At 42.3% G+C, this 144,179-nt stretch overlaps 2 protein-coding genes, 1 long non-coding RNA gene and 1 pseudogene across 6 annotated transcripts; 3 read left to right on the forward strand and 1 right to left on the reverse strand.

Moving 5' to 3' along the window:
* The first annotated feature begins 675 nt into the window (after nt 1-675).
* Nr1h4 (nuclear receptor subfamily 1 group H member 4) lies at nt 676-61,129 on the forward strand. 4 transcript variants are annotated; one of them, XM_059245455.1, is made up of 10 exons: nt 676-779; nt 1,859-1,993; nt 18,359-18,727; nt 35,753-35,905; nt 38,465-38,598; nt 40,607-40,705; nt 41,043-41,142; nt 45,152-45,298; nt 58,231-58,344; nt 60,534-61,129. In XM_059245455.1, the coding sequence occupies exons 2-10, from the start codon at nt 1,927-1,929 to the stop codon at nt 60,770-60,772; spliced, it is 1,422 nt and encodes a 473-aa protein (XP_059101438.1). In that variant the 5' UTR covers nt 676-779; nt 1,859-1,926; the 3' UTR covers nt 60,773-61,129. The 4 variants fall into 4 exon arrangements, with proteins under 4 accessions (XP_059101438.1, XP_059101439.1, XP_059101434.1 ...); XM_059245451.1 differs by lacking the exons at nt 676-779; nt 1,859-1,993 and adding an exon at nt 11,081-11,189; XM_059245454.1 differs by lacking the exons at nt 676-779; nt 1,859-1,993 and adding an exon at nt 11,081-11,189 and having other exon boundaries at nt 35,753-35,893.
* Nucleotides 61,130-85,714: 24,585 nt separating this feature from the next.
* On the forward strand, nt 85,715-106,776 carry Gas2l3 (growth arrest specific 2 like 3). Its single transcript, XM_059245657.1, has 8 exons — nt 85,715-85,738; nt 88,632-88,800; nt 90,086-90,201; nt 92,781-92,922; nt 96,720-96,783; nt 97,601-97,739; nt 102,615-102,722; nt 104,915-106,776. Exons 1-8 carry the CDS (start codon nt 85,715-85,717, stop codon nt 106,220-106,222), a joined length of 2,070 nt encoding a protein of 689 aa, XP_059101640.1. The 3' UTR covers nt 106,223-106,776.
* A 19,842-nt stretch (nt 106,777-126,618) lies between these two features.
* Nucleotides 126,619-126,883, forward strand: LOC131895183 (dynein light chain 2, cytoplasmic-like; annotated as a pseudogene).
* An 8,309-nt stretch (nt 126,884-135,192) lies between these two features.
* Nucleotides 135,193-139,984, reverse strand: LOC131894842 (uncharacterized). Its single transcript, XR_009375041.1, has 3 exons — nt 139,888-139,984; nt 139,741-139,801; nt 135,193-135,366 (listed from the first exon to the last, which is right to left on the reverse strand). It is a non-coding gene; the product is annotated as an uncharacterized LOC131894842 (long non-coding RNA).
* Nucleotides 139,985-144,179: the final 4,195 nt, after the last annotated feature.

The raw sequence follows: 144,179 nt of genomic DNA on the forward strand, positions 1-144,179 counted from the left end.
AAGGCCAGCCAGCTTGGCATAAATAGTGAAACCCTTGAAAAACCAGCCAGCCAGCCAACCGATCAATGAAACAAATTAAAAAAAAACAAACAAAAAACCATGTCCTTTTTTCGCCTACGTCCCTGTCTCTTGACACCAAATGGATTAGAGCATGTTACTTTGGGCCTTTATAAATCATGTTCATTACAATGTGTTGTGTGCAGCTGAGTTGTGTGCACTTTACAGGTGTCTGTTTCCCATTCAGCTTGACATCATGGATCATGGATGCTTTTCAGCTTTCTTCACTTTATGCCAGAAGATCCGGCTTAGAGTTTACTGTGGAGTAAAGCACTCAGTAAATGTTTGGCCTAAAGCAGGAACAAATGAATGAGTGAAGCAAAGAGGTTCCTGGAGGCCACCTTGCCAGACAGATCTGAAAGTCCTTTCTGTCTGAGCTAGGAAAGACACGGAGACCAAAGAGTGGGGACATTCTAATGAAACAAATATTTGTCTAACAAAATTCTAATATTCTCTTCCAGGGTAGAAAATACAAATATTTAGATAAAAAATTTCTCAGGGGAGACAGAATAAAAAGGTTAGAAAATCATTCTCAACCTGAGGGGAAAGCTCTGAGAACTCACCTTTTCACTGTCCAACTACTCCTTTCGCTCCCTAGGGAGGTAAGAAACGGAAGGAAGGAAGGATAGAAGGAAGGAAGACCTACCAAAACAGCTCAATGTGGACACTGCTTCTCTTGGATACTCCAGAAATTCCTTCAGAATGAAACTTCAGACGTTTGGGTGAGATTTACTATTATTTCTCTTTTTTAAAATTAAAAAAAAAAACACTTTGTGTGTGTGAGTGTTTTGCTTGCATGTATGTCTGTGCACACTTGTGTGTCTGTGTACACTTACATGTATATCTATGCACACCTGCATGCCTGGAGGCTGCAGAGGGCAGAGGAGGGTGTCAAGTTCCTGGAACTGGAGCCATAGACAATTGTAATCCACCATGTGGATGCTGGGAACAGAACCCAGATCCTCTGCAAGGACAGTAAGATGAGCCATCTCTCCAGGCTCCATTATTTCTCTTTTTAATCCTACCTCCTTTTCATTTTGGTTTTACCCTAGTCTAGTGTGTAGAGCTAAGGTAGACATTAGAGTGAAAAATGCAAGTCCCTAAACATTCCCTAGCAGGAAGAAATCAAGTCTCTCCTAGTGGAACAATCTATAAATTTTGACCTATTGATATAATGCATAAATAGTCAAGGAAATTACAATAGGGAGTGCCATGAAGCTACTATTGTGTGTTTACACATCCCCATTCAACTTTTAAATAAAGTTAAGAAAATAAATCAAAGATGATCCCTTTCTTAATTAAAGTCATTTTATTTGTTTCTGTTTTTCTTTCTATATATAAAAGAAATAGCCAAGAGGTGGTGGCACATGCCTTTAATCACAGCATTTGGGAGACAGAGGTAGGCAGACCTCTGAGTTCCAGGCCAGCCTGGTCTACAGAGCGAGATCCAGGATAGCCAGGGCTATACAGAGAAACCCTGTCTCGAAAAACCAAATAAATAAAGACATAACCTAAATATTATCACGTCCTGTCTAAATCTCCCAACTACTGAAATTTAAATGAAAAAAAAAACATGTGGCATTTTAAATTAGCAAACAGCTCTTCTGAAAGCATATAACTTAAACATTTTAAGTGAGGTATAACCATAGTATTGAGACAAATGCATAAGAAGGCTATAGAGAAATCTCCACAGAGGAGTCACTTGGACAGCTATAGGTCCACTTGCTTTCTACCTGTTTCTCTGGAGCAACTCCTGACCCCATATTGCCACTGTGAACTTCTCTATGTATCTGCCTTTCAGGGTTCTGATTTGAAGTCCGCCCTCACAGAAGTACATTCTCAGACTGAAAACTTTGAGTGGTGTCCAAGATGAATCTGATTGAGCACTCTCATTTACAGGCCATGGATGAGTTTTCTCTTTCTGAAAATGTGTTTGGTAAGTTGTCAAACTCATTTAAACAGGAGTCAAAAGTATTTCAGAAGAAAACCTCCACAGTGAGTTCAAGAAAATGGTCTTGCTTCTTTTGAGTACTCAATAAGCGTGAACTCTTCTGCCAGGTTGGACTTTGGCTTCATTGAACTCAATGGTCGCTTTTGTTTATAGATGAGGAATGTCAGTCTCCAGGGCTTTGTGACTTGCCAAGGCCATGCAACTAGATAATTAACTGAGTGAGGAGTAGAAGCTACTTCCTGATCTAGAGCGAATTCTAGTGTTATTATAGCAGGCATTAAAGAATGAAATCATAGTGCTTATGGCTTAATATGATACCTATTAAAGGCTGAAGTTACCTGGTGCTCTGTACTGGGGGATCTATGGCACAGTGTCATGATTAGTCATTTAAACTAGGTTGAGGACAAATTGTACTAAGTGGTTTTAAGTAGATCTGTAACTAGATGAGACCATAAAATAATATATTGCTCCACTTTTATGCATTTATGAAAAACATCTAAGTATAAAGAGTTCAGTTAAGAACATTTAGCGAAGAGTCAAGTGAGGACATGTTTTGGGTGGGGTGGGGAGCTTTTCCTTTCACTTTTTTAATGAATTATTTCTGTATACTAACCTTGCCCGATGGCTAGATTGCTCCCAGTTCCCATCCAACATTATGTAGACCTTGGTAGAGTATGATAATAAAAAAGGGAAACGCTTGATCTCCCACCAAGTTCGACATGTTAAGTCGTGATCCCTTCTTTGGAGTCAGATATCCCTAGGAGATCCTAGCTATTGTTACTCTATTACCTACTAGCCACTATCTTTTTCTGTGTGGTGGTGATAATTTGTGCATTTCCAACCAGGGCATCAGTATTTGTATTACCTACTTTCATATCTGCTTACCCACATACAGTATAAGAACATTTAATGGTATCAGTTATGCTTCATCAAGCCTTGAATACTGATGGATAGCAATCTAGTAATAAATAATAGGAAGCGTGAAAGGGGCAGAAGGGGGGAAAGGAGATGTTGATCTCAGAGAGAGCACATGCAGCAGTAATTTTTTGTTTAATGCTGGTTTCACACATTGTCACAATGTCATATTTCTCCCAATCGGCCACCATCCTGTGGGTCAGTGTGAGCAATGAAAGGCCGGGCCTCCATTTCTGATGACTTGATCACTTGTTCTAGCCCACTCTTCTACATTTCCTTAGAAAGATCAACACATGGATATCTGGATAATTTTTGCTTCACCAATCAGAACTCACAGAATAATTAGGATTATTACTATTTATCATAGATGAGGGAAAATTCCATTTACGATTATTTTTTTCAAAAAATAAAACAAAAACCTACCATTTCCAATTCTAAAGTTTTACAGTGGTCTATTGAAATTTCCCAGTCTTAACATGATTAAAACAAATCATGTTGAGTTCAAGTTTGCACATGGGGAGGACAATGGGAAAAATGTAGATTTTTTTGCTTACGTGCTAGTCCCGCTTTATACCCCAGGTTGACCTTAAAGAGGAAAGGCTAGACGGTCCTGTCAGACTAGCTACACCAGCAAATGATAACGACGCATGTGCTGTTGTTACCCCTGCTTTTCGTGCTGTGGCTCCCTTAGCTCTCATCATAAGATTATATTCTCACTGGGCAGTGGTGCACACTTTTAGTTCCCAGAACTCAGGAGGCAGAGGCAAGCAGATCTCTGTGAGTTCGAGGTCAGCCTGGTCAACAGAGAGCTAGTTCCAGGACAGCCAAGGCTACACAAAGAAACCCAGCCTTGAAAATAAAAACAAAAATGAAAGAAGATTATATTCTCATTTCCTGGTTTCTGTGCATGAGCTGCAATGTACAGCTGCTGTTTTTGGCTGGAGTCAGATCTCTAGCCGGCCCCGCTGCTGGTAAAGCTACCTGGAACAATGCAAGACTCCTCTTATTTTTCCTCCCTAAGTTCTAGAGCAAGGCCTAAGCATTCCTTCCAAATCTGTTTCTTCTGGGGCCCAGTCACATCCTAATCTACATACTTGGGCTAGAGGTGAGAATGGAGAAAATGGAGTCCTTCATTCTGCTTCTCAGTTTTCTTGTTCAGCCAAGTTTAGGCTGCGGCATGTCAGCGCAAAGACTGTGAGCCATGGATGAGTAGCCCACAGACCCTAATGCCTCACACTGGCATCTTAAGCTGTCACAGAGACCCAGAAACATATAGCTTCAACTGAGCAGGGAGGCAAACTCTTTTCAGTGGTCTGTGTACTTAAAACCCAGCAGCTGTGTTGCTATAAGAGCAAGCAAATTGTATGACAAGCATATGGGATAGCTATCATTTTTGAACACTGATAATGACTGGGACATTGAAATAAAGCAATAAAACAGGGAAGATCTTAGTGGAGAATGGACTCACAATAAGTATCCCCATAAGTAAATTAAAAAAATAAAACCACGTAAGTATTAGGAAATAATATGGTAACTATTAGGAAAATAGGGTGATGTCATAGGGACTGAAGGGACAGGCTGCCTTAATGGTAAGGCCAGTGAAGGCTTCTGCAGAATTGACAATTGACTCAATACTGGAAGCCAAGAATCAAGAACATTCTAGAAGGAAGGAATAGCAAAGATTGAAGTCTGGAATGGACTTGAAAAGGTCTTGCCTTTGCATTTTTACATAGGGCAATAGAAACTCTGGAAAAGTGGCTAGTTATTTTATATATATTTAAGTTATTGTAGAGGGCAGAGTGAAATCCCAGCCTTAAGGAATTGGGAAGGTGACCTGTCCTCAAGATAAATACCTATGGGTGCATATTAACAGGTGCTGGACACACTAATGACCTTCCTAATGGTAGCTTCCAGTTTCTTCCACTCTCCAAAGACTTTGCTTAAGATGAAGGGGGAATTCCAATATCATACAAATAGTCACTTCAAAAGCTAGCGTCTGAAAGAGGGACTGTGCAGGCACTTTAGGTGTGAGGGGGGAGGACAATGGGGGATGGAGAGAAGAGAACACAGTGTGAGGTAAACTGTGAACAGGATGAGCTGAGACCATTGGGGGATTTCAAAGTGGGGATCAAGGACAGGGGAATTTAATAGCTAGTGTCTTTAGCTGAAGGTTCTGAGGCACCAACTCCCTTACCCTTCCAGACTATTCTTATACTCAAGCCAAAATGCCCTCTTTGGTATTAGAAAATATAGCTCAGAGTTGAGGTGGGCTGAAAAGCTATGGTACTAGCATCAGTGGAAAAAGAAAAAGCTGGGGCAAACGTGATATAGAATTTCAAGAACCACCTCCGCCGTAGGGTCCTTTAACTCATTCTGGCACCCTATCAGACCCACATGGAAATCTAGCCCATCAGTAAACAGATCCCCAGGGATGGAAAGACAGGGAAACCTCATCGAGATAAATCTCCTTTCTCCTGGGATAGTCTACAAGCCGGAAACTTGGTCAAAGATTAATTTGATGGCTTAAAATGGGCATCTCTGATGAAAGAAGGCAAAGTTTTATGTAATTAGTGCACAATAAAAAGCAATAATGGCAAAGTCCAGGGCTTTCTGCAGTTCAGCACGGTGCATAGGGTAGGAGGTAGCATATTCATTAAAATCTGTGTTTTATTTTAGTAAATTTTAGAAATTAAGACACCCCCCCCCCCACTGAACTTGAAAAATCAAGTAAATAGACAAAGAGCTATAATAACAGGGCTGTATAAGCAAAGGCAAGAATAGCCTGGTGTTCCCAGGCCCCAAGTTCATAGAGCAGCATGTCCTGAACCACTTAGCTCTGTGATATTGGGCAAGGTACACTGAATGGAAGTGGGGAAAGGGGCAGTACAATTGAGAGAATCGAAGCCAGAGGCCAAGTGGTGCTCCCTGGACTTCAGTTTTATCCTGTGTGAAACCTCCCAGCTCACTGGGAGGACTGAATGGGCTGTGTGTGAGAGTGCTTCTTAAACCCAAAGGCATCACGAAATGTTATGGTTAATCTGGAGCTTGACTGCCATGCACCACATTTAAAATTGCTCAAATGACGAACACCACTCCCCTCATTCAAGGAAGGAACTACTATTTATCTCAGCGTTGTTAATGATGAAGAATTTTCAAGGAGCCAAAAGGAATCTATGATATGTAAATAAATTTTGGGGTATCTTAAGGAAGGAGAGACATGTTCTGCCTCACCTTAGTGTTACAGCGTTGCTATAGTAACAACAGCTTTGAAATCCCATGTTTTACATATTCTTTTTTATTATTATTTTACCTAATAGTTTCCCCCAATCTCCACCCCACAGAGCAGCCCAGTGAGGAGCAGGAGGGAGACCCCACACAGTCCTGTTCCCATATTCCATGGCCTTTGCTTATTCCCCCTTGATTTATATACCACTAAACTATTTATGTCCATCTTCTCTGGGTATAATTTATGTTTAATTAGCAGACACTCATTTTGGAATCTGGTTCTTGCCGAAGTTGTGTACCTCAATTAAAAAGACTCTCCCAGATGTTGCAAGGCCCACCCAGATGTTCCAAAATATAATTAAAAGTCTTGAGATGAGGATTTACTGAGTATTTCTGACATTTGATTTCAAGTGTTTTTCCATCTCACTGAGCTCAGCTCAAGCGAATGCAGTTCCAACTTGTTGGGTGAACTAAACCCAAAAGTCTACAGAAGATGGAAAATTGTGCCAGGCTCAAACAGAATAAGCCTTATTTAGCATAATTGGGGCTTTTGTTCTTCTCTCTTTTCACCCCCCACCCCAATGCGATGGATCTAAGCCAGGGCCTTACACACTCTAGAAAAGCTCTCACCACTGAGCTATCCCTAGCTATGTTAATTTCCTCATCCTTAAATCTTCCACAACCCTAAACAGTCTCTAAAGTTTTCGATAATTCACTGTGGCTTTAGTTTTTCCTGTCTCGGGAAATCACATAGCCTGTGTTTTCTTTGTGGAGTATAGAAATGGGCCGAGGGAAGGTACTGAATGAGCCTTTCCCTCTTACAACACCGATTGCTGCTGCTTTCAGCTAGGGCGTGCATAGTTGGGTAAAGGCATGCAGCGGCATGGAGAGTTACAGACAAGTGGGCCAGCTGCTCAGCGACTCTTCTAAATTCTAGAGTTTAGCCCTCAACCCTGTCAACCCTGTAGGACAAGGAGCAGATCCTTAGGGGTGCCAAGCTGAGAAAGAGTAATGATAAAATCAGACTACAAACCATCTCCCCAATACTTTCTGTATGTCAGACACCGTATTGACTAAGTACATTTTAGGTTTAAATCTTTTTTGTTGTTGTTCAAGACATAATCTCAGATAGCTCAGGCTGGCCTATGTAGCTAAGGATGGCCTTGAATTCCTAATCCTTATGTCTCCATTTCCCAAACACTGGGATTTTATACTCAGCTATTTTATGTATTTTTAAAGCAGACTCCCTGGTTCACTTCCATCTCTGCCCTCTCCTGGCCTCTAGTTGAGACACATTCCTTCATTCTGTGCAAGTTACTGGCCTCATTAAGTCCTCCTCCCAAAGCCAGAAGCATTGTAAGTGCCTGTATTCTATTTGCTTCTAACATTAGTTACAGCAATCCTCACAGCACCCCCTAGGGCACCTGCCATTCCTATTGCCTTTTTATGGAGAGAAAGCAGACATTTAAAGATGTCAAACAATCTGCTTCGCATTCCTTTAAATAGCTAGTAGACCACCAAACTATAATTAGGACGAGGAATCGCACCTGGATGCTTAAGGCCCCCAGCTAAGAGAACACTCATATTTCCCTTCTTAAAGAAGAAAGTCTTTTCCATAAGACTGTATCACAGTATGCTGCCACAGCTCTTCTGCAGGAGAGTGCTGAGACAGGCATTGCCAGGATTTGCTCCAGGATGTCCCGTTTCTACATCATCACACCAGGTGCCCAGTGTACCTTGGCTGGCCCACCATTCACACGGATCTATACACTCTACAGCCGTGCTGTTCTCCAGAACTTCGACATGTCCTGAGTCCACTTTATCCAGTGTAGCGAGCACTGTCCACACTCAGAACACTGAAATGTGAGCAGTGAGACTCACGAGCTGGCTCACCTTACTTAAGCCCAGGTGGGCACGTGCAGTCAGTGGCTAATGTCCCAGATGGCACACCTTTGCAGGAAAGAGAAAACGGGTAACAGGAGGCAGTGTGTCTTCTTAGGGAGAATGGAGGGACCCAATCCATCTTTTGTTAAGAGCATTCTGGGTGAGGCTTACTGGGGACAAGAGGGTTTCCTGGAGCCACTAATTGCTCATTTCTATTTTTCTTAACGTTTGTATTAGCATATGTTGATTACAAGTAATCACAGGTTGCATTACAGAATCTTCATGTATATATGTATATAAAATGAATTTTTATCATTTGTATCACCCGTCATTGTCTCCATCCCCTCCCCCAACATTCCTGAGGATATCCCAGTCAGTCTCTCTTTTACTTTCCTGTCTTTATTTATTGAGTCGTTTATAGAGTCCTGGGTAAAGGCTTATTTCTAGGAGTGTGACTTCTGAAGAAAATCTCCCAGTAACTATTAAGTTGCCTAGAAAGATTCAGGGAGGTATATGTTCTTGGGAGCATCCCCTGCTCAGCTACCATTATCTGCCTGTAGGTCCTGGGTGGGCACAAGGCCCTCCTCACCCATTACAGATGAGGCTTATCCAGTCTCGGGCAGGTCTTGTGCTCTCCAGCACAAGATCTCAGCTTCTGTGAGATCAAGAGTATAATGGTGGGTCGTGTTCCCGTGATAGTGTTCTACCACGATCAGCTCCTTACTCCTGCCCTTACATTCTTTCTACCCCATCTCCTGAGGTTTCCTGAGTCCTACAGGGAGTGATGCCGTAGACCTTAGTCTTTCAACCATCGGATTCTGATTCAGGAGTCAGGTGTTAAAGTCTCCACTTCAATTCCCTGTAAACTATACACAAATTATTTAACCTCACCGAGTTGCTTTTCAACCTCTGTAAGATAAGGTTGTAGACAGCGGGCCTCATAAGTAAAGCCCTGCAACATATGGTAGAAGTGAAGATCGGGTGAGAGGATACGTAAATACACTTTGCACACTTGTAAAGGCTGTAGGGAAGCCAGCAGTTGTGACATGCATTACCTTTGCCTCTTGAGTTGGCTTTCATGCTGATTATCTTAAGTTTTCTTCACAGCAGGCCTGTGAAGGAAGTAAGCAGGGATATCATCTGTATCTTACCATCTGTTAACGCAGACAAATGAGGCCTACAGCAGCCCCGAGACTTACTGAGAGTTACTAGCACGTCTGGAATCAAACCTGAGCCTACTGAGTCCCCTGCTAATGCTTTCTTGCAAACAGAAGCAAAAACAAAAACGAAACAAAAAATAACAAAATGAACAACAAAACTCCCAAACAACACAAAATAAAAAAACCCAGCAAAGTCTTAAGGTTGATATTCAGAAAATATATGTAGGGTTGTTTTGTTTTTTTAAGGAACTATGTCTATTCAGTGAGAGGCCAAGCTATTATTCTTAGCAGTAACTGCAGTACCAGCACCCGCAAGAACAAAGGCCACCCATGTGCTTATACCATTTCTGATATTATTTTATTCAAATTGGATCACTTTTGATGTTTATTCAAAATGTGCTTATACCATTTTTATATTATTTTATTCAAATTGGATCTTTTTTTATATTTATTCAAACCAGATATGACTATGAGTTGTGTTATGAACACCCTCCCTCTGGAAATTAGGAAATCGGGGCTGGAAAGGTGGCTCAGCATTTAAGAATGCTTGCTGCTTTTGCAGGGGACCCAAGTTCGGTTCCTAGCACCCACAGGACAGAACACAGCCTTCTGTAACTCCAGTTCCAGGGGATGCCATGCAATCTTCTGGCCTCTGCAGGCTCCAGGTACACATGTGTTACTCATACGTACATACGTGCTGGCAAAATGCCCATATACAAAACATAAAAATAAATACAACCCTTTTTTTTTTGTTTGTTTGTTTTTTTGTTTTTTGTTTTTGTTTTTTTTTTGGTTTTTCGAGACAGGGTTTCTCTGTGTAGCTTTGCGCCTTTCCTGGGACTCACTTGGTAGCCCAGGCTGGCCTCGAACTCACAGAGATCCGCCTGACTCTGCCTCCCGAGTGCTGGGATTAAAGGCGTGTGCCACCACCGCCCGGCAACCCTTTGTTTTTAAAGGAGGAAATAAAGTCAGGAAATGGCTCAGGAATGTGGTCATGGTCCACAGAGCTTGTAAATGTCAAGAAAGACTGTATTTATTTGATGGGGGGTGGGGGTTACTATGCCTGAATACCACAAACTGCATGGCTTAAACAAGAAAATGTATTAGCTTTGGGTTCTGAAAGTCAGAAGTCTAAAGTCAGGGCCAGCAGGGCTGACTCCTCCTGAGAGTGCCAGGAAGAACCTGTCCGAGGTCTTCTGTTTGGCTTATCAATAGCATCTTTTGTCTTCCCACTTCATTCTCCACACAGGTGTTTGTCTGTGGCCTGGTTTCTCTGTCTCTGTATCTCTGTCTCTGTTTCTCTCTGTCTCTGTCTTCCCCACCCCCCCATCTCTCTAATAAGGATATGAGCCATAGTGTATTAATCCCCATTTTGATTATCTCTCTCTATAAAGGCAACCCATATGGACCTTATCTCTAAATGAGGTCATACTGTAAGGTCCCCGGGGACAGGTTTTCAACATATGAATTAGACTGGGACATGTGGGTGGGACATAATTCTCCATGGATTGCCAGATACAAACCCACTTGGCCAGGTAGACTTCTAGGGCTAACTGTGAAGTTATGTTCACTAAGGCTTCTGATGTTACAAATGCATCCTGGGAACAAATGTCAAGATCCATAGTATGGCATTTGACCTCTGGCCAGTATTAGAGGCAGTGAACAGAAATTTACCCTCTAAACGATCTTAAGCTGGGAAAGGGCTCCCCGAAATGTTTATCTAAGACACCGGTTTCCAGCTTACTAGGCAATTTGGCATTGAGGACTTTTCTCATAAACATTTACAAATATTCTGCTCAGTGATGAAGTTAATCAGTAAACCATACAACCTCTGGCCCCTGTTACTTCTTACCTAGTCTCCTTTCCAGTTACTGTGAATAGGCTGAGCATGGTGATGCAGTTTCAGGGCTTAGAAAATCCAATTCAGATTAGCCTTCACCACAGCCACAGGCTGTCAGGATTTCTCCCGGACGTGATGAGCTTGAAACCGGCGAAAGGTAGGATCCTACTCATAACTGTCCTTACTCGAGACTCTCCTAGCACACTGAGGAAATCTGGGGGTCTTCTGTTAGAGGTTAGAGGTCTTCTGTTAGAGGTCTGCCAAAGGGAGGCCCAGACAACCTGGGAAGCCTGGGGATGGGAGGTTGTGGGAGGTTAATTCTTGTAGTTCTAAGCATGTGGGTATCATATTGGGATAACAGTTCAAACTGGTGCTATCCTTTCTAGTCAGTCAAATGTTAACACTAATGTCAGTGGACACTTGAAGCAAAAGGGTGCTACTTAATGCTGTGTTTTTATGATGCTGAGCCCCAGTCTCGTTGAATTCTGACACCTGTAGAGTAGAATAAAGAAAACATCAACGTGCCTACCAAGAAGTAAAGATAAACTTATTTTGTGGAATTTTGATTCAGTCGCATATGTGTGAGTGTGTGCGAGGGTCGTGATGACAAACGTATTGCAGACTGTGGTGTGTGGTAAAAAGTAATCACCAGAAGAGAAGAAATATCAATTTCAGTAACTAGTTTTGGAGCGGATTTCTTCTAGCATTTTCTGGCAAATAAGATAAATGAAAATGAGATTTAGGTTTAAGATATTTATTTTCTCTGAATTAAAACGTGCTTCTTAATGAAAGACAGTATAATATAAATATTACCTTAATATTTTTCTCAAAACATAAACTCACCTTTCAAAACTTCCACCAAAAAAAAAATAAATAAATGCTAATCATTTCTCCAATCATTTCTCCAACGATGTGCATACTTTTGGTCATAGACTTGATGGCATCCAATTTTACTTAAAAGTGGTGTTTCAAAGTGGCTGATGCTATATGTAGAAATAGAAATTACTTACACAGCTTGGGAAGGAAAATTTCCACACACACCCCTTCTGTTTAACAAACATTTATTTAACATTTCTAACATGCCAGGTATTGAGTCGGGTACCAGAAATGATAGAAATGGGAATATAATCTAGTATTTCCCTCAGAGAGCTCCCAGGCCAACCCCAACAGGAATAAAACAGAATGTACTGAATGTTTGCTTTATGTGGAGAATGCAATTTACATTCCTGGTCTCAGTTCTGCCTTATTGCAGCCTCTGACGTAAGAGCACATTGCTCTGGCTTTATGGAGGCAGAAGCAGAAGCTAAATTAACTCCAGCGTCTTCCCCCAAGTTCATAGATGGAGCAGTGTGCAGATGGAATGAGTTCAGATCTGCCACCTCATCAAAGAGATCCAAACATCAAAGAGATAGAGTTTCTCGTAACACCTCAAGTTTAGCATGAAAGATAAGGCTGTGAATAAATACGAATGGTCATGCTTGCTCCTGATAAGTACTATATTAGAGGTGTGTACAGAGGTTAGGAGACATTAACTATGCCTGGGGAACTGGGCCAGGCCTCGCAGAGGAGGTCATCAGCTGACACCACCGGGAGAAATACCTGAATCCCAAGGCCTGGCTCCAGGAACGGCCAACAACCTCACAAACGAAGCCGTGTCATTGGGCCACGGCTTAGGAAATAAGAAACACGTTAAGGCAAGTTTCCACTCCATTCAGTTCCACAAATGTGCCTTGAACATTTGCTGTGCTTAGCATTGTGTCTGAGGTTAATAAAAAGAACTGGCAAAATGGGATCTTTTGCAGCAGACACTGACACTAACTGAAATTGTGGGAAAGAATCACCATTAACATGTGAACCTATTCTCTGTTCACAAACTCCCTGGAGATGTACTGTTGAATATGACTAGCCACATATGAATGTTTAATGAAAATGTTTCATTACTAAGAATGACTTAACTTTAAAACTCTCTACATCTCAACTGTTGATAGATATTCTCACATGGTTAATAGCTGTCATGTTGTTAGTACTGATCCCTCCTTTCATCTCAGAAAGTTCCTCTGGATGAGAGGCTATGGAAAGCCAAGGGCCTCTGTCCAGAAACTGGCTTTCTGGGAGTTCTCAGACTCCCCTGGAGTTTATCCATATGTTCCGATTTAAGAACTAGTTCCTAAACTCTCATGGAGTTTCTTGTCCAAAGGATCCAATAGATAGAGTGTAATAGATGGAGTGTGAGGAGTTAAGATCTCATAGTCAGTTATATAGTGGACGTTGCTCTGGTCCAACCATTTAGAAAATGTCAGTGTGCTGAATCTTCATTTTCACACTGTCTGTGTATTTCCTGCTCTGCACTGTGGCTGGCTATGCAGCAAACCGTGAAATGTTACAAGTGGGTATGCTTTGAGAAGAGAAGCATTCATTTGTATTATTGTAAACTATTATCCTACTTTGCCATGCTTTACTCTTTTAGTATCTTGAAAAAGCTTTATATTTGTGTGTATGTGTATGTGCACGAGTGTGTGCTCATGTGCCCGGGTGTGTGCATGAACGCTCATGGAGGTCAGGGTTCAACCTCAGGTTGGTCTTTAGATACTGTCTTCTGTTTTGTTTGGTTGTTCAGGGTTTTCTTGTGACAGGGTCTCTCACCGGCATTAGGTGCTTGTCAAGTAGGGTGCCTGGCCAGGGAGCTTCGGGCACCTTTCTGACTCTGAATCTTTAGCTGGGATTACTAGCAATTCAGAATCAAGAAGATCCGTGGTGCTCACCTGGCTTTTTGATGTGGTTCTGAGGAATGTAGATCCTCATGAGTGTGTGTGGCAGGCATTTGACTGCCTGGATCGTCTCCAACCCCACTTGATGTTTTAATTTAGATGTTGCGGGGATAAATATGATGCTGATACCATTAACTGACCTGAGCTGGGACTCTGCTGTTTCTTGATTATGGGACTATTTGCTTTACTGAAATAGTGCTCCGAGGCCTTGAGCTGTCATGTGAAGAGCAAAAGTTCACCATTTTCCTGGGATCTACAGAATCCAGATTCTGTTCATCGGTTTTTTGACCTTGAACTAGTTGCTCAACCTCACTAACCTGTGGTGAAGGGAAGCTGGGCTCAGGGTCGGGGGAGACTTGAGAGAACATGTTAGAAGCTGAAGTCTAGGCAAGAGTGAAACCAGTACTTTAACTTTTCAGTTCTTTTCCATTTTATTTATTTCTGAAATTTCAGTCGTATTTGGTAAAGAAATGGACTGGGATTTTGCTTACATTTTATCTTTAATAATTTCATACTTTATTCTTCTGTACTGTACTCCTAAGACGAAGTGGCTTTACCCAAATCTGTCTGTCAGAAGCACTGTTGCTCCCCCCCCCCCAGCTGATACAGACAAGTTGGGCCCAAAAGGAAGGAAACTGATGTTTGCACAGATACTGTATATTGTGTGCTTGCTCAGTCATTTCCTGGGTCAGTGTAGAATGTAGTCTCAATATTTAATATGTGAAGCTTCTGCTTTGCCATTGTAGGAAGTTTTGAATTCTAATATTCATAAAGAAGTCTTACACTTATGAGATTTTAGATAGAAAGGACTAGAGGATGATACATCCTTTCTTTATAGATGAGCAGAGAGAGGCCCAGGCAGGGTAGTAAGTAATGGTTTGGAGACACCATTTAATTAAATTCAGAACCATGACTCCTCAGATCTAGCATCCGAGGGGACCACCCACACAAATCGGTCCTTACAGTGAAATTTGTAGCCAAGTAAAGGTGAGTGTAATGGGCTCTGGAAGAGAATCGCTATGCTGAGGAAGCAGCCAGGTATAGGGAGCATGTGCGAAAAGTCCTGAGACCGGAAACAGCAAGATAGCCAAGAAATGGAAAAGCTGGAACATGGAAAAATGGCTGGAAGGGGAAGGATTGTGCACGCCGCGCCTCGCAGGCCTGTTGGTATTTTCTGTGCCAGCAGAAGTTGCAAGCTCAAATACAGAGAGCGGAGGGAGAGAAAGTCGTTGCCTCCCACGCTTTTTAAAGTACCTCCCAGTTGACATCATTCCAGAGAAACCAGGGCTCTGAAGTCAGACTCCAAAGTCTAAACCCCAACTGCTTAAGGAGGGTAGGAGTAAGAAATAACCCCAGCAAAGACATTCAGAGAGACTGGCTGCTCCTTGGGCTTTTCAGAGACGAAAACACTGGATTGTTGGAAGTATGAAGGAGCAGCCCAGAAAACACCTTTGTACACGAGAGAAATAATGGTACCTCATCCTACTGTTGCAAGGAATAACAGAATTGCAAATGCCTAGTATTAGGAAGAATTCATAAAAAATGTCTGCTACTAGTAATAATGACAACAATATCAACTATTTGAGTACTTTGAAAACATTTTAAAGGCGAAGTGCACAGGTCCAGAATCCTAAGAATCTTCAGTCCAATTCCAAATTCCCAAGTCACTTGAAATCATTGTTTTGTTTTGTTTGTTTGTTTTTTCAAGACAGGGTTTCTCTGTGTAACTTTGTGCCTTTCCTGGATCTCACTCTGTAGCCCAGGCTGGCCTCGAACTCACAGAGATTCACCTGGGTCTCTGCCTCCCGAGTGCTGGGATTAAAGGCATGCACCACCACCACCACCTGGCAAGTTGTTTTCTTTCTTTGTTTTTGTTTTTTGGGGTTTTTTTTGAAACCATTGTTTTTTAAGTTCAGTAAGAATTTCTTTTGGTGGCCATTCCAGGGCTGAAGGATGTGAGACTCCGGTCATTCTTTATTCTACTTTGTGTGAATAGTCTTAGAATTTCACTGAGGAAATCATTGCTGTGTTGGCTTCCTACACGTCACACCCTGAGTTCTACCCAGTGTCATGAACACCACTGTATTCTCTTCTGAAGTCTAAAAGAGACGTTTTTCTCTTTCTTTGAAGTTCTAGGGATCAAGCACAGGCCCTTGCCCAATCAAAGGGTCCTAAATTTTACTTATTTGTTTATTCACTTTATTAATTATATACTTGTGCGTGTGAGTGTGTGTGTGTGGGGGGGAGTACAGTCACCATGTGAGTAGGTGTAGGAGACTAGAGGTTGAAGTCACGTGTCTTCAGATGAAGACAGTTATCTCTGTCTCTCCACCTTATTTTTTGATTCTCTCATGGAACTGGAGTTGTGACATTCAGAGAGACTGGCTGCTCCTTGGGCTTCTGGGACCCTCCCTCCCCCTCCTTGGTGCTGGCATTATGGGTGTATGTCAGCAGGGCTTGGTAGAAGGTGCTGGGGCTCTGTCCCCATGCCTGCACAGCAAACACTTTACCCACTGAGGCCTCTCCCCAAAAAAGTTATAAATTCTAACACACATATGATTGTGTTTTCGTTGAGGAGCTGCTAATCTGTCTATTTCAGTCAGCCATCAGCGGAACGCTTTATCTAGAAGTTTCCCTCTCCAGCTGGAGGTGTGAACACTGAGTATATACATGGTGTGTTTGCTTCAAGTCCCACTGCTCAGAAGGAACGGAGCTGGAATTGGGCTCTAGGGCTCCCTGACCGTGCGGAACAGGATCAGATGCACATCCACACTGTCTTATCTTTTACCTTTTTTTTTTTTTTTTGAGTTTTGTATACTTTAAGCATTTTGTTTTCTAAAGAGCACAGCTTGTGTTTCCAAATATAGAAGCATTTTTGTAACCTGCTAGTTTTTATTGCCTAGAGGTTTTATATCTAAGCATCTTCTTTAATAACAATGCTTTTAGGAAGAATTATTATCGCTATTTTAATGTCATCTCTAACTCGGGGCACTTCCTCCATGTCAAATTTAACAACATGTTTGGTGTGTATTGTCTCATTTCACCCTCACAACTAAGTTGCTATTGCATCCTCATCCCCCACTATCTGAAGAGAAAACTGTGGCTGCTAAGAAAATTCCCATCTGCACAGAGATTAAGTAACAGAACATGGATTTGAATCCAGGTAGACTAATGTTGCTGGGTAGTGCACTCTTTTCTTAAAAGCTCCCTTCTATAATATAATAATTAAAATAGCAAAATAGCACGCCTATAACAAAAAAATCTCAAACAGTAAAAACGTTGTGTAGTTTCTTACCCCAGAAAATAATGTAATATCACCTTTCACATGCACCACCATTCAGTTTGTTAAAGATCATGAAGAAAGTTGCCTCACCTTCAAAACACACACACACACACACACACACACACACACACACACACACACACGTACACATACACACATTACTTTTTATATTTATAAATATACACATTTTCTACAGTTCACCTTTTGAAAATAATAGCTGCATGCAGTAGAAACCCTCTCATATCATCACTATCATTATTATTGCACATTTGAATAATATTTGTGTATAAATACTGCAATTTTTCCAACCCTATCCTACTGAAGTATGTTTCCAACTTCTTACAAGGTGCTGAAAATGAATGTCTTCATTTGCATAAAAATTCTTTTCATGTGGAATTAAATATATCTCTAAGATAAACTTTCCTGGCACTGAAAAAAAATTAATGCAAGATATTAGAGTCTTAAATGCCGGAAGATTCTAACAAATTACCCTCTAAAAGTGTTTGTTTTCCCAAGACTGTCTGTCAATTCAACCTAAAATCTTCATAATTTGAGGATGAAAATGAGTATTTTGTAGATTTAATTTGAGTTTACTTGTTATTTATTTTTAAAAGGGAAACATTTTTGTGGATTTATGCAACAGTTTCTAAAAACTATTTATGTCTGACTTCTATCCTTTTCCATACGCTGTTGAATGTTCTCTTATTAGTTTTCAAAAGCTCATTACATATTAGCAACCTGCCATTTGTCTGTCCTCTGTGTTGCACATTTTTCCCTGAGGTTGTCATTTAAACATTTTAATCTGTCTCTCTATATAAACACACACAATATATATATATATAAAATATAGTATATATATGTTAGATATATTTACAGATAAACACCTATTTTAAAAGTTAATTTTATAGGGCTGGGGAGATGGCCTATTGGTTAAGAGCATTTACTGCCTTCCCAGAGGACATGGATTTGATTATGAGCACTCACATCAGTGGCACTCACCTGCTTATAGCTCCAGCTCCAGGGTATCTGATACCCTCTGCCCTCTAAGGGACCCTCCATGAATGTAGTGCACATAAACTCACCTAGGCACACACATGTACATCAATAAAAATAAGTAAATAATAAAAAAAATTTAAAGGTAATTTTATGTAGTTAAATACATTTTTATAGTTTTAGCTTTTACATAGTTTATATTGAAATATATTTAGAACTGACATATTGCTCTAATTTCTAGAATGATGACATTAATCCAGTTCTCTCGGCCCTTCTGTTCAGGTGTGCTAACAGAACAGGAGGCAGGTGCTCTGGGGCAGAATCTGGATTTGGAGTCGTACTCACCATACAGCAATGCCCAGTTTCCTCAAGTCCAACCACAGATTTCCTCGTCATCCTATTATTCCAACCTGGGTTTCTACCCCCAGCAGCTGGAAGAGTGGTACTCTCCTGGAATGTATGAACTCCGGCGAATGCCGGCTGAGACTGTGTACCAGGCAGAGATGGAGGCATCAGAGATGCCTGTAACCAAGAAGCCCCGCATGGCCACATCATCGGCGGGAAGGATAAAAGGGGATGAGCTGTGCGTTGTCTGTGGAGACAGGGCCTCCGGGTACCACTACAACGCACTCACCTGTGAGGGTTGCAAAGGTGAGTGCTTTCTGATTGTGTTCGTTCTAGTAAAATTCTCCTGTGTTTAGTAAAATTGACTGCTACAATTTCTTGAACCAGTTTTATATGCAAGACAATAACCAAACTTATAAATTAAGTATAAAGGAACTACAAAACTATCCCAATGAAACAGTAAGATGTGTTATGGGTTTTTGTTGTTTGAACTGTGGGTAAGGCGTGGCCTTTTTTAAGTTTGAGTTTGAGTTTTGAGTTTGGTTCTGTGTGCCACGAAAAGCTCCATTTCTCCACTGCGTTTCTCTGAACCACATCTTGGTTCATTCAGAGCTCCATTTAGCCTGAGCTGGGGACGTATCGTGCGTATGAAGTTTGTCTTTGCTTTTTTCTCACTGCTCTTGATAATTAAGTCATATTTCTTGCTGTTAATGAGATCATGGGCACAAACAAACTCTGAGGGCAACTGGTTTAGAAGTCAGGACAAGATGACCATAGAGATGATCCAGAGAAGCTATTATTAGTTTTTAAAAGAATATTATAAAATAAAAATGCAATAATAAATTTAATATGGGGCCTGTGAGATGGCTCTGCAGTTAAAAGTGCTTGCCAACAAGCCTGGTGTCCTGATCCCCAGGACCCACATGGTGTGGGAGAGACTCCTGGAAGTTATCATCTTATTTCCATACACAGGCCACAGCACGTGCATGCTGCCCCTGCTTAAACAAAAAGAAAAAAGCATATATAAATAAAAATAAATTTAACATGGGTAAAAGAGTTAGTAAAATGTATGGCACGCAGTGAAAACTTGGTGAGTCTCTGCTATTATTCCTGTTCTATTCAATTGTGTAGAGTGACGTAGATGCAAGACAGCAGCATGTGGCAGTTTCTGGAAATGCAAATTTGAGGTCCCACTCCAGTCCTATGGAATGAGAATTTCTGGAACCAGAACCCGAGAATCTGTGATTTCACAAGCCCTTCATGCTAAAGTTGGAAAATTCTGGGCATAAGTTATATCTAAAAGGCACCCAAGAGGGTTGGTTCACCTGGCTGAGCACTGTGAGGGGGGGCAATAGAGAACCTGGGGGTGGACGCACTCTCTTTCTCTCTCAGGTCACCACAAGGACAACTCCATACATAAAAATGAGGACTGGAAATCTGACTGGACAAATTCCAGTCTAGGTCGTGCTTCCTGCCTAAAGAGAAAGAAAATGAAAAGAACATTCATAGTTTAAAAGTCTGGATCAAAGGAAAACTCCCAGCGTAAACACTCTATAATCTGTATGTTACAGTAATGACTACATGGGCTGATTCTCTCTGGGCCTTCACCTGGGAAATGGGCATTCTGTGTGCATCTGAAAGGAGAGAGTACCATGAAGTCCCTCCCCTCAGGGGCTCAGGGAACCCTGAGGAAGAGGAGGCAGAAAGAGTGTAAGAGCCAGAGGGGATGGAGGACACCAAGAAAACAAGGCCCTCTGAATCAACATGATCAAAGCTCCTATGACCTCACAGAGACCGAGGAAACACATGCAGGGCCTGACGGTCAGCACCAGGTCCTTTGCACACGTATTACGGCTTTCAGTTTAGTGTCTGTGTGGGATTCCTGAGTGGGTCTCTGTTTCCTATGGCTTGTGTCTTCTCTTGGGCTCTTTTCCTTTTGTTTGTGCTGTCCAATTCCGATGTGTTAGTTTTTGTTTTATCTCATTTATTATAATATTAAAACTTACATCATTTTATTATAATATTTAATGATTATTGTAATATTCATTATATTTTATTATCCCTTAGAAGCCTGTTCTTTTCTAATAAGAGTCAGAAAGGGAGTGGATCCAGATGGGAGGGGACAGAAGGCGGGATTAGTGGGAACCAAGGGAGGGGAAACAGTAATCAGGCTACATTATGTGAGGGGGAAAAAAGCTATTTTCAATAAAAGGGGGGAAAAGAAAGGAAACAGAGGGATATGCATATTATACCAGAAAGAAGCTGTGGTTTTGAGAGGCCAGTGATGCGAACATGTGGAGTGTATTTATCGCATTTACATTGACCACAACAGGGCTCTTTAATTTTCATACTGTATGCTTGTTTTGTTGATGAGCAAACTGAAACCCAAAATGTTAATGAACCGACCTAGGGCTTCCCAGGTAATGGCGGTGGGGGCGGTCAGCTTTACAACTATAGCTTATAAATCTAACTCCACACCTCGTAAGAGTGACTTCCAGGCTGAGCGGCTTGTCCTACTCTTGGGCTGTCTGCTCACAGTGAATACTGATGTCCTCAGTAGCCAAAGGGGGAAAGTCAAATGCTTCATTTAGATATTGAGGTTTGATTTTGATTTATTGAGGTTAGATATTGATCAGCCCACGGATCAAACATCAAAAGTCAGAAATCTGGAACAGTGCACCTCATAAGTAAACCCAAATAAAAAGATCCTAAGAGTTCTGGGGCATGGCAGAGTGACTGCAGGGAGACTAGAGAGCCAAGGAAAATCCCCAGCAGCACTCACCTAAAAGGCTTTCAGGGGAGGAAAAGACTCCCCAGGATGGAGAAGCTAAGTCAGAGGCAGCAGGCCTCCAGGAAAGCACTGGACTGCAGTTAGCAAGGCACACAGGGTGGTCAGAGGAGCCTGGTCCTTTGAGACTGTCAAGAAGGATTCGGATGTAGACACATTTTTTAAGAGCAGAGGAAGGCAGGGTTTCCTTCGATTGATTTTGATTTGATACTTTGCCCCCATCATGCCAGCAAATGACAAGCTTGCAAGATGGAGCCAACAGGGCCCATCCCCAAAGGGCCAGACTACAAACACGTCAGGATCTTCACCATAGACGTGTCTGTTGGGACGGCTCCACTCTGCAGACACAGCACATATGCAGACATGTAAAGAGTAGCCATGGCCTCGTTCTGCCGAACCTTGCTTATTACAGAAACAGGCAGGAGAATGAAGACCAAGGTATATTCTGTAGCCTGCTAGCACCCATTCTCAACCACAGACGAGAGCCACTAACCAGAACCAACTGCAAACACAGCAAGAACGCTCCACACCCGACCAAGAAATTGAGCCTCTTGCCTAACTGGATTTGATTCAGCATCAGGCCCTGAACTTCATTTCATTTGAGTCAGGATCATCCCCCTACTCCTGCCAAACATCTTCTGAGTTGTGGTCAGGTACCATGTTTAGCAGAGTGCTGGGGAGTGACGGGGTGGCTTTGTGGTGGGGTTGATCCTCAGTACTCTTGAGCTAGCCTGTGGGGGTGATGTTCTGACTGCTCTCCAGTCAACAGTGAGAAGATGGGGTGCTGTGCAGCAGCATCCTGGGGTGCTGAGTGCATTCCTCCTCCATCTCTGGCCCTATCTGTGCATTTCTTTGGGGTCAGGGGCGGGTCCCTGCCATTGCTGCAAGGCTGTGTCTCAATACCAGACTGTACCAGGAAACCATGAAACTGTTGATCTGCTCCATGCCAGGCTGGGCACAGGGGACCCTAAGCATGCAGGATCCCAGATGACACTGGGTTCTGTCAACTCTCAACCCACCTCTAGGATTCAGTCTGAAAATGGGGACATGGGAAGAACAGAGTTCCAGCATCCCTTAGTTACTTCTCTTTGCCACCCTAAACACTGCTGGTCACAGGAGTATACTACCTTAGATGTCGTACAGTGTTTGGGATGTGGGAGTTCAGGCTTTGGCGTGTTGTTTGTTTTTATTCTTTTTGTCTTTTGGGGGGACCCCAAATAAATCACACACAGAGGCTTATTCTTAGTTTATGAATGCCCAGCCTTAGCTTGGCTTAGTAGTAACCAGCTTTTCTTAACTTCAATTATCCTGTCTAACTTTTGCCTCTGGGCTTTTCCTGTTCTCTTACTTCTGTAAATCTTACATTAACTCTGTGGCTTGCTGTGTAGCTGGGTGACTGAGTGTCTGGCCCCTAAAGTCCTCCTCCTTCTCTCTTGTTCCTTGATCTTTTCTCCTCCTAGATTTCTCCTTCTATATATCCTCTCTGCCTGCCAGCCCCACTTATCCTTTCTCCTGCCTCGCTATTGGCCATTCAGTTCTTTTTTTTTTCCTTTTCTTTTTTTTTTTTTAATGCCAAATGCTGTTTATTGAAGGAGGGAAGAGGTCTTAAATACAGGCTTACAGCACAATGGGAGAACCCCAGAGGGCAGAAGTTTGCTACTGGTGTTTTACAATCTTGCATCTAAGCTGTTAAAGCCCATTATGCAGGATACACAGACAAGGAACTTCCCTTAAGCATTCAGGAAGGTGGAACCCGGCAGGGAATTAGCATAGGGAGGATATCAAGGTCAAGGTCAGCAAGCAAGGCAACAGTTACCCAAAATGGGGGCCAGGGACCTACAGGTCCCCCTTTTACTAAAAAATGAGCTTCTGACTTAGGTTTCATGGGAAGTCAGCAGGTCACCTTACCAGTCATGGAGACGCCTGCCCAGGCCACACAGGCACTCTGTCTTAGGTTGCTGAGCGCCCCCCAGGTATTACCCGTCTCTGAATACTCATTATCATACAGGCTCAATCGTGTGTGAGTTGCAGAATTAACTGCTGCCAAAGATCTCAAAGTGGCACTGGGCTTGCAATCTGTGTGTTTGACACAGAAAAGACCAACAGAGGTCCTATCCCACCCATAGCCAGTAGGCTAAGGGCAACTGAGCCATTCCCTTCCTTAACAAGCCTTAATGCAAATTGGAGTCCTCGTAAGATAGTATCCCAAAGGCAAATGGAACTTGAGTTTATAAATTTATAATTTTCAAAGCCAATCAAAATGTATATAACTATTGAATTAAATTTATCATGTCCAATAGAATGAAAGATTAACTAACTGTGGTAGCTACTTTTGCTGCCAGGGTCTCCACTGTGCTAGCTGTAGTAAGCAATTATGAAATGGTAATCCCATAAACAGTAGCAGCGGTGGCCGCCACTGCTATAACAGCAACAATGGCAGCAGCAATGTCAAATTCTCTTCTGGAGCGTGTGGGCATCCACTGTCATGGATACAACTCCAGGAACACGAACCGCCAAGGCCCGTTTTTCTTGATCCCAGCACGACTAAGGCTGGCAGCTCTTCTGGAGAATCCAAAAGCATGGCTACAGTTCCTAGGTTATTAGACCACCAGGTGTTTTAGACAGGCACAGTCACACAGCTTCACCGAGTTAAACAAATACAATATACATAAAAGTAACACAGCTTAAAATAATATTCCACTACATGGGTGACTGAAAAGTTCGTAACAGTCTGCCTTGTAGTCTTGTGTGTTCTCATAAGAGAACAAGCGAACCTGCTGTAGCTTAACGATCATGGAAGGGTAAAGGGCTTCGAGGAAGTGAGAGCCGCACAGAATAGGATCAAACACAGTCCAACAAAGACCTGTTCCAGGAAGGTCTAATAGCTCAGCCCGCCCTGTCCCCACAACCTGCGGCTCTCGGTGGCGTATCTCATCAGGTACAAAGCTGATTTCACTCTGTAACATTCTTCAGGAAGACTGTGGGCTGTAGAGTCAGTCAATCAGCGTGCCTCAGATCTTGGCTCTTTATAAATAATCAAGTTGCTCAAGACGGCAGCTAGAACTCAGTGAAATGAAAGAGAAACTACTATTTCAGGCAGAGTGGAGCAAATACAGGAACAGTCAAAAGAGCCACAACCGGTTCCATGCTAACCTCGAGGAGTCTGCTCAGAGCTCTGCTGCAATCCTGGCCTGCTATGGCCTGAGCTATGGCTGCTCAGCCACAGAGTAGAAAATGGGGACTTGGGAATGCACCACCATAACTATTTGCCACAGAAATGTACACCTTAGCTGCCATGTAGGGCCCAGGAAGTTGCCTTTGCTGGAATGAATGGCTGCAGGGCCGTATCTTGTCTGTTGAATCCACACACATTGATGCCCTGCATCCTGTCAGTCTGCTCACCTGGAAGCTCAGCTGTTGCCATTACAGGATCCCATGATCCTGCTTGAGGGTAGAAAGGGCAGAGCACAGCGGCAGCCTCCCTCCTGTTCTGCACTGACTTCTAAAGGTATCCTTATGGCAGAGCTTTGCAAGGGAGTTGTGTTCATCTTTCCTCCCTTACAGTAGCCAGAAGGAGGATGCTATTGATGTGAAGCTAGCCAAATCTCATTCTACCTAGCACTTTATTTTCTATATGCCCCAGCTCTGAAAGTGAAGATATTGTCATATATATATTTTTTTTTTTTTTTTTGGAGCTGAGGATCGAATGCGCTCTACCACTGAGCTAAATCCCCAACCCTGTGAAGATATTGTCTATAGAGTCTCTGTGAGAGTTAAGAAGATTACTGTATATAAAGCTCCTGCTTTCTCTCTCATTTTGGGGTTGCCTTACAGGCTGCAGAGCCAATGAGACTTGAAACACAACCCCCCAAAAGAGAAAAATTTGAGACTTAGAAACAAACTGGAGAGCGTAGTGAAATTTCCTGCTGTTGTAGATTCTGTCTACAGTTTCTCGTTTCATAAGAAATATTTTAATTTATCTGAATGTCTTATTTGTCATAGATACAGTATCAGTGAGAGAAATTGCAGTTTCCGGTGTTTTTTAAAGTAACCACTGAAGACACAAGAATAGTGTAGACAGATAGTGACTGGCATTTGCTTGGCCCTAGATTAAATCTAGACCTTTCTTCCTCTGGCAGCCATCAGTACCGTTTATGAAATAGTCACGTCTGGATGAATTTTGATTCAAATCTCAAATGTTGGCCATCAGAAGCCCATCGGCATCTGACTGGGAATTTGGAACAGCTATGTTCCCTATAGGTCAGCGTCTGTCACATCAGCCTCAGTATCACAGTCTACATATGCCACAGAGAGGACGGTAGCACTCTTGAAAGGCACTGTTGGGTTAATGGGTGGCCCCATTGTCCTTTGGAATATATTTTTATATAATATCATGAACCAGCATTATGCTTAGTTCTGAAGTTGTAGGAAATCTTCCAAAAATATTGAGACGATTATCACGTGAAGTGGATTTAGGCTGTTTCCAATGGGGGACTTTGTTTATGGACCTTTCTGACTGACAAGTAGCCCTGATACTCATGTATTGAGATCACATGTATTGGGACTCTAGCTGGGATCAAGCACAAACTGGTTGGTGAAATTGTCATAGAACATGATGTGGTGTAGGTTTCCAAGGATTTCATGGCACTGGGAGCCTTTGATAGGTGAGTCGTGACGTCATAGGTAGGTCAGGACTTCTTTTTCTCGCTGTCCTAAGTTAGTTCCTGTCTCTGGAATCCAGCCTCCTCGCTTACAAAGTGAAGATAATGCTGATGAGGAGAAAGGTGAGATGACAGTGGAGATAATGGTGGCTGTGATGACAGACAGATGGGGAGGTAGATAATACGCATCAGGTGATCATCGTATGAAGGCACTGTTCTGGGGCTTGCTGTTGCTAACTCATTTGACCTTTGGTGTGGGAGCCCACAGATGTTTCCTAGTGACAATCTGAGCTTGCTTTACCCAGCAGGGCTGCATAAGGGGATGGACTGACCTCATGCATGGTGTTTGGAAGGGTCTGCACTTGGATGTGTGGTGTGCTTTGATCTGGCAAAGGAAGGGCCTTTGCCCCACCCCTTGGCATTCCTGTAGAAAGCCCTTTTGAAGCGACAGAAAGGGCCAGTGGATTTTGATCCAGGTCCTCCCGAAGCTAGTCTGCATTTCTGACTGTCTTATCTCTGCTATCTTTCTATCTACTAATTCCTTATGCCTCTCTCTTCCACATAAGAACCCAGTAAAAGGTAGGGGCGGGTCCCCCATACTTTGGCACAATTCCTTATCTAGGTATTTACAGATTGCCATGATGTAGCTCTGATGTTCATACAATACAGTGCTTCTCAACCTTCCTAATACTACAACCCTTTGATACAGTTCCTCATGTTGAGGTGACCCCCAACCATAAAATTATTTTGTTGCTACTTCATAACTATAATTTTGCTACTGTTATAAATCATAATATAAATATCTGATATGCAGGATATCTCATATGTGACCCCAAAGGGGTCGAGACCCACAGGTTGATAACCACGGATATGGTTGAGATCAAATGTACTGAGACTATAGTTGTATGGGAGGCAATTAACACACACCCTGCCAATGGCAAATACTTGGTGCATGCTTGTTGCTATTCCATTACTTTTGCATTGCTATACTGAAAAACCCAGGCATGGCCTTTAAGATATCCATCTCTCTATCTGGCATGCCTAAAGCTTCCTTAGGCATTTAGCTGTTGTTACATTTTCTTAATGAATTTTTTTTTAATTTTATCGTTGTTTCTGCTTTGTTCATCTACATGCCCTAACTGGCATCACACCCTGCCTTCAAAACTATCTTCCTGGTGGTTAATTAAGTAATTAATTAAATTCTTTTTTTTTTTTTTTTTTTTTGGTTTTTCAAGACAGTTTCTCTGTGTAGCTTTGTGCTTTTCCTGGATCTCGCTCTGTAGACCAGGCTGGCCTCGAACTCATAAAGATCCGCCTGGCTCCGCCTCCTGAGTGCTGAGATTAAAGGCATGCGCCACCACCACCTGGCTAAGTAATTAATTAAATTCTTTATTCATAAAATATCTTTAAGTATTACCTTATATGCCATTCACTCTTCTAACCTATAGGAGATGCAGTGGTGAGCAAAACAGAAAAAAAAAATCTTGTTCTTATGGTTACCATTGCCAAGCAGTAGTGAGAAAACAATGTATCTAACTGATGTACAATAGAAACAACAACAATGTATCTGACTACAGTAGAAACAACAACAATGTATCTAACTGACTACAATAGAAGCAACAATGTATTAATTGACTACAGTAGAAACAACAACAATGTATCTAACTGACTACAATAGAAGCAACAATGTATTAATTGACTACAATAGAAACAACAACAATGTATCTAACTGACTACAATAGAAGCAACAATGTATTAATTGACTACAATAGAAACAACAACAATGTATTAATTGACTACAATAGAAACAACAACAATGTATGTAATGACATACAATAGAAACAACAACAACAAAGCAAACAACAGAGATTCAAAACTATCACCTATCAACAATTATTACCTGAAAAACCATACAGAAATCTAAATGGTAAAAGGATGATTTTAAGTGGACAAAATGGATATTTCAAATGAAATCTTTAAACATGGAAAATGCCTAAGCATATGAACGATACGTAAATAGTGATTAAGAGAAACTTCTGAAAGCACAAACTGTTAAATGAGAGCAGTTACTGTTACATATACAAGAATAAACCAACAAAGCATGTAAACAGCGATTCAGAGGGAAAGGGTTAAATTCCTGTAAGAACAAATGACTTTTTAGGCTACTGCCTCAAGCAGCCCCAGATGCCACCCGTGGTGGAAATTTGCTTGTGGGAGCCCAGACCCCTGAGGGGTGTTGAGATCAGGCCGCAGCTCCCAAATGACTCTTAAGAACACGCAGAGCCATGGTCTATCACGGCATGGTCCCTGCCCTCTGTTCTCAGCAGGCACCCAGTAGGGACAAGAGTGTCAGCAGAATTATACTTTCTGTCCTTTTAGACTCCGTCATCGCTTAGTAAACATGCCCCTGAAGAGAGTCCATGTGGTTCTGAAGCCAAATGAAGTTAAGGGAGAATTGTCAGGAAATGGCCTCTGCCCCCGCCCACTTCTACTCCAAGCTACTCTGCAGAGGCTGTCACCCATGACATCACATTTTCTAGTTTTTAGGTCTTCGGTTTTGTTTCATTTTGCTTTTTATTTGGATAGTTGCATCGTCTTCCCTCCATTCAACATGGAAGAAAAGACAGAGGAGGGCCAGATGAGAACTGTCGTGGGGGGCGGTATTCCAGCCCAGCTTCTGCTGTGTGAAGGAGGAGGTTGAGGGACTGGGAGTCTGGGGGTGGCCCACTTCTCTTCTGGTCTCCCAGGAGGCTCTGACAGCTTTTCAACACTTTTAGCCTGTTGATTATCTGAGAGGCAGTGCTTTCTATACATGTATTTGTTTGGTTGTGGTACTGGGAAAACACACATGTTAGAAAAATGCTCTACCCCTGTGCTACATCCACATCTGAGAAGCAATGTTTGGGGGACGCGGAAGTGCTGGCCATCACTTACACCGAACCTGGCTGACAAGTCTTTAAGGCAGTTTGCACATATCCATCCACCATGGCACTCCATCCTCTTGGGCCCAACAAAGCTACATGTATAGCAGCGTGGAGTTCTTGTGCGGTCTCTGAAGTCTAGAGAGTTCTACTCATGACTGCCAATGATATTCATGACTGCCTCTTTTCTAGGCAGTTATGACAGGCAAATTCATCTTGGTCTAGTTACTGTGGCCAGTAGTCTTGATGAGCCAACAGCTGCCGATAATGGGCTTTATCCTTAGAGGAGAAGGCCGAGAGGCTTTGTGGTGTGTGGTACTTCTTTTGGATTAGGGTCAAGGTGTTCTGAAGTAAGCTCAAATTTTGGAAAAAACGATGAAAGGTTTGGTTCAAATCATATCAAGAGAAATTCATTTCAGAATCTACCCAGTGAAGTCATCATTATATAACAGAGTTGAAACCATAAGGCCAGACAACAAAAACAAAAACAAAACAAAACAAAAATTCTAACGGGCTGGGGAGATGGCTCGTGTGAGACCACTTGCTCTGTGTAAGGACAAAGACCTGAGGTGAATCCCAGACATGTCGACTAACAGCCAGGCATGGCTGTGAGCACCTATAACCCTAGCTTCAAAGAAGACAGGTGGATCCCAAGAGTCAGCTGGACAGCCAGCCCCGATGAAATGACCTTCCAGTGATTTGCCCTGTCTCAAGGCACTAAGACTGAGTGATAGAGGGCCACGCCCTGAAAAGCCTGCTCTGACCTTTGTGTGAGTGTCAACAGGCATGCGCACCTGCCCACGCACCCCCTACAAACAAAGGAAAATGAGATGGAGACCTATAGTTTTCTTTTCTTAAATGTCCTTGTGCATTTTTTGATATTGAAGTATTGCTGGCCTCTAAAAAGGCTGGAGAGTGTTCCTCTGTCTTGTGGAAAAGAGAATAGACAGATGGTCCTTCGTCTTCAGATGGTTGATAGAATTAACTGGCGAAATCACCTGGGCCTGGAAGTTTCTGTTTGGGGAGGTTGTTTATTAACTAAGTTTCTTTCATTGGATAAGCCTGTTTTGTCAATCAGTTCCCCACAGGTAAGTGTTGATAGGCATTATTCAAGGAATTCCATCGAAGTTATCAAATTTGGGAGCTTAGAGTTCTTTATAATCTATAGAGTTCTTTCTTCCCTTTGTTTTCCTTATAATGGATCTGTACTGACAGGGCCCATTTCACTTGTGTGTGATATTCATAATCAGTATCATTTTTATTGATTAGTCTCTCTAAGGATTTATTAATTTTATTGATAGGACTCATCTTTTAGTCTCATTGTTTTTTTATATTATTTTCCTATTTGAAGTCACATTGATTTCTGCTCTGATTTTTTTAATTAGTTTTAATTTGTGTACATTAGTGTTTTGCCTGCAGGTCTGTCTGTATGAGGGCATCGGATCCCCTGGAACAGGAGTACAGACAGTTGTGAGCTGCCATGTGGGTGCTGGGAATTGAACCTGGGTCCTCTGAAAGAGCAGCTGGTGCTGTTAACCACTGAGCCATCTTGCCAGCTCCTCTGCTCTGATTTTTTAAAACTATTTTCTTTCTTTTGCCTTCTTTGTGATTAATCTTCCCTTCTTTCTTAGCTCCCTGAAAGCAAAGCTTAGGTCACCGAGTTTTAGATCTCAACATAGAAAATGCATTTTAACTGTCAGTTCCTCCCCCACCCGAGCGCGCATGCGCGCCCCTGGAAGCATTGCTTTTGATGCACACCTCCAGTCTAGATAGGTTGTATTTTCATCGATTCGTTTTCAGTGAGCTCTTCAGGCAGGCACCTCTTCACAGATTTACCTCACGTGTAATTTCTCAGAGGCTTTGAGCTGCAATTGCCATCCCCACTGAGGTTCGCCTTTTCTCTGGGGACTCTTCATGGGTGCTGGGCCACCACTCACAGAACCTGTGAGATTCATTCCATTCCAAAGCTTGGGGCAAGTTCTCCAAACTCTTCACAGCTAAGCTGCTTCTGCTTCTCCCTACTCTAGATGCATTCACCCATCTTTTACATTTTTGATGATCCAGAATTACCCTTTCAATGAGAGTGAGACTTGTTGAAGTAAACAAGCACAAAATGATGACTATCCTCTTGGGATGGAAAGAAAATGAAAAATCAATCAAGCATACACAAATGACTCAATATTTTGGGTCATTTTAACATTATTAAAGAGACCGCTAGGTACTCACCATGGATCCAGCTTTGGGGAAGGTAACAGATCTTTGTTACAGGCTGGGTTTTTCCATGCTGGGTGAGATTTGGGGAAATTAACGTCTTGAGGAAACGTTTTGGAATACAAACCCCTTATTCTATTTGAAGGCCTGTGAAGGTAGTGGTTGATAGTGGAGTCTGAACTGAGCCTACCAGGATTCAAATTCAGGCCCTACAATTCATTACCTGTAGTACTTTGAGCAAGTTAGCCTCTGTGGAACTCAGGGTCCTCTCCCATGGGACAGAAATAATTAGCACTACTTCATTGGATTAAGGATTAAATGAATACCACATGTATTTTTGGACAACATATGAAACAAAGTAAAAGTATGTAAAGTGATCTCTGGGTAGGCCATGTTCTATATAAAGAATTCTGAGTTCCATGTTTTTTGCTGTCTTAAAAATCCTTAAACATGTAAAACATCAAATGATAATTCATACTACCAATAGATACCCATGTCAACCACCAATGTCCAATGTGACATACATGCATATATGGGACTAGCACATGGCTCCTGGATCCTATGTATATAAAGGACAAAAATGGTGGGTAGTATTTGTTAGAATTACAAGATCCATGAAAATGTCATCTCCAAACTGTCCTGCAAGCCAGGGATTCCCTACCCCCAAGTTGGCCATGGCAGTCCTCCCCACGGCTCGTCTATTATCAGGAAGGCTCTGTTTCTCTGTGAATTTCCTTTCCATTCATTTTCAAATGACTTTTCTGATATGAGCATTGTTGAATATGCACAAGAAAGAGCAAGATAGAGGCATAGCTTGTGTATGGATAGATTTGCATAAAGTATAAATAGAGTATATGTGCCCACATTTAAATGATGTAGTGATAATATTGTGTTGCTCTCCCAGAGTGAAAGCTAATTAATTCAGCTATTGAGATGATAATGATTTCCTTTTTGGATAATAACAGAGGTAAAGAGAAAGAAGAAAACCTGCAGACTTGTTCTGTGCACCCTTCCTTTGATTCATCTTGGAATAAGGAGTTTCATTCTCTCAAATATTAAGCTGTCTATCAGTACCTATTGCAGTTTTAAAAGGAATCATCCCTAGGCGGACTCGAGGGAAGACTGACTCATGCAGGCAGGCTAAGGTGTTCATTGAGCTCATGGTTTGGCACTGGGGGAAAGAGTTCTTTTTGCTTTAATCTCAAAAAATACACGCTTTGGTATTTGCGCTCTCAATATCAATGCTAATCTGAAGCATAACATGTTCTTTTTTGAAAGATTTGATTTGGTTGGATTTAACTTTAGGAAAGTGTTAAGATCTTTCCTCCTGAAATGCAGACAGCTGACAGAGGAGCCCAGGGCTAAGCCAGCCTTGACATATCTACCTTTTCGTGCAGCCTCTGTTTTCACATTTAGTGAGCTACCCAAGGCTAGCATGTTCTCTCCTTTTCTCTTTTTAGGTCTCTCTCCCGGTCTAGCCTAGGCAGCATCTCTAACCTCTCAGCTGTGGTATGGTAACAGCCTAGGCAGCATCTCTAACCTCTCAGCTACGGTATGGTAACAGCCTAGGCAGCATCTCTAACCTCTCAGCTGTGGTATGGTAACAGCCTAGGCAGCATCTCTAACCTCTCAGCTGTGGTATGGTAACAGCCTAGGCAGCATCTCTAACCTCTCAGCTGTGGTATGGTAACAGCCTAGGCAGCATCTCTAACCTCTCAGCTACGGTATGGTCACAGTCTCCAGTCTCCAGTTCCCCCTTACTTCCTCTTGTTCTTCAAGGATTTTCTCCACATGAAGCTTAGGCCATACCTTCTACCGCCAAATTCTTCAAGAACCTCTCTTTTCCTACATAGCAAAGATCCCTTTGTGTGGCTTTCTAGGGCATTTAATATCTATTTTCTCTCTCCAACCCCTTAACTACCCCTCACTCATATTCCCAGACTCCACACGGCTACCTGGATGGATTATCTACTTTTCCCCAGAGCTTCTGTAACGCTCTGCCTTGCTCCTTCTCAGAAGGTCTCTCCTCTCTCACGGTACAGGCTTCAAAAATGATTCTGTAAGCCGTCACTCAAAGTTCTCCTAAAACCTTCTCTGATTCCCCTACTTGGAATTAGAGTCACCCCAGCTCAACATCTGATTCTTTCCAATTTGTAGGCATTGGGAAATCCTTATACTATAGTTAATTTATTGTAATATATATATATATTTTTTTGGTTTTTCAAGACAGAGTTTCTCTGTGTAGCATTGGGCCTTTCCTGGATCTCGCTCTGTAGACCAGGCTGACCTCAAACTCAGAGATCTGCCTGCCTCTGCCTCCTGAGTGCTGGGATTAAAGGTATGTGCTGCCACTGCCCAGCTATTGAAATAATTTTTGAATGATAGCTGGATAAGTTTTCATAATACATATGCAACTTTCCATATCTACACCATAATTGCTCCCCTCTCTCTAAAATGTGACACGACCTTTATAAGCACTTAGAATGACCCCCAATTTTCTTTCTGTGGCTGTGATAAAACACTCTGACCAAAAGCAACATAGGATAAGAAAGGTTTATTTCACCTTACGCTTCGAGGCCCCAGTCCATCACTGAGGGAAGTCAAGGGAGGACCTCAAGACAGGCCTGTTGGCTGTTTCCTGCAGCGTTACCTTCAGCAGAGAACTCCTTCACGGCCAGAGAAGTACAGTAGACACCAAGCTGGAGGAACACTGTCTGCCGACTCACTCCTGGCTTGCTCAGGCCCACGTTTGCCCTTAGACAGCCCAAGACCAGCTATCTGCTCAGGGAATGGTGCCACCCACAGTGGGCTGGGTCCTCCTACAACAGTTAACACTTAAGAGTCCTTCATAGCTATCCTCACAGACCAACCTAATAACGACAATCACTCAACTGAGACTTTTAAAAATCCTGTCGATTCTAGGTGGGGTCAAATTGACAGCCAACACTAACGTGGACAGGAGTAAAGCACCAAATCCCTCAATACGGCTATGAACTAGAACTGGAACAGCTTTGCCCTCATCAAGGAACTGTGAATGAAAGTAATCCAGTGGTGGGAAGGGTAACTCATGACCCAACCCCAAGAGGAGTGTCAACTTTGAACTTGCCACATACACCCAGCTTATAACACAGTGGTGCCCCTCATCCACCATGGCTGAATTCTAAGATACCCAGTGGAGGCTTTGTGTGAACCATATACATAACTATACAGGCATGAATTAGGCAAGGAAGATATTATCAGTAATAGTCATTGACAAAACAGAATGATATGCAGTACTAAGAGTTGCACAAGTGAGATCTCTAAGTGCCACTGGGTGGGTCATCTGTACACCATGGATTTGCTGGCTAAAGAGATGATTCATATCCTGGGTGGTGAGACTATGCGAGATTTCATCACACTGCTCAGGAAGATGGACAATTGCAAAATTTATGAGGGGCTTATTTCTGGAAGTTTCTATTAGTATCTTTGAACTATGGTTTACCACATGTCATGAAAACCTCGGAAACTGAAACTGTAGGTGAGTGTGTAAGCTGCTGTACCAAGCAAGAGCGAGTTTCTCTGTTACTTCTCTTGCTTCCCAAATACGTGTCTCTGCTCACCACCACACCGAATCTGGAATTATTGGAATCTACGGGTGACCAGTTGGAAGAGAACAAGTAGATGTGGGTCACAAGGGCAGAAGGAGGTCGCATCCCCTTCCTGGCTTTAGGCATCTTACCTGAAATGGCTACAGCTGTCCTCTATCTTCTCTGGGGAGATATCTCCTTTTAAATCAGGCTTGGCATTTTTATTGTTAGGCAAGGCTGTCATAATAAGTGCTGGAAAACTAAAACCTTGAGCACAACTTTCCCCCTGAAATGCCTGGTAAACAACAACACGCTTTCTGGCTTTTTGCTTACTGCTCACTTTCTAAGCTTTAGAAAGGATTCTGTATTTCCTGTTGTGTGTTGTCTGGGTGTTTTTGTCTGCATGTGTGTATGTGTACCGCCTGCAGGTCTGGTGTTCACAGAAGTCAAAAGAAGGTGTCAGATTCCTGGAACTGGAGTCATGGGTGGTTGTAAACCACCATGTGAGCTTGGAGAACCCAACCCTGGTCCACTGCAAGAACATCAAGTGCTCCTGACAACAGAGCCAAATCTCTAGCCCCCTCACGTGCTCTTTTAACCATTCCCTGCACTTGTTACGCCTCAGCACGCATCCAGTCAGCTTCCACACAGCCCTTAGTCTTCTCTTGTTTAGTTATTTGCATGCATTTGCTTTTGTTCAACCTTTAAACTCTGGGAGGGCAGGGATGGATTGCTCGCCTTTATAGCGGCAGCACCTAGTACTTACTGGCCTGTAATTGTCCCCCAATAAAGATAAATGGAAGTAATATATATTTAAAACAAACTGATTTTTTTCCTAAGAAAGGCCCTAATTCCCACTTGCCATTGTTTTAGAGAGATAAATTTAAAACAGCTCCCCTTTCAACAACAGCACACAGCAAAGTATCCATTGCTGCAGGTCCCCTTGCTCAAGGCTCATCTGGGTGATCCCCAGCAGTTAATGAAAAAAAATGCCCTGATGTACTTGTGTGGGACCTTCTCACACTTTCCAGTGTTTCTCCCGCAGGTTTCTTCAGGAGGAGCATCACCAAAAATGCCGTGTACAAGTGTAAAAATAGGGGCAACTGTATGATGGACATGATCCAGATGTATTTCTTGCAAACTTGTTCAGGATCTTCTCACACTTTCCAGTGTTTCTCCCGCAGGTTTCTTCAGGAGGAGCATCACCAAAAATGCCGTGTACAAGTGTAAAAATGGGGGCAACTGTGTGATGGACATGTACATGCGACGCAAGTGTCAGGAGTGTCGACTCAGGAAGTGCAAAGAGATGGGGATGTTGGCTGAATGTATGTATACAGGTATCCACTTCAAGCCATTAAATTCCACTAAAACCTCTTAAAGGAGGCAGGTGCCAGGTAACTCAATCATCCCACATTAACGACGGAGTCATCTGAGCCACCTCAGTTCTTGGAAAGGGCAATGGCCCACTGAATTGTTTCAACGGCCACGTAAAGAGCATCTTATTTCTCTGAAAGAAACACCTGGGGTTTGTTTTGGGTCTTGTTTTCCTTTGTTGTAAGGAATTTATACACGGAGTGATATGTCATCAACATATTATTGAAATAACTTGTTTCGATGAGCTTATAGAAAGACATTCTGAAAGGTTCCTCTAAATTTGATTTTAATGTACCTCTTATTTATTGCTTAATTACCATAAAAATTCATAGTCTTGGGACAATACCTGCCTCTGAATGATCTAAATAGCGTTTTAAACTAAGTCATTTTATTAAGAATTCGTCTCCTCTTAGTGTAGCTGTGAGCCAATTTGTATAGGTTTACACAGGAAATTAACTACCCCGAGTTTTAATATAATTTTGTCCTTCAATCTGATAAAGGGACACTGTATTAAACACTGGCGTTATGAGGAATCACCGTCTTCATCAGAAATTGGAATGCATGTTAGAATAACATCATTAATTTTTCATCCTACAGCCTACTCAGATTTAGAGATATGCCTTGTTCCCCCTCAAAACAAACAGGCAAAGAAATGTCGCCAAGGGGATGACAACATTCAGGAAGGAATGCCCCATGAAATAAAAGTCCAGGGAAGGTGACTCTGGTCCTATTGTTCCCAAACTGTATGGGTCACTGGGATGCACCCAGAGAAACAATGTGTGCAGGAGGGAGAATAATCGGTCTGTGTAAATAAATAATCCAGCCCTGGATGGATGAAAGTTTTATACGGGCTGATCACAATCACATTTTAGCATCCATGAAATAGGAGCCTGAATGGGGGGTGGCGGCTGCAATCCAATCTGGCAATGGAAAGCCATTGACGCAGGGTGGTTCGTGTTGCTCATTACTTAAATATGAGCTTGTTCCATCGGAGCTCATTTGCTAAGAGACCCTCCCCAGAAAGTCTGTAGTTTTATTTATAAACACAAAAATCTCCCTGTCAGAGATGTAGCTGTTTGATGAGTTTCTGCACAGCGAACTTCCTGGGGCTGTGTTTCATTGTCGTTGAGAGAACGAAGAAATCCAATATATATGGAAGGTATTTGGGCCTTGCTTGTTAAAGCTCCAAGTGTCATCAATGATGACATTACGTGATCTTTAAAAAAAAAAAAAAAAAAAAAAAAAAAAAAAAAAAAAAAAAATTCCGACACTTTGTGTCAGTCATGTTTCTATCATTATTTAAAAATACCCAGGAGAAGAATTATTAAGAGAGACCATTTCCTCTGGGTTCATGCTTTCAGAAGTTCCATGACCGTTTTCCACAGTGTTTAAGCATTTGGTGGAGGTGCTGCGGGGCTAAGGTCAGGGGGTGGTGACAGAGCGCAAAGCTTCCCTCAGGACATGGAAGAAGCTGGGGTGCCACAGTCCCATTCGAGGACACACCACTAGTGACCCACAGATCTTCTGGGAAACCCCCTCTTAGAGTTTCAAGTGCCTCCCAGAAGCACAACACTAGGGCTTTGTCTTTAACACAATCACATTCCTTAAGTATTGTATCCTTTATGTTTTTAAATAACTCCTGTGGGTTAATAGGATTTCAATTTTTTTTCCCCAAAAGATGTTCACGTTTGTTTTATTCAATAAGTTTAATGTGAAACTGAATGTACTCTCTATTGAACAGTATTAATATAGGTGAACAAGCCCAGGCCTCTGACTTCCTAGACCAGGAACGGGGAGCCTGTCACTTACCATGCCATTTACTGAACATCTTGTGCTTTGTATAATCCTTTAGTATCACAAATTATTCACATAAAATCCAGCTTTTTTTAAAAAAAAATGTAAAGCATTTAAGCAAAATTCTGCAACGGTTTCTTTGTATTTTACAAATGAAGACAAAGACTCGCAGATGTCAAAAATGGGCCTTTTATTTTTACTGAAGATTTATTTTTATTTTTATTTATGTATATGTGTTTGTGTAGACACATCCATGTACGTAGGGTACCCAAGGAGGCCAGGAGAGGGCATGGGATCCCCTGGAGCTGGAATCACACACAGGTGGATGTGAGGCACCCTACACACACGCGTGATGTGGGCGCTGGGAACCCAGCTCCTCTGGTCCTCTGGGAGAGCAGCAAGTACTCTTAACCATGAAGCCATTGCTCCACGTGGTCTTCTCCTTTTAAATACCAAATGAGCCGGGCGGTGGTGGCACACGCCTTTAATCCCAGCACTCAGGAGGCAGAACCAGACGGATCTTTGTGAGTTCGAGGCCAGCCTGGGCTACAGAATGAGTTCTAGGAAAGATGCAAAGCTACACAGAGAAACCCTGTCTCGAAAAACCAAAACAAACAAACAAATACCAAATGAGCTAGAATTCTAACTGCCCCCTGAGCTGACCATATAACAGCTGCTTCAGGACCACACACCCAATAGGATTTTCTATGCTTCCCCCCCGCCCCCAGGTTTGTTAACTGAAATTCAATGTAAATCTAAACGGCTAAGAAAAAATGTGAAGCAGCATGCAGATAAGACGGTGAATGAGGACAGCGAAGGCCGGGACTTGCGACAAGTGACCTCCACGACCAAGTCATGCAGGGTAACAGAGAGTCATGGCATTGCCAAGGTCAGCGGGAATTGTGTTTCCAGGAACCTGCCGATTTGGCCAGGAGGCTGAGGCCTTAGCCACAGCCAAGTTTCCATTTCAGCTGTGTACTGAAATGGAGTCCATTTTTTTTTTCTTTTGAATCAAGAGGGAAAGTTGAGAAGTTTTAAATAGTAGCTGTGTATAAGGTAAAAAGTGAAAGTTCTTCTCTCCAGGCTACTACTACCTAATGGCTGCCAGTGGGAATGATTTAGTCTTTAGGATGGAGTTTTCCACTTGAGGTTTTCTTTTGAGACAGGATCTCACTGTGGACATGGCTGTCTTGGAACACCTTATTTAGACCAGGATAGCCTCAAGCTGACAGAGATCCACCTGCTTCTGCCTCCCAAGTGCTGGGATTTACTTCCAGAATTCTGAGATTAAAAGCTTGCGCTGCCCGACCTGGGTTCCAGCTGAGTTTTTGAAGACCATACCTGCACTCCCCACCTCACCCTTGCCCCTGAGAGAAGGAAAGCTCCAACTTGGGAAGTCTGGACCCAGGAGAGGCTGTGGGTTGCTCCTCATCAGTGGGTAAAACAGAATCCCACATATATGTGGACCAACAGAGAAAACCCTTTTAATTGAACAACAACAAAAATCTCTTAAGAAATCTGTTGACTCGCTAGGAACAAAGTGAGGAACACCTGGGCTGGTTAGACACACACACAATGTTAAGTCACAGAACATCTGGAAGGATTCTTACGTGCTGGTAGCTGAAATACCAATAAACCATGATATCCAAGCTACACTTTTGCCTGTATTCGTTCGGCAAGGACAACTTCATCCACTGTTAGGTTTTTAAACATATTGCTTGGATTGACTTCGAGAGAGCTAACCTTATAAAAAAGGATCATTCTGTCAGAGTGTCTCATCAGTAACACTTCAGTGTAAGAAAGCAAAAAGTTGGGCTGGAGAGATGGTTCAGTGGTTAAGAGCACTGGCTGTTCTTCCAGAGGTCATGAGTTCAATTCCCAGCAGCCACATGGTGGCTCACAACCATCTGTAATGAGATCTGGTGCCCTTTTCTGGTGTGCAGTCATACATGCAGACAGAACACTGTATACATAATAAATAAATAAATAAAAGAAAGCAAAAAGTGGACGCAATGGTTCATGTTTCTCAAGAGACAATGAAGAGGGGAGAGATGTTTGGGATCCGGGTTGAGCAGACTGATGACTGTGGTGTCAGAAGACTGTTTTTTTCTATAATGTGTAGATATGTAGGAGTTTAGGCTTTGGCCACATATTCCTTATGACAACTATGTAACTGCCATTTTAATTTAAAAGCAGCACAGACAATATATCAGCAAAGGAGCATGGCCAGATTCCAGTAAAACTTTATCTTCATAAAGGTAGATTTGGTCTAAAGACCACAGTTTGCCATCCTTGAATATAGATGAGTGTGCATAGATGGATTCTCTGTCTAATACACAGGAAGCATTTTTTTTTTTTTTTTGGTTTTTAGAGACAGGGTTTCTCTGTGTAGTTTTGGTGCCTGTCCTGGATCTTGCTCTGTAGACCAGGCTGGCCTCGAACTCACAGAGATTCACCTGGCTCTGCCTCCCAAGTGCTGGGATTAAAGGCGTGTGCCACCTCCGCCTGGCTCACAGGAAGCATTTTAAAGCTATGATTTAACCTTGAACTTCAACTGACATTCAAGCGTGATTGGATTCAACAGCCTCCATATTCACACTACTATTTATTCCCATATTTATTCATATGTGAAGAGGATATTTTATTGTTCATATTTTCTAAATAGGAAAACCAGCAAGTTGAAACAATTTTAGGGAAATATGTAACTGATTGTGCCTGGACCCAGAGAAACCTGCTTTCCAATACGTGTAAGCCCATAGCTCTTAAGGCTTTGAAAAATCCTTTGTTATCAGTTCATTTCAGATAGTGTACATATTGGGATACGCCCTCAACTGCCCTCCCTAACACCTTTCATTTTCTTGCCAGTGTAGGAGAAAACTGAACTCACCTCAGATCAGCAGCACCTTCTGGATTATATTATGGATTCATATAGCAAACAGAGAATGCCTCAGGAAATAACCAATAAAATCGTATGTATGCTATCTGAATATACACTTGTTCAAAGTTAGCATTTCTCTGGAGCTGTTAGTACCTTTAAGGTGGGATTTATATATAAATGTGTTACTCAAAGTGATTGTATTTGAGACTTCAAGTTATATATTCAAACTTTCATCGGTCTTAAGCAATTAAACAAAGACGTCATGGATCTATCTTGTAAATAGTAATTGATTTCCAAAGATCTTAGAAATGTGATCTGGGTCTTTAAATTTCTCTAGTCAAGTCTATTGTTTTCCTTTAGTGATTTTATATTGAGTTATCCTTTTCCTGCCTATTGATTAATCATTCACTTTTTTTCTTAAAATTTAGTTAAAAGAAGAATTTAGTGCAGAGGAAAATTTTCTCATATTAACAGAAATGGCGACCAGTCATGTACAGGTTCTTGTAGAATTCACAAAAAAGCTTCCAGGTACTTTTTACAACAATAAATGTTAATGTTCTTGAAATGTGTGAGATGTGCCGTGATCATATTAATCACTCTGTGGGCAATATTTTGTTCAGTTCTTAAAGCATTCTTATGTGGTCAGGTCTATTGTCGTGATTTCTTTTGCTAGGTGTTTTTCCATTAGCAATTACTCTACCACATTGTACAGTTTTCCTGTAACATTGACAGCTTCAATTTACTATAAAGTCAAAATCATATCTGACTTAATCTTTCTAGTTGCTATGGACATGAAAAGTCATAGCCACAAAGCATATTCAGGATTATTTATAATAACTCTTCCTTGGGCTGAAGTTGTAGTTCAGTTGGTATAATACCTGCCTAACATGCATGAAGCTGCAAGGTTGATCCATAACACTGTGTAAACTGGGCCTGATGGTATGTGCTTATAAATCCTGGCACTTAGAAGGTAGAATCAGGAGAAACAGAAGTCTAGGATCATCCTTGGCTGAATATTAAGTTTGAGACCAGCATGGTATACATTGGATCCTGTCTTAAAAAAGAAAAAAAAATCTTCCAAATCAATAGGTCAGAATTCAGAATTGAGACTTTGCAAAGTTGGCATTTATTCACTTATTCAATAAGCAGTGGTTGATGCCACCATTAAGGCTATTCCCGTAAAGAAGGGTAGTTAAAGGATATTACACACACACACACACACACACACACACACACACACACACACACAGTGCTATTTGAACATAGAGGAATTGGTTTTGAGAAAACCTAAGAGCCTTCAGAAAGAATTATATACAAGTTGGATATTTTTTAAGATTTATGTTTTTTCGTGTGTGTGTGTGTGTGTGTGTGTGTGTGTGTGTGTGTGTGTGTGTATGCGTGAGCAAGTACCTGCAAAGGCCAAAGATATGGACCTGATTTTGGATTTCCAGTGCCCATGTAAACAGGCAGGCATGGGTGTTATGCTCTTCTAACCCCAGAAATGGGCAAGAAAGGACAGGAGGGTCCCCAGGACTTGCTGGCCAGCCAAGCTAGCTGAATCGGTGAGGTCCAGATCAGTGAGTCTGTCTCAAAAATAAAATGGAGAGTGTTTGAAGAAGACACTCAAGCTACACTCACATGCACAGATGCACACACAATCAAAAACCACACACATGAACATATATGTCATCCTGCACACACACACACACACACACACACACACACACACACACACACACACACCATGGGAGAAGAATTCCAGCGTGGCTACAGAACGTCTTTGGCAGGCTCTTGGATTACATAGTAAAGCAAATTGGCAGCAGATGATCAGGGCCTAACTAAGGAATTTAGCCATTGCCCCTGGGTGGTAAAGAGGTTTCGGAAACGATGACATTTTTGTTGCAGATAGATGGCCTTATCAGGTGTATATGAGGTGGACCTGAGTGGAAAGAGATGAAGCAGGAGGAGCAGTTGGTCTGCTACTAGGGAAGCCTAGGGAAGAAGGTTCAAAATAAAATAATAAGAGTAGAAGAGAGAAGGAGGAAACGTGGAAGATCGATTCAAAAATCCGTAGGGGTTGAGGAACGGTATGTGTAAGGGAAAGGAAAGGGTGTGTCTTGAAGTCCTAAGCGTATGAGCTTCTCCAGTGAAGAAACTGCCGTGCTGAGTCACATTTCCCAACCTGCCCCTCTGTGTCACTAAGACGTGACGGTTTCAGTGGAAAATAAAAACCATCAACAAAGCTAGCCTGAGCTACCTAATCAAATGTCTCAAAAGAATTTTAAAAAATGTTAGTGCATTTACAATTTCATTGTATAGAGTGCCATAAATACCCATAGTAACAGCATAATATTCGTTAAGTTACAGACAACGACCTTCAACACAAGTTTTTAATTAGACATGCTAATTTGCCTCTTTTTTCCAGCATTATGCTATTCTTTTATTAAATGCGTCACAGACAGACATTAGCCTAATGAAACTCATAAAACGTGGAGAGAAAGTTCTCACTGTCATTGAGACTTTAATATTCTCTTGTGTCTTTACTAACGATGAAAGAGAAGCTTAATTTGTTCTATGCTAATTAAGGTGACACCCCCTCTTGATTCAAAACCAAGATCACACAAAAAGAAGAACTGTAGGGGGGAAATAAATGAAAAAAAAGGTAGAGGGCGATGACATTTTTTAAAAAAATTATTTATGAGAAGATGCTTTTCAGTTCAAATGGTCAGTCGCTTTGCATCTGAGAAATAATAAGTGACAAGAGGCAGATAAGACGCGGCTCTCTGAAAGCAGTGACATTCATTCCTAGTCCCAGTTTCTGAGGGGGAACACAATTAATGTGTGTTCAGTGAATAAGGCAGAAGGAAAGATCTTAAAACACAGAAGGAAATAAAGGCAAAAAGCCTTTGCCAATCATTCCCCCCAATAGCAATTAGAGAAATAACATTCCAGATATCAGCAATGGTAGTATAACGCCAATACTGAAATGGGATTTTTGTGGAAAATCAGTCTTTCTATTTAATACATCATCTGCCAGACACTGTCCACAGTGCTGGGGACCCAGTAAGTAGAAAGCATGGTCCCGCCTGCAGAGGAGCCCTTAGGTTCTCAGGATAGGGACTTTTCTTTTTGACGGGGTCTCATGGAGGCCAGATGGACCCCAAACTCATGATAGAATAGAAGATGCCCTTAAACTTTGGATCAACAAGTTCTGAGGTTACATGGAAAGTACCCCCACATCCAATGTTAAATTTTATGCAGTGCTGGGGGATGGGTGGTCCCCAAGGCTTCATATAGGTTTAGGCAATCATTCTATCAACTGAGTTAACTCTCTAAGCCAGATTGTGACTGTAGTCTTTAGCATTGCTGTCTTTGAATTCTCTTTGCTGGTTCCTCTCCTAAGCTGTTAGACATTGATGACATTCTCTTGTGTGTTGGTATGCACAAAAATTTGTGGGGTTTTGTCATTCATTAACTCATTCATTCTGCTGCCCAACAAATAATGTCAGGTACCTATTATGTGTCAGGCATTGAGGTTATAAACGTAAGTAAAATAGACAGTCTCTGCTCTAAGAAGTTTATACTGCAACGTAGGGAGCAGCCAATACATAAGCCAATGAATCCATTGCATCATGACAGGTAGTGGTACATTCTGTGGACAGTAATGAAGCAAATGGATCTAGTGAGAGCCTGGGGTTTTACACAGCATAGCCTTGCAGCGGAGAACTGATGCCTGGGGGGGGGGGGGTAAAGGGGGGGAGACCAGGGAAGGGCATCTCTGAGACAAACAGCACACGTTCAGATCTCAGTAGAACCATAGCCTCAGGAGGAGAGAGGAGGAGAGAGGAGATGAGGAGGAAGTCAGAGCAGTTGCTGGGGCAGGAAGAGGCAGTTCTAAAAGTCTGGAGGAGGACTTTGTGACTTCCAGATGGGGTTCTAATCCTTGAAGCTAATAGTTCTTCCCCAGTTTTGTCTGTTTCTCCACATGGCATGGTGCAGACCTTAGCTCAGAACACATCCCTCAGGATGACTTGTGGGATATGTTACTCATTCTCTGCATTCTGACTAAGTCCCGGGAGCCAGCCCAATATTTAGGACACATGAAGACTATTTTTCTGGCTCTGGATGCTTTTCTTTTCTGAGTTGACCCTGCATGCCAGGTGTGACCAGAGTAATGACTCCAAGAGAATCTGCCTACCCCGGGTTTCTGAGGCTTGTTTCGCGGGAGTCAGCTTGTTTCTGCCATTATGTATGTGCTTGCTGTGCGCTCAGCCTCTGTTCTCACTGCATCTCTCCAGTAAACCTGACTCAGTGCAGAAAAAAGTCAGCTTCTCTCTGGGGGGTTCGGTAAGGTATTCAGCAGACTGCCCTTGAAGACCTGCTGTAAAACAACTACAAGATCGGTTGATGGAAATGCTCTATCAGTATGGATGATGGCGATGATGAAATCTTATCGTATGCATGCAATATTATCCTATGCAAACAGTGTGAAATAGCGCTGGACAAACTCCTTGATCCTGTTTGATCGTTGCCTTAGGGTTTCAGACATTGGACCACGAGGATCAGATTGCGTTGCTGAAAGGGTCAGCGGTGGAAGCCATGTTCCTCCGCTCAGCAGAGATTTTCAATAAGAAACTTCCCATTGGACATGCAGACCTGTTGGAAGAAAGAATTCGAAACAGTGGTAAGTGATGGAATTAAAGGGTTTGTTAGTCCAAGTAAAATTGGAGCATACCATGAAGATGGGCCCCAGTCTCCCAGGCAACATTACATGACCCTGGGCCTGGCGTAAGAATGGCTCTAAAAGATACAGGTTAAATGGATGGGGTGTTTTGGAACCTTGGCTCAATAATCCTTTTGGTAACAGCAAAGTATCCTTCTCTGAACCAAGATGAAGGATCAGAAGGAGACTCCTGAAATATTAAAAGGTTCATCAGATTGAAAATAGTACAACGGGACTGTGTTTATCCAGTTTAGAAAAAAAAGATTCATTTATTCCCAACCTATAGGTATAAAAGACTAGTGTCAAGCTATTATCTATCCTATTCAAAATAAAATTTAGAGAGAAAGTGCTAAGGTGAAGAGATTGATCACACAGGCTGCCTCCCTTGTGAAGTTTAAGGTCTGGTAGAGAGAGGGGAACTTACAAAGTCCAGTAAAATGGAAGAACAGCTAGCTGAGAGCTAACTTCTAGTTGGGGAGCTTTCTAGTCTGGAAGGTTTTGTTAGCGTTTGAACTGGGCTTTGAACAGCACTTCATCTGGATGCTTGGGGTGCACTTGTAGGTCAGAAGGAGCAGGGTGGGTGAAGGATTAAAGATCAGAAATCTTGGGCGTGTCCATAAGAGGTGGGTGTGGTTGAGGCAATGGATTTAGGCTTACAATAAAAAGGAACAGAGAGGAGGGAAATATGACTAGATGGTTAAGGGCCTTGAATGTTGGGCTAAAGATTCTGATATTTTCTAAGCAACAGGGAGATGTTGAAGGTTTTTTGAACAGAAGAGGGAAAACATGAAAATAAATGTTTGCAAGTCTCCTTATGATAAGCCGGGATGGAAGATACCACGGAGGAGATAAGAAGTCTCAAGGGTGTGGTCCCTGGTCCTGGGGAAAGGGAATGAGAGTTTCAGGCTGTTGGCCCAGACTTTCACCCTCTGAAACGCATTGTGCTGTCCAGAAGTATGGATTATAGTCTACATTTTTAAAGTATTGATTCTGGCCCACAATATGTAGGCAGTAAAAGGCCGCCAAATACATTTCAGGTGATAGATTTTATTTTTCACATGTGTTAGGACCTTGTTTTAAGCGGTGTGTGTGCATGTGCATGTGTGTTGGAGGTGTGTAGAGGGGTGTGTGTGTGTGTGTGTGTGTGTGTGTGTGTGTGTCCCAGCACTTGGTTCTAGGAGTAGGTACTTGTGTGCTGAAGAGACATCTGTAGAATTAACCGGGGGGAAGAATGGACAAATGAGTTGAGGTTTCTCTTCAGCTGGCCTGTCTGCTACTTGCTTCCCCCATGGCTCTTCCCAGGTATCAGAGTACCTGCTTTTTCTCACCCTGAAAATTAAATAGCAGGCAGTCCCTTTTCCAGATCTTCTTGAAGAGGTTATTCTGAAGGATCAACATCCGCTAGGGATCTGAGTGTAAGCTGTGGGTGCAGGAGGTGTAGGTGCAGGAGGTGTAGGTGCAGGAACTCTGCTGTGCCCTGGTTCCTCCTCAAGACGAGTTGTGTGAAGTTTGCTCAGGTGCCATATGACAAAGAGGAGTGGGCTTTCTGCCATAGAAATGAAAACGTTTTGATGAGTAGAGATCTGAAGGGGAATTAATCAATTACCCATATAATCTAATATCCTAATGTTCTTCCCGTCTCTTTTTCCTCCCTCCCTCCCTCCCTCCCTCCCTCCCTCCCTCCCTCCCTCTCTCTCTCTCTCTCTCTCTCTCTCTCTCTCTCTCTCTCTCTCTCTCTCTCTCTCTCTCTCTCTCTCTTCCTCTCTCCCTCTTCTCCTTTCTACCTCTCTCCTTCCCCTATTACTGGATTTCTAAGAAGAAAATTCTCAATGTTATGAAAGTAATTTCTGCAAGATCTGTTAGGGGCTGTGTTGATTGTGGTATTCAAAGTTAACACTGATTCGGTACCTGCCACAGCCCGGGCTTCCTCCTAACTCCGTAATCTTTGGGTCTCATCAGAAGCAACTAAAGGATGAGATCAAATGTGCAAAGGACCAATTGATGGAAATCTCTCTGAAAAATAACAGGGGAAGAGTTGGGTTTGGCGAAAGAGGGCCTTCACACCACCATGTTGATCTGATGCCTGTGAAAGGGGAGAGCAAGGCTTGACTGGGAAGAGATGCAGAGCACAGTGCTGAGGTCTAACCTAGGCTAATGGAGAGGGATGAGGTGGGAGATGCCCACATGAACGTGCTGGCTGCGATCAGCCAGTGGCTGGGATGCCACTGACATCAGTGTGTTCTTAACATTCACAGGGATGCAGCTCCCAGGCCACTGTGGCCCTACTATGCACTTGTCCAGGAAGATCTGAGTCGGGCATCATCATGGCCCACATCTTGCATCATAAATACACATAATTTATTCTTTGTGACACTTAGAGATACATTTTATTAACCATACACCAGACATAGACCCCGTTAACACCCATACATCTCCTCTAAAAGCTGCAGTGCCTAGGTTTTTGAAAGGCTGGGGCAGGAGACAGAATCATCGAATGCTCCAGCTCACTCACTTCTTCAACTCTGACTCCGGTGCCTCTTTCTTTTAAAGAGCTTCCATTTACTAACCATCATCCATGAATCTGCCATCCATTGGCTGATCTACTTCCTTCCTCTGTGTGTATACATGCGTGTGTTTGTGTGTGAGAGTGGGAACACATGTGTCATGGTGGACCTGGGAGACTAGAGAGGACAGTTTCAAATGTTGGTCTTCACCTCAGACCTCGCTTGAGACAGGGGCTCTCCTGTCCTCTGCTGTACTAGCCACTCAGCCAGGTTTCGGCAACTCTGCGCCTGTCCCCATCCTGGTAAGGGTGTATTGTGATTGCAGATGGTTGTGCTACTGTGTCTGGCGGGTCTGGGGATCCAAACTCAAGTGGTTAGGCTTGCACAGTAAGCACTTTACACCAAGCCATCCACTATCCTAACACCACTGGACTGCTTTTTGCCCGACTTCATTTCCCTCAGCCCTTAACTTCTGCTCCATCAATATGATCCTTTCTTGGATCATTTGCTGGACATACTCAACTCCTTACTTATTTGGGGAAAGTGGTTTTGAGACAGGTTCTCCTATAACCCAGGCTTGCCTTGAGCTCGCTGTGCAGCAGAGGATGGTCCTGAACTTTTTTTATTTCACCTGCCTCTACTTCTAAGTGCCGAGATTTCAGCCATGTACCATCTGCTCGCTTTATGCTGTGCTGGGAGTTAAGTCCAGGGCCTGGTGCGTGCTCAGCAAGCATGGAGCTGTAGCTCTTTGCTTTCCCCTCGCCTGAGACAATGACTCACCTGATAACTCGCCACTTGCTTTAACCGGAAAACTAAGACAGCTCACTTTATGGTGCTGACCACAAGTGCAACCGAGAACTCTCAACTTGACACTCTTCCCCAGTCACTCGTAACCTTATGGGAAACCATTGCCTTATGCTGTTTCCTCCTCAAATTTCCAATGCTCCTTCTTTATTCTTAGCTAATGCCTTTGTTGGGAAAGGTAGATTTTAAAACCATGTAATGCACTCAGCTAAAAGTGCTGATTTTACATTATAGTACAGTGGTCCCCAACCTGGGATGGTCCATCTGCTTCTTCCCTTGGACAGCATCTGGAGATGTTTTTTGATCGTCATATTTCAGGAAAGGGACACTACGAGTATCTGATGTGGAAGCTAGCCACCCCCACCCCCACTAGCAACCAATTTATATAGTTCAAGATGTCAGTCATGCCAAGATTGAGAAACGCTGCCGTAGACAGATAAACTGAGCCACTGGGGCCATTTTTAACAGTGCTGTGTGTGTGTGTGTGTGTGTGTGTGTGTGTGTGTGTGTGTGACGCCTCCTGCAGCAAACGTCGAAACATAGTGTAGAGTGATGTGACATCATGAGGTTTTTCCATGAAGTCATTCAGTTGTCTTTGGACAGATCTGTGTTGAACACTGGGGTTGTATGGACAACTGTACAGTTGCTGAGAAGGTACGGACAGCAGCCTGCCTGGCCTTTGTCCTTCTGGACCTGCAGGCTGGTGGGGGATATGGGAGAGCATCAGGAAGGAGTGTTGTGCAAATTGGAGCACGGAGGAGCGTGCTCACATCCCTGTGCAAGTGTAGTGGATAGGCTCAGGAGTTCACGAGTGAATCCTGAAGGGTGGTGAGGAATGTGTTAAGCTATGAATGGGAGAATACAGTAAAGCAGGCACAGCAGATGCAAGGGCGTGGCAGAACACGGGAGTTTCCATGTCCAGCATTCACAAGTGCCCTGATGTTTTAGAAAGTATTGCTTATGAAGCTGAAAATGCATTCGACCATTAAGGACACTGAATACCACAGAAGTAGTTTAATTCCAGTCCGGTGGAAAACCTTAATCATATCGGAACAGATGCATTGTGATCTTAGTTTGACCCCGGAAAGAACCTGTTGGCTGTAACAGAGATGCAGTGCTGCAGGGGCTGAGAAGAAACAAGGAGACGTATACAGAAATATGGAATATCTAAGTGAGAAATGATGTACTGTCAAGTTAAATGTGTGTCAGAGTCTTAAAAAATCTTTATTTATAATTTAAATTTCAGAACTGTGTTTTTTTCAAGTTTCATGAAGGTTCATTGATAAAGTTTTCCAGAATATAATCTATGCCAATAAATATGCATGTCTCTAGTTTATAATAAGAAACTGTCTCCAAATACCAACCCCGTTTTGTGACAGTGAAAACCACCGGGACTCACATGCTGCTTTGTATTTTATTATCTGTAACGGCACTTTCATTCATTAATATTCATGAGTCCCTTAGTCCTAGTGGATTTTCAGCACATTGTCTTGTCCACATGTCACATCAAAACCTGATCTGGCAAGATGACCTTTAAGAATAACTTTTTATTCTCATGCTAATGTAGTAATTCTCATTTCTATTCTATATTATTTCTGGAATAACACAGCCTTTCAAATTTACCCTGTTGATGCCTACAGAAGTCTTTAAAGTATACAGCGTAACAATTAATTTTCTTGTTCTGCAGATTCATACTCTTTCTATTATCATACCCAAATTATATACACAAAGATGCCGTCTCCTGAGATGTTGTTACCAAAAGGGAGCTAGTGTTTATCTAAGTTCACTGAAGCCACAGAACTTGTATCTGACACAGTCTGTGGAGGTGGAGTTGTTTCTATATAATTTGATTGCATCAATAGTTTTAATCCTAATGTAGTATTGTAATGCAGACTAGGCTTCTAACCTGGAAGTTTTAGTAAAAATAAGAACAGCCATATAATCCTATAAAACAGGATAGGACTGAAATGGGCTTGCTAATGCTAACGGCCGTGCATTTCAACGGTAAGGCACTCAACAGCAGTAACCTTATCAAATGGAGCAACTTGCTCTGTTTGCTTCAAATTTAACTAAATCCTAAAATTAGCAGGGCTTTTTAGTGTGTCCTTTTTTTTTTGTTTCCACAATAGACATAAACTAATATCCAATTCACAAGTATTTGTCAGGATGACAGTGTATTTCAAGATTTTGGATATTTTGGGTTTTTTTGTTATCACCTTGTAAGTATTCTCAGTGGCCTCTATGGGTGGGAGTCATGGTCTGTGTGTCAAGGCTGCAGGGCTGATCAGCAGACACCCAGGAAAGGAGAGCAGGTATTTTGGAGGCCCAGGGTCCTTTCTATGTATTGTCCCTGTCATTTACCAAGGTCTAATATCTACCAGATTTTGGCCAGTGGTCAGAATAAAACCCAGACAAACACATCATTGCCCCTTAGCGAAGAAATAAAATATGAGCAGGGACTAGCGATGCCAAGTTGCTTCTCTGTGAATGATTACAGACGAGGTCAGAGAAACAAGAGACTCGTATCAGGGATGAAGCTGTAGCGAGCCGTAGTGCCATACTAGACGATACTGTATGCGGTAAAAGTGTACATGGCCTCTTTTCCGGCCTTTGAAACATTCACGAGATGAAAACAGTATAACTACATTTCCCCCCGAGAAACAGGTAAACCAAGGATGAGTTCAAATACTGCCTTTCAAAGGATTGAAAATGCAATGTTCTGAATGCAGCCTGTGTATAAGAAAGGCAAATGCTTAAGGTAGCTTACATTCTTTTTTTTTTAAGGATTTTTTTATTCATTTTTTTATTCATTTTACATACCAATCAGATCCCCCTCACCTCCCTCCTCTCTCCTCTCCCACCCCCTCCCCCCTCAACCGACTCCCCATTCCCTCCTCCAACAAGGCGAGGTCTTACATTCTTACCACCTCTAATTTTACTTTTCAAAGTGATCATGTGTTGATTTGGGCATGGACCACTGGAGGCTGCTGTCTCCTCATCTCCTCTCCTTGTGTGTCGGCTTTCACCTCAGGCAAGTTCTTCTAGTTAATGGCCAGAGCCTGTCCAAGCAAGACAACCGTCAGGGCTGAAAGCGAGAAGGAGAGTAGAAATCTCTAAGGAGAGTTTCAGGAGAGTCTCTTTCATGTCAGTGGCCAGAATTGTGCTGCCATCTCTGGAGGCTGCCTCCGTTATGGGGATGAGGCCAATAGTGGCCGGGTCTTGGTCTGGAGCAAAGGAAACGTTAGGATGCTAGAGGAGTTGTTATTCCTCCATTGGGAAAACACTGGGGTAGGGAAACTTAGTTTAGAAAGTTGAAGGCACCCACAGGCTTGGATGTTATGCTCAGGTGTGTATTCTGTGCTACTGGGGTGGTGTTATTTCTGGGGAAAATTCAAATTACATGCTTTTGAGCCAATGGCATCATTTTTAACAAGATGCCCAGTCTATCTTGAGGCCACCAGTAAGAAGTAAACCACACAGAGGCATCAAGAGTACCGGGAAATGTGGCTTACACGATACACAGCCTTACAATACATATTCCCACACCCAAAGAAGCTGCCTGTTTTTATACCTGGTTAATATTGGAAAGTTAGCCAGGTAAGAAATGATACATTTTAAAGAGAGCAGTGGTCAAGTACTTGGCTAACACCCCTGAGGCCCCAGGTTTGATCCCTAGCACCCTCAGAACACAAAACCAAGAGAAACAAAGCACAGTGGTGTTTTGCTATGGGTCGTTCTTTCAGATGGTATTTGTCATCCTTAAATAACCAATTCACCAATCACGGAGGTGCCCCCCTCCCAAGGGAAAACAAGAAACAGAGGTACAGAAAAAAAAAACATTTTTCTTCTTACAACTCAAACTTTTCCATGACAGTGTTTATGGTTGAGTTAGGAAATAGCGCCCTCTTGTGGCCAACATTGAGCCACTTGGTCCCAAATGAAAAAATGAAACAAATTCAAGCGTTTAGGAAGAGGCAAGCGGGAAAATGGGAAAGGGCTGCCCCCTTCAGGGTGATGTTGTCATTACGCTAAATTTATAGCGGAACCAGCTTCTTGTTTACACTACTGTCCTTAGTAATAAACCGGACTCTGGCTCCCAGACACGACTTACACTTCATCTATCTTGTAGGAAAATTTGTTTTTAAAACTCACCTATTACTTATTTTATATATTTTTCTATACCCCTGGCTTCTACAACATGTACAAAATAAAATTATAGTAAGCATTTTAACTTATTTTTCCCCAAACATCATCAACTATAATTAGCTGAAGGAGGCAACATCTTTGGAGGATAAGTGAGGATTTAGAAGGATGAATGAACTAGGAAATTTGACAATCAAAGATGAATTCTAAATATTGAACATTTTCAGATAAGTTGATTTGGATAGTCTCTCTAAATCCCATGGCATTTAAAGTTATAACCCAGGGCCAGTGAGCTGGCTCAGCAGGTGAAGGTGCTTGCCAAAAAGCCTGATCATCTGAGTTCGATCCCAGGGATCCTCTCCTAGAAGTCCTCTGACCTCCACATGTGCATCATGATGTGCATATGTACATACACACATAAACAAACACATGTAATAAGATATTTTTACGACTCAGAGCTAAGGATTTATTCTCGTCTCCCATCTAGGTGTTTGGCCTCTAGTTACATGCTCCAAGGAAACGAGCCACACACGCTTCATGAGACATCTGTTCACAGATCAGTTCTCTTCAAAAGCAACTTCCTGGGACGAATCAGTCATTCATAAATAAGCCAGTGATTCAAAATAATAAAAATGCAATTGCTCATTCACACAATTGAGTCATTCGAAATGAACAAAAGTATGTGTGATCACTAGCAAATAGAATGAGCAACTCTCTAACAAATACATAGCTATATGACATGTCCTTCTGTGACATTTCCTTACTTGGTCTCTGGTCTCTTTAATGATATCTACAGACGCTGGCAGTGAAGTTACAGGGGTGGGAAGTAGAGAGTGTATTCATGCGCACTCCACACACACTGCTAACACCATGAAGATAATTTGGCTAGAAACAGATTATTTTGGTAGTCAGGCCAATTAATTCAAATGTGTTTTGGAGAAATTTCAATAAAAATTAATCATTGCACATAAAACTGTTAGAAAAGTTAAAAACCTTTAAGAATTTTCTGAGGTTCTTTTTTAAAAGATTTAAAAAAAAAAAAAAAAAGCTGTGGCCCAGTCATGACTTTAGCTGATTTTTCCTGATGGGTACAGACCCTGAATATGGAAGAGGCCTTTCTTGATTTTAGACAGGGTCTTGCTGTGTGTCTTGGGTTGTGCCCCGACCTCAGCATCTTCCTGCCTCAGCCTCCCAAGTGCTAGGATTAGAGGCATAGAAGTCCACTTACAGCTAAGACTGCTAATTTTTGAAGGTTAAAAAAAAAATCTTTAGTAAAAAGAAAAAGTTACAAACTTTTGTATGGCTTTAATGTCTGGAAAAATGCTAAGGCACATCACTGATCAGATAAGTTGTTTTTATCCCGAGTAAAAAGTAAAATGATTTTTTAGCTGGGTGTGTGGGACAGGCCTCTAATCTCCACACTTGGGAGGCAGAGGCCAGCCTGGTTTACATAGTGAGTTCCAGGACAGCTAGGGCTGTGTAAAGAGGCCCTGTCTCAAAAAACCAAAAAGACGTTTTACACACACACACACACACACACACACACACACACACACCTTACTGGCCTGGCAAGATGGCTCAGCAGATTAAGACTCTTGCTGCCTCGTGGCCCGAGTTTGATCCTTCGGCTCCACATGGTGGAAAGAACTGAACCCCAGAGTTGTCCTCTGACCTCCTCATGGGCTCTGTGGCACCCCTACTCTGCCTCACACACACAGGAAATTAAGAAAAAAATATATATAGCTTTGTAGAGGCAGAAGAATACAAATTTAATCTAGACTGAAATAGACAGGGGTTATGATGAGTTTGTTAATGCAGTTAATCTGCATAACAATGGCAAACAGTATGTCTCTTTTCTTATTTACTCATTTTTATTTTTGCGGTCCTAAGGATTGAATGTAGAGCCTCCCACGTTAGGCAAGTGCTTTCCCCAGATGTATTTTTACTGTTTTGAAATTGATTTTTATTTATTTTAAGGTTATTTTTTGTGTCAGTTCACTCTCCCTCCCCTCTCCAGCTCCTGTGTCCCCTCCCCCGTGAATCCAAGGCCTCCTCTTCTTTAACATCTATTGTGTTCATTTAGTGTCGCTCCTAGGTGTGTGGGTTGGGGGCATACCACTTGGGATCAGATAGCCTATCAGGGCCTCATCCCTGGAGAAGATGGGCTCTCCCTCTCTTACCTCTAACTCATCTAGGGTGGAGACTTGTGGAATTTCCCACATGCACGTCGGCACGTGGTTTCTACGCAGAACTTAGGTAGGCAGCCGTATCACTGAGACTGCATGGGTGGGGAGTCCGTGCCACACTAGAAGACACTGTCACAAAGCTGTCCCCCCGGTCCTCTGGCTCCTGGAATTTCCCTGAGCCTTGGGTGTAGGGGTAGTGTTGCAGATGGTACCACCCGGCGCTGGACTCACAACAGGACTCACCACCGTCACTCTGTGCGCTTGGCCACTTGTGGGTCTCTGTAGGTGCCTTTCGGCTCTCATAGCTGCCCAGCTTGCCTCGGACTTACTCTGTAGCTCAGGCTGTTCATGCATTCGCTCTCTTTCTCCCTCAGCCTCCCAGGGAATGGGGATTACAGGGCTGCCCCACCGCTGAGGGCTTACTGTGAGGCAGCTTTACAGTCACTACTCTGCATCATCTTATATAATACTATCATTGTACAACACATTTCACGGATGAGAAAACCGTGGCTTCAAAAGTTTTACGTGCTCAAGACCATATCAGGGCATCTGATTTCCAAGTCACCAGTCGCCTCACAACCTCTAACCCTGTGTTGGAAGCAGTGAGCCGCATTCCCAGGCTCACGCCCCAGTCCTTTTAAGTAGTTTCTAGTTTGGCCATGGGTGTTCAACTCAGTTCTGTAGCTGCTGGAAAAAGGGCATTCTTCCGTGTGATGTAATCACCCACTTGCTAAACAAAGACTCTGCTGTGGAGAGAGTCCACCGGGGTCAAGAACACGATCAGAAGTGCACAGAGGAGAGGGGAGCACTCTGTTGAATCGCTGGGAAAGGCCAAGGGCTCAGTTCGGAAGAGACGTCAAACTCTCCCAAAGGTGAGGATTTGGCTTGCTGACAAAGGGACTTTCTATCAAGTTTACTGCCAGTTGATAGCGGTACTCTGGAGTGCCGGGAATCCACTTGTGTTCTCATTTGGCTCAGCCAGAACTCTGTGGCTCTAGATTTGGTGTAGAAAGGAAGAGAGCAGAGGATTCTCCCGTGGACCAGTCCTGACATGCTCATCCTCATCTCCATTTGTCAGCGAGTCATAGCCAACTCTCTCCTGTCTCCTTGACTCCTTAGGCCATGCTCCTCTGGAATAAAACCATGCATGCAACAAACTCCAAACTAATATTTTTTCTTTAGTAAGTAGGAAAAAAATGGCACAAGAAGTCTTAAAATTATAAACCAGAATTACAAAGTTAATTAAGTTAACGAAGAGAATTAAGGTATTCCAAGAAGAGATAACCACATGTGTACAGAGACTGGGAAAACTGAATTGCTGAGGGGAAACTGAAGTGGCTGAACCCGGCTGGAGGAAAACTGATTGAAAAGCAGGGGAAACTGAGTCAAGACCTGCCAACTTTGGTTTGAGTCCTGCACTGCCTCTCACTAGCTGTGTCTCTTTGGGCCAGTTACCAACTTTTCTGTAAGCAGGTAGTGCAGGGGTTCTCAACACATGGGTCATGACCCCCACAAGGGGTCACACATCAGATCTCCTGCATGTCAGATATTTACATTATGATTCATAACAGGAGAAAAATTAGAGTTATCAAGTAGCAACGAAATTATTTCATGGTTGGGGGTCACCACAACATGATGAACTGTATTAAAGGGTGACAGCATTAGGAAGGGTGAGATACCCTGAGCTTGTGGGATTTTAGAAAGTTGAATGAAAAAACAGCAGGAAAGGGGTGGATTTAGAGGAAGGTGGTTGGGTTTTAGTTATTCTCTCTCTCTCTCTCTCTCTCTCTCTCTCTCTCTCTCTCCCTCCCTCCCTCTCTTCCTTCCTTTCCTTTCTTTCTTTTCTTTCTTTTTCAAGGAAGGGTTTCTTTGTGTAACAGCCTTGACTGTCCTGGAACTTGCTCCAGAGGCCAGGCTGGCCTTGAACTCACAGAGATCCGTCTGCTTCTGCTTTCAGAGTGCTGGAATTAAAGGCATGTGCCACCACTGCCCAGCTGAGAATTTGGTTATTACCTGGTGTCTTTGATATTTGACACACTCAATTTAAAAGGAGTGGCCAAGAAGTACCTACCACAGAGCTCGGTGCACACTGAGGACTCAGTAAACACAAACTCCGAGAGGCACAGGTCCCCATTTAAAAAAAAAAAAAAAAAAAAGCAAAAGCCATAGACAGGCTTTGAAGATGTGTAAAAAGTGAGAGGAAAGTATGTGATTTGAAGTTCAGGAAGGTTACTCCGGCATCTGGATAGGGAACGGATTGAAGAGGAATAAAAGACAGGAGAGAGGAAGCAATTGCTGTGCCCCAGATAATGAGAGATGGTGGCTGAAACTAATTCAGTGCCCAGAGCTATGGAGGCAAGGCACCACGGCATAAAGGGGAGAGGGTAAGGGTCTCAGGACCCCACACAGAATCCCAGCTGCGGGTCTGGGCAACTGGGTAGCAAGGGTAGCCATCACTGAGGACAGAGACATCAGGAAGGGGGGTGGGTTTGGAGAAAGTTGGGAGGTTTGGTCCCTACCTGGCATCTATCATATTTGATGTCCTGAGTTTTTAAAAAGTGGTCCCATACTGATTAGTGCATGGTAGGCAATGGGTACCTCAGGTAGGTCCAAACCCGTTCAACTCCGGCCAACTTATTCCGTGTAACTGGTTATGCTTCGGAACAGAAGCACAACTATTTTTTGTTCATTGTTTAAGCTGCTCTCTGTCTTGAGTGTATCTATGGATATTGTTTAAAGTAACAGGCCCCACCCAGAAAACGGTGCAATTATAGGAATTTTTCTAACCCAAGAGCATTTTCCTTTATTGTTACACACTGGTGGCCAAAGACTGTACTGGATTCAAAGACAAACGTGTCAGACGTGAGGCTGTCCTTTGAAGATTTTCCTTACATACTCTGTCTTTGGCTGAGATGTCTACTATACTATAAGTAAATGAATGTATGTAGCTGGGGGCAAGTGTGAGTGTGCCTGGTTCTGGCTTGCACTCTTCAGTCACTCACAACTTTTGTTGGGCTGGTGAGATGGCTCTGAGGGTAAAGGTGCTTGTCACACAAGCCTGGTGACATGAATTTGATGGCTAGAATCCATGTGAAGGAGAGGACCAGCTCCATGAAGTTATACCCTGACCACAACATGCATACACACACACACACACACACACACACACACACACACACACGCTCACTCAACACGATGATAATAACTAAAATTAAGAGCCTTTTGCTGTAACTGTGGTTTTTCAACTCCTACACAGGCATCTCTGATGAATATATAACTCCGATGTTTAGTTTTTATAAGAGTGTTGGGGAACTGAAAATGACCCAGGAAGAGTACGCCTTGCTGACGGCAATTGTCATCCTCTCTCCAGGTAATTTTACTATTACATTTGGATTTTTGTACTGCTTTCTTCGTTCTCCCTATCGTGTAGTTGGTTGCTTTTTCTTACTCGTAGCTCTTTGACCCTTTGGGGGGCCCGTCACCCAGCTCCCAAATAAATCACATGGAGTCTTTTTCTTTCTTATGAATGCCCGGCCTTAGCTTGGCTTGTTTCTAACCAGCTTTTCTTAAATTATCCTGTCTACCTTTTGCCTCTGGGCTTTTATCTTTCTATATACCTTTTTTCTTTCCTACTCCACTGCTGGTTGTGTGGCTGGGTAGCTGGCCCCTGATGTCCTTCTCTTCCTCCTTGATCTTCTTCTTCCCAGATTTCTCCTTCTATTTATTCTCTCTGCTTGCCAGCCCCACCTAGCCTTTCTCCTGCCTTGCTATTGGCTGTCCAGCTCTTTATTAGACCAATCAGGTGTTTTAGACAAGCAAAGTAACACAGCTTCACAGAGTTAAACAAATGCATCATAAAAGAATTCAGCCCATCTTTGTATCATTTAACAAATGTTCCAGAGCATAAACAAATGTAACACATCTTAAAATAATATTCCACAACAGTATAGTCATAACAATGTGTATTACAGAATACACAGAGGCATACAAAGTAAAATGGTCCATAATTCTACTATTCAAATAGAACATTATTAATATTTTAATATGTTTCAGTATTTTTAAAAAATATTATTCTCATGGTTTTAGTAGCTGCCTATTGAACATTTCCTACATAGTGAATATGGCTCTAGACTTTAGGAGTAAATTGGATACCACTTCTAGGAGACTTGTTCTCAAAGAGAAAGGAAGATAACACATTTTTTTCAGCAAGTGGAAAATTCTACAAAATATGTAATAATAATAGACAAAGTGACCCCATGTCCATAATTTCTGTGCCTGAGAGCTGATGGAGGAGTACAAACTTGAGCTCAGCCTGGGCTATACAGTGAGAATGCATCTCAAAAACATAACAATGAGAATATATGGGAAGAAGGTGAGAAGAGACTGAATGGGATGTTCGTTAGTTGTTAGGGAAGATTCTTTGCAGAGGCTGACACTTGAGCAGGGATATTGAAGAAATTGTATATGTTATAACATAGCAAAGATCTCATCCTTTAAAAAATTCTTTAAAAGACTTTTATTAACAGGTACGCATTATGTTCCATTTTATGACTCTACAAAGACATACTTAATCTTTATTGTGTCTGTACAGCTGTGTGTTTCCAATTTTCTTGTTTTAAAAATTGTAGAAATGAATATATCCATGTATGAAATTTTCTTTTTTCTTTTTTTTTTTTTAAGATTTATTATATATAGTGTTCTGCCTGCATGTATGCCTATGGGCCAGAAGAGGGCACCAGATCTCATTACAGATGGTTGTAAGCCACCATGTGGTTGCTGGGAATTGAACTCAGGACCTCTGGAAGAACAGCCAGTGCTCTTAATGGCTGAGCCATCTCTCCAGCCTGAAAAGTATTTTCAAAATTGACTTTAGTAATTTGGGTGCAAATAATACTGTGCTCATAGTTTGTAAAACATATTGCGCTAGCCTTAAATGATTTTCATATGTGATAATTAGGCAGATGCTAGTTGCTACTCTTTGGGCATTAATAATTGTGATTGAAAAAAACTTGTTTGGCAGAGCTTCCTAGAGGAACACATGAAGATCGCTTATGGCCCAGGAAGTCTGGGGATGTCCCCCTGAGACAGAATGTTTACACCTGTTATGTGGGGTTCCTTCAAGGGATTTCATTAGGAAGGGAGTTTAGGGGAACTTCTGATGTTCCATATCTTGATTTACATGTAAGTCCATTGTGTATACATATATATATTTTTGTTCATTTGGTTTGGTTTTTCAAGACAGGGTTCTCTGTGTAGTTTTGGAGCCTGTCCTGGAACTCACTCTGTAGACCAGGCTGGCCTTGAATTCACAGAGATCCATCTGGCTCTGCTCCCGAGTGCTGGGATTAAAGACGTACACCACCACCACCAGGCGAATGTATGTTTTTATGCATGTGTGTGTACATGCATGTAACTTTAATCACACTGAAAATTCTGTACATTTAAGCATACAACATTTATAGACATACATTTTCAAAAACTTAGCCACTGCCATAATTATGTGCAATTGGTGATTTTTCACTTTTTTACCTTGCCGTTTTATTTCAAACGCCCAAATAGACAGACAATACATCAAGGACAGAGAGGCGGTGGAGAAGCTTCAGGAACCCCTGCTTGACGTGCTACAGAAACTGTGCAAGATTCACCAGCCTGAGAACCCTCAGCATTTTGCCTGTCTCCTGGGTCGCTTGACGGAACTTCGGACGTTCAATCACCACCATGCTGAGATGCTGATGTCCTGGAGAGTGAATGACCACAAGTTCACCCCACTCCTCTGTGAGATCTGGGACGTGCAGTGATGTGCAGGACGAGGGACTAGCTCCTCATCCCCCCGGGACAGAAATCCGATGTTGGGCATCCCTTACTTCATTTGTACCTGGTTTCACTCAAGAATCTCAATGAATATTTATGTAGCGATTATATAACTCCCACAACTGTAAATACAGGCTAGATAGAATTGCTTTCTCTACATTACATTTTACAAGGCTTCAGGAAGCCCCATTGACATGCCCTGTTTGCCTAATTAAATCGATTGTTACTTCAATTCTGTCTGCTGAACTAGGGACAAACCTCATTTTATTCATCATTTGACAATATTACATTTATTTTATTAAATAGCTGTTTCCACTGAAACAATAAACCGAACATAATGGCAACAGACTTCTCTTTTGGAGAAAAAAAATATTGACGAGTATTTCTTTAAATGATGATGGCCATCTTATTGAATCACGGTGTTGTTAATTTCTAGAAGGTAAACTCTCAGACTAAAAAAGGGATGTTTCCATTCCTGGGGAAGCCATGGTTGATATTCATGCCTAGGAAGTTAATGATTTTCTGCATAAAATATTCCCTGGAGCACTCCCCTCCCATGCAGTGCCCCCCCAACCCCCGCATGCAGCCAGGGCTCCCCTCCCATGCAGTCAGTGCCCCCCCCCCATGCAGTCAGGGCCCCAAAGCAGCATTTCCAGACAGAGCATGCAAGTAATAATAGTGACGGGACAGTCTCTCATCTCTCTGGAAAACGCACTGTGGCTTCAGCACATGCAGTTTATCATTTTTTTTCTCATTGTTTTCTCCCCTACAGCTGGGTGCACAGCTGTTTTATACTTCCCCAAAGCAGGAATTGGTTCATTTCCTTCCTTCATCATTCAAGTGTGGCAGTCTTCTCCCCATTCTCCTTTGCTTAAGACAATAGAACACCTTCTGTAAGCAATGAGCTGAAATCTCCCTTTCTCCTGGAGTTAGCCCCATGGAGCTTGCTTAGTAAGCAGAAGGTTTCTTATAGAGAAATACAAAGCAACCCCAGAATTCAAATAGAACACCGCTTGGGTTCTATTTGATACAACAAGGAACGTCCTCTTTAAATGCAAAGTTCTTTTGCTAATTTCCACGGAGTATACAGAGATGGTTAAGATCCTGTAACTTCTGGGAGGGGGTTGTGAAGGAGGGCTGTGCAACGCAGGGAGGGGCTAACACAGAAACCTGAAACAGTCCCATGGTGCAGGTAACATTTCCCCTGGGTTTTAAAGAATAGCTCCCTATTTGTGGGCCAGAAGGCATAAGTGAAAGAAAGAGCAGAGACAGAGGTCGGTGGGAACTTGAGAGGAGGAGGCAGAGCCCACCACTGTGAAATGCAGATTTCAGAGTCCATTGTTTAGAACTTAGTTCATCAGTGGAGAGGTCGAGGGAGAATTCAGACTGACTTAAGTTTCTCAGTGCCTGAGAAGGAAGATTCAGTCTAGGGACAGAATGTGGTTTGGTGTCTCTGCATCACAGGCAACACATGGGGGAAGTGGTGGGAAGCAGGAACTCGTGGGCACTGCAGACAACTCCATCCTGTTGGTCTGGGGGTACAGAAGTGGTCAAAACCCTGCAGGAGCAAACACGATGCTTACCACGTGGGAGAGTAATTGGGATACCGTTAAGAGTCATAGTCTCAGGCTTATGTTAATGCTTGCCAAGGCTGGCCATATTGGGCTCTCAATCCCCATTGGCATCAGAAGGGGAGAGTTTTTCACGAAGGCCCAATAGGTCTCTGCCATGTTGGGCTTCAGCAGCAGCCACAGGGTACACTCAGTGCTCAGGAATCCAAAGAGGAACCTCATTGTCCTGAGGAAAGACATAAACAGAACCCCGGGCCCACACTAACACCAGATCGGGTCTCTTCCAAGTGCCAGTAGAAAGATCCTTCCATCGCTCCAGAGGGTGATTTGCAACAGGAGCCCTCCAGTGCTTATCTGCAGCAGATACTCCAGCAGAATCCACCGATAAAAAATTTTAAATATATAAAACAAGGGAAAGAATAGAATGTGGAGAGGAATGATGAGTCCCTAGTTGCCCCTTTTTTTACTTTAGTAAAATATGTTTGTTTGGATTTTTTTTAATAGTTCAAATTTTTCTTTTCTTTTTTCTTTTTTTAAATTAATTAATTAATTAATTAATTTTTCTATTATCAGCTTGATACAGTATATTCTTATCTTAATGGATTCTTTTGGATTCTCCAGAAGGTAATGTATGGTAACTTCTTTTTCAAGTATGTTTAAGAACGTGTCACCCAGACACCTTGGAGATTAAGGATAACCCTGAAGGTCACTGACCTCCATTTGTTAACAGTAGCATGCCAGCTAAGCCTTTTCATTTTCACAATCCTCTTCAAGCTGGTGTAGTACCTACTTTTCAGGAGTGGCTCTGTGCAACATTTATTGGCCTCCTGAAATTCATTTAGCCCCTCTTTGAAGATACCTTAAAATTTATGAGCCTGAATGTAGCCATTATAAGACCATTAGTTCTGCTCCTTGTGAGCTGCCTGTTTTCTCTTTATGGTTCTTAGTTGTTCTTTTGCAGAGCTGCCAGATTAAATCATGCTGGAATCAAGAAAAATGGGCCTTGGCAGTTCGTGTTCCTGGAGTTGATTCCATGCCAGTGGATGCCCACACGCTCCAGAAGAGAATTTGATATTGCTGCTGCCATTGTTGCTGTTATAACAGTGGCGGCCACCGCTGCTACTGTTTATGGGATTACCATTTCATAATTGCTTACTACAGCTAGCACAGTGGAGACCCTGGCAGCAAAAGTAGCTACCACAGTTAGTTAATTGTTCATTCTATTGAACATGATAAATTTAATTCAATAGTTATATACATTTTGATTGGCTTTGAAAATTATAAATTATAAACTTAAGTTCCATTTGTTTTGGGATACCATCTTACAAGGACTCCAATTTGCAGTAAGGCTCGTTAAGGAAGGGAATGGCTCAGTTGCCCTTAGCCTACTGGCTATGGGTGGGTTAGGACTTCTGTTGGTCTTTTCTGTGTCGAACACACAGATTGCAAGCCCAGCGCCACTTTGAGAGCTTTGGCAGCAGTTAATTCTGCAGCTCACACACGATTGAGCCTGTATGATAATGAGTATTCAGAGACGGGTAATACCTGGGGGACACTCACCAACCTAAGACAGAGCGCCTGTGTGGCCTGGACAGGCATCTCCATGACGGGTAAGGTGACCTGCTGACGTCCCACGCAACCTAAGTCAGAAGCTCATTTTTTAGTAAAAGGGGGATCCGTAGGGCCCTGGCCCTCGTTTTGGGTAACTGTTGCCTTGCTTGCTGACCTTGATCTTGATATCCTCCCTATGCTAATTCCCTGCCGGGTTCCATCCTCCTGAATGCTTAAGGGAAGTTCCTTGTCTGTATATCCTGCATAATGGGTGTTAACAGCTTAGATGCAAGATTGTAAAACATGGGTAGCGAACTTCTGCCCTCCGGGGTTCTCCCATTGTGCTGTAAGCCTGTATTTAAGACCTCCTCCCTCCTTCAATAAACAACATTTGGCATTAAAAAAAAAAAGTCATAGTCTTGGACTTGGTTCCCAATTCCAGGCACAGCTTCAGCAGCTCTCAGAACTCAGGGATAGTGGACAGCCCTGACTCCTCCCTGGTTTTAATGGGATTGGTTTGAGTTTTTCTCTATTTAGGATGTTGACTATGGGTTTATCATATAGGCCTCTTATTATGTTGAGGTCGTGAGCTCTCTCTCGGACTTTTACCATGAAAGCCTATTGGTGGGCAGTGGTGGCGCACGCCTTTAATCCCAGCACTCGGGAGGCAGAGGCAGGTGGATCTTCGTGAGTTCAAGGCCAGCCTGGTCTACAGAGCAAGATCCAGGAAACGTGCAAAGCTACACAGAGAAACCCTGTCTTAGAAAAAAAAAAAAAAAAAAAAAAAGAAAGCCTATTGGATTTTGTCAAAGGCTTGGTGGTGCATGCCTTTAATCCCAGCACTTGGGAGGCAGAGGCAGACATATCTCAGTGAGTTCAAGGCCAGCCTGGACTACCAAGTGAGTTCCAGGAAAGGCGCAAAGCTACACAAAGAAACCTTGTCTCAAAAAACCGAAAAAAAAAAAAAAAAAAAAGATCATGTCATTTGTATTTAAGTCTGTTTATGTGATTTATTTTTATTGATGTTGTGTGTTGAACCAACCCTGCATCATTCAGTGGTGGGGTTAAGAGGAACATCTTCTGACATTCATAGCATGCTTCCGTTAGCCACATCTAAGCTTCTGCTGAGGAGATGACCCTTGGTGGGGCCCCTAGATAGCTTCAGGATGGGCCAACCATGTGGTTAAAGGGCTACGATTCTCAGTTTCCACCCCCAACCTCCGGGGGGTGGGGAATGGGGATCAGATTTCATCACCAAAGGCCGAAGATGAAACAAATCATGTCTATGGAGTGGAGTCTCCATACCTGCCCTCTCCCCCAATAATGGGATTTGGAAATCTCTGAGTTGGTGAACACACTGGGGTGGTTTGGAAGGTGGCATGCTGGGAAAGGGAAGTTGGAAGCTCCTTGTTCCCCATGACCTCTCACCTTGTCCTGTACATCTCTTCGATTTGCCTGTTTTGGAGCGAATGGTGTCTGAGTGAGAGACGTCTTCCATAGGCTCTGGTTTGAACATTTGGGCCTCCTCAAGTGGTGGTGTGATTCTGGGGGGTTATGGGACCTTTGAAACATGGGATTTCACTGATGGAGGCAGGCTACTGTCCAGCTCTGGTCTAGCTCTGGTCCAGGGTGTGATACTGCAAGCTCCTGCTGCCGCCGATGGAGCCTCTGCATCCACCAGCCTTCCTCAACACCATGGGCTGTGCCATCTAACTGGGAGCCAAAAATCCCTCTCCTTCCTCCAGTGGCTTCTGTCAGGAACTTTGCCACAGCAGTTTAAGGTCACCACAGCCACTGACCCAGTGACAGAGCTGCTTTCCTGGGGTCTGTGAGCTATTCTAAAGAATTACTAAACCTGAATGGGTGTTTCAGGAGCTAGCAATTTATAATTGGTTGGTCAGAGTCCAGTTGTAAATTGAGCCTTATGACTGTCGTTTGAAGACACGGGGAGGCTTGTGGTACTGAGCCCTTAAGCTGGCATCTGTGTTAAATCAAGATGATTAGTACGGACGCGGGCAAGGATGTAGCTCAGTGGTAGAGGGTTTGCCTTAACTTGCTATTCAGTGACCTCGGTTTGCTCCCCCACACTGCCAAGAGATCCTTAGCATCGGAATTGAACTGTAGTGCAGCCCTCTGGTGCGAGAAGTGGATAATATCCACACACTCCGTGTCAGAACATTCTGAGTAAGAGCGAATTTTTTTTTTCTCCCTTGCAGGAAGAATTTTTTGTTTTTGTTTTTGGTGAGACTTCATGAAAAAAAAAAAAATTCTAGGTTTTCCTCCATTAGAGCCTCTCCCATTCTTGAGGTTTTTGTTTTGTCTAACGTTTCCTTAATACATCTATGCAAAGGAGACCAGATGGGGTGGTACATGCTGTGCCAATCGCCCCAGCACTCTGGCAGAGTCTGAGCAGGTGGATTCCTGTGAGTTCAAGGCCAGTGTGGTCTACATACGGATTTTCAGACCAGTCAGGGCTCCATAGAGAGAACTTGTCTGATAAAACAAATGAACAGTTAATCCAAGGGGGCTGGAGCAATGGCGTAGTAGTAAGAGTGTGGACTACACTTCGGGACGCAAGTTTGTTTCCTAGTATCCATACTGGGCAGCTTACAACCACCTCAAACTCCAGCTTCAGGTGATCCTGGGCCCTCTTGCCTCTGTGGACACCTACACTCGTGTATACATTTTCTCTCTCTTTCTTTCTCTCTCTCTCTCTCTCTCTCTCTCTCTCTCTCTCTCTCTCTCTCTCTCAAACTAAAAACAATGAAAATAAATCTTTATCTTAAAAAATGATCCCAATGAGCCATGAGACATCTGGACAGGAAAACATCCTCCAGAAAGCAGTCAGTTCCAGAAACATTAAGAAACATGGCACATTTAAAGACACGCTGAGAGGAATAGCTGTCCACTTAATGAGATGGGGTCTTTTGCACCCCAGAAGCCCTTCCTTCACGGCAGCGGCTACAGATCTTCACTGCTAAGCCAACCCAGTTTCTGAGTCCTAACGCAGGAGCATGGCTTTGTCTGAGCTTCATCCTTTCGATCTCCCTGGTGTGAGCATGGCTTAGATCCTAACCCTCCTTACCCAGCCGCTGAGCGTTCTCTCTCTCTCTCTCTCTCTCTCTCTCTCTCTCTCTCTCTCTCTCTCTCTCTCTCCCCCTCCCTCTGTCTGTCTGTCTGTCTGTCTGTCTCTGTATCACACCCCACCCCCACAGCTGCTGGTAGATTGTCATTGCTACACCTGTCTGCTTTCTTGGCCTCTAACTCAGAAAGCATGACTTTTCCTCTTAGTCATCTCTCTCCAAAAGCAACCTGCCCTGCTGTTTTTTAATTGCAAACTCCAACAAACTTATCCTTGAGTTTCCCTCTTGGTCTGTTTGTAGATCCTTTTAGCTGAGTCTACGAACCTGTAAACAGGACTCTGTCCTGAGTAACACGTTATACAAGACTAGGAAGAACATTCACCTCCACCCGCTGAAGCTGGGCGTGTCTGTGTAGCTGGCTTTGGGCTATGGAATGTGTGTTGAAGTGACAATGTGCCAGTTCAGAACTGAGGCCTTTGGAGCTCTGCATGTTTCTGCTTGCTGCTCTCAAATCCACCATCTGCCATTTGCCACGAGAAGCTTACCCTGGATAGTTAAGACTTAGAATGGGAGGCAGGAAGAGTTTACCTTGACTGCACCCATAGCCTGAAGCAACAAACCCAACATTCAGGAGCTAAGGTAAAGATTTCTAAATAAGACACTGATGTTCTTCTTTTTTTCTTTTTTCAGAAGCCAATGAAGTTGATGTTTCACAGAAAGGGGGAGAGAGAGAGAGAGAGAGAGAGAGAGAGAGAGAGAGAGAGAGAGAGAGAGAAATATCCAACTAACGTATTTGTTGGTGTTCAGACTTACCCTTCCCATTCAACTCAGCTTGTACTGGGAAGGGCAGCTAATTCCCAACAGGTTGCATCTTATATACTCTGTGTCAGCCACCTTTGGCCAGGTTCCATCAAGGAAAGTACTGGAAAGATAACAGGATGTTCCTCCCTCACTGTCTGGTGAAGATGGCATCTTCCACATGACTCCCAGCTCTACAGGACAAACCCTGCCCTGGTGTTGATGGCTCTGGAATTTGAGCTCTTTCTTTGGACTTCCAAGTCTAGAACTGTTGTTGGGGTTTTTTGGCTCTTTTTTTGTGTGTGTGGGGGCGCTGCTACCCAGCTCCCAAATAAATAACACATGGAGGCTTATTCTTAATTATAAATGTCTGGCCTTAGCTTGTCTTGTTTCTAGCCAGTTTTCCTTAACTTAAATCATCCCCATCTACCTTTTGCCTCTGGGCTTTTCCCTTTTCTTACTTCTGTAAATCTTACTCTTACCCCAAGGCTTGCTGTGTAGCTGAGTGGCTGGCCCCTGGAGTCCTCCTCCTTCTCCAGCTGCTAGCTCTCTCACTCCAGGTTTCTCCCTCTATATATTTCCTCTGCCTGCCAGCCCCACCCATCCTTTCTCCTACCTCGCTATTGGCCGTTCAGTTCTTTATTAGACCTTCAGGTGTTTTACACAGGCACAGTAACACAGCTTCACAGAGTTAAACAAATGAAACATAAACGAAAGTAACACACTTAAAATAATATTCTACAACACAGAACTGTAGTGGTTCCCTGCTAGCTCACATCTCTGGGTCACACCATTGGCTCTTTTTTATCTCCTCAGCAATTCCATCCCCTATAAAAACCAAATCCAGGCTAAACTGCCTCTCTCTGAAGCACCTAGAGTGGTTTGTGTTTTCTAACCTGACCACTATACAGAGTTAGTTGTAGCGGGTAGCCGTTCCAGCTTTGACCTGGAAATACCACCCCCTTTGAGGCTTCGGTAACTGTCACGCCTACAAGGTGGAGCCAAGAGAGGACCTCTGAAGACCTGAGACCCGGATGGGGGAGCTCGCTTGGTTCCTGGACCCTGGACACTGGAGGTAGACTGAGCAGAGTTCTCCAGAGAACACTGCTGGACTGCGCTACACCTTTCCCTGACCCTGTAACCTATCCCTTCATTTGTAAGTTACTCCACAAAAATAAACCTCCCTTTTAACTACGTGGAGTTGCCTTAATATTTTAACCAATATCTGGTGCCCAACATGGGGCTTGAACCCACGACCCTGAGATTAAAAGTTTCATGCTCTATCGACTGAGCTAGCCAATAGTTAGTCACTTTTTTAAGCTGAGCCTACAGGAATGTAGAGTTTGTGGAAAACATCTTGTAACCAAAGGGAATCTGAGAGTAATGCCAACACTCAAAAGAGAGTCAACAGGCACCAGATTCTGGTTGTCTTAGTCAGAGTTCTATTGCTGTGAAAAGACACCATGACCACAGCAACTCTTATGAAAGAAAGCATTTAACTGTGGGCTTGCTTACAGTGTCAGAGGGTGAGTCCGTTCTCATCATGCTGGGGAACATGGAGGCATGCAGCTCGATCCTATGGCAGAGAGAGAGAGAGAGAGAGAGAGAGAGAGAGAGAGAGGGAGGGAGGGAGGGAGGGAGGGAGGGAGAGAGAGAGAGAGAGAGAGAGAGAGAGAGAGAGAGAGAGAGAGAGAGAGAGAGATCTGGCTCCAAAGCCCACCCCTAGCAACACGCTTTCTCCAACAAGGACACACTCAGTCTAAAGTGGCAGCAACCTCGGTTCAAATCCGAGTCACGGCACCAGATGTTGGTTTTTAGTGGCACTCTTACCCTGTGAGGAAAAGTCACAAAACACGACAGAATCCATTAATATGAGGAGAGAAGGATAGATGTGATCAGGCCTGCTGAAAGGACACATGTGTGAAGGGGCGCGGGGGAACATGGGGTCCGGCTTTTAAAGGCCAAGCCCCACCTGCGCACACAGACCCATGTGGCTACTCCATGCATACACATAGATCACGTGGTTGCACCGCACACTTTACAAAACCATGCAGCCATGGGGTCATGGGTCACACAGGACATATGACCTGGAAATGACTAGGTGGAAATGACTAAGTGTCCCACCAGGCATTCGTGACAGTGGGGGCGTAGTGGGAATTCCTATCAGCCATACCTCCTAATCCTTCCAAGCAGTTCACCAACTAGGGAATTAAACATTCAACTCTATGAGCCTATGGGAGCATTTTTGTTCAAACCACCACACTGGTGATGCTATTTGGAAATCTTAGATCACACTGCATGAATCTAGAGAATTTTATCATAAGATTAATTATTTCTTTTTTGAGCTTTTGTGAAATGAGTTTGAAGATTTTTTTTTCCATTACATGTAACTAAATGTGATAGAAACTTGATGATACTTGGATGATAAGCCAATCAGAGAAAATATGGTCTCCACAAGCCCCTGTCAACATTTGGGACATCTTAGAGATGGAGCAGGGGTCTGGGAAGTGCATCTTCATGCTGCTGCTGTTCTTGCTGTGTGGTTAGTTTTATATCTCTGTTCAGATATAGATGGTATTGTCTCCATAAGTTTGGCAGCCTTAGACAACAGACATTCACTCTTTCACAGTTCTGAAGGCCAGAAATCTAAAATCAAGGCTCCAGCAGAGCCAAGCTCCCTCCAAAGGCTCCAAGAAAATCTTCTCTTGAATCTCCCAGATTCTCATAGTGGCTCTTAGCATTCCTTGGTTTATGAATGCATAAGTCTAACCCCCCTGTCCCTCCCCCACCCGTGTGTGTGTGTGTGTGTGTGTGTGTGTGTGTGTGTGTGTGTGTGGTGTGTGTGTATATCCGTCTGTCTGTCTGTCTGCCTGTCTGTTATAAGGAACACTAATCAGATTTGGGGCAAAAGCCTACTTCCAAATAAACTCATATTCTGAGGGCCAGGTGGACATGAATTGAAATGCACAATACTTAACCCACTACATAGACATTAATCATAACTCTTTGTAGCTAAAGTTTTCCTGTGTCCCAGCCTGCCAGCAGATGGGACAAATCTCTCCCACTAGCGTCCCCCAAGTAAACACACAGAGACTTATATTACTTATAAACTGTATGGCCGTGGCAGGCTTCTTGCTATCTAGATCTTACATCTTAAATCAACTCATTTCTATTAATCTATAAGTTGCCACGTGCTTGTGGCTTACCAGTATCTTAATATCTTCTCATGGCGGTGGCTGGCAGTGTCTCCTGACTCAGCCTTCCACTTCCACTTCCCAGCCTTCTCCTCTCTCTTTGTCCCGCCTATACTTCCTGCCTGGCTACTGGCCAATCAGCACTTTATTAACCAATCAGAGCAACACATTCAGAGCATACAGAACATCCCGCAACAACTGTTGTTATCATAAAAAGTCATATGTACCAAGCTTTTTCTTGTTTTGTTTTGTTTTTTGTTTCTGTTTTTTGAGACAGTGTTTCTCTGTGTAGCTTTGGTTCCTGTCCTGGATCTCACTCTGTAGACCAGGCTGGCCTCGAACTCACAGAGATCCTCTTGGCTCTGCCTCCCAAGTGCTGGGATTAAAGGCATGCACCACCACTGCCTGGCTCAGGCTTTTTCTTTTGGGCTACCAACCAGCTCCCAAATCATGACATAGAGACTTAGTATTGGTTTTGAATGCTCGGCCTAGCGTAGGCTCGTTTTTGGCTAGCTCTTTTAAGTTAAATTAACCTGTTTCCCTTTATCTGCTTTTTGCCTCGGGGCTTTTTACTTTTCTTTCTTTCTATGTATCTTACTTTCACTGCTTCTCCTGTCTGTCTGGCAGCTGCCTGGCTTCTGGCCTCCCTTGTTCTCTCCTGTCTTCTGTACTTCCCTTGTTCTCTTCTCTTCCTCTGGAGCCTAGATTTCTCTTCTTATTTATTCTCTCTGCCTGCCAGCCCCACCTATCCTTCCTCTGCCTAGCCATTGGCCTTTATTAGTCCAACTCTTTATTAGACCAACCAGATGCCTTGGGCAGACAAGGTGAAACAAATGCAACACATCTTTACATCATTAAACACACATCCTTACATTGTTAAACAAATGCAGCATAAACACACGTAACCCACCTTTACACAGTTAAAGTAATATTCTGCAGCATAAACAAATGCAACACGTCTTTGTCCAGTTAAAATAATATTCCGCAAGTCATATTGTTGAATTACTTACATAAAATATTTATTAGTAAAATCAGTAGCATGCTTACAGTAGCACAGAAATCAGCATTGTTTTTAGTATAGCTGGATCTCAGTTGACCATCTGCTGAAGGTGTAATTGTGAGTAAGTCAAGATCTCTATTACCCAGAGATTTCACTCACACAACACACAATACACACTCTATAGCTGATACCCAATAATGTCAAACCATCAAGAACAGTTCCAAGGGGCTGGAGAGATGGCTCAGTGGTTAAGAGCACTGACTCCTCTTCCAGAGGACCTGGGTTCAATTCCTAGCATCCACATGGCAGCTCACAACTGTCTGTAATTCCAGTTCCATGGGAACTGGCAAAACACCAATGCACACAAAAACTTAAATATATATATATATATATAGTTCCAAAACCATGATGTAAATAACAAGAGTTCTGAGAAACTAACTCAAAGCAAAATGCACGTCAACCACAGTGCATTTTCAGCAACAAAGCCATCCTTATAGGGCTGTAAAGAGATCATACCTTATTTCAAGGACAATGGAAGTTTTGGAGGATCTTCTGTATTTGAAAAAAGTTTGTTTTTGTTATTTTTTTTTTTTTTTTTTTTAGTCAGACAAATAACTCCCAATGTAATGTGCTTTAAAAACTCAGGCTTTCAAACATGATGCTTCCTGAGTGGGACATACTTTTGAAACTGGGAGGTCAGAATGAAGAGACTGGTTCTGATGGAAGAGAACTGGTTTTTGTTTTTTTAATGTTACAACTATGCCAATTTCAATTAAAGAGACAACCTCTAAAACATGGCTATTAACCTAACCACCAATTAGAAAGCCTACACATGGAAAGTAGATTGTAGCTTATTTGCTGGAACCCTCAATTACTAATTGTAGTGTTAAAATCAAGGTAGGCAGGCTGGTCAGTGTGCTTAGGGAATGGAGTAATAATCAGGAACGAGTATGGATGTGACGTTGTGAATGAAAGCTTGAAGTGAGAGAGAAGCAAATTAAATCAAAGGATCCAGAGGGGGTCCCTCACCCAAATCCACATGTAACCAATGAGGAACACAGGCTGAGAGCAGTGATTGGCACGGATTTCCTGCCTCTGGCACACTTGCGACCACACTACCCTACATCCTTGTAACCTCATAGACAAGGGAATTAAAAACAAAGCAGTCCTTAAAAAGACCGCAATTTTTCAGTGACTTAAAAATATTAAGAGCCATGTGCAAAGGGGGAATGTTTGTTCACATTTCTCACTGAGCATAGTTTCAGTTCTAAATAAATGGTATTCAAATATTTAGACACAAGGCACACACGTAAGAAAAAAAAATTTAAAAAAACATTGCTAAGCAGTGACTCATCAAGCAAGATTTGTATAGCACAATTTATTATTAATGAATCAAAAAGTTTTTTTGGTGCTGGGGACTGAGCCACAGTTATCCTTAAGGCTTTGTAGGAGAGTGTACATATCTTCTTTTGATAGCTAATTTAAAGCATCAACTTAAAACCTGCCTAAATGAGGAAAATTGCCCCATAGTTTTAAATACAAATATTGGGAAACACAAGGTGATTTTAACAGACTTTGTAAATTTCTATATAGCCAGTAAAGAGTTCTGAGATGAACTGCAATTTAAAAAAAAAAAAACAAAAAAAAAAAAACCCAAAAAACAGGAACAACTGCAGTCTGATATCATCAAGTCCATTTACCATGAGTTGGTCAATTTTTAATAACTGCCTTCTCCACTCAGAATTCTGGGAGAGCAGGATCCCTGGTGCTTAGCCTGATGCAGAGCAAGTATGCAGTAATGCTGCTGAACTGTTCTCTAGTTCTTACCTTCCGCGTAGACGGATTGAAGTCGCTCTGGACAATTCAACTATTATCAGATCATCTCTCCTTCCATGTCTGTTTCACACTTCAAACTGAATACACCCAAGGAAACCACACTGGGCCTCTACCACAGCTTGTTTTACCTGTATTCCTACGTCCGGTGCCACCACATAACAACCCAGGCCCGCTTACATACTTCCAGACACTTCTTTCACACCCACCTTCTGAGCTAGTTTAGAGAGTTGTCACTGTTTTTACTTTTATTTATTTTTAATGACAAACTAGCCTAGTCTCTTCTTCAAAATCCTTGAAAACGAACCCCCGCACCCACCCCGTACACACAAATAAATTTCCTCCTTATAATCATCTCATCTGCCTCCAGGAAAGCATCTACGTTCTTCAGTATTGGTAGGTCTACCTTCTTCTGCGCACATACCTCCAGACTGCTGCTATGCTCTCTCTATCTCTCTCCAGCTCCAAACTTTGGTTATTCAAGATGAATACTCCCCAAACATTTCGCGGGCCTCCACAGGACCTGTATCTCTTGTTTCCTCTGCCTAGGAAGAGCACTCCTTCCTTGCAATGACCTCCTCTGGCAGCTTCTTACAGTTCCTTCAAGATCTAGCCGCTTCCAAACCTCTGACCATCACCCTCCTTCACAGACTTCCATTACCACGCTCCTCAACACTCTGAAGACTCAGACTGTTTTCATGTTTCATAGAAAGCAGCAGTGTGCCGTATTGTTTTTGTGAGAGACCACGCTTCCGTTCATGCCCACACTTTTAGAGATGGAGAAAGACGAACCACCGAGGTGTCATGACTTAACAAAAGGAGCCGAAGTGGCTGGAGGCTAAGAGCCTGGGCCAGAACAGGCTTTCAGCCACATTAAAAAAAAAAAGCCACTTTTGAAGTTCATTCCCCCCTATCACTACAGTGTAACACAACCACATGGTTACATTGTTGCTTTGACATTCAAATCCCCTTCCCCCAGGTTTCCTGAAGGAAGGGCCAACATCCTCCTTTGGCATCCAGTGGTGACGGCAGGGTTCCTCTCCATCTCTATCTTTCACAGCCCGGAGTAAGGGGTGGGGGGTGGGGGGGTGGGGGATGCTCTGTCTGAAAGACTTCTGTTTAGGATCAGTCCCTGCTGGGTTAGTTTGTATTTCTGGAAGCCTTCAGCGCCCATCCGGACGTGAGCGGATTTTAGGATCGGAAGCGGTTTAATCGAACTCCTGGGAAGAGCAACATTCCAGGGCGCTCAGAAGCCGCCTTGAGAGGCGAGCTTCACACACACTCCTGCGTGGCAGGACAAACTGACCGGCCAGACGGACGGATGCTCCGGTACAGCCTCCCGCGACCTGCAGCCCCCGGGGGAGAGGTCCTCATCCGTCCAGCGGCGCCGCAGGAAGCCCCGGGGGGCGGGGCTCCAGGCCACGCCCCCCAGCTCTGATTGGCCCCTTCGAAACAGGCGGCAGCGCTCGGCGGCGAACTGCGGCGGCGGAGGCGGTTGGTCCCGGAGTGCTTGCACGCTCAGATTGAGCCCGAGTCGCCCGGCAGGGAGAAGTGACTTCGCTCCCGGGCTGGTGAGTGATTTCCCTGTTGGATTTCTCTTTTCCTTCCCAACTTTCCGCCGCCTTCCCCGGCGGTCCCGCGGCCTCTCGGCTGCACCTCGGCCCGGACTGCCCGGACTCCCGCCCCTTCGGCCCGCCTGGGCGAAGTTCTAGAGTCCCGGGTGAAGTTCAGGTGGGCTACAGAGCTGTGGGATCCCCCCCCAGGAGCTCTGCGATTGGCTGGCTGAGGGAGCCGCGGGCTGCGATTGGCTCCTGGGGTTGTCACGGTGACGTTTAAGCTCGCCTTCTGACACCTGCCCGCTCCGGTGGGGACGAGGGGCGACAAGTGTGAGCTGGCTAATCAGCGGGAGGGGCGCGAGGTGGAGCCGCCACCCGGCCAGCTCTGAGTGCAGCATGGCCAGGGCACCCTCCTCCTCAGCTCCCAGCCAGAGAGGGTCGCTGGATTCCTCATCAACGCCCTGGGAAAGAAGTGATGTGAAATCACTGGCCCTGGGCAGACTACGACTCACGATCACACTGCTGTCCTGTCCCGTGGTAGGCACTTGCAGGCTCTTCCCTATTTGTCCTCTGCAGGGCTCCGATCTCCCAGACTTAACGGAATTAGGGAACATGAGTGGCGCCCTTGCGCAATGCTCTCCCACCCACACCCCTGGGTTTGGAGAACTGAGCTGGGGAGGCTTGCAGAATGCCCTGGGGAGGATGGAGGAACCCTGGCGTCCCTATGCAGCGGCCCCCGGGTTCCATCCTAGCCCTTTTAAACCGAGGGACCGAGTCGTACACATTAGAGTGCTCTGTACTCTTTCTTTAAAATGAAGAAATGTGTTTTTCTGCAGGCCCGGTCTAGGTCAGAGTTTGGGTTTTGCACAGCCCACGTGAGAGCGTTAATGACTACCCTTAGAAGATAAGCAGCTGCGAACTGTTGTGGGCTCACTTCTCTTTAGCGTGACCACAGAATGATTAAAACTTGGAATTTTCCCACACTTTTGATTCCCTTTAGGAGGAAGGTAGTAAGAATATTCTGGTGTGGCTCCTGACGTGATGTCATATCTGACTCATCAGTTTAAAAAAAATCTCACTATGGCCAACTGACACTGAATATTAGCTGTCTGCTGCTTTGACATTGTTGAGTTGAAAGTGGGTTTTTCTGTTTGATGTGTGTGTGTGTGTGTGTGTGTGTGTGTGTGTGTGTGTGTTTTAAAGTGTTTCAGAGTTGGTAGGCATGTGGAGTTCGATTGCAGTTCTTGCTAGATGTGCAACTTTAGTGAGATAAATTATTAAATCTTTCTAAGCCTAACTTTCCGAATCCATTTTTTAAAAAAGATTAATAATAGCTTCTCCTTTATTGCCACGAGGGCTGTGGGGATTAAATGAAATAATCCATAGAATTACTGTGGCATAATGCCAGACACTTGGTGATTATTATTACCATGCTATTTAACTTGGGCTAAAAGTTACAAAACTATTATTTTTTATTAAGCGACTTCCCTAGACTGCCTTGTTTGTAAGGCTTAGATTGGTGCTTTGCTATGCAAATAGGCTTATTTAGAATATTTTGTGATTTAAAATTACAAATAACTCATGATGGGAATTCAAAGTGTGTGATGGGAGACTGTCAAAACACGCACGTCATCAGTTAAGAAAAAGGAATCCAGTGATATTTAGAAATGAGTTCAAAAGGAATGCTTCCTAATTTCTATTTTCCCATTTGGTTTTTATTAAGCTTCCTCCTCCCTTTTTAATATCTTAATTTCAATTTGGAGATAAAGGGCAAAGTCACTTACCTCAATAATGTTTTTCAAACTTATGGTTGAGAAAAGTGTAGAATTAAAATTAATGTGTACAATATTATTATATTTTATTGTCTTTCAGTAGTGTGTGAATATATTTTTCCTCCTCTTCTTACTCATTTCCACATTTGGACTAGGTACACCTTTACAAACCTAATGATGTGATGTATATTGAGAGAATGGGAAGCAAATCTAATTTATCTCAAGTTGAGTTTTTCTATATTTAATTAGAATTTTATAATCATAGAGAACTGCCTCAGAAATAATTTTTGCAAGACAATGGTTGAAATTACATTTCTTAGGTGTTTCTTCCAAGAACCCAGTAAGTTTTCTCATTGAATTACACTGTGACATACCAGATGTTTTGATTAACAGAAAGTTACCAAGTAGTTCATATATGAATTATAAATCTTCACAGAACTTGACTGTAATACAATGTAGCACACACATGAAATGTAATTCCATCTTTGTTGCCGATAGGATCTTGGGAGTATTTACCCATCAGTCAGTCATATGCTAGGTATGGCTGTCCTCTCTTTCTTTCTCTCTCTCTCTCTCTCTCTCTCTCTCTCTCTCTCTCCTTCCCTCCCTTCCTTCCCTCCTTCCCTCCCTCTCTCCCTTCTTCTCACTCTTGCCCTCTCTTCTTCCCTCCTTCCCTGTCTTTCTTTTGACCTGTGCTGTGTGGTGGTTTGAATGAGGAAGCCCCCCCCCCCCACCTCCACCCCCAGGCTTATATGTTTGAATACTTGGTCCCTAGTTGGTAGAACTGCTTGGGAAGGATTCGGAGGTGTGGCCTTTGTTGGAGGTGTGTCACTGGGGGGCTAGCCTTCATTCCCAATTAGCTTTTTCTGCCTCATGCCTGTGGAGTGGAGCAGATGTCAGGTCTTAGCTACCGCTCCAACTTTCAGATAAGGATTTAAGTTCTCAGCTACTGCTCCAGTGCCATGCTTGCCTGCCTGCTGCCATGGATGGTCGTGGACTCACACTCTGAAACTTGAAGCCCCAGTAAATTCTCGCTTCTATAATCTGCCTTGGTCATGGTGTCTTATCACAGCAGTAGAAAAAAAGCAACTGTTGGCTTTGTAACCCAGGCTATCCTCCTGTCTTAGCCTTCTGAGTGCTGGGATTAATGGTGTGAACCACCATGTCTAGAGAAAAGTTTTTACTTTTTACCCACATATATTTTTCAGGACAGTACGAATGTTCCTTAAACTGTTCGATACGTTTTCAGTTAATGGATAATTACATATATTTTTTTCTAATATTTTCTTATGTTAGTGTACTATATTTCTCATGCAGTCTTTTAATTGGAGTGATGAAATTGAACTGATTTTAAATTTGTTTTCAATGTTTTTTTCAAGGGGTAGGGGCTAGAGAGATGGCTCAGCGGTTAAGATTGTGTACTGCTTTTGCAGAGGAACCAAGTTCAGTTCCCAGCATCCCTGCTGCAAGGTAGCTCAAAACCACCTCTGACTAACTCCAACTCCAAGAGATCGAGACCCTCCTCTGTCCTCCTTTACCTGAACTCATGTGCACATACCTTCTTAAACATGCACACAATTTAAAAAAAAATCTTACAAAACAGTTTTTTGTATCCCAAAACTAAACTGAAAATTCTAAGATGAAACTGAGTTTTTCAGATTCAATATCTGCCAAACACTGCAAGAGACGTTTTCAAATTCTCTAACAAGGGAACTATCTCTGTATTTTGTAAGTGATATGTGATGTTTTAGTAAGTGAACTGAAAATCTTGCTCCTGCTTTCTTATAGTTGTGGAGATTGAAGGGCCTTGTGTATATTAGCCAAGTACTCTATTACTGAACTACGTTCTCAGTTGGCAAATTGTATTTTTCTGAAAAGTCTTCATCCACTATTGAAGCTGCATTTTTTTTGTAGTGAGTATACCACAGATTTATGTCATTATTAAGTATTACCTTTTAACCCTTAATAATATACATTGAGTATATTGCATTATGTTAATTTTCTTTTTTTTAATTTTGAGGCAGGATCTTGCTATATAGCCCAGGCCTTGAAATCTTAGACTTACTGCCTCAGCTCCCCAAGTGTTAGAAGGGTTCAAAGCAACACAGATTTATTGTCTTATAGTTTGAAGATAAAAAGACAGTTTTAATGGTGCTTATGAAAGAAGGTGTGGGCAAGGCTGTATTACTTCTCTCCCTCAGAAAGAGACCTCTTTGCCTTTTCCAGTGTCCAGGAAGCCCCTGCATTCCTTGGCTCCTTCCCTCCTCACAGCCTTAGTCTAGCATCTCAGATCTCTGATGTTTTCCCATCATGACCTCTCTTTGCCTCCTATGACTGGCCTTTCCTCAACCTTCTTTTAAGGACTCTTGGGATTACATTCGTTACATCTGGATCATCTTTCATCTCAAGGTCTTTTATATGTCTGCAAGGTTCTTTTTGCCTTGTCCCAGCAGATATCCTCTGAGCAATAAGGATCATCTCTGGGTACCATTTGTCTGTCTGGTACAGATTATGGTATAATAAACACGTATACATTCAGAGGGGCAGTCATGTGCATCCTTGAGTATCACAGTGGTCAGAGTCCTTGCCCCTTTGTGCAACTGTTTTGTCCTGCAATCTTGGAACTGTGCCTGCCCTCCAGACTTAGTCATTTGCTTTAATCAATGACCCCTCTGACTTAACAGCTCATGTCACTTGCAGGTACTTCGAACAGTCAAAAATCCTTGCCAAGCTCAGAGCCTCTCTCTTGGCCTGTAGATCAGGATGTAGAACTCTCAGCTACTTCTCCAGCACCGCGTCTGCCTGCATGCGCTCATGCTCTGCTGCGTGGTGATAATGGACTGACCTCTGAAACTCTAAGCAAGCCCCCAGTTAAATGCTTTCTTTTCTAAGGGTTGCTTTGGTTGTTGTGTCTCTTCACAGCAATAAAACAGTGACTAAGACAGAGGTATATGTAAATTGTTTGTATCTGCGGGGGAGACACTTGTGGATACCTGTTCAGTCAGCGTTATCTGGTATTGAACTACTTCGGGGGCTTCCCAGCTCTTTCCCCTTCAGATTGCGCTCCCTCTTCTGGGGAGGCTCCCTATGCCTCCTCACTGTTCCTGTCTCCCCCTGGTTCCTTTCCCTCAGTTCTTTTTCTTACATCTCCAGCCACATGCATTTCGTTTTCTGCTCAACTCAGTTCTGTTTTACCCCTGTATCCCTTTGTCCCCAGGGAGCTTTTTAAAACTCTGAGTGAGATCATGCCCCCACTCCTGCATTAACACTGTTTAGTGGTTTCCTGCTGCATTTAGAGTGAAATCTAATTTTCCCAACACTGCCTGTGTGGTGGGGCCGCTCTCCAACGTTATTCTAAGCCGCACATTCCCTATCCTTCAGCCACTGTGTTTCTGTAAGTTTTTGGAATGTGTCATACTTTCTTCATATGGGGTCTTTGTTATAGCTGCTCCCTATGCACAGAACCCTTTTTCTTTTCTTGGCTAGACTGTAGCATGAATCTTAAAAGTTCTTATTAATAAAATCAAACCTGAGCCAGGTATTGGGGTGAACTGGAAGATCAGAGAACCAGAACAAGCCACAGCTACCTCACCTCGCCGGATCCTCAGCTGGTCTTGTTTCCTCAGACTGGAAGCTTCTGTGTCCTCATCCCAATGGCTCTCAGCTGAACTGCTGCTTGAAAGTCAGAAGCTTAACTAACCAAATGCTTAACCAGCCAAATGCTTCTAGTTTCTGGTCCTCACGCCATATATATCTTTCTGCTTTCTACCACCACTCCCTGGGATTAAAGGCTCGCATTCTGGGATTAAAGGCATGAGTCACCATGCCTGGCTGTTTCCAATGTGGCCTTGAACTCACAGAGATCCAGAGGGATTTCTGTCTCTGGAATGCTAAGATTAAAGGTGTGAGTGCCACCATCTTCTAGCCTTTGTATCTAGTGGCTGTTCTGTCTCTGACCCCAGATAAGTTTATTAGGATGCACAATATTTTGGGGAACACAATACCACCACACTAGACTATTACTATGCTTCAGATTTATGCTTTTCTTACAGAAAAATTATTTCATTCAATTTAAGTCTAAAGTATGACCCTGATATTTTTCTCTTGAGAGATTCTATTCTTTGCTGTCAAAACATTGCATGGTTTAACATCATACATGTATTTGTCTACTTTCCATTTCAGTCTCTACCAGTAGGGTTTGTTATTAGCTCTGTAAGGGCAGTAACATGGTCATCACGTTTATCTTATTTATGGTAACTAGTTCAGTAAAGTATGAATATGATCAAACATCAATAGATGTTTATTGAAGACATGAATGTGTGTATGTCATACGAAACAGGATATGTCCTGAACAGTGACCGAGAAATAAGGCTAAATGGAGCAAAGAATCTGTGTTTAAAATACCAATTTATGGGCGGAGGACACGGCTCAGAGTAAAAATACTTTCTTTGCAAGGATAAGGACTAGAACCTATATAAAAGCAGGGCTTGCTTGTGCATGTCCATAACCCCAGCATGGTGAAGTAGAGACGGGCAAATCCTAAGAGCTCCCTGACCAGCCAACTTGCCTAAAATGGAGAGCATCCAGTTCAGTGAGAGACCCTGTCTCAAGGTACCAAGGCAGAGTGAAGGGCGTGAACATTTGATGACCTGCAGTGGCCTCTGCATGTGTGGCCTCTTGTGCATACACGTGCATTGCACATTCCACAACTTTATGAAGACTTATTCTAGCAAAGAGAATCCTAGGTTGCGTATTCTGACTTCAAGTTTTGATGTGGCTTTTATTTTCATTTATAACCATACATTTGTTAGCAAATGTAGCCTTCTAAGTTATATTTAATGGTGTTTGAATTCTGTTGGTCTTGTCTTTTTAATTTTGTTAAATGGACTGTAATTCTGTCTCATCATAGGTTTAATATAAGTCATTTGCTAAGTGTTCCTAAACCAGGTACTTTCTATGTGTCATTTCAGTTTATTATTTTTTTTTGAGACACCTTTAAACTTTATTCTCTAGCTTTTTTATGTTTCCTCATTTTATTTTTATAACAGCCATCTGAGGGTGATTGTGATAACCTGTTTTTCTGATAAACTTTTAGGTTCCAAGAAGTTAGCTATATCACGGTCATATAGCTGATTTATGTTGGAGCAGGACTTGAATCCAGATGAATCCAATACCTTGGACTATCATAGTGCTATTTTGATGGTGAGTATATTAATATGTACTTTAAAATATATGAGAAATATTTGGTATAGGTATGGCATTTCTATTTTCTCTGCTAAGCATCTAGGAAACATTTAAGAATTTTAAATTTTTACATTTATCAGGAATACTATATTCTTCAAATATTATTTTAGAAAAAGACATTAAAATGGCAGGGCATTTTTGACATACATTGCAGGCGTACAAACTAGTAGAAAATGCCACTCCTTTACTGCTGTTCCAGCTTGGCGCTGGTCATATCCTTGCGGCTCACATGTATGGGCAGTCATGGGGTGGCTGAGTGCGGAATGGATTTGTGGGTCAGTAGCAACCCCCCCCCCGCCCCCTCGCCAAAGAATCTTACCTTGTTTGCCATTTTGCAGCTTTCCCTAGTTGATGCCCGATTTCTGTGTCATGGGACTTAAGTCCTTCCTATCAATCCTGTCATGTGGGAGAGGAATGTAGTGTGTTGTGGTTCAGAGCCTGCAGCCCTGGGAACGAATGCTCCATGGAATGCTTTTCTCTCCTATGATCTGAGGTCAAAGTTACAGAAGAGCCTTAAGAAAAATAATTGCAAGGATCTCACTATTGCTTTCTGGAGTGAGTGGGTCAGGCTCAGTCCTGGTCAAGTTGCATGTGGAAGACATATCCTGTTTCTAACATTTTCCCTGGAGTTTCAAAGCTTTATGTTTGCTTGTGAAAGACTCCCATCAGGATCAGGGTGCAGTTTGAACTTGGTCACGTGAGAGTTCTTGTTTTGTTTTTACTCAACCGGAAGGGGGTAAAAGCCCGACAATCAAAAAGTCCTGTTAAGGCTGGTAGAAAATCAAAGTCAGCTTCCTCAGTAAGACAGGAAGGAAGAAAGAAAAACTAAGTGAAGTGCGCCCCCAGGAATTAAGTGTACCCCCAAGATCAAAGTGTACCCTTCAGGAATGAAGTGCACCCCCAGGAACGAAGTGTACCTTCAGGAACGAAGTATACCCCCAGGAATGAAGTGCACCCCAGGATCGAGGTGCACCCCCAGAATTGAAGTGCACCCCCAGGAACAAAGTGTACCTTCAGGAACAAAGTGTACCCCCAGGAACAAAGTGTACCCCCAGGAATGAAGTATACCCCCAGGAATGAAGTGTTGTTGCTTCAGATTGAGACTGAGACTCAGGGGAACCTAGAAATAAGGAAGACAGATAAAATGAGGAAAGGGAGATTGAGGTTGTGGTATGGACCAGAGTCGGGCTGACCAAGCAGCTACTCTTGGATGTGTAACTGGCTTACAAGAGGAATGTGAAGAGCTAGATTTTGTGTGTGTGTGTGTGTGTAAATGTATTATCTGTATGTATATAAATATAACACACATACACACACACACACATATATATACATACATACAAACTGATCTCTATATCCGGAATGTAGTGAGTGCTCATTAAGTGCCCGATTAACTGATTTAGTCTGGACAGTTTATAAAAGTTCTCCCCTAAATAAGTAGTGTACGTAATAGCTTTTCATAGCTGAGGATCTGTTACAACTTTCCCGAGCACTATTTATTACAAATTAGCTAATTCCTTTACTGCTGCACCGTGGGTTGAGCCCAAGGCTTTGCATATGCTGGACAAGCGTTCTGCAGCTGAGCCGTCCCTAGCTCTCAAGAAGCATTTTTAGAGGTAATGTGGGTGGTTATGTTTCTGCCATTTCAGGAGTGCTGTCTGTTGTTCAAAAAGAATTCGAAAACAAATGACTTTTGCTGAAGTTCAAGTGATTGTTGTGCACAAATTCTTCATGTCCCTCATAAAACGAATCCTGTTGAATTTTCCGTAAAAAGTGCAGCTGCTGAACATTCCTGTGACGGCTCTTTTGTGAATGTGCCACTGTTCTGGGTGTACACACGCCTTATAATTGCAGCTTTCTTTTGTTGGTGGTCGGCAGCTCCAACTGTTAGAGTTCTTGTCTGATTATGTGGAACTTCATTTTAATGGGAGCAGCTTCTTTGCTGCGTTTTTAAGGAATGGTCTCGGAAGCTTCACACTGTGGACCTTTGTTGGGGACAAAGGGTTATTTATGCTAAAGGAAAATGTATTCCCCCCTGAATTAGCTGGTGGGAAGCCTAACTGGCTCATTAGCAATGCTCACTTGTGCTTTGGCCTTTTCTGTGGCGGAGGGAAGGAAAACTGAAGTCAGAAAGGGCAGTCTGTGGTCTTTTGCCTTCTGCAGAGAAAATGCGCTGTAACGTTAAGCTCTTCGGCTAGCTTTAGCTCAGGTTCCCCTCGGTGCTTAGAGGTGTGTAGGGTGACACTGTGCAGGAGATGTGTGCGGGGGAGCTCGGGGGAGGGCATAACCTTGGAAACAGGTAACAGTTGAGTCTTACAAACAGTTCATAATTTTCTCGGAAAGTCTTCTAGTGGTGGTTTCTGATAAAAATAGAGCACGTTACGCTGCCGTAGACAAGCAACAAACCTCTGCTTTTATGTAGTCGATATTCTTCTGTCTTCAAGCCTTCCACTTACTTTCTCCCCGAAAAACACATTAAAGAGTGTATTGATCTCATTTCATTTATTAAAGCTGATCTTTCCTTTGTAGATTTCAAGAACAGAGCTTCAGAGCCAACACTGCTGTTCCTTTTGTTTTTGACAAATTCTCACAGGAAGGTATTGAGTGTTTTTAATTCACCGTTGAAACTGATAGTTACCTTTACTATCTTGTTACCTAGCGGGAAAAGCTTACGGCTAAGCATGTGATTTATGAAGTCCATCTGACTCATAAAGATATGATCACTGTGAAGAGATAAAAGATGCTTGAGTTTCAGTATCGGTTTTGAGGGGTTATATTTACTTTTTATATAACTTTTGCAACTTGTGGGAGGCTGTTCTGTGAAGCACGTTTGTCATGGGTTCTGCCTCACTGTGCAGACATGGGAACAGTTGCTTTGACATCAGTGCCCGGGACAATGTATCAAAGTGTTTCAGGTTTTTCTCGTTAGAGTAACAAGTGCCCTTATGGAGGCAGAAGCAAGAGTCCCTGAGTTCCTCATAATTTTCTAGCCAGATGACAGTGTCTCAGGTGTTGAGTCAGAGGGAGCGCTGGGCGGTGGTGGCACACGCCTTTATTTAATCCCAGCACTCGGGAGGCAGAGGCAGGCGGATCTCTGTGAGTTCGAGGCCAGCCTGGTCTACAGAGCGAGATCCAGGACAGGCACCAAAACTACACAGAGAAACCTGGTCTCAAAAAAACAAAACAAACAAACAAAAAACAAGAAAGAGGGAGTAAAGCACATTCCTGATTCTTGTAATTTGGGATTTGAGGGAGTAGGGGCTCTGCAATCATCTGCATACTAATGCCTTCGTCTCTCTCCAGAATATTAGTTTCATCTCAGTGGAGATGACCATGCAGCCTGCAATTCAGGTAAGTGTTCTTCTTGTAAAAGATGAATATAAATTATGAGTTGATAGTATTGATTCAATTCTTTTCATGGCATGAGTTGTTTTAACACTACATTTTAACAAAAGGCATACTGCATTTTGACTTCTAGCTCCCAGATTTCAATTCTGAGTTTGACTTGTGCTAGATATTTGAAAGAATCAAAAGTATTTGGGGGCTGGTGGGTCAACCTGGGGAAAATAAGTAGAATGTTTTAGAGTCTCCCCCTCATTAGATCATGGGACATGTTTGCAGTTGAAGGAACGGCAGTACAAAACAAATACAAGATGTAATTCTTAGGTAATTATACATATGCTTTAGAAATGACCCTGTACCTGACTGTGTGTTAAAATTGAAATTAAAATGAGTAGGGTTTTTGTTTTGTTTTCTTGTTGTTGTTGTTTGTTTGTTTGTTTGTTTGTTGCTGGGTGAAGCCAGCTGTAGGGAATCACAGAAACCATGATAGTCTTACATTTAAATGATTTTCAAAGTTGATGTTTGCTGTATTTTTTGCTTTTCTTTTGTTTTCTTTCTTTGGTTCTTAATAGAACAATGAAATGTTAATTTAAAGGCAAAAGTCACAGTGAACCTTTATCTAGAAAGATGCAGTCAGCTGGGAATAAATACACTGGAAAGTCAGAACTTAGAGTCAGTCACAGCTTAGTTCCGATCCCCCATCTGTCAGTCTCAGGAGGGAGAGTCTGGTGAATTACCTTGCCTCTGCTTCATCACCTGGAAGGTAAGGGGAGGGTAGTAATTCTCATTCTGTAGAGTAGCTGGGAATCAGTGAGATAGATAGCACATGGGGAGAACTGCTAGGTCACATACTGACTAGTGGCCCTTCAGGAGTTTGTTTCTTCGGTAATTCTTTCTCTAACGTATGTTTATCTTACCAGAGGCGATTGGAAATGGGCTTGTCTTTTTTCCCTTTATAGTTTGTCTGCACAAGTTCAAGCCAGACAAAAACCCCAGGAAAGAGAAGGGAAGTGCTCATGAAGACCCACCATAGCCAGAAGCTATGGTTGTTATCTGCTGGGAGAGGGACTATTACTTTCCTGAGTGTAGAAACGGGGGTGTAAACGGCACTCCAAGGCAGACCTCCCACTCACTAGTAGTTGAACAACAGAAGTCAGACTTCCTGATTTTTTTCTCCTGTGACTTTTTGGTCCGTCATCCTTGGAGTGATGTTTGGCTTTCTGTGGTCAGATCCTAAGGTTCATTTCCCTCCCACTCCATACCTTGTCCCTTTCTCTAGCAGTGGGGAAATGGCCTCCCATTCACTAACTCTCTCTGTGTGTGGACTCGCTTTCACTGTGGCTGCACCTTCTCCCTGGTAGAGACACACAGTTCACTTGACTTGGAAGCTGTCTATGGGCTGTCCTGCTTTACCTCAGTTGAGCCCTTCATGTCCAGTTCAGAACCAGACACCTTATGCATCCCTTGAATAACTTCCTGCTCACCTCACTCAGGCTCTAACACCCCTCTTGAGGACAAGAACCATTTGTACTCTTTTAAAAAAGTGACTTCATGATTGTTTCTTTCATAATTTACACAATTGAATCTTTTCTATAAACAGTCTGAAAGCAAATCTGTTTATATTTCAACTATTTTCATGTGTTGACTTGTTAGTATACTTATGTAATTTTATTCTTATTTTTTACTTTAAATTATAAGCAATTATTTTAGGCTTTGCAGGCCAGTAGGCAAAATTGAGACTGTTAGATGGGTACTTGTATAGCAACCATTTTAAAATGTTTTAAGGGCCGGGTGGTGGTGGCGCATGCCATTAATCTCAGCACTTGGGAGGCAGAGCCAGGTGGATCTCTGTGAGTTCGAGGCCAGCCTGGGCTACAGAGTGAGATCCAGGACAGGCACCAAAACTACACAGAGAAACCCTGTCTCAAAAAATCAAAAACAACAACAAAAAAAGCTTTAACTGTAAGTCATAAAAAATACAGGCCGGGCGGTGGTGGCGCATGCCTTTAATCCCAGCACTCGGGAGGCAGAGCCAGGCGGATCTCTGTGAGTTTGAGGCCAGCCTGGGCTACCAAGTGAGTTCCAGGAAAGGCGCAAAGCTACACAGAGAAACCCTGTCTCGAAAAACCAAAAAAAAAAAAAAAAAAATTACAGATAAAACAATTTGCTTGGACTGTAGTTTGCCATTCTATTGCTTTAATCAAAGTATTTAGAAAAAAATTTAAAGATAGCATTGTAGGACATAGAGTGATGGCTCAGTGGTTAAGAGCACATACACTCCTACAGAGGACTTGAGTTTGGTCCTGGGACCCAGGTCAGGTGGCTCACAGCTACCTGTAACTCCAACTCCAAAGGATCTGATGCCCTCTCCTGGCCTCCATGGGCACTGATACTAATATGCACAAACCCACAGACACACACATATACCACACACACACAAAATTAAAAATAATCAAGTAAATAGATAAAACATGACAATTATGATTTGAAGTTTGCAGATGCCATTTATGTGTTCATCCGTGTATCCATTCAACAGATGTTTGTTGAGTCAGCTGTCTGTCAGGGCTAGATGCTACAGACGTGTATCTCGTGAGGCAGGTGCCGTTAACCTGTTTTATAGCTATGATGTGGGGATTCCGGTTTAACAAGTGGAGAAAACAAGTACTATTTGTTGAATTGTTTTCCTCTGGACTCTACAGAACTCATTCATTAATTTAGTGTCCATTGACATTGACCACTGTATTAAATATTGAAAACATTTGGAATAATCCAGTTTGCTTCTGATTTATGTATTTCTATGAGATGGTGCAGTTTTGCTTAGTCTGTATGGTTTATGCCTGCTTATGTAAAAACAGACACATGTGGGTTATGGTGACTCTCAGCTGTTTGGTGTTTTGTCCAGGTGTGGTTTGGGGAGGACCTACCTCTAAGTCCCAGGTGTCCCCTGACCCCCAGACACGGACCAGGACTGGCTGACGTCTGTCAGTATGACGAGTGGATATCCGTGAGACACGAAGCCACTCTACTGCCCATGCAAGAAGACCTCTCGATTTGGTTATCTGGCTTACTGGGTAAGGCTTGCGAAGACACTGATTTTTTTAATCCTCATTAAAGAAGTGATCGATTGTTCCAGATGCCGGGGATGTGCTAGTGAACGACAGCCAGGCCCTTGTTTTCACAGTCTGCAGAGCTAAAAAGATACTCTCGCTCTCACCCTTGAACTGTAGGAAACTTGAAATTTGATTGAAGTGGTTAGTCTTTTTGAATAATCAATACTTTATGGTTAATTTTAATATATTTCAAAAAATTATGTGTGTCTAATATTGATTTTTTTTTTTTTACTGATTTCTCCTATCTTATATGATCTGTAAGGCTATAAATGGAAGATATAGTTAGTTATATAAAAATGAATACTGTTTCTGAAATACTGAGGGGTAGAAGCAAAGGAAACCAAAAAGGAAATGTCAGTTGGAAAATTCCTGGCTTTACATTTTTTTACTCTATTCAAGATTATGATGAGTGTTCTGAGCTTTCTTTCTGGGGCAGGGACGGGGCTGACGTTTTGCTTTATGTATGTGTGGGTGTGTATGTGTACATTCATGTGTATGCATGTGTGTGGTTACGGGTGTTGGGGGGCTGTGTTTTGTGTGTGTGTGTAACCACGTGCATGCTAGCTTAACTGGCCACAAGCTCCAGGAATCTGCCTGACTCTGCCACAGGCACACCAATGCGCCTCACTTTTATGTAGGTTCTGGAAACCCAAGCTTAGGACCTCATACTTTACTAGTGAGCCTTTTCCTGAGTCCCTCAGATCTTAACTATAGATGCTCATGTAGCATCCTGAGATTTTCATGAGAGGGGAAGCCTGAAGATGGCCTGAGGCCCTTGGAAGATAACCACACACTAAGCAGCTACTCTAGGTTTGTCTCATCTTGGTGATTGGAAAGATTTTAAAGTTGGCAGTGTAAGAATGCTTTTAAAGAGGTTATTTTAGAGGCAGAAGTTGATATTCCCAGACTGCTTATTCTGATACTGTAATTTAATCTTTAAATTGCAATGTAGTCCATCTTATTTATAAAGAACATTTTTCCTGTGTACAAGTGATACTAATGTGCAGTGAATTTATCTAACATAAATTTACATGTATTTTTTTCTGAACTTTATGCATCACAGATTTTGTGTGTGTGTGTTTGATTTAACTGACGTTGTTTTAATATACCTTTTTAAGGGTGGAAACTTAGTTTCATCTGGTATTTGTTTAGTTTTCTAGGTGTTATCTGATCATGTTTAAGTTGTAGCCACTGCTTTTGAATTTGCTGCTTCTAGATGGGTCTTAGCTTTAAAATATGTTTTTAGGTATTGACATTAAGGCAGAAAGATTGTTGGAAGAACTTGATAATGGAGTGCTGTTGTGCCAATTAATCAACGTTCTTCAGAATATGGTAAAAGGATGCCACTCCGAAGAACCAGGGGTAAGTAAATATTGACCACGGTGAAGTTAATTGCTCATGCCTACTTTATTTGTTTGTTTTACATTCTGACCACAGTTTGCCCTCCCTCCTCTCCTCCCAGCCCTCCACCCCCTCTGCCTCCTCGCCCCATCCCCTCTTCTGTTTCTATTCAGAAAAGGGTAGACATGCCTACTTCTTATTACCTCTATGTGGGTACATCATATAACTGGCTGTAAGGCTTTGAAAACTGATTTAACTTTTTGTGCATTTGAAAAACCATATTTGTAAAGTAAAGTCAGTAACATTCACCTTGAGGCTTGGAAGGTGGCTCGGTTGGCAGAGTGTTTGTCACATAACCCGAGGACCTGAGTTCAGATCCCCAGAACCCATGTAAAAAGTGGCTGTGGCAGCTTGCGTCTGTAATCCCAGTGCTGGCAGACAAAGACAGGCAGATCCCAAAGGCTCACTGCCCCACTAGTCCAACTAGTCAATGAGTTTCAGGTTCACTGAGAGACCTGTCTTAAGAAACAAATCTCCATGGGCATGCACACATATACAAACACAAACATATACACACCAGAAATAACAACAGCACAAATATTTACCTTGCGGGATTTATTTGTGAATATTCACTGATATTAAGTCTGTAGATGGTGTCTAGGATAGTGCCTGATATACTTACTATAGGTGATCTCCCGCAGCTAGATCCTCCACACATTGACAGTACCTTCCACAGGACTGCTATATGGTTACAGGAGAAAACAGTTTATGACAGTCTCTGCCTGTGCTGCCTAGTTTTATATCAACTTGACATGGGCTAGAGTCATCTGTAAGGAGAGAACTTCAATTTAAAAATGCCTCTGTAAGATCCTGCTGTAGGGCATTTTCTTAGTGATTGATGAGGGTACCATCCTTGGGCTGGTGGTCCTGTGTATAAAAGAGCAGGCTGAGCAAGCCATGATGAGCAAACTAGTGAGCAGCACCCATCCATGGTCTCTGCATCAGTTCCTGCCTCCAGGTTCCTGCCGTGCTGTGCTGACTTCCTTCGATGATGGACAGTGTCATGTAGAAGTGTAGTCCAAATCAACCCTTTGGTCATAGTGTTCTGTCACAGCAATAGTGACCCTAACTGAGACGACATCATCATCTTCTCCTTTTCCTTTTCCTCCTCTTCCTCCTCCTCCGTAGTCTTCATCTGCTACCTTAGTGGTAAGCTTATAAATACTGGTGGAATCTATAGCATTTTAAAAAGAGGAGTTTAAAGTGATGATTTGAAGTAGATTAGGTTTTCTTTCTTTTTATCAAATGTTAAGTGTTTGTGAGAGCTTGGAGCCTAGACATACTATCAGTTAAATATAAAGTGGTACTGTTATTCTTGGAGGACAACAAGTGAGATATCTCTCTGTATGTGGATGCATACATGCACACATATGATTCCGTATATGTAATATTGGAAACAAAGTACACCCTTTGATATATAAAATTCTCTATTTCTAGGAATTCATTCTAAGAAAATAACAGAAACAATCTGCTTATCAATAGAGAAGTTGTAAAAATTAATTGTGTCACCTAAACATTGGAATATTATATATTTATTAGAAATAATTATTTAAATATGTTCTTAAGTCTTAAATATGCCCACAACCTATCCAGTGTACATATGTTCAAAGTGCATGCACACACATGCACATCAAATTGTAGAATCTTATCTGTGTGGTACTTTCTAGGTACATATGCATGGCTTTGCAGAGAGAGATTTTATCAAAATGTCAGTGAGAGGGATTTATTTAATACTAATCATCTTTGTATTTTGCTATAATTATTTGTATATTTTTGGTAATGATAATATATTCAGTATTTAATCATGCATGCAGGCTATTTCAGTTCTGCAAAATAATAGCACCCGGGAGGAGACGCGTAGATTTGGTAATAGGGGTTGTCTCCAGGGAGAGAGAAACCGGCAGTGATGGAGAAAGACCTACTGTACCTGTTGCATTGAAAACATCACTCTTAGGAATTGCCAAGTAAAAAGTAAAAGCAAGAGAACTCCCCTCTTCCCAGCCCCAGCCCCCGAGGAATATCAGAATAGTCTGGAGCTAGACAGTTAAGAAAACAAAAGTAACAAGGGTCTTATGAAACTTAGGTCATCAAAGAACCTGAATTTAGAATGGGCGACTGCTCCCATATTTTAGTCTCTTTAAGAGACTCAGGGCAGCCTTTATGATTCTGTGTGGGAAGAAGGAAGCAAAAATGAGTATTTGTTGATCTGTAGCATAGCGTAGTTTTGTATTTGAGTAGAACTGTGTGGAGAGACACTGTTGATGCTTTGTAATTACCAGACCGCCATTTAAATTATGAGAGTCTTGTGCTATTTTGAAAAGAAGATTAGAGAAGCTTGAATCTACTGCTGATTTTGAGTAGACCATTTTCCCAAGCGTCTTTTTCTGGAAGATACTTAAAGTAAAAGAAGAAAGTCATTTTTGAAGATAATTGTTTTTCCTCCAAATGGTGTTGTCTGTGGTTGTAATGAACACTAATGAAAACGTCATTGATTCTTTTTTTTCCCTTTTTTTGGTAAATTGTCCTTATGTCTTTTCTAGAATTTTCCAATGAGAAAAGTGCCTTGTAAGAAAGATGCTGCGTCAGGTTCATTCTTTGCCAGAGACAACACGGCAAACTTCCTTCACTGGTGTCGGCATATCGGGGTTGATGAAACCTATCTCTTTGAATCTGAAGGTTTGGGTAAGTATTGTTGCTGTCGGAGCTTGGAGTGTTTATTAGGATGGGTTTGTGTCCCTCATCTCTAAATTTCCTTTCTAAATAGTGACTCAAAATGCCATATCACTTTTACTTACAAAATTAGTACTTTAGTTATATATGAAATAGTTGGAGAATCAGATATCAATCAAATATAGTAGGCTTTTCACTTATGTTAATAGGCTTTATATATCTAGAGTTTTCTGAGTTGGCTGCCAGAAGATTCTGTATTAATGCTCTACTAATACTTTCCTGAAGATTGACTCTACCAGGTCTAAATTCTAACAATTCCTCTTTAACTAGATCATTATAGAAATAACAGGTGAAATGAGCTTATAGTATTTGGATTTAATTGTAAATAATAGCTGCCATCTTTATTATCTAAAAAGAATAATTTTTTTTTGACATTTCATTAAAGAAATCATGCTCCAAGCTGGGTGATGGTGGTGGCACATGCCTTTAATCCCAGCACTCAGGAGGCAGAGGTTCAAGGCCAGCCTGGGCTGTAGAGTGAGGTCCAGGACAGCCAGGGCTACACACAGAAACCCTGCCTTGAAACACACCCCCCACCCCCCAAACACAAATAAAATTGTGCTCCACTGAAAAATTGTCGATGTATTTTTCTGATTTTCTTAAGTCAGCAGATGCATCTATATGGCACTAACGGAGCATCTGGCTGGCTGTTTTACACACACACACATTTCAAAGCATTTATAGGTGTGTGTATATGTGTACATAGGCATGTATAAAAATGCACATGCATGGAACGTATAATGTTGTGATGAGAGAGCTACATCACAAAGAGGACACCGTATTCCTGGCTGGAAGTTTTATCACTGGCTCTGTGTACAGGCCCTGATTTATGGTGATGATTAAAAGCCAGCCGACTTCTAGTTGAATTTGTTAGTTTTAAAATTCTCCACCAACAGCGTGAAGTGTGATCTGCTCTTGGATTATCTGCAGCCTCTTGGTGCCTCTGGCCACCCCCTGCCCAAGATAGAATGGGCTGCTTCGGTGCTGTGCCCTGAAGGCCAGCTGTGCCCTGAAGGCCAGCTGTGCTGACCCAGGTGTGCTGATTGTTACTGACAGTGAAGCTGATTCAATGGCACATCCAGCTACCAGAGATCAAAGGGAAGAGGAAGTGCTTTGAATTCTTTCCTCTGTAGCTTATTCTTTCTGAAAAGCTCTGAGATTGCCATTTATTTTTTAAATGTAAAAGATGTCTTCCAGCCATGCCGAAGGGCAGTGTAGGACTAAGAAAAATACTGCCAATACCAGTAACTCATTTCTAGGCATCGAAGTGAGAGATCTATATTTACATTTGCTTGGAACTCAATGTAATTTTAAAAATTAAATATGCTATTTTAAGGTACTTAGGATATTTATAAAAATGGGTTTGAAATATTTCATATTAAATTTCTTTATTTCTGTAGATTTAAACTGAAATAGAGGCCTTTGGTTGCTTTAAAAGCTAATGCTTTATACCAGGCATGTTGGTACACACCTGTAATCAAGGCCTGTTTTGAAGGAAACAGATTGTTTTGTGTATGTAATAGATGCTATTCATGACTCGGAGAACAAGCGCCCTTTCTGTTGGTGGAATCAGTGTGTGGGCTCAGAACACACTGCACACATTAGGTACGATTCCAGACTTCCTTAGGACTTCTTGTAAACTCCAGGGAAAACTATTTCCACAATTGTCTGATTAAGCCAGCTTTATTTAGACTGACCAGATGGCTGCCTCCCCCTAAGTTGGGGTTTCAGAGAGAAGCCCCCACTGGCTTTTCAGGCCCCTTTTATGGGGAAGGGCTAGGGTTTATAGTAAACAGCTGTTGAGATAATTGGCTTTTAGCACCTGGACAGAAGAGGGGGGCCTCGGGGCTCAAGGCTGCCTGTGGGGTAGATAAGTGTGATAGAAACCCCTGGATGGAAGAGGGGGGACTCGGGGCTCAAGGCTGCCTGTGGGGTAGATAAGTGTGATAGAAACCCCTGGATGGAAGAGGGGGGACTCGGGGCTCAAGGCTGCCTGTGGGGTAGATAAGTGTGATAGAAACCCCTGGATGGAAGAGGGGGGACTCGGGGCTCAAGGCTGCCTGTGGGGTAGATAAGCAAGAACACATCATGTGGAAGGGAGTTGTCAAGGTGTCTGCTTAGACACATTTTTTGTAAGGCAATCATATATCACAGGTTCAGGAGTTTAGCAAGGCAAAAGGGTCATCATGGGGTCACAAGTCCAGTATAGGCCTGGAATTACAGTTCTGAGCTGTCATGTGGAAATAAACCAGGGTCCTCTGGAAGAGATCAGTGCTCTTAACTGCTAAGCCATCTCATCTCTCCAGCCTCAAAATAAAACGTTTTAAGTTTAGCTTGCGGTGGTGGCGCATGCCTTTAATCCCAACACTCGGGAGGCAGAGCCAGGCGGATCTCTGTGAGTTCGAGGCCAGCCTAAGCTATAGAGTGAGATCCAGGACAGGCACCAAAACTACACAGAGAAACCCTGTCTTGAAAAAAAAAATTAAGTTTGTCTCTTTTATTTACCTTTTTGTACTTTGTCATATCTAAATATTATTGCCTAACAAAGGCAGTGCAGATCACCTGTTTATCTCTTGCTGTCTTGAGGCCACAAACAGTGCAATGTTGAATAAACTGGTGAGAGTGATACTGTTATCTTTAACCTGTCCTTGAGAGGAAGATTTTCCACCACTTACCTTACGTGGAAATGGTTATTAGAATGTTATTAGCCGTACGTTTTTCCTGGATGCCTTATCAGATGGAGAAAGTTCCCTTCTGGCCTCTGTGTCTTTTGTGTTACGTAGTCACGTGGTGTTAGATTCTTCCTGATTCTTTGGTCTGTGTGTTGTCCCCCTTTTTTGTGGTGCTAGGACCCCTGTTTCTATTACTTATCTTGGTTGATTTTCATATATTGAACTATTTGCGTTCCTGACATAAATCTCACTGTCTCCTTGCACGTAGTACTTTCTGTATGCTGCTGGGTTGTGTTGACTGTGTGTCAGAGATCATTAAGTCACATCTTGTGAGGACTTAGGTACTGGGTTTTAGTTTTCTTGTGATACCGTCCTCTTCTGGCTTTGTTTTGAAGATAACGATGCATCATAGAGTAAGTAAGGAATTGCTGTTTCCTGTCCTTGTAAAGTTTGAAAAACACACAGTTCAGAGTAAACTTGAAGTGACATGTCTCTTCTAACAGCAGCTCCTGTGGAGTGATCTGTCATATACTGTGCTGGGGAGAGGGCAGAGGTCATCATCAAGGGTCTTCGATGTTCTCCACCTTGTTGTTGGGGCGGGGTTTCTTGCTAAACCTGGAGCTCATCGATTCATCTAGATCGGAAGGTCATTGAGCTTCAGGAACATTCTGTCTCTGTTATCCCAGCACTGTGGTTACAGAAGTGTGCCCCCATACATGGCTTTTGCCTGGGTTCGAGATATCTGAACTCATGTCCCAATGTCTGTGCAGGAAGAACTTTGGATCAAGCCATCTCCCACTCTTAACACATTTTAGTGCAACTAAATCCATAGGTTTCAGTCTGAAATGCTAAACAAGTAAATGTCCTTGGCCACTGCCCATTCTCTTCGTGCTCGCTAGTTTATTTTTAATGCAGAGGAAATTGCTGTGGTGACAATAAAAATGTCTTTTCTGAGTCTTGTCTAGACAAGTAAGCCTGTTGTCTGCAGTATTCTTTCCTTTGGCTCTCTCCTAGGCCAGAATGTATTTCCCAGTTTAAATCTGATTCTAAAAACATATGGTCTTTTTTCTTCCCCAGTTTTACATAAAGACCCCAGACAGGTGTACCTTTGTCTTCTTGAGATCGGCCGGATTGTGTCAAGGTACGGATTTCTCAGTATTTCAGCATGCCAACATCAAAAATACCTTCAAGCAACTTAATTTGATCGTAGTTTCTATCCCGAAAGAATACGCCTCTTGATGAAAAGGAAGTACCCGATTTTCTGTCCTGTCTCTCTGGGTCTTTATTTGTATCTGCATGCGCACGTGTCAGCATTTGCAGTCTTCATTTACCTTGCTTCGTCATTTCATACGAAATTGGGAAAATGCTACTTAAAATTTTCAGATCAAGAATAGGGTAAAAATGGGTAATTTCGAGCAGTTCAAAGCAAATCAAGTCCCATTTGGTGAGAAGTCTGAGGCTTTGTGTCCCCCCTGCCTGCATCAACCCTGTCCACCCACCGGCTTGTTTTGAAGCTGCCTTTCAGGACTCCAAAAAAATATTGAAAATATCACATAACCCAGACATATGCTATGATATAGAGATTATAGTCTGGATTTGGGGCAGTCTGCAACATAAAAAAGACCTCTTCCAGCTGAGCGATGGTGGTGCACACCTTTAATCCCAGCATTCAGCAAGCAGAGGCAGGTGGATCTCTGTGAGTTTGAGGTCAGCCTGATCTGCAGAGCGAGTTCCAGGACAGCCAGGGCTACCCAGAGAAACCTTGTCTCAAAAAAAAAAACAAAAAAAAAAAAACCCAAAAAACAAAAGAGAACTTCCAGCTGTCCCTGTGAATCAGTTTGTAGGGAAGAGTCATGCAGACTTCGCTCCAGTGTAAAACATCCCCTGTTTTGACCGTTTGATCTGCAGAGACGTAGTTGGTACACATTGCATGATCGGATTTCCTGGCTTGTTTTCAGATATGGAGTTGAGCCACCAGTATTAGTGAAACTCGAGAAAGAAATTGAGTTAGAAGAGACGCTGCTTAATACCTCGGGGCCTGAAGAGTCCATCAACATCCCCAAATCTTGCTGTCAGCATGAAGAACTACACGAGGCTGTAAGTAACTCCTGTGCTTTGTGGACTGTGCCACCTGAAGGTTTACAGTTTTATGTATTTCTAAATTGCTATCGGAAATACTGCGTATAGAAGAAAATGGCTTTTATTCAGAATATATGCCAGTTACTAATCTGCACTCTCTGATGGGTTCTGAGAGTATGTATGTGAAGAGTGGATGTGTTAGAGGCTGTGAGAAGTCCATGGTTTTGTCTTTGTTTTTTAAATACAGCATTATAGTCTGACTTGTAAATAATAAAGGATTGCTTTGTTGGTCGTGTATTGTGTTTGTTTTACGGTACTAACCCAAGCACGAAGGGACGAGAGTTTCAATTTAAACACACTAGTGAGCAGTGGAGAAAAGGAGCAAATGTAAGTCGCGTTTAGGAAGGAGAATTGACAGGACTTGATTAGTGACTGGGAGGGAGAGAGAAGTCCAAGGTGGTTGGCGAGGCTGAGTAGATGACAGGTACTGGGAGGCTACAGGCGGAAGAAGGTTGCGAGGGAGAACCGGAGGGGGTTTCTGAACATCGTCCCTAACAGACAATATGCAGACTTTTTAATATGACAGGCCGTGTCCTGATGGTCTTCTCAACAGTACCTGTTCCTTCTGTAGAAATTACTAGAATCATATTCCTTTAGGCTCTAGTTCAGTGGTTCTCAACCTTCCTAACGCTGTGACCCTTTAATACAGTTCCTCATGTTGTGGTGACCCCCAACCATAACATTATTTCATTGCTACTGTATAACTGTAATTTTGCTACTGTTATGAGTTGTACTGTAAATATCTGTGTTTTCTGGTGGTCTCAGGCAATCCCTGTGAAAGGGTCATAGAAACCCCAAAGGAGTCACGACCCACGGGTTGAGAACCACTGCTTTAGATCTCCTTCAATGACTGATATAAGTGATGGAGGTGGACAGAAAAAAACATTTTACACTTACTGTAATTTAGAATAACTGAAAGATTTGTGGCATTTTAAAGAAAAGTTTAGTGTACAAAATTACTTAATAATAAGAATGAATATTTAGTAATGCTTCTTTTCTTGTTAAATGTAGTTTCTTTGATAAATCACTCATCTTGGGGCCTGGAAAGCAGTTGGTCACGTGCCTGGCACAAACGTGAGAAGCTGAGCTCAGATCTGCAGCACTCATGTGAAAACTAGCTGTGCTGGTCTGTGTTTGTAACTCTAGTGCAGGGACTCGGGCAGAGACACGCAGTTCTCCGGAGCTCGCTGGTCCACCAGTCTAACCAGTTGGAGAGTTCTGGTCCAGTGAGAAACTCTGTCTCAAAAAATAAGGTGAATGAAGAAGAAGACACACTTGCTGTAGACTTCTTGTCTCCACATACATGAGTGTGCACACATGTTGTGCAGTCACATGTATGTGGACTTACACATAAAACATGCACTTATATATGTCACACTGACACATACATGCATACACACAAAATAAAATAGAATAAATGTTCAAGTTACCTTGTAAGACAGATTAAGAATATGTCTGTCTGAAAAAGCTTTTATTAGGCCAAACATATTTACTTTTATCTTATTGATACATTTGATGATTGTAACTATAGGTATGGGAAGCAGAAATGATATAGTAGATAAAAATTATTTAAATCTTCATGAAACCTTAAAGAATGGTAATTAATGGAAACTGAAAGAAATATGATGGGTGATGTTGCTCTGTATGCTGTAAATGTGTTGCTCTGATTGGTTGATAAATAAAATGCTGATTGGCCAGTAGCCAGGCAGGAAGTATAGGTGGGATAAGCAGACAAGGAGAATTCTGGGAAGAGGAAGGCTGAGTCAGGAGACACCAGCCCGCCATCCAGGGAACAGCATGTAATGGCAGACAGGTAAAGCCACAGAATACATGGCAACATATAGATGAACAGAAATGGGCTGAGTTTAAGTGTAAGTGCTACTCAGTGATAGGCCTGAGCTAATGGCCGAGCAGTTTAATTAATATAAGCCTCTGTGTGTTTACTTAGGTCTGAGAAGCTGTGAACCGGGCAGAACACAGTAAAACATTCAGCTACAGAAATATATTTTGTTAAATGAAAAATAATTTTCAGTGGGCAAATGTTCAAACAAGAGTAAAGTATAATGTTGACATTTGGTAATTCAGGGAATAAGGTGAGAAGATAGTCACAAAATACCATTTTGTTCTAGTAGCAGAAGTTTTAAAAGTTGGAAAATTGAAAGCTGTATAAATTGTGGTGAAACTATACTTAAGAATTATTATTGTTAATGAAAACTCATGTATAATTTTGAAAAATCAAAATTAAGAGTTACAAACATACTCCATTTTTATTATAATTGAGTTCAGTAAAAAATAAATAAAAATGTTTATTTCACTATTATTTATAATAATTTAAGTAACATACAAACCCTCCAGTAGGGCAAACTTGATAATTTAAAATTTGGTATTGTCACAGAATGATTGTTTTATGTGATTGCTATGACAATTAATTATGTAGCAGGGAGAAAATGCTGATTTTATGAAAAATATGTATACATAGACAAAAATACAGGAATGAGGAGAATGAAAATAAGGCAATTTTGATGTAGATTATTTTCTTTAGCTATTTCCTTCAGTGTTAATTATGCAATAAATAGATATAGAAAAAAATCTTGTCCGTAACTCATTACCTTGTGTAGACTCTGCTAATACAGCTCTAGCATTAACAACTTCATATTGCTAAACTTAAGCACTTATTTGGATATTCTAATCAGGGAAAATGAGTGGCTCAAATATAAGATCTGAAATCTTACTGAGAAAGCTAAAAACAAATATACTTTTTAAAAAATGTTAAATTAATGCTATATTAATTCATTCAGTGTTTACCTATACATGGATATGATGTACAGATATCTTGGATTGATATTTAGCATGTAGGACAATTACTATTTGATTGATTATGTTGGAGCCTGTTAAATATGCAAATAGAATTTTATAAACTTCAGAAATTTTTACAGAAAGTAATGGCTAACAGAAACGCCTCCCATCCAGTTGCTTTGGTTAACTAATATATAAATGTGTTCTACTAACTGTCAGCTTTACCAGATTTCAGTGTCTGTGGTATATATGAACACAGATGCATATGTACCAGTCTATGAGCAAGAAAAACATTATTGAGTGACTTAGAGATTAATCCCAGTTGTTTACAAGCACATTTTCCTGTTACGTAAACAACATGGAAATTGATTCTATTAATGTTCTTATCAAGTCCTATGAATCCATAATTGTTAACTTACTTTTGGTAGCTAATTAAGGCAATCATAAATTCCTCTTAGTGAGCAGATAAATTGGGCATATCGGAAGAGACTGTTTAAAACATTAGGCCTAAATTCAATTAAATGAATATATTTTGATATGCTTTGTATGATAACTAATTGCGAAAAATAGTTACGACCTTTTTTGTTGTTTTGTTTTGAGATGGGGTCTCACTGTGCCACCCTGGCTGGCCTGGAACTCAGTATGTAGACAAGACTGGCCTTAATAGAGATCCCCAACCCCTTTTTCTCCTGAGTGTTGGGATTAAAGGTGGGCACCAGCATGCTATTTCCAGGCATGACCTCTTTTTTTTTCTTTTTTAAATGTAATTTGAGGAGAAAGCTCAATATTTATCTTAATGGCTGATATGTAATGTTTTTCACTTAAAACGTATTTCAAAATATATCATTTAATCAATTTATTTTATTTTCCTTGTTTAAAATGTAGAATTACTAAATTTCTTTTTCTAGCCACTGTAATTTTACCATTTTCTTGAGGCTTCTCTCAAGGTTCAGGGACCATTCAGGAAGGGAAGGTCCAAAGACTGTAAGATCCAGAGGTCATGGAGGAGTACTGTAAAATAGTTCTGATACACTCTTGAGCCTGCACCACAAGACCAAGCCAGTCAACATCCCAGTCAACATCCCAGCATGGAAGGGCTAGGATCTCAAGGCTTCTTAGCCCAGCTAAGAAGCAGCTGGCATTTTATCCATATGGGAATAGGGGTCAGATTTCCTCAGGTATCTGGCCTTTGGAGGTTGTCCATGATCCAATGGGTAGTGCTGTACCCACTTCTATATGGCAGCACTAATTGTACTCTGTGGATGATCAAAAAGAAGAAGGCATGAAGTTGGGAGGGGGACATGAAGTGTCTGAGAGGATTGAAATGGGGGAGTTGGAGGTGATAGATGTGGTCAAAATACATTGTATACATGTTTGAAATTCTTAATCAGTAAAACAGCATTTTGGGGGGTAGAAGTAAAGTTATTTTCCTTTCCTCATGAGGTGTTTGAAATGGAACAAATACTTCTAGAAAAATGCTTCCTGAATTGAAATATTAAGAATTTTACCCCATCATGAGCATATAGACATATGTCTGTTTATATTAGCAGTAAGTTGGAACACATGTAGGCGTTTTTCTTACATTTGTTTATCAGTTTAGCGTTGTCTTAAGGGAAAAGCAAAAATTCTTACTAATCCTGTATCTGACTGGATCATCTTTGATTTGACACAAATGTAATTATTCAGAGCTTAAAATAACTCAAATTTAATGATGAGCTCATGTTCCTAACGATCAGCACAAGTGTTTTAAGTTGACTCTACGGTCTTAATCCATTTTCAGACCTTCAGTGTTTATAACTTCAACCCTGGTTTCAGGTCTAAGAGACAGGGAGACCTGGCCCTCAGCATTGCTAGCTGTTGTGAATTTAACCATCTGATTTCAAAATCTGTTAGCAAGGAAAGGAGAAGAGATAATAAATAGTTGAACTGGCTTTGAAACTTTATCTTTGAGATTTATTTTTCTATCCAATAACATTGCTTTTGATAGGCTATTTTTTCTAATAAGCACTGAATATTGATATTTATTTTTAATTTTAGGTTAGACACATTGCTGAGGACCCTCCTTGTAGCTGTTCACATCGATTTTCTATTGAATATTTATCTGAAGGACGGTACCGGCTTGGGGAGAAAATACTCTTCATAAGGGTAAGTTTGCAGCCTGTATTCATACAAGCTTGTCTTGGAATTGGGCTTATTCTTTACCAAGCTTCTTTTGATCCCCCTTTTTACTTGTTAAAAAAAAAAATTAGAATAGAGGCTGCTATTAATGGAAGAATTTCACTGGACAGGAAAAATACGGTATACTTGATTTCATGAATTTTAAGTAAGTTTGAGCAGATGCTTTTAACATTCAAGCAACTAACTAGAATACAGCTGAGACTATTTAAAACATTGAATATAACTAAATAAAATATCCTCATGTACTTTGGGGGAATTTACTGCATTTTTCAGATTTTCTTAAATGGAATAATTTTTCATCAACTCCCTAAGAAAAAAATGAACAAAATACAATATCCAGTAAGATTAATATCAATAGTAAGAAAATAAACAGAAATATTGCCATTCATGATGATAAACACTTCCAGGTGTGAACATAAGACCCTTTTCATAGGTCATGGACCAGTGTGCTGATAATCCATGTTTATGGCCTTCCTTTGTCCCATCTGCAGTTAATTGTTTCACTTTTGTTGATAAGGAAATTAGAATTTCACCTGTTTAGCATTTTTCTACTTTTGATATAACGTAAGAGCTGTTTTCTCTCAGTTGAGGAACATAATATAAAAGTACTTAAAAATACAACTTCACCATCTACATTTTCTTCTATTTTACATAGAATCATCATATTTCCACCCTGTATCCAACTCATATAAAAACACCCAAATTCACTTTCTGTCTCCTAATTAGCTTTCTTGAAAATCTTTATTTGCTAATTTCATTGTTGAGCGATTTCATACATGTACATGCTGTATTCTGATTATTCTCCTTGCCTTCCCTCCATCCTCTCCTTCCTTCTTCTCACACACACCCCCACCCCACCCTCTGTCCACCAGTCCCTTCCGGTATGTACGACTTTGGTTTTGTTTTGTGACTTAATTGGTTTAATGGGGACCATCTATGTAGCTGTTGGATTGGAAACTATTCACTGGAGCCTGGTAGGGTCATCAGTGGCCACACCTGCAGGCAGTTTCCCCTCTCTGTGAATCTGATGAATAGCAAATGGAAGCAGAAACCAGGTGACATGACAGTTCATTTATTACCCAAACTGACCCGAAGAGAGATTAGGGAATAAGTGACTACAGCAAAGTCTTCCTGTTTTCTTTCTTAGCAAATAGTCAGCAGCGAGAGGTGGAGTTCCCGAAGCCCCTCCTCCACCCATGCCCCGTGGTTGGGCCAGGTCTTGTTCAGACTCTGCAGCTGGCTACAGCAGCTGGGAGTTCATTACCAATGGCTGTGTCTTCCCTAGTAATGAACTTTCTCAGCCCCTTTTCCTGTCATCTGGCTCTTACATTCTTCCAAAATGTTTCCTGAACCTTAGAGGACTGAGCACTCATCCATCACATATACTCAGCACTTTGTGCAGCCATGAATCTGTATTCACCACCGTTTACTGGTTAGGGCCAAGAGTAAGGAGCACTTATCTATGGTGCGAGCATGATATACTCAGAATGGGACAGAGAGCTAAAGTTGAAAGCTCAGCTCATAGAGGTGTGAAGATCTAGCAGCTGAGGGGACAGGGACCTAAAATCCAGCCTGGGTTGCATTAGAGCCGGGGTTTGTTTTATCCCCACAAAAGCCTGGTGTGATCGAGGCTAGCTGCAAATGTCTTAATCTCTCAGAACCATTCATAGTACTAAATAGTCATTAGTCATTCATATCTGTAAAGACAAACTAATAGTAATTTATGTAAGTGTTTTAAAGATGAAATTGATAGACTATAAACTTTAAAATTCACAATTTCAGTTTTAGTTGTTTTTCCTCATTACTTTTTGTCTCTCGTGAGGCTTTTTTCTGCCTCCGTTTCTTGTTCCTTTCCTTCCTTCAGTACTCGATCCATTGAACAATCACCATTGCAGTTTTCTATATTAACTATGTAGATTGTAGATGAAAATTATTTGTAAATATTTTTACTACAAAGCGGAGCACTTTTATTATTAGTTGTATAATCTAATACTAAATTTATTATTTTGATACCAAAAAGAGACTGATTTGAAACAAAGCTATTGGTAGATACTCGGAGTTTCACAGGTCACAGGAAATACAAATCATGACTGTTAACAGACTGAAACTGTAAACCTCACCATTTCACCGTTCTATTTTTTATTCTTGTTTTGGGGCAGATGCTTCATGGAAAACATGTCATGGTCCGTGTTGGCGGAGGCTGGGACACTCTGCAAGGATTTTTGCTGAAGTATGACCCTTGTCGAATACTGCAGTTTGCTACACTAGAACAAAAAATTTTAGCTTTTCAAAAAGGAGTTTCTAATGAAAGTGTGCCGGATGCACCTGCCAGAACGCCCAAGCCCCCAGAAATGAACCCTTTGTCAGCGGTTAACATGTTTCAGAAACAAAATTTAAAACCTAGCACACCAGCAAGTGTTCCAAAGAGCAAGGAAAAACAGGTACGTCCCCCGGGAGTGTTGCCTCCAGCATCATCAGTGAAGGGTAGTCCGGCTTCCCTGTCCACCCGTTCGAAACTTCCTGATTCTCCAGCATCATTATCCCACGCCAAGGTCGCATCCTCAAGGGGCAGAGCACAAAAGCCGCATGCTCCTCCCAACACTGCGTCATCTTCCCTGACTTCTTTAAATCCAGTGGGTAACAGCACCACACCAGCTTTGTCAGGCACTACACAGTGTGCGTCGGAGTCAGCGGGAAAATGTGTCACCGTCCCCAAGACTGCTAAGACTGTGGCTACTCCAGCTCAGAAGTCAAGAGACCTATCTAAGTCTAGACTTTTGCCAAGTAAGTCTTCTGGAAAAACTGAACCAAAGTATTTGAAACACAGTCATCTTTCTTCCAGGGGTGAGTCACCTATAAATTTATCGTCCAAGTGTCCAAAGCTCCCTAAAGGAAATATGCATGGAAGGCCTAGCCCTTCTCCTTTCCAATCCCCTGCAAAAGTGACCAAACCCAGTTCTAAAACCAGAGCCATGGGTCTAGGGACGCAGACTCAGCCCCCTGGTAGAACTCTGAAACCAAGGGCCATCTCAGCACCGAGACTTCAGTCCACCTTGAACGTCCACCATCCAGCTTCTGTGTGTTCAGCGTCCTCCACAAAAGCTGCTCAGGAGTCAAAAGGTGAGAATAGTGTTTCAGTTGCCAGAAAGCAACCGCAGAGTAAGGGTACCTGCCAGAAGATAGGAGCTGGCTCTCCAAAGTCTCCTGGCCGTACCCCACTGTCCATTGTGAGTGTCCCCCAATCTGCTGCCAAGGCAGAAACTGTCTCAAAGTCAGCACAGACTGCCGTGAAGGGCCAGTATGCAGCTAAAGGGCCTCCCAAAAGTGGCATGCCCCCAGCGTCCACCAGGAAACCACCCGCATCTGGGAAGGGCACAGCCAGTGGAGATAAAAAACCGACTGCCAAGAAAAAGGAAGACGATGACCATTATTTTGTTATGACTGGAAGTAAGAAGCTTAGAAAATAAATACACTTGTATCATTTTTAACAAATCCAGGTGACCGAGCAGAATGGGGATCACCTCCACCAGGACCTCAAAAGGTCTTCCTATGTGTGTTTGTCGGGATAGCTACAGACATGAGGTCAAGATGGAGGATGAAGTCAGGAGACAGGGCTGGGTCGAGGAGAAGACTCCCACGCGTTTTGTATGTTAATAGGCACACGCATGAGTTTAGATCTGTGCCGTCTGTTAATGTCTGCTGCTTGAGGAAAAATGCAAAACTTCAACAACACTACGCTAGAATTGTAACTATATAGTTGGTGTGTCCTTGAAGAGGTATTAACTATGGAGATTGTCTGCTAATAGCAACTCTGATGCTCTTAACACTAGTTACTGTGTTCAATCATAAAGCAACGGTGTGTTTGGCTTTGGGGTGTGCCCTCTAATTCCAGCTCTGAAGGCTGAGGCAGGACACCTGCCAGGGGTACATATTAAAACCCAGCCACCGTTTGACACATGCTGTAAAAGGCACCGAAGTTAACTTTCTGATCAGGAATCCTGGTCCAGCAATCCTAAGTACCAGTGGCGGCTGCTGCTGCTGCTTGGTTTGACATTCTGGATTAAATGGAATTCTTATTATTTAATTCTCTATAACCTTTCCATATCAGAAGGAAATGTTTTTTTTTTAATTAAAATTGGGCTTTTATTAATATTAGTAGCATTTTATAATCAATATTTTTGGTAAAAAAAAAAAACACCCAACGAAGTAAATTAACTTATTGGAACATAACCTGAGATTTGGTAAAAAGTAAGATTTTTTTTAATATGACGACCTACACACTTTGTATCTTATTTTTTTAGATGAAATCTGCCATATGACAGGGAAAGAGATTTAATAGCTTCTAGCATATTTCCTATGTGTACAGACAAGTACTTTTACATTAAAACAATGTGTTTTGATATCAGAATTAGGTTTTAACGATCTTAAAACTAAGATGATAGGGACTGGGGAGGGGGCTCAGTGGATAAAGCCCTTCTTGTGCAGACCCGAGGACGAGAGTTTGGATCCTTAACCTGCATAGAAATGGGTAGGCACGATGGTCTCCATGTGTAGTCCAGCATGCAGGAGGAAGAGACGGGATCTCCTGGGATGAGCCGGCTGGTTAGACTAGGCAAACTGATGAGCTCCAGCTTTTTTGAGAGATGCTGATTCATTAAATAGAGTAGTAAATAACAAAGGAAAACACTCAATACCAACTTCTGGTCTCTCTCTAGACACATACTTGTGTACTTGCACATGTGTACACACACACATAAAATTAAGATGGTATTAAAAGGGCCTTAGAGTGATACTATGTACACATTCTATCAGGTGACTTGTATGTGTTTGGATAGCACACTATCAGTTTTAATTAGATTCTCCAAATTATGTTAATCCTCGTCAATAAAGCCATATTGTACTCAGTTTTCCAGTGGCCAGCAGACAGATTGTGTGTGTGTGTGTGTGTGTGTGTGTGTGTGTGTGTGTGTGTGTGTGTCTGTCCATCTGTTCTGTAGGCAGATTCTCTTCAGGAACATCCAGATGATGTAATGACAGCATAAACTCCTTCCACAGGGATACTTGTAAATAATTTGCATATGGGTCTGTCACTATTTAAAGTTTATTAATGTACTTTGGGAAGTTTTAAGGGTTTTAAGTAACTTTATGATATTATCAATTGTCTCAAGTTTTAGAAAAAAACAGATACAGTGGTACATGCTTGTAATTCCAGAACTTGGGAAATAGAGGCAGGAGGATCAGAAATTCAAGGTCATTATCAGCTGTGTACTGGAGACATGTCTCAAGAAAAAAAAATGGCATTTTGACTATTATAACGCCAATGCCCTCCTTTTTCTACCTCCTTCTCATCTTTCTTTTCCTTCATTTTCTTTGTGATACTGAGGATCCATTCTGGGGCATCTCACATGCTAGATAAGCATGACTACCGAGCTTCATCTCCAGCTCTTTTAAATACATACAGTTCCCAGAGCAAAACAAAACAGTTTACCCAGAAGTGCACTCATGGAGTGACTAAGCATCTTAGCTGGCTACTGCCATTCTACAGACATACAGTGAGAGAACCTTGTGTCAAAGTCAGTGATCTTTACCCAAGGATTATGCTTAAAATCAAAGATCTACTCAGAAAGCCACCGAGGTCTTAGTTTACTTCCCCTGTTCTCAGCGTTGACAATGGCCGTATTTACATCTTTGAAAGCACCTCTAGTGTGGAGGAGGTGCCAAGAACATTTCTAGTAATCGGGAATATCTAACTCACCTTCCAAAGAGGAAGGGCCGTACCTTTATAGAGGTTATTCCCTCATGTAGAGGACCATACATCATTTGTATATCAGTAACTTCTGGGAATTAAAAAAAAAAAATGTAAATGGTATTATAGGCAGCCCTAGATGTGACTCAGTAGGTTTTTACAATTTTAATTATCTTTGTGTTGGGTAATCAAGAGTAAAGATAATTGCTTAGGTACCTGGCATAAATTCTAGAATTTAGAATTATTTATTTGGAAAATAAAGTGTATCGGTCTGTTCTTCCGCAGAAGAGAATTTCTCCAGCTATAGTCATATAGGATGAATTTCTCCTTCTGTATAGCTTGACTTTCCCAAACATACGCTTTATGTGAATAAGAAATTAAATTACATGGGGCTGGAGAGGTGGCTTAGCAATTAAGAACAATTGTTACTCTTGCAGAGGACCCAAGTTTGATTTCTAGTACCCACGCGGTGGCTCACAGCCATCCAGAACTCCAAAACCCCTGTTTCAGGGTATCTGACACCCTCTTCTGGCCTCTGCAGGCACCAGGCATGCATATGGTACACATACATACATGCAGATAAAACATTCATATATGCAATAAATGTAAAAAACCTTTCCCTCCCTCACAAATTAAAACTTAAGTTCCTTCAAGTATATTGTGAAATTTTGTAAAGAGCTGATGAATCACTGCTACAATTTAAAAAAACATATTGTAGTTGTATTCATTTTTTCTTAGTAATAGTGTATTACATAAAGTATTTTTATGTTTAATCTTTAATAAAGCAAATATCAAGCATAAAATGCGGAAGTACCTGGAAGATATGTGTGGTTTCTTAAAAATGGAATGTTTTTATTTTTCTTTGCTATAATTTATGAATGTATAATTATATAAAACAGAAAAGTGAAACAATTATTTTTAGATCGGCCCTCAAGTAAGGTGTTTGAAGAGGGTGCCTTCAGAATGCTTGGAGTAATTAGTGACCTAGAAGTGTCGTCCACATTATTTTTCGTCCACATTATTTTTTTCTTAGACAAGATTTCCTTATATAGACGTGGCTTGCCTGGCACTCTCTATATAGCCCAGGCTGGCCTTGGGCTCTGTGGTGCATTTACCCACCAACCCCACAGTTCCCCCGAGTTTTCTTGAGTGTGAGCAGCAGGAAATATTAGATAGGAGGATTTAATGTGGAGAATATTGCAGAGATAAACAGATAGAAAATGAAGAATAGCCTCCAGAGGGCCTGGAACCTTCCAACGGCCCCGACTGTCTCTGCCCCAGGGTATTTATAGAGACACCAAGGGGTGGAGCAAAAGACCTCCTCCCCCAGCACAGCCAAGTGCAGACCATCTCAGACACCTGCACTCAGGCCCATGGTCATAATCATCCTCCTCTATGCGGACCTGCTGGGTAAAGCCAGGAGGAACCTGAAAACGGGCTCCCACAAGGCTCATAGCAATCCTCCTGCCTCAGACTCCTGAGTGCTGATTTTGAGCTACTACATTCTGCCAGAGTTTGTAGTTCTTAATGAATAAAGGAATAGTTTGAAGAAAACTTTTTTTTTTGTTTTTTTTTTTTTTGGTTTTTTGGTTTTTTTGAGACAGGGTTTCTCTGTGTAGCTTTGCACCTTTCCTGGAACTTGCTTTGGAGACCAGGCTGGCCTCGAACTCAGAGATCCGCCTGCCTCTGCCTTCCGAGAGCTGGGATTAAAGGCGGGGGCCACCACCGCCCGACCGAAGAAAACATTTTTTTTTCTGCAATCATTTCATGTCTAATTTAAAAATCTGTTACTTCCTTGAAAGGAGCTAATAAAGGTTTTCATGTACTCTTACATCCAAGTTTCATACCGACGCTATGTGAGATTGGATTTGTATGGATTATGTTTTTTGTGTGTTTGTGTGCCAGCAGTATTTGTATCCACTTTAACTTATTTTTTCTCAAGTATTAAAATGTAAACATAAACCATAGTCTCTGCCTTTTTTTTTTTTTTTTGGTGTATTCTGAATGCATTTATTTGATCCGTGTTGGAAGTTGCATACATAAAACTCATAAATTCAGAAGAGTTTGAAATCTTAGGTTATTTTAAATGTTTTCATATTGTATTGCTCCTAGATGTTTGTTTCAGAAAGGCCAGACTCATGGTTAATAATCTGTGAGGTCATAGAAATCATCAGTTACTAAAGTCAAATTCTCTGGGTCACCCAAGCATTGTATCTTCAGAAAGTCAGTGATTGCTCGTCCCATAGTCCTGTTTCAATTTCATACTTTGATGCGATGTGAATGTATTTGAAATACTTGTCTTATGTCTTTTTTTAATGACCAGAGCAAGTATAAAAAGCAATTAATCTAGTATGTATTTCTGTGCTGTTTCCAAGAATGAATTCCAAAAATCACAAATGAAGTTTTATGTTTTTCATAAATGTGGGGAAAAAAAAAAAAGCTGGGCAGTAGTGGCGCACGCCTTTAATCCCAGCACTCGGGAGACAGAGCCAGTAGGATCTCTGTGAGTTTGAGGCCAGCCAGGTCTACAGATCGAGATCAGGACAGGCACCAAAACTACACAGAGAAATCCTGTCTCGAAAAACCAAAAATAAATAAATAACATAAATATAAAAAATAAACAAATTCATTTTATGAGTTTTAGAAAACATTGGGAACACTTAAAACCTTTTGGAGAAAGTCTGAAAATACAAATTTTATTAAGTAGTTTTGCAGTGTCTATACTGTTTATGTAAAAGAACACAATCTTGAAGAAGTAATACAAAGATAGTGTTTTTCTTTCTACATTTAGATGGGAACAGTTAAAGTACTGGTTACAGGTTCCATCAATACATACCTGTTCATAATTAACCTCCATGGCCCATCTTTTATGATTTCATACAGTGCACTGTATTGGAAAGGATCAATTTTCTTATGTCTCTTGAAATTATTTCACAGGTTACAAAGGTCTGCACAAATGGAATGCATTGAACTTGTGTATGACCGTCTGCCTCTAATGATAGCAGTGTTCAGGTCGGGCTGCTATGTGGGAGAGAAGGGCATAAGAAGAAGGGCATTATGTTCAAGGTCTTTGGGTGTGTGTCACAAAACCATTAGGTAACCCCTGGCTTTCCAAGGATTCAGTGAGCTGGGTATTATCTTCCCTAGACTGTTGGGAAGGCAAGAATTATAGCTATGTTGTTTACCTCCGTGTTCTCAAGACCTAGAACAAAGTTTGGCACACAGTAGGCATTTAGTATTTTTAAAAAATAATAAAAGTATTTTTATTCATGGAGAATTGTATACAATGTATCCTGATCCTTTTCACCCCTGGTCTTCCCCCACAATTTCTTTGAGAACCATTACCCCCCCCCACCCTACCCCCCACCCCCACACACAGTCTCTTTATGTCATTATTTCCTCCTCTTAAGAGAGACTATCTTGTCCTGGTCCTCTGGCGTTTTATGATCTTCTGCCTCCTCCTATGTGATGTTCCCTGAGCCTTCAATGCAGGGCTTGTGTTGCAAATGTATCACTAGGGGCAGGCATTCCGTGCTCCATTGGTCTCTGCATTTTGACCAATTGTGGATTTCTGTAGTGATTGTGATCAGAGCAAAAAGGAGCTGCTTTGATGAGGAGTGAGAGCTGTACTAATCCCTGGATGAAGAATTAGCAGGAGAATGTGGTTAGGGGTTGCACTGGTTTAGGAAGCAGCTATAGTCAGTTGTCCAAGTCCCAGATCAGCTCCTCCAAATCCTCTGTCCTAAGTGTATGATGTCTTCAGCAATAGGCTGTTACCTTCTTTTTTAGAAAGTACCAGGATGATGGCAATGGCCTATATTGTTCTGGGGTCTCTTGTACTCACCTGACCAACAACTCAAAAGGAGATTTTCCATGCCTGGCACTGGGGGTTTTATTAGTCTATGGTTTTAGGGGGAGCACTGCCACCATAAGATAATATAATTCTCTACAGCTTTTTCAAATATCCTTAGTGTTATTTAACACTCCATGTTGCCATTCCTTGCTGTGGAATAGTCATTCTGTACACTGTGAATATGTATTACTCTCATTGGTTAATAAACTGATTGACCTATAGTAAGGTAGGATAAAGCTAGGTGGGACCAGCTCCAGAGAAGCTAGGAAACAAGGAGGACCCTAAGAGGGATGCATGGATCACCTTGGTAAGGAGAAACAGAGGAGATCTCCATGAGTAAACTAGGGATAATGTGGGTAATAGAGAGGAGGGGATGGGGAATGAGAACATGAGGAAGCAGGATGGTTGAGCTGGGGGAGGAACAGAGTGGGAGAGCAATGAAAGAGATATCTTGACAGAGACATTATGGGGTAAGGGAGAAACCTGGTGCTAGGGAAATACCCAGAAATCCACAAGGATGACCCCACCTTAGACTACTAGCAATAGTGGAGAGGGTACCTGAACTGGCCTACCCTGGTGATCAGATCAGTGAATACCCTAACTGTCATCATAGAGCCTTCATCCAGTAACTGATGGAAGCAGATGCAGAGATCCACAACCAAGCACCAGGCTGAGCTTTGGGAGTTCAGTCGAAGAGAGAGAAGAGGAATTGTATGAGCTAGAGGTATCAAGATCATGATGGGGAAATCTACAAAGACAACTGAACCAAGCTCAGGAACTCATGAATTTTAGACCAACAGCTGTGGAACCTGCATGGGACTGGACTAGACCCTCTGCATATGGGAGACAGTTGTGTAGCTGGGTCTGTTTGAGGGGTGTGGGAGCCCGTTTTCAGGTTCCTCCTGGCTTTACCCAGCAGGTCCGCATAGAGGAAGATGATTAGGACCACGGGCCTGAGTACAGGTGTCTGAGATGGTCTGCACTTGGCTGTGCGGGGTGTGTGTGTGTGTGTGTGTGTGTGTGTGTCTTTTGCTCCACTCCTTGGCGTCTCTATAAATACCCTAAGGCAGAGACAGTCAGGGCCCGTTGGAAAAGGTTCCAGGCCCTCTCAAGGCTATCCTTTATTTTCTATCTGTTTATCTCAGCAATATAAATCCTTCTATCTAATATTTCCTGCTGCTCACACTCAAGAAAACTCTGGGGAGCTGTGGGGTTGGTGGGTAAATGCCCCACAGAGGGGCCCCTGGCAGTGTGATCAGGATTTATCCCTGGTGCATGAGCTGGCTTTCTGGAGCTCATTCCCGATGGTGGAACACCTTGCTCAGCCTTGATGAAGTGGGGAGGGGCTTGGTCCTGCCTCAATTGAATGTTCCAGGCTTTGCTGTCCCATGGGAAAACTTACCCTTTTGGAGGAGAGGATGATGAGGGGGGGGGAGGATCTGTGGTTGGTATGTAAAATGAATAAAAAAGTTTTAAAAAAGTGGGACAGCCGGGCAGTGGTGGCGCATGCCTTTAATCCCAGCACTCTGGAGACAAAGCCAGGTGGATCTCTGTGAGTTCGAGGCCCACCTGGGCTACAGAGTAAGTTTCAGGAAAGGTACAAAGCTACATAGAGAAACTCTGTCTCAAAAAACAAAACAAAACAAAACAAAACAAAAAGTGGCACAATCAGAGGTGAGGAAGGGTGGGGGTGAAGTCGCCAGCGAGGTGGAGAACAAGTCGAAGGAACATACAAAATGGGATAGCGGTAAAGGCCACAAGCCTTGGGGCTGTACATGGATGAATAGAAATGCGTTACATTGTAAGAACTAGTTATTAACAAGCCTGAGCTGCTGGCTGAGTATTTACAATTAATATAAGTCTCTGTGTGGTAATTTGGAAGCAGGTGCCAGGATGGGAAAAGTTTGCCTACAATTCCTCCTCCCTATGTAAGTCTCCTCCACTGTTTTTCCCATTTTCCTCTTTAGAGCAAATGTATCCTACCGTTCACCAAATGAATAAACCTGAGTTGTTTTTTTTTTTATAAAACGTGTTATTTATTTGTATGTCTCCATGTCATGTACATGGCTGGGAGCGTAAGCCACAGTGTATGTGTGAAGGTCAGAGGACAGCGTTGTGGAGTCAGTTCTCCTCATCCAGGGATCAAACTCCAGTGGCCAGGCTTGCACAGTGAGCATCTTACTCCCTACGCCATCTTCTCAACCTAGAACTCACTTTCAGTGTGTGAGAAAACTAAGAGAAGTTCTTAGTGCATATAAAATACCTACTGCAACTGATTAGTCAAAGTTTATTTAAAGGGCAATTTTTAAATTTATTTGCTTGATGTTTGTTTTTACATCCTGACTGCAGTTTCCCCTCCCTCCTCTCCTCTCAGTCCCCCTCCCCCACCCAGGCCTCCTTGATTTCTTTTCAGGACAGGGGCAGGCCTCCCATGGATATCAACCAGCCATGGCATATCAAGTTGCAGTGAGACTAGGCGTGTCTTCACCTATTAAGGCTGGATGAGGCAACCCAGTAGGAGGAAAGGGTCCTAAAAGCAGGCACCAAAGTCAGAGACAGCCCCTGTCCCCACTCTTAAGAGTCTAAAGGGCAAGTTTTAAATTATATTTATTTTCTGTGTGTGGGTACATATGTGTGTGAAGGCCAGAGGACAATTTGCAGGAGTTGGTTTTGTCTTTCTACAATATGGGTTATAGAGGATGAAGTCAAGTCATCAGCCTGGCTGATGAGTGCCTTTACCTACTGAGTCATGTCATTGTTTGTTTTTAACTATTAATAATCTCCTATAAAATCCTGATTTGCTCTTTATGTTAACATGAGCCAGAAAATAGGATTTATGTACCATCTTTTTAAAGATCTGCTTTTAATTATTTCTGCTTTTTCACTTTCTTGGAAAAAAACCCTCATATAATTGCTTTTTAATAACCCTTTTGTCAGTATTGTAAATGTTAAAATTTAGGTATTAGTTTATTCTTAAATTTTAGTTTAATTGTAAAGTGCCTTACTGTGTTTAAAACACTGTTGTTAGAACAATTAACTATTGCATCAAGTCCTCAGGACAACAGAATAAAAGTGCTCTGTAATTATCACAGGTAAGTGAATGAATGAAAGAGAAATGAGTTAAATGCACTATAGAATACTTGTCTCAATTAAATTTCCAGATAGTATAGTGGAGGTGGATGTTGGTGAAAGAAGATACAGGTGTCCCCTAGAATCTCCTCTATTTAAAAAGAATGTTTTAAAATAACCAATGATTCTTTTGAGTCATCAGGTTTCACATTTTTTTTTCCAAAAGGGATAAGGTACAGCCTTGAACATGTGATAGAGCTGTGTGTTACGCAGAAGCCTCCAGTAATGTACCTCATGGATGCAAAACATGTTGATGAATTGTTGGTGTTTATTGGAAGAGGAGTGAGATGGACGTTTAGCATTTTACTTTAATTCCAAACTTTGAAATAAAATCTAAACTGCCATTGGTAATGATTTCCATTTACCTTAAGCATCAGCAAAAGCAATTTCTGAAGTTCAGGAAGCCCCAGGAGTTCTTGCAGCTTGTCTCTCTCTCTCTCTTTCTTTCTTCCTTTTTTTTTTTTTTTTTTTTTTAAATCATCCCTGCTGAGAATGACAGCCTTTGAAATCCCAGATCTCTGAGGCTCTGAGGGCAGGTTAAGAAAGGAGGGTGCATTGGAGTGTTGAGAGGGTATCCCAGCAGGAGGTGAGGGCCAAGAGCTGTTCCTTGACTTCACTGTTTCCCTCACCTCAGCTGACCTGCTGGGTGAGCGCTACCCTTCATGTGTCAGTGTGAATATCACTCCAAGGCTTCCAGATCCCTCAGGCTTGAGTGGATACTTATGGTGTCCTTTTTCTTACTTTAGTTTTTGCTGTGTTGAATGTAGTGGTGGAATTTTCCATTGTCTAACCCCCTCACCAAACCTGGACTGGGACTGCTATCTCATTTGTCACCCTGTCTCCTGCATTTAACATGGCACTTAAATGTTTCTGGAAGGGATGGAAGGAAATATCACTGATGGAAACAAACTCTCCATATGCAAAATGAACTTCAGGCTTCATTTTGTTGACCCACAACAGTACAAGAATTTCCCAGAGAAAAATGCCGAGGTAGAATTGGAAAAGCAAACCTAACCTCATTTTTTGGAGAAGAAAAGAATGAGGCAATATGAGATGCTGAAGTGATATTTCTTCAGTTGGGTGGACATTTAGTAGAGATTGTAGTGTTTTTACAAAAGTAAAAGGTGGGGAAGAGCCACATTTACCATCCAGGCTTAGTTTAAAATAGTTCAACTCATAATAACACATTGACTCTACTTAGTCAGTGCCTTGTTACCTACCACCCCTTTCATCCTCATGCTGAGAAGATCTGGACACCCAGGCCAAGCAACTGTTGATATGGTCAGTTTTAATTCTTCAAGACAATGTTGGAGCAAGAAAAAGAAGTCAGAGGGGGAGAGACAGTCATCTCAGGTGTTCACTCGACTGTCCAAGTACTGGGCTCTACAACAGAGTCACTCAATGCATTGGATGGAGTCCAGCACATTTCTTGTGTTACCTGTGTTTATGATTGGTTCTAAAGCTATCTCTACTTGGCCATAATGCAGTAAACACCAATCCATCCAGTTGCTCATTCAGCAAACAGCTTTTCTGAATGCTTACTTGACACAACACTGTTCTAAGACTAAGCTAGGTGCTAGGAATTTGGCGGTAAGACCATCTACGATTCTTTTATTTGTTTATGTTTTATTTTTATTTATTTATTTATTTTTTGAGACAGGGTTTCTCCGTGTAGCTTTGCTCCTTTCCTGGAACTCACTCTGTAGCTCAGGCTGGCCTTGAACTCACAGAGATCTGCCTGGCTCTGCCTCCTGAGTGCTGGGATTAAAGGCGTGCGCCACCACCGCCCGGCTATTTTTTTATTGATTCTTGGTGGATTTCACATCATGCATCATGCATTCCAATCCCATCTACTTCGCTGTCCCCTCGAAACTGCCCTCTTCTCTTGCAACCTCACCCCAAAACAAAACCAAATTGAAAAGAAAAGCCAAAACCCAAAACAAAGAACACACACACACACACACACACACACACACACACACACACACACACACAAGAAGAATCTTGTCATGGAAGCTGTAGTGTGGCCCAGTGAGTCACACAGTTTACCCTTTAGTCCATTCATCTTGTGCTCATTGCTGTGAGTCATTGGTCTGGTTCGAGGCCTCTGGTTTTGCTGCACCACCGCTAACAGGCTCTCACTGGGGCTCCTCTTGGATATCCTGTTGTCCTGTGTCATGGAGATTCTGCTCTTTTGGATTCGTAGGTTCATCCATTTCCCGAGCTCCAACAGAACCAACCATCCCAGGGCCAGTGAAGGGTGGGGCAGCACAGCACGGTTCCAATGATCTCTGACATGGCCCTGTGCAGCAGCTCGGGGCCCACATGTCACCATGGCTCTGGTGACAGCACAGGCCCCTCAGATCAGCATAGCCCACCCACCCCACCCCCAGCATCAACGTGGTCCCAGGTGGCTGGCCAGACCCAGGACATCTGCAGAGCCCTCAGTGGCAACTGGAGCCATGCACACCACAACAGACCCTGGCCTCCACAGGACCATGGACCCAGACACGGCCCTAGACAGCAGGACCGGCCACCCAGATCAGCATGAACCTGGGCGTGGCATGCTTCTCTGACACTGACATGGTCTGAGGTGGCCGACCAGACCCTGGTCCTCTACGTGACCTTCGGTGACAACAGGAGCCCTGGACATCAACTCAGACCCTGGCTGTTGCAGCAGCCTTGGCCCAGATGACACCATGGCCCCGGGTACCATCCACAATTCTTAATGAGATGGGGTATTTATTACAATGGCTTAGATAGAAACACACGAAAAAGGAAAAATATTCTTTTAAACCGTTGTTCACTCAGTTCTTTGTGATTATTTCACTCATGGGATAAAATACCTCCATGAGAACAGTTTCTATTTCCTTATATTGCTTTGGATCAGGAGCCCATCTAAAGTTGAAAAAATAAAAAATAAAAAAAAGAACAAAATGATCAGCCAAACAAACTCAGAAAACTAGTATTCTAGTATTTGTGTTTGAGCCTGAAAGACAAATGCTAAGAATTGCTACTTAGAAAACAGAAGAGGAAAAATCAATCCTAAATAAGAGGTTGAGTTAAAAAACGAACCTGGGCTTTCTTTGGGTAAGCCATTGGTTTAGAAATTAAGAAACACTTCTTGGACACAAGGATGCTTCTCCAACTATACTTCCTGTATAGACCACCTAAGGAGTGGTCTCTCCTAGCTGCACCCACTCCTATTAAAATGCACCTCAACACCACCAAGTACACTATGGAGCTGGGTTTGGGACTGTCCACCTGTAATCCCAGCACCGGGGAGACAGAGGCAGGAGGATCAGAAATTCAAGACCAGCCTCAGCTACACAGTTCAAACCTACTCAGCCCTACATGAGCTACTGTCTTTAAAAAAAAAATGTTTTGGGAAACAGGACAATGAGAAAAACCCTTCACTTTATGACAGAGTGCAATTTACCAAGTGCGCCATGAAGACAGATCTGCAATCACCAGTTCCCTGAGCAGCAGACTTTCTTTCTAGCCACTTTAGTGAGAGGAATGATGCTCCCTGTGACATCTGCTGCCTTGGCAAATGGCAGAGGAAACATGTGCTGTAAAACTAACAGCTCTGAACCATAGAAAACACCTCTGAGGCGACTTTCCAGGGGCCCTGTAGCCCAAAGGGACCCGTGGGCATCCTGGAAAGACCTGGCATCTTTAGTTCACCTCTTTGGGTTTCAAGAAACAGATTCAGTTCATCTTTTTCTAATAGTAAGTCGTTTTTATGGATACAACACCAAAAGGACAGCAGGAATCTGGCGTCAGGCCCCAAATTATCTGGACAGTGCCCCTCACCTTTAAAGGCTTGGAGTGGAGAGTCACCCTGCTCATCTCCCTGCCTGATGATGACTCCTCACCTCCTCCCTGGTGTTCTGCCATGCCCATTCTCTTTCCAAGCTTCTGCTTTTGGCTTTTGCATTTTCTCGATTGTTTTCAAGTTCAATCTCAAGAGACAATCACTGTTGTCTCTTTTGGGGCAGAGCCTCTAACAATAGACCACTGCTGCTGCCTAGGTAACCAGTCAGCCAATGACTTGGCAGCTTTTAAGCCCTGACAAATCAATATGTGAAGAGATAAGTCACATGTTCTAGACCCTGGCTGCATCAGAACAAAGAATAGTTTGCCTTTCTTGATTCTTAGCAGAAGCTGGCACCAGACACTTCCTCTTTTTTTTTTTTTTTTTTTTTTTTGGTTTTTCGAGACAGGGTTTCTCTGTGTAGCTTTGCGCCTTTCCTGGATCCCACTCCGTAGACCAGGCTGGCCTCGAACTCACAAAGATCCACCTGCCTCTGTCTCCTGAGTGCTGGGATTAAAGCAGTGCGCCACCACCACCCGGCCAGACACTTCCTCTTAAAAGACTGTTTTGTCTAATCCTCTTAGAAAAAAGCCTGATGTTTGCTTGGGTTTTGCTTGCGTTACCTAAAGAGGTCCTTTTTGTTAAGGATCCATTAATTTCCAACATTGAACTTTTGCTGTGGGGTGGTCTTTCTGTACACTGTGAATATGTGTTGCTACCATTGGTTAATAAAGAAGCTGCTATGGCCTATAGCAAGGCAGAATATAGCCAGGTGGAGGATCCAAGCAGAGAGACAAGGAGAAGAAGGCAGAGTTGGGCAGATGCCAGCCTGTCGCCTAAGAAGCAAGATATGAAAGTACTGGTAAGTCACTGGCCACGTGGCTTAATAGAAATGGGTTAATTTAAGATGAAAGAGCTAGCTAGCAAGAAGCCTGAGCCATAGACCAAACAGTTTGTAATTAATATGAAGCCTCTGACTGGTTATTCGGGTACCAGTAGGTAGGAAAGATCTATTCAGCTGCAGGTTCTTGTGACCAGTATAGTCCAAATGCATCTCTTAGACAGCTCCTCCTAGTCCAAAGCAGTGTTTTTTGTTCCTAATAATACTCAAGTACATGGAAGTTGCAGAGAATGAGTATAATGTCCAAATCAGCAAGGCTGTTTTATCCCTAGATAAAGAGATATCTTTATCCTGAATAAGCCCACACTGGGATTTTTTTTCAAAGCCCTTTTCTGAGTGGGAAAGAAAATGTTCTATGCTCTTACTTTATAATTTTGTTTTGAGATGCCCCCTAAAGATCAATTTTTTTTAAAGGCTTGGTTTCAATCCTGTGGTATTATTGGGAAATAGTGGAACTGTAAAGAGTTTGGACATAATGGGAGGAGGTTTGGTCTTTGGAAGCACTATTTTGAAGGGGTTATTGGGACCCCATCCTTTCCTTAGAAGCCACAAAGCAAAGACAAGCTGTATGCTCCTACCACAACACACTGTCTCCATAGTTCCAAAGTCACAGGGCCAAGTCACCAGGGATTGAAGTCTCAGAGGCTGTGATCCAAACTTGATTTATCTGAGACATTTGTTACAGTGGTGGAAAACAAACCAACACACTTCCTGATTTCTAGAGGTACCACTTCTACATTTACATGATAACGTCAAAAAAAAAAAAAGTCATAAGTCACTCCAGTTCTTAGGAATTATGTAAACGAAACAATGGATTAGTTAGTTATTATGTTAGTTGATATTGTGTAGATATAATTTGATGTGTTCAGGGTTTGTCTGATGCCATTCATTCTTACCTCTGAAATTCTGTTCCACTATGACTTTCAATGACTCCTTTAAAGTATTCAAGGACTTTTCACCTGTTCCGAGTCTTCCATTGTTTTCTATTAAATAAAATAGCACCACAGTGTTGGATAAATTAGGATTGATTTCTATTTAACAGCGGCTCTGAGGCTGGGAGAGATATTTAAATATCCTTGTCTCTCACCTTATCCCTTTGCCTAGTGGGGCAGCAGACCTTTGCTGCTCTCCACAGCTTTTCTTATTCACATGATTGTAAAAGCAGACCATTAGCAGATTTTACCACCTAAGATATCTTCTTCCTCAAACCTGAGTGGGTTGGAGACCGTACCCCAGTAGAATTTATGCTAGCCCTGTTCAAAATGCTAATGCCTAGTAACTCCTTGAGGTGGTTTCTAATACCATCCCAGAGGGACCGGGAAGCTGTTTCTTTGTTTCTCTATGCCATGGTTTGAATGTTTGTGTTCATTGAAAATCCATGTTGAAACAATGTCTGGAGGTTAGAAGGTGATTAGCCTGAGAGGGCTCCATCTTCATCAGTGGGGTCACTGTTCTTATAAAAGGGCTTGAGAGAACTAAGTACAGCTTTTCTGCCATGTAAGAACATGACATTTCCTCTCCACAGGATACAGTGACAAGATACTGTCTCCGGAGGAGAAAACCTTTACAGACACCAAGTGTAAGAATTCCTAGCCACTCTCCCAGCTACATGACCGCACAGGCACTGTCCAGTAGCCAGGAAAGATGCTTCGTCATCCCAGGGCCAGGGCCTTATGTCCTACATAATCCGTGCACTGCATGATCACATAATTTGTGCGCAGTGTGATCATGTAATCTATGCACATGCGTGGTACAGCTACGTAAGCCCATATTCGCATGTGCGGGGGTGGGGAGGGACCTATAAAAGTGGGTTCTACCTATTCTTTCTCTCTCTCTTCCTTCATGGTCATTCCATAGGCCTATGCACACCCCCTCTCTATTCCCTTAATAAACTCCCCCCCCCCCCCCCCAGACAGGGTTTCTCTGTGTAGCTTTGCGCTTTCCTGGAACTCACTCTGTAGCCCAGGCTGGCCTCAAACTCACAGACATCCGCCTGCCTCTGACTCCCAAGTGCTGGGATTAAAGGCATGCGCCACCACTGCCCGGCTCCCTTAATAAACTCTTATGGTGGGTTTTGTTGTGCCTCATGGCTTCTCTCATATGGTAAACAGTGCCACTTAATAAACAACACCAAGTCTGCTCGCGCTTTGGATATCTTGCTTCCAGAATGGTGAGAAACCCATCCTGTTCCTAGCCTGTTATATTTTGTCATAGTAGTACAATTGAACTAAGAGGAAAGCCTGACACGAAATCATCTCAGAAGGAACCTGATTGTTAGCTGTTTACCTTTTACTCGGTGATTCCTCCAGGCAGTAAAACAAGCTGGTGACATTTGCTATGGAATGTCAGTATGCTAGTCTGTAGTATGCCAGAGCGCACAGGGGTATTTCAGCCTTTGGATTCCTTCAGAGTCATCACTGACCATGACCTCAGATCCTCAGTCTCTCTCTTTCCTCAAATTCTGAAGTTGCCTTCCTCTCTCCCCATTTAGTATTGTTGTGTTGGGTAAGTTTCCCAACTTTTCATTTTAATACTACGAACATTTTCAGAGTCTCTGATTATGCTTTCTGTCTTCTTTGTTTTGAAATCCTTCTATCCCAAGGTGCTGCCTTGTATTGATTGGGCCCGTTGGGCCAGGCTGTGCTGCAGAAACCCTAAGAGTCTCGGTGACATATAGTTCATACTTGCCATTTATCGGGGCTGGTTTCCTTTCATTGCAGTTGATCAGGGATCCAGGCTAGAGGTTTCATCCTGATGAATGATTCAGTGATGTCATTGGCAGGAAGAAGGGGAACGGCCCGCCCTTTAAGAAATGCCATTCAATCCTCCTGTCGTAGCCCTGAGTGTTTGAATCACGTGAACACTTACTACTGTTTTCTGACCTGCCTGCTTCCTTACTTCTTTCCCTGTAGCTGTTCCCAGAGGAGCAATCCTTGACCTTCTTCTAACAGATATTCTTTCTTGGCAGTTTCTTAGAAACCATGGTCTCCAGTACTGGTTCCTTGTGAATGATTTAGATATTATTTGAAACCCAATTTCCCCGGGTCCCAATTCCTCAGTTCATAGCCATTGGCCTCCTTCCATGATGGCCTGGACACCTCTTATCAAACAAAGAACTTAACACCCCCAGAAGAACCGTATTTCCTCCTGACTGCCTCATTTCTGTTAAGATCTCTTTCCCTGCCCTCAGTTAAACGCTCACATTATTTTAGAATGTGTCTGACATTCATCCCTCTCTCCGTTATGCCCAAGTTCTTGGCTTTCCTCATCTCCTGGAGGATAACTGCCTCCCGGGAGCCTCTCCACCACACTTTCAGCCTTTTCCTATGACTCAAGGCTGCGTGTTACATGACACTGGGGACACCATTCACAACCCCACTCCACATCAATGGCATCTCCTGCGGCGCTGCTCCAAATGGCCTTACAAGGCCATGCCTGTAGAAATCTGCCTACAGTTCAATTTGAATCCTGACATTATACTCTGCTCAGAAATCTTTGGTACTAGGAGGATTACGAGTTTGGGACCAGCCTGGGCTACACAGAGAGTCCTAGACTACAAAACACCCCTCCCCATCCCACTCACACATCATCCTCGTTTTCCCCATTCTAATAAGAATGAAGGACTGGGGCTGGAGAGATGGCTCAGAGGTTAAGAGCACTGGCTGTTCTTCCAGAGGTCCTGAGTTCAATTCCCAGCACCCACATGGTGGCTCACAACCATCTGTAATGAGATCTGGCTCCCTCTTCTAGCTTGCAGGGATACATGCAGACAGAACACTGTATACATAATAAATAAATAAATCTTTAAAAAAAAAATGAAGGACCACGTTGCCTTGGCTCGGTCCTCCTCCTGTCACAGCAGAAGTCATCCTCCCCACATCACCATGAATTTCCTGTTCTGTCGAATACTAGGTAGTAATTGATCTGCTTCATGATAATGATTGAAGGATACTAACATTTGCTTGATGAATGAGAAGTTACTCCTTAGTTGGCACAACAAATTAATAAAGACCCATGGGTTACAAAAGATACAGGGAAAAAAAAGCAAGTTAAAATGGCTTACGTTTAACTGTGGCCCCTTGTCAATCCTGAGAGTATAACTGAACTGTCTGTCATTTTGAATAGTTTCTTCGCTACTTGACAAAAAAAAAAATAAAAAAAATAAAAAAAATAAAAAAAAAAAAAAATGGAGGAGGTGAGTTTAAGAAGAGGATGTCTTGGCTCCCACACATGAGAACACATCCAAGTGCCTCAGGCATGTCTGGCTGCCAGGCTCCACTGAGATCCGCAGGACTCCCCCGGTGCCTTTCTGTTGAGGGAGCTGAAACACAGCAGGCCTGTCTGGCAGGAACTGGAGCCAAGGAGGAGCCACAGCTGCTGCCGGGGATGCTGCCCAAGGCAACCAGAGGGAAAGAGAAAGACTTCTTTCTCTTGTCCCTGCATGGCCCACTGGTGCCTCTACTGGCTGACCCTAGAATCTGGAGCACTCAGTCTCCACAGCTCAGAGCAGAAAGGGAAAGGGAAGTGGGTGGGCCTTCCCAGTCTACCAGCACAGGTCGTTCCCCCGGTGTCACACAACGGAAGTTGGGTTGTGGCTCTGTCTGTGGTAGATATGTGCCTTCCACAAAGAGGAAACCCAAAGGGCCTGGCTGAAGAGTTAGCCTTTGTCCAGGAAAAAAAAAAAAAAAGAGGAAGTTGTGGAAGGAAGGGAAGGAGTTAAGGTAATTTATCTCTAGTTATAAAATACCAGAAGCAGGAAGGAAATGTTTGGGCTCTAAGATACAAAGCGAAGCAATTCTGAAGAATAAGAACTAAGAACATAAAGCAGGGCTTCCCTCCCTGAGTTTGGGTTTGCCGACTGTAGTCCTGACATCGGAAGTGGGACGCGGTCATTGTTTCCCATCTGTGAGTCACACAGTGAGCTGGTCACTCTGCTGCTGTCCATATGAGCCCCATGTTGGGCTTTGCTAATATTTCTTTCATCTTTTGAAGTGGCTGGAGAGCACTCGAGGTAGTGACCTTTAAAGATCTCTGATAGACACAAAGTGGATAAAATGGTCCTTCAGTTTATTCCTACTTCAAAATGCCCAGGTCACACGCTCGGGTTGGCTTTTTAGAGAAACGGCTTGATTTGACTTTCAAGTGACATTGATGGAATGTGCACAAAACTAATGTGAACATAATTAATAATAATAATAATGATGATAATGGAAATGCAGCTAGGTGTGCTGAGCAGATTGAGAGACTTTGCATCATTCTTAGGGTAAGACTGATTAGTGATTAATGCCCTTTTGAAAATTTAACAGTAGATTATTTCATGCTATTTTCCACAACTGGGTACACTAAATTTTTGTGAGCCATGTAACATCTGACATAAGGAGATACACATAACATATTAATATATGTGTCAGATGTTAACATATAATACACATTATATTAGCTAATATACATGATATATGATAAATATGGGGATGGTATAGGGGAACTATGTCATACAAGCTAGGTATCTGTGGATTGCTGACTTTACAACTATTAACATCAGTTAGTAAATATCAGTCCCCAGGCAGCTGGAAATATTAGTTCACCCCTCTACAGCCTAGTACTCATAATTCATTCAATCACTATTCACTTATTCATTCATTATACATGAATGAGGGGCATGTTACCTTCCATGAATTAAATGAAGATTTATTGTGACTATGTGCTCAACTTTGCATTATGGTAAACAAAATAGACGAGGAGCTAAGAGTCAAGTGCAGGTTATACTAACAAAGGGCTTGCTCTTTAGCAGTGGGGATGGGTTTTTAGCAGCATGACTACAGACTCAGTGGTTAGTGGAAAAACAGTGTTCGTTGGGAATGCGTGCCATCCCTCTTGAGCGTCCAGGGAAGGTTTCTCAAGAGGCTAATATAGACAACTTGAAGGAGTTGATTCTTGCCTCCCACCATGTGGAGTCTAGGGTTCAAACTCAGGTTGTTAGGCTTGGTGGCAAGTATCTTTACCCACTGAGCAATCCTACTGGCCTCACCCATGGATATCTTCAGTGCACCGACCTTCGGAGCTGACTATAGCTCCATGTTCAGAAAGCCTACCTGGTCTACTGTGTCTTTATCTACCTTACCTTGGAGCTAAGTATGTAGCACAAAAATGTTAGCTTGTCAAGGGCAAGGGATTTAATCTCTTCTGTTCACTGTCGTATTCATACATTAATAACAGTAGTTAGATTATAGTTGATAAACATTTGCTGAATGAGTGAGTATTTAGGATATCTATAAGAGTTTGAAAAAGAAAATGAAGAATAGAAAATTTGTGGAGGGGGGAGTCCAGCTATGCAGCTATGAGGAAGTCATCATCTCTGCTGGCATGAGACTTTTCAGTGATGCAACTGTTTTGGGGTCAACCACACTCCCTGTCGCGATGTCTGACCAGATGGTAGAGATCAAGAACGCAGACATTTCTAAGGACATGCAACAGGATGGCATTGACTGTGCCACACAGACCATGAAAAAATGCAACACAGAGAAGAACATTGCTGCCTAAATGAAGAAGATAAGAAGTAAAACTCTATTTGGCTTTGTACCATGGGACACAATTTTGGCTCAACTATGCCACATGTGAGTCAAAGCATTTCATCTATTTTTCTACGGGGCAAGTTGCAACTCTCTTCTTCAAGTCAGGCTAGGTGTTAGATGAAGGTGTCAGTCATGGCTGCAGTGACAGCAAGCAGGGGATGTTGCTGGGACTGTTCTGCACTGGGGCCAGCATCAGGAAGTCCTCTCCAATGTTTGTGTTACCGCGTGTACCGTACACTCGATTTCATGTGTGTGTTCCAGTAAACAGAAAACAAACTTTTTCCTGCTTGGTTGCAGTGTGTGTGTCGGGGGGTGGGTGGGTGGGAGGGCGCTCCTTTATGTTTATTTTTTAAGGCTTTAAAAATATTTTTGGTTGTACTACACTAAAAAGTCTCCACCAGCCCTCCTTTCTCTCTGCTCCCTTACACAAAATAAAAGGCCCCCCACAAAGCAGGAAAGACTAGGAGGACTGAGGAGAAAAAAAGAAAAAAACAAAAAGAACACTTAATGAATCTGATACTGGCTTAGTCACCTTCCTGTTGCTGGGATAAAATACCCTGACAGAAGCAACTCAAGAGCAAAGGGTGTTTTATTTTGGGTCACAGTCCATCATAGCAGAGCTTGAGGCAACAGGCCACATTGCATACACAGTCAAGAAGCAGAGAGTGAGGAATGCTTGCACTTAGCTCAACTTCTCCTTTTCACACAATCCAGTATCACAGGCCAGGATCTTAGGGAATGGTGCCACCCACAATGGGCAGGTCTTCTTACTTCTTCAATTAATCTAATCAAGATAATCCCCCACAGACAGGCCCAGAGAGGCCCATCTCTCAGTCTCATAGGGGATTCTAGGAGTCATTATGCTGGCAATTGAGATAACCATAACCAACAAGCAAGTACTAAGAAAGGTTTTGTGATAGTGAATGGGCCTTCAAAACATAATTAGATATGGGTTTTATCCTCAAAGCATTCACACCAAGTAAAACCATTATCTACAGAATCAAAATAGATTTTCATGTACATAAAAATCAGTATGGCAGGCTAATGAGAAGGCCCAGCAGGTAAAAGCGCTTACCACCAAGCCTAACAACCTGGGACCCACAAGTTGTTCTCTGACCACGTGCAAACCATAATACACATACGTGTAAATGAATAAATTAAAATACCAGGAAGGATCAGAACCAATAGTAATTTGGGTTTTAACAAAATAGGAATTTCATATCCCTTTAATTTCAATATTTAAAAAATTCTCAGCATGCTAACCTTGGTGAAGGCTGCAGGACCATAGTAACCCTCACACAAAGCTAACAAGAAGGAAATTTCAGAAAGCATATCGGAGAACAGTTTCTTAGTTATTCAGTAAAGGTAACATAAAACATCAACTGTCTTCACACACTCTCTCATGTATCCATGGATACATGTACTTAATGCTAACTAAAGCCCTGTTGGAAATGAATAGCCAGCAACAAACAAGATATTTTATTAGTAGCAGAAAAGATAAATAAACTGTGGCAGCAGACAAACAATAGAATCTTCTAGAGCTGTGAAAGCAAATGGGCTTGAACAATAATTATTCACATGACTCAATCTCACAGATACACCCAGCTTTAAAAAAAAAATCAAAAGCTGGGTGGTGGTGGCACACATCTTTAGTCTCAGCATTCAGGAGGCAGAGGCAGGTTGGTCTCTGTGAGTTCTAGGCCAGCCTGGTCTACGAAGTGAGTTCCAGGATAACCAGAGCTACATAGTAAGACCCTATCTCAAGACAAAACAAAGTAATAATAATAATAATAATAATAATAACATGATATTAGTAATAATAATAATAATAATAAATACCAAGGTAAAATGGTAATACAGCATGATACCATTATAAGAAAACCAATACATTATTTATATATACACATACACATATATGTAGGAAAATAAAAACTGCCTGGTAGTGTGACCAACTATCTCAGCTTGCCTAGAACTTTCTCTGGTTAGCACTGGAAATCATGTGTCCTGGTATAGACACATCTCTGTGGTGGTTTGAATAAGAATGGTCTCCATAGGTTTGTGTATTTGAATGCTTAGTCACCAGAGTTGCACTACTTGAGAAGGATTAGAAGGTGTGGCCTTGCTGGAGGAAGTGTGTCACTGGAGGTGGACTTTGAGGTTTCAAAAGTCCAAGACAGTCCCAGGGTCTCTCTCTTCCTGCTGCCTGCAGATCCAGATGTAGAACTCTCAGCTCCTTCTCCAGCACCATGTCTGCCTGTGTGTTGCCCTGCTTCCCACCCACCATGATGATAACAGACTAACCCTGTGAAACTGGAAGGCAGCCCCAGTTGAATGCTTTCTTTTATAAGAGTTGCTGTGATCATGGTGTCTCTTCACAGCAATAGGACACTGAGTAAGACAGTCTCTGTCCCAGACAAACCCAGACAGTAGGTGACCTGGCTTGAGAAGGGCAAACCCTCAACTGAGAATAGTGGTTGCTTCTTGAAGGAAGAAAGCAACTGGAAACCAGATGTATTTGTGGTACGTTTTCCTAAGATGGATTATTATCAAACTGGTGAGAGAATGCAGTGTGGTCAGGTCTGGAATGAGGAAACCAAAGAATAAAGCTATCTTGGAAAAAGAAAGTGCTTCTCAGGGTAGCCACGTACCCACACACACAGCAGGCCATGGAGAAAAGGTAACCTTTTGTTTTCATCAGAACCTGTAAACAGACTGGAGCAAGAGCCAGTCTGAGGTGTTTCTTTGAATCTTTGTCCCTGCTCTCCTAGACCATGTCCCCCACTCCATGCACCTAGACAGCTACTGCAAAGCCCAGACTGCAAGGCTCCTTGTCCTAGAACATTACAGAAACACATGCACACACCCACACCCATAGCCAACACTCCTAAAGCAGCCTCCTAAACTTCTTGGAAAAGTACAGTGTCTCCCTAAACAAGGTCCAGATGGGGACCATGTGTGCCACTGAGTTCTGTTAGCAGCACATGGGAAGCACTGGAGCCGGGACTCTGGAAACAGCTCTAAATTATGGAGCTGCCACTTACTGGCTATATGACTGTTTGTTTGTTTTTTGTTTTTCCTACTCTTTTACTCTTAGCTTTTTGGGGGGCCCGCCACCTAGCTCCCAAATAGCTCCTTCATCACACATGGAGGCTTATTGTCTGCCCTTAGCTTGGCTTGTTTCTTGCCAGCTTTTCTTAACTTAAATTATCTCATCTACCTTTTGTCTCTGGGCTTTTTCCTTTTCTTACTTCTGTATATCTTACTTTCATGCTTACTCTGTGGCTGGCTGTGTGGCTGTGTGGCGGTGTGGCTGGCCTGTAGTATCCTCCTCTCCTTGTTTTCTTGCTCTTCTTCTCTTCTCAGATTTCTCCTCCTTTTATTCTCTCTGCCTGCCAGCCCCACCTATCCTTTCTCCTGCCTCGCTATTGGCCATTCAGCTCTTTATTAGACCATCAGGTGTTTTAGACAGGCACAGTGACACAGCTTCACAGAGTTAAACAAATGCAACATGAAAGAATGCAACACATCTTTGCATCATTAAACAAATATTCCACAGCATAAACAAATGCAACCCATCTTAAAGTAATATTCTACAACATGTGACCTTGGACAACTCAGTTCTTCTCAATTCCTCTACGTTAAAGTGGGTGGCACTCTGTGCTGGCTAGTTTTATGTCAACTTGACATAGGCTAAAGTCCCCTGAGAGGAGGGAACCTCAATTGAGAAAATGCTTTCATAAGGTCAGGCTGTAGGCAAGCCTATAAGGCTGTGGTTCTCAACCTTCCTGATGCTACAACCCTTTAATACAGTTCCTCATGTTGTGGTAACCTACAACCATAAAATTATTTCATTGCTACTGTTATGAATCATAATGTAAATATCTGATATGCAGGATATTTGATATGTGACCCCTGTGGGGGTCACGACCCACATCTTGAGAACTGCCGATAAAGTACATTTCCTTAATTAATGATCAATGTGGGAGGCCCAGCCCACTGCGGGTGGTGCCACCCCTGCCCTGGTGGTCCTAGCGTTATAAGAAAGCAGGCTGAGCAAGCCAGTTAGCAGCAATCCTCTATGGCCTCTGCATCAGCTCCTGCCTTGTTTGAGTTCCTGCCCTTGCTTCCTTCAATGGACTGTGACTCTGAATAAAGCCAAATAACCCTTTCCTCCCCAAGTTACTTTTGGGCATAGTGTTTCATCACAGCAATACTAACCTTAACCAAGACTCCATCCCTCCCAAGGTAGACACTGGATCTAAGGACGTGCTAGGTACCCTGTTTGTAAGTACAGTGAAGGTTTCATAAATGGCCAATTGGTTAAAATTTATACATTGAAATAAACTCCCTTCTAAGGAGTAAGGGCAAAGTATATTACATACATATTTCAATACTATGCAAATTATTTTAAACTGTGATATAAGATTAAAATAAACCCAGTGAGGAAAGATGTGAAGAGTCAACTTCTCATTCTTACCAAACCATCTGTGGGAGAGTTAAAATTAGAACATTCTTGTGACAGAGAATTGTCATGTTCATTGAACTGCATTGAGAAAATAACGGTCAGGTTCTGTTTAGTGTAACGGTTCCTACGAAAGTAATTAAAATCTGAAGTTCTGGTTCTATTTTTTTTTTTGGACATAATGTGTGCTTAAAATGGGCTCTAATTGTCCCTATTTACACCCTGACTACTGAGTGCCAGTCCCCACTGCCGACAACTCTGTAATTAGTTCCATTCAAGAGCAAAACCACGGCCATGTCTCAGCTGCTTTCTGGCTTCTGAGCCTAGGAGGCAAAGGAGAGGTTGGGTTTTTTTATTTCTTATTTTTGGCTTCCTTGCAAAATGGAATTTAAATCTGCCACAAGAAGTCAGTTGCAAGAATGATAATTGCACAGTGTGTTATAATTGATTTATAAAGGCCTTGGGAAGGAGTGAAGATCTCCTGGCTAAAACTGTCAAATGAATAACCAGTGATGTGTGAAGTTTTCCTTCCTTGGGATGTTAAGGGCTACATCGAGAATACACTCAGAATGTTGACCTATTTAACATACAGTGTGCAACCAGTTGATCTCATGGAAATATTTCAGATCACTTGCATAAATCTCACTATCTTTTTTACAATTATTTTAAAAATTTTATTTTATGCATATGGGTGTTTTGCCTTCATGTATGTCTGTGTACCACATGTGTACATGTCCACAGAAGCCAGAAGAGGGCATTGAGTCTCTTGGAAATGGAGTTACAGATGGTTTTGAACCACATGAGGGTACTGGGAATTGAATCTAGGTCCTCTGGAGGAGCACCAACGCTCGTAACCTCTGGCCATCTCTCCAACCCCAAATGTCACTTTCATGCCTAGTCACCACTCTGTGTCATGTTCAGTAGTCTGTGCTTTTTAGAGGAAGGCTTTTAATGAATGGGGTAAAAGCCTGTATAAGAATGTATGTAATTTTTTTATTATATGTTTTTTTTTATTATATTCACCCCATTACTCTATCACATCCCCTTCCTACTTTTGCTGAGTCCTTTCCTCTTTCAAATAAAACCCTTTCTGGCTCTCATGGCTTTTTGTTTTTGTGAGTGTAATTCTTCTGCAGAATACTGAACATGAAGCAGATTAACGACTAGTCAAGAAAGTGATTTTTACATCAATATGGGAAGCTAAGCAGTGGCTCTGTCTCTGAGGAAAACATCAAACCCTCCCCAGCAACCACTGGCTGCTCCTCGGGAAGGGTGGGGCCTTGTGTGCCTCTCCCGGTCCATGACAGAATGCCTTCGAGCCCCTGTTTTGTGCAGATATTCACGGCTGTGTGAGTTCATGACAGTAACGGCCATGCCATGCCCCAAAGACGGCCATTCCGCAACACCCTTCCCTCCTTCCTGTGGCTCTTCCATTCTTTCTCCGGTGATGTTCTCTGCACCCGAGAGAGGGTGATACAGATGTATTTGGGACTGTCACTTCTCAGGACTTGGACCAGTTAACCACCTCTGCAGTAAAAAGAAGTGGGTGCACACACTGACAAATGCTTAGAAGGCAGCTGGATGAGCTGCATGCAAGCATCTTACTGGTTTAGTTCAGCCCAGGGGTCTCTATGGCGGAAGTTTAACCCTTCCACACTTACCCGAGAGTGATGTATTCCACCTTACCCTCTGAGGCGAGTTTCTAGTCGCATACTTTGTCTTTTGCTCCTCTTTGAATCCTTCCCATTTTGTGTTATCTTTCCCTCTTCTTCATTTTACCAGTTTGTAAACATCCTATTTGTTAGGTCTCAAAACCAGGGACAATGGGCTACCTGGGGTTTCTATTAACGTATCAAAGCGGACGCTGCCCGCCCTGCTAGATTCTCCCGGCATCCTTCAGTCTCTACCTGTTACAGGGTTATGACTCGCATACCCCGCCCCCTACCCTAAACTTCTCCAGCTGCCCTCCCCCCAGCTGCCCTCCCCCCAGCTGCCCTCCCCACAGCTGCCCTTCCCTATATAATCCAGCCGTTTTGGTTTCCTCGTTCCTCTTTTTTGGTCTACCCATTACTCTCTTGGTTAATCTCTTGGCCCAGGCCCCCCTCTTGGTTGGTGGCTCCTCTCTCCTTTCCTATTTCCCCTCCCCAGGACTCCTCACCATGGCCCAGCTCAATCCGGTCATGTTCACCCGGGACTCTCCCAGATGCCCCTGCCTCTGACTATGCTCTCCCTTTTATCTACACTACATCTGATTGTCACTTTGGTAGGGTTCTTTTTTTTTTTTTTGTAGCTGTAATGACTTTTTTCTCTTGGGGGCTGCATTATTTATGCTTCATTGTATGTGAATGACTTGTTGGGTTTGATGGGCCTCTCTCAGGGGTTTGGATACTTCCTCTGTATCCTTCCTTTTTTCTTTCTTTCTTTCTTTCTTTCTTTCTTTCTTTCTTTCTTTCTTTCACTATTTCACTCGTTTTCCTGGTTACATTCACATTTGCAACACATACAAAAATACAAGTCTCAGAGAAACAAAGAGCTTAGACTATATGCTGCATAACTGTGCCCTCCATCACCTTTCAAGGCTTTATTATCTACAGTTTCATCCCCCACGGCGTTAAATAAGAAATAATAATTATTACTTCTATTTTTATAGCTGGTAATTATTGCTCTTTTATAGTCAATAATTGCATCCTTCCTTTCCTCTTGGATTTATTTTCCCACTTCCTTTAGTAATTGTCGGGGAAACTCCAATAATAACCTTGCTCAGCTTTTGTGGGAAGATAGTATTTCCTTTTCATTCCTTTGTTTTTTGCTTTTTTTTTTTTAAACAAAAAAAAATACAAAACAACTTTTGTTCTCTTTTAGCTTTCCTTTACTGTGGACAGGGAACACCTTCACATACACAACATTCAAGCAAGCCAAGCGCGCTCTTTCGGCTGGGTGTAGACTCTAAATTGGAGACACCACTGCATTTGTTCTGGTGTTTATCTTTGCTGGTTGTGAATTTTACATCTGATTGTCACTGGTAGTTTTTTTTCCCCCTAGTTTTAATGACTTTTTTTTCTCTTGGTGGGCTGCATTATTTATGGTTCATTGTATGTGAATGTTCCGACTTGTTGGGGTTGATGGGCCTTCACTCACTGTTTCAGAGAACTCTTAAACACTTTTATTTTTATCATGACTATAAATTTGAGTATGTATGTTTAATGATTATAACTTTACCATTTTGCTGTAGGTGGACCGAAAATACAGAGTTCCATGTAGTTTTGTTCCTCTATCATGACCAGAAATTATTGTTTGATTTTTGACATTTGAGAAAAGATAAAGCAGAAAATTTTATCAAATGTATTTGGTTAAACAGGATACCCTGAGAAGCATTTGCAGGTAGATTAGGGCTGTAGAATCTGAAGTTCCATCTCCGTTGAGAGGTATATTTAGGTATAATGCTTTTTTTTTAAACTTTGGTTTATGGAATAATAGTTTTAGTTTTGAAATTCAAAAATCACTTATTAGCCGGGTGGTGGTGGCACATGCCTTTAATCCCAGCACTCGGGAGGCAGAGCCAGACAGATCTCTGTGAGTTCGAGGCCAGCCTAGTCTACAGAGTGAATTCCAGGAAAGGCTCCAAAGCTACACAGAGAAACCCTGTCTAAAAAAAAAAAAAAAAAAGAAAAAAAAAAAAGAAAAGAAAAAAAGAAAAAGAAAAAGAAAAGAAAAAAATCACTTACTAAATGTTTCTTTACAGAACTTTGTTAAATGTAGTTTTACAGAGGTCATTAAACCATAGTCTTTTCCTCTGTAAAAATGGGGACCATAACACATCTCAATCAACCTAGTTGTAGAGATGAAGACTGTTAAGTGCTAATCACAGTGCCAGCGTGCTGTAGGGATTTAATAGGTGGAATAGTTATTGTTAATGTCTTTGTCATTATGGAGCTGGAAGATAAGTGGGTTCATTAGTCTGTTTTTGTTTGTTTTTATTTTGGTTGTGTGTGTGTACCTGAGGCCAGCTGGTTACAAAGATTAGAAGTCTGTTCAGCTCACGGTTATGGAGGCCCAAGGGCACGGCTCCTTTCTCACGGGGTCCGTCCTTGCTGCGTCACGGAGTGGCGGGTCCTCTCATGGTGGGGTCACCTGAGAGATGAAAGGATAGTTAGGAAGCCAGAGGGCCTGGGAAGGAGAGCTGACGTCACCTCTATTTCGAGGTCGAGAAAATACGAAGCTCAGCAAGATGCTGTTGGTTCGGGTCCCCATCCACTAAGGGCAGACGCTTGCGATCCATCCCCTTACTTTCTCCTTTGGTACTGCGTCTCATTGGTGGGGACCCCACTTCCCATCCCACGATGCTTCCTCTCCAGGAAGAGTGCTTTGCCCCCTCCTCACACCATTCTGTGACAGTGACAGCTACCTGATTGGTGACTTTGAGGGGGAACTCTGCCTTTTCTTCTTTGTGAAGAGAGGCTGCCTGACTAGGCAAAGCGCTCTGCTTTGAGGTAGACAGCGCGGAGGAGAGGAGGCCGTAGTGGAAAAACATTTATGTTTTGCTTCTGCCTGGAATCTGCTGCTTGATTTTTCCCATTTCTATCAGCTGACCCAGCCCCTTAAGACCCTAAACTTGACCCTTTCCCCAAGCTTCTATTATGAATAATAGTTGTTACTTTTGTTTCTTTTTAAAAAAAAAAAACAGCCGGGCCGTGGTGGCGCACGCCTTTAATCCCAGCACTTGGGAGGCAGAGCCAGGCAGATTTCTGTGAGTTTGAGGCCAGCCTGGGCTACCAAGTGAGTTCCAGGAAAAGGCGCAAAGCTACACAGAGAAACCCTGTCTCGAAAAACCAAAAAAAAAAAAAAAACAAAAAGCAAAAACAAAACAAAAAACAAAAACAAGGTCTCAGGTGCCCAGGCTGGCCTCAAACTCAATATGTAGCCGAGGATGACCTTGAATACATGGTTCTTGTATCCCTACCTCCAAAGTGCTGCTCACAGGCCTCGGCCACCATGCCCACTTTCATTTTTTTTTTTTTTTTTTTCCGAGACAGGGTTTCTTTGTGTAGCCCTGGCTGTCCTGGAACTCGCTCTGTACACCAGTCTAGCCTAGAACTCAGAGAGATCCACCTGCCTCTGCCTCCTATGTGCTGGGATTAAAGGCCTGCGCCGCCACCGCCTGGCTCATTTCTATCTTTATACATTATTTAATTTCTCTACTTGCTCAGAACTGTGGCAGAGATGATGATTATTATTTACTGGGGGTTCCCTCAGAGACCCCCTGCATATAGTTCTCTTGGTAAGAGTTTAGAAATAGGAATAAAGTATGATTTCAAGCAATCATGGGCAGGTACTCCAATAACCCCAGGATGTAATATGATTCAGAAAATATATTGGACATTAACAGAAGCAAGCTTGGAGAACCCACTTATGGTATGAGTAGCAATTAATAGATGGAAATGCTGAAAATTAAACCAATTCTTCTAGGAGAAAAAAATCAATAGAGTAGAAAACAGATTGGCCTGTCATACTGCCTAAGGCTCTAAGAGGAAAATATAATCAATATAAACTGTCTACGCAGCCATTCTAAGACATACTATCAGAAATAAAAACTCAGGTGACTCGAACATTTGAGGGAAACCCAGGTCCTACCACAGAGTTCCCTCATTAGCTTTCCTCTTTAAAAAGCATCTTAGCATGTAGCCTGCCCTGACCCACCTTGCTCACATGCCTTTGTGTTAGTGCTTACTATACTCCAGACACACACCCCGTTATAAACACACACACACACACACACACACACAGACACACACACACACACACACACACACACACACACACAGGTTGTGGCTCCTCAGAACAAAGAGCTTTAGCAAACTTTTGAGTTGGGGATAACCATGAATTTGTGACAAGAAAACTCCTTCCCTTTGGAGCAGGGTCAGAAAGCTCATGGACGTGTTGTTGAAGATCAGGGTTCTTGCTGGTGGCTGGCTTAAATCTGGGATAGCCAGGGCTACATGGAAAAGCCCTGTCTTGGGAAAGAAAGAAAGGAAGAAAGATAGATAGAAAGAAAGAAAGAAAGAAAGAAAGAAAGAAAGAAAGAAAGAAAGAAAGGAGGAAAGGAAGAAAGAAAGGAGGAAAGGAAGAAAGAAAGGAAGAAAGAAAGGAAGGAAGGGAGGAAGGAAGGAAGGAAGAAATAAAGGAAGGAAGAGAAGGAAAATGTTTTAGGGCAATACCCAGACAATCCTCCCCAGGTCAGAATAGATAACCACATCACAGAAGGAAGGCTATCGCTCAGCATCTTTCTGTTTTTTTCAGCTCCTCTGCTTCTCTCCCAGACCTGTCAGTGTGTGGACAATGGCTCTTCCCTCGCTTGCTGTAAAGGATCTCTACTGAGTTTGGATTGCTTTTTCGGATGAGGAGATGAGTGGAGTCAGGGTGCATGATGGGAAATTTCCAAAGAATCAATAAAGAAATTATGTTAAAAAAAAAGAACGAAGTAGCAAAAGACTAGCAATTCACACCATTCTAGAAATGTGCGTTGGAAGTGGTGTGATGCGCATCAAGTACAGAATTCAAAACAGAAGGACCACAAGCCATTCTATACTTCTTTTTAAAAGACTTACTGTTTTTATCTTTAATTATACATATACACGTGTGTGTTTGTGAGGATGTGCATGTGAGGGCAGGTGCCCATGAAGGCCATGCTAGCCAATGTCATTGGAGTGACAGGCAGGTGTGAGCTGTCTGGCAAGAATACTGGGAACCAAAGTGAGGTCCTCTGCAAAAGCAGTGCAAACTCTTAACTACTGAGCCATTTTTCTAGTTCCGCATTCCATATTTTAAATGAGCAAATATTATATATTTATAAATATTATAAAATTTATAAACTTGTAATTTTAATAAACTTATAAATATTATATCATTTATAAATATTATTAATCTTGAGATTACAGTAGCTGTGGACTGTCTAGTTAAGCAAATGAACAATGATTTCACAGATAATGGCATTACTGTGAAATTCAACATTAGAATTAAAGAGAAAAAACCCTAAAATTTCCAGAAATCTCATATCAGAAAAATGATCAAGAGCAAATATGGCATGGTTATCATTGACATTCTGTAGTTTTAATAGTGATTTTTGCCCTCTACTTTGAGATATGTGTGTAAACTTCCAGCAGAGTGTAAGTTCCACAGCAGCATGCTGTGTCTGAAGAATATGCAGTCCCACACATAAAGACTGTGCACGTAATGAGTCTTAAATGAAAGACTGGTCACAGTAAGACATCCAGCCGCACAAACTCAACAACTGCTGGATTCTTGGACCTTCCACTGGGAGACAGTCATTATTGAACTAGCTGGACCTCAGCTTTTAAGTCACGCTAATAAATCGTGTGTGTGTGTGTGTGTGTGTGTGTGTGTGTGTGTGTGTGTGTGTGTGTTAGAATACATGGATTCATTTTATCAGAAGAAAGTACTGTATGGAAGAATTCCAGCCCCAAGTCTGGAATTTTTCTCTAGATATTTAAAGTTGGTAGATCAATTTTGACATATGTGTTTAGGAATGCAAACAAAAGAAAAATCCTTATTATAACTAACCTTAAAACAAAACAAAAGTTTCATTTGTCAGAAATAACTTTATTAGGATTACTGTTTTGTTTTAAGATAAAATGTTGCTGTGTACCCCAGGTTAGCACTGACCTTAGCATCTCAATACTGGGATTACAGGTGTGTGCTTCCATGCCTGACTGGCCAATGCTAAGGAATAGTTTAATAGTTCTTAGTCAGCAGTACCCATTTTGGCTGGAGTCAGCAGTTAAGAACACTTGCTGTTCTTGAAGACAACCCGGGTTTGGTTCCTAGCACCCACATGGTGACTCTCAACCTTCTCTAACTCCAGTTCCATGGGACCTGATGCCCTCTTCTGGCCTTTGCTGGTACTAGGCATACATGTGTGGCACATACAGACATGCAATCCCATCAGAATGACTGGTGATACACCATTCACAGCCTTTTTTGTTCTTTTCTAATCTGGGCTGTCATTTAAAAATATATTTTAACATTTTTTTTACTAATAAATGAAAAATGCTTTTTTTATTCTCATTTATTTGACTACTGCTGAGGTGGAAAAAATTCCTTTGTGACCATCCTTTGCTCCTTTTATTCCTAGAAGTCTCAGTGAGCTTGCTCAATTGTACAGTCATTATTATACAAAGGTAAAATTTATAATCCTTTCCTTGTTCCAAATTTGTTCTGCACATGCTTCTGAGTCTATCTGTGGTTTGGCCACATGTTTTATATGAAAGTATAAGTACTAAATTGTGTGCAGTGAGGTCTTACCTTCGTTATTTCTTCCACTACTCTCAAATGCTTAATAACTTTTTTATTTTGATCTACCTTTTATTGTTTATTTTTATTCATTTATATTTTTCATTAATTAATTGGCTGGCTTTCAAGTAGAAAAAGCCATGGGTTCTGAAGTTCAAGCTCAGGTCCTCATGTACGCAGTATAAGGACTCTACCTACCGGCCTCTCTTCAGAACTCCACAGAAATAATTCTGTTTGAATTTTGCTTGGATGTCACTAACTTACAAAAAAAAAATCGTTGAGCTTATTAAGATGACGTCTTTAGATTTTCCATTTTCCAATACTGTGAATCAAATTTTCCTATACCTTTCCGTGAATCAAAATGTTAATGGAATGATTTAGTGCTTAGAGTGTACAGAAGCCGTACATGTCTCCCGGGAAAGTCACTTCCGGGAACTCACCCCGCTGCTACAACGGGATCTCTTCCGCATCGTGTTTCCCAGTTGCTTGTAAGTGGTGTGGTGAGACGTTATGACGTCACAAAGTGTGCCATTTAGTGTTTGTCTTGTTTCCTATTGTTTTGGAGCGTAGGCCCCACTTGTCAAGGAGGCTTAGGCGAAACACCGGGGGAAAACCTCTGCATCGTTAGCAGTGTGTGCTCTTTGTCTGACAGAGATGACCTATGTCATCGGGGTTACCTGGCCTTGAACTACTCTTCTCACTCCCAGCCTAGGACAGCTGTCATGCCAGCTGTAGCCATGAGCCACTGAGCCACTCAGGAATTTTCCTGACTGGGTCAGTGCTCCTGGCTTGTCTCTTTGGTGTTCCACGTCTTGCTTTTGCCCGTAGACTTGGCCAACACTTTCAGAGTGCTCTTTGTGGCTCATGGAACTTCGTCCCTATATTAGTGTATTAGTTGGGGTTCTCTAAAGGAACAGGACTGATAGAATGAATCCATATATTCTATCCATATATATGAATCCGTATATGTATATGTAACACACACACACACACACACACACACACACACACACACACACACACTCGGGATTTATTAGCGTGACTTAACATGCTGAAGTCCAGCTAGTTCAACAATGACTATCTCCCAGTGGAAAGCCCAAGGACCCCGCAGTTGTTCAGTCCCTGAGGCTGGATGTCTCAGCTGGTCTTCAGTATGGGTCAGAATCCTGAAGAAGAGTGCTCTAATATCAGTGAGGTGAGAGCAAGGGCAGCAGGCAAAGAGCAAAAGCTTGTCTCTTCCTTGTCATGGACTGCCATGAGAAGGTGTGGCCCAGATCTGGGGGGTGGGGCGTGGAGGGGGTGGGAGGTGGTCATCCAACCTCCATCTGGATTTAAAGTGGATCTCCTGACCTCAAGCAATCTGGATTTAAGGAGGGCCAATGATCCAATTAACTAAAAATCTTTCCCATGTGTGCCCAGTGACTTGGGTTTTCAGTCCATTTCAGATACAGTCAAGTTGACAACCAAGAATAGCCACCTCAGTCCCTCATTTACATCCTCACCAACATCACTTCTCTTGTTCTGTTGTTGCGGGTGCCACTACTGGGAGACCCTGTACCCATCTGAACCACTTGCCTGGGAGTCCTACCAGTCAGCACAAACCGTGATTCTCTTCAGGACAGAATCCAGAAGTATTAGCCCATCTTAATTCTGTCCTAAACCCCAAGCTAAATGTGTAACTAGGCAGTCTACTCCATACCTCTCTTTCTTTTCATTTATTTGATTTTTTTATTCTTTGACAATTTCACACGTGTACATAATACATTATTGTAGCTGAAGTTTTCCTGGTCCCGCCCAGCTCCCGTGGCCCCGCGGTCCCACAGCCGCTCAGACCCACACATAGGCTTTTATTCTTTTTAAACTATGGTCATGGTAGGCTTCTTGCTAGCTAACTCTTATATCTTATTAAATTAACCCATTTCTATAAATCTGTACTTTGCCACGTGGCTCGTGGCTTACCGGTACTTCACATCTTGCTTCTCTTGGTGGTGGCTGGCAGCGTCCCTTCCCTCCCCCACCCCACGCCTTCTTCCTGCCTCTCTCAATTTCCCACCTGCCTCTAAGCTCCCTTGCCATAGGCCAAACAGCTTTATTTATCAACCAATCAGAGCAACACATTCGTAGCATACAGAAAGACGTTCCCCCATCACATTATTACCCTCCTCTCAACCTCTCCCATGCCTGCTGGACTAGCTACCTCTTCCCAGGTGCCCCTCCGACCATGGTGTCTTTGTAGGTGTGTGACCCACCCAGTTTAACTAGACTTGGTTGCATGAACATCTGTAGGGGATAGTATGGGGAATGTAACAGTGGCTGTACCACCCAAGAAAATGATGACTCCTTCCCCGGCAACCACCAACTGCCCGTGGCTCTCATGATCCTCCCCTCCACCCATGATGGAGTGGTAATGGGCCAATCTCATCAAGTCCTGTGTGAGTTCAGGGATGCAACAGCTATGGCATGTCTAGAAGACAGTGTTTCACAACATTCTTCTTCATCCTCTGCCTTGTAGATTCTTCTGCCCTCTCTTCCATGATTTTTCCTTTGCTGTTGGTGAGATAGAGCACCTGTTTAGGGCTGACCACTCAGAATTCACTTATTCTCAGTACATTGAACAGTTTATGAACAGTCTCCGCATTGAGTCTCATCTCTTTTTGACAGTTTTCAATATTACATTTTTATCATGTTGTTTTATATATGATTTAGTGTCGTGAAGCACCTCAAATATTTTCTTAAGTAGGCACAATACACACCATTAGCAAGTATTATTACTAGTAAATAAATCATGCTGTGTCCACCACACTGGAGAATCCCTTATCAGGTTGCTTTAAAGCCAAAATGTTTTGAATTTCAAATTTTTCCAATTTGGAATATTTTCATGTATGTAATGATATGTCTTGGAAATGGATCCAACTCCAAACACAAAATTCATTTATGTTTTATATATGTAGCCTAAGCTAATGTGTGTGCATGTGCACATGTGCCCTGGTGTGTGTGGAGAACAGAGGACAACCTTGGGGACTCTGTCCTCTCTCACTGTTGCTGTGGGGACTGAACTTGACTTGTACAGGAAGTGCCTTTGCCCACTGAGCCATCCCACAAGCCCCTGAAGGTAATTTTATACATTACTTAAAATTTTTTTTGAGCCAGGTGGTGGTGGCGAACTCCTTTAATCTCAGCACTTGGGAGTCAGAGGCAGGTGGATATCTGTGAGTTCAAGGCTAGTCTGGTCTACAGAGCTAGTTCCAGGACAGCCAAGGCTGTTACACAGAGAAACCCTGTCTTGGAAAACCAAAAAAAAATGTATATACACACACACACACACACACACACACACACACACACACACACATATATTTATTGTATACACATACATATGTATATATACACATACGTATATATATATATTGTGTATATGTATATATATTATATATGTATAAATATATCATGTGTGTGTGAAAAAGTTGGTGTTCATGGTGTTCAATTTCTCTTTTACTGTGTCATATTGGCATCTAACAAATTTGGGGTTTTGAGCACTTTCAATCCTCGCTTGTTTGATAAGCGATGCTCAGAAAAAAGATGAAGCACTGAAGCAAGAACATCTAAAATTGTTACTAAATGACTAATTTCCCTTAAAAAATAACTAGAATATATTCTAGGTTCTATGTGTTTCTGTAAACCTGTGTGTTATATACATATATCCATGTGTATGTGTGTGTGTGTATGTGTGTGTGTGTGTGTGTGTGTGTGTATGTGTCCGTGTGTCTGTATGTACAGGCCAGTCTTTAAACATACCTGTGTGCATGGATGCTAATAAAATATTTTACAACGGTAATAGATTAATATGCAAATATAAACATTTTCTAACAAATCTGCTAAAGGATGTACGTTGAGATTCAAGTAAACTTTCCAGTACTTCTAACGAATTCTAAATTACTGGCTGAGTTTTAGGAACTGTTAATGTGAACTTTCATCTGGATAAATAAAGCCCCCTTGTAGATCATCATTTCATCCAACTCTCTTAGCTAGTTCTTCATTGAACATTGAGTGGTCGTGAGTGAGCTGTAACCAGGATTTGCTGTAGGTGGGGTGACAAAGTCTGCCATTTGCTGTCACAGCTTTGGATGACAGAACTTCCCCATGGCCAAACCCACTGCCTTCTCTTTGATGGGGCCACAGCTTGCAGCCATGCTGGGGAGCAGAAGCCAGTCTGGAGATTTCTGAGGGTCTGTACTGATGAGACCAGAGTAATCCCAGCCTTCTGTAGACCCTGCCACCAGGTGGCGCTAGTCATAGCGTGCCAGACTGAAACATAGTTTGATCTTGGAACGGAAGCTCTTGACAGTTACTTAGTCTCGCTTACACATGACAAGGCATGTACGTGACTGAATTATTGAACTTGCTGCATTAATGTGGGGAAAATAAAATTTTAGGTCAGTATGAGGAGATATTTTAATTCTTTCCTTTTCCATCATTTCCTTTTAAATCTGGAAAATGATATACATGAACAGGACAGGATAGGGGGTAGCCTCTGTGCACCCTTCCCCTAAACTCACCAATTCACTTACACCAATTCTTTTAAATTATTTTTTAACATTATGTGTGCATGCGTGTGTGTGTGTGTGTGTGTGTGTGTG

This window comes from Peromyscus eremicus, chromosome 18 (assembly GCF_949786415.1).
Source record: "Peromyscus eremicus chromosome 18, PerEre_H2_v1, whole genome shotgun sequence".
Lineage (NCBI taxonomy): Eukaryota > Metazoa > Chordata > Mammalia > Rodentia > Cricetidae > Peromyscus > Peromyscus eremicus.

Coding starts and splice junctions, on each gene's coding strand:
- Nr1h4 (XM_059245451.1), top strand. CDS start 11,081: ATGGTGATGCAGTTTCAGGGCTTAGAAAATCCAATTCAGATTAGCCTT. Junction 18,728..35,752: donor CACCTGTGAGGGTTGCAAAG/GTGAGTGCTTTC, acceptor TTTCTCCCGCAG/GTTTCTTCAGGAGGAGCATC. Junction 40,706..41,042: donor AGGAAATAACCAATAAAATC/GTATGTATGCTA, acceptor CTTAAAATTTAG/TTAAAAGAAGAATTTAGTGC.
- Gas2l3 (XM_059245657.1), top strand. CDS start 85,715: ATGACCATGCAGCCTGCAATTCAG. Junction 96,784..97,600: donor ATCGGCCGGATTGTGTCAAG/GTACGGATTTCT, acceptor GCTTGTTTTCAG/ATATGGAGTTGAGCCACCAG. Junction 102,723..104,914: donor AGAAAATACTCTTCATAAGG/GTAAGTTTGCAG, acceptor GTTTTGGGGCAG/ATGCTTCATGGAAAACATGT.